General features: G+C 41.3%; 1 protein-coding gene across 2 annotated transcripts; it reads right to left on the reverse strand.

The window, feature by feature from the left end:
• Positions 1-207: 207 nt before the first annotated feature.
• On the reverse strand, positions 208-114,954 carry FBLN1 (fibulin 1). Of its 2 annotated transcripts, XM_030539612.1 has the most exons (17): positions 114,456-114,946; positions 102,587-102,686; positions 91,515-91,647; positions 82,833-83,001; positions 82,153-82,212; positions 77,557-77,658; positions 76,848-76,985; positions 75,463-75,600; positions 72,379-72,522; positions 67,694-67,822; positions 67,014-67,139; positions 66,209-66,328; positions 65,168-65,299; positions 63,318-63,441; positions 38,696-38,838; positions 33,917-34,048; positions 208-1,384 (listed from the first exon to the last, which is right to left on the reverse strand). In XM_030539612.1, the coding sequence occupies exons 1-17, from the start codon at positions 114,529-114,531 to the stop codon at positions 1,245-1,247; spliced, it is 2,106 nt and encodes a 701-aa protein (XP_030395472.1). In that variant the 5' UTR covers positions 114,532-114,946; the 3' UTR covers positions 208-1,244. The 2 variants fall into 2 exon arrangements, with proteins under 2 accessions (XP_030395472.1, XP_030395480.1); XM_030539620.1 differs by lacking the exons at positions 208-1,384; positions 33,917-34,048; positions 38,696-38,838 and adding an exon at positions 44,293-44,705 and having other exon boundaries at positions 114,456-114,954.
• Between the last annotated feature and the right edge of the window lie 427 nt (positions 114,955-115,381).

Consider the following 115,381-nt stretch of genomic DNA (forward strand, 5'->3'; position numbering starts at 1 on the left):
TCCCAGTTTGTGCCTGAGGTAGACTGGACTCGCATTGACTTCAGTGGAGTTTGGATAAAGAACCTACATGCAAGTTAAAAGGCAAGTGTTTCTGTCTAATAATGGGTGGGTGTAGTGGTAGGGTTGTTTGTGTGTTTCTCAGATAAGCAGGAAAAAGAAGATATGTGGGTATTTTCCCACTAAAACTTTTTTCTTCAGAATTCTCAGTTACAGACCAAAACAAACATGGAGCTGTTTATTTTCAGTTTTGTAATAAAGAGATACATTATTTTCATTACTTGGATGTCCAGAACATACATTAAACATTAATTTATTTAAGAAAGTTTCATTATTATTGCATATGCTTTGGTCTGGTGCTCAGAAAAGTCTATAGCTTAACATACTGGTTTCTTTACAAAGTTTAAAAATATATATATATTGTACTGTGCTTTACTTTCTGGAGGTGTTTATCTAGAATTCCAATGGATTGGTGAGTATATTTTGGTTTGGAGTGTAAGCAATATGCTGTAATTCTTGTAATAAATTAATTCCAATCAGAGGTTTTAGTTAAGTTGGATCCAACATGCTTCATTTTATAGTCAAATAAGAGGTACAAAACATGAGTGTTTTATCTGATATGTGCGAAGATTTGTTCCTCATGCTATCTTTACTTCCTTTTACAATTCCTCTTGTAATTGTGGCCAAACAGCTTTTTTTAAATCTTTAGGCAAAGCTTTTCAAAAGTGACAATTGATTTGGGTGCCCATCTTGAATTAATTTAAAGGGGCCTGCTTTTCAGAGGGTGGATATTTTGGCATTTTTGAAAATCAGGCCTTTTCAGATATTTCAAACTGGGCACCCAAAAATTTGAGGCAAAATGACTCACTGGATTTTCCTCCAATGGTACCATATATTCATCACAATGGTCTATGGCGAGTTCTTTCTCCCATGTCCTTTATAGCACTGGCAATCAGGTAAAGGAGCAATAGTTAAGATTTGCCTGAATATTTAAAAAAGAATTAAATTCACTAAGCAGATGAGCACTTTTATATCATACTTATTTATAAACACAATTAAATCAGGTTCATTTATTTTGCTCCATCCTACATCTAGTCAACATAGCTTGGTACTTGTCTTAATTAAACTATAATCCAAATGTTAAAAAACAAAACACTATTGGGTTTTACAAACCGGCATATAACATAATAGTTTGTGGTAAGGATTTAGTCTGCAGTGGCTTGCTTGTTTCAGATTTTAAAGCTCTACTAAAACCAATATTCAGACACAAATATGTGCACGTTGACAACATTACGATGAGAGACAATCCCGTTCACCACATAGTTCATCTCCAGTTTCAGAATGGCATGGAAAGGTCCAACAATGGGCTTCACCTGACGAACTACACCTGTGGCAGAAAAACAAAAATAAGCAATGAAGATTAATACAGTTAAATCAAATGTTTTCTGATTAGCTGTAGACTATATGGGGTTTGTGAATACTTTTGATTAACAATTACATTTACAGAATGTTGGTCTGGTTTGCAAACATACAAAAAAGGGCTATATCTGAAATGATTATTCCCTTTTCATATTTTGACCAGCTCCTATTTTCAGTACATTTACTACAACACTGATAATGGAAAAAACACTGAATACTCCTCAGTTACCAGTATTTTCTTCCACATTTTGCCCAATCTATGCAAACTATTTTTCTAAAAATAGACAATAAGACATTGATTTGTTTAAGTAAAGCAAGATGCAGATTATACTGGAGAATGTACACAGAGATGGATACATAGAACAGAACACCAAGAATGAACTTTCCACTCTATTTCAGACAGGAGAGATTACAAGGAACACCAATTAGTACCTGATAATAAGCACTTCTCACATACACATCAATCACCACATGTGGCAAAGTACCTGCCTCTCCTCTGCTAACTCAGTCCTTCTTAGCCTTGGAGACACAGGCTTGGGCAAAGCAAAAGCCCTTCACAGTCGCGCAGGGTCTGGCTGATCCCTTCTCAGTTAGGCCCTTGTTCTGTTTTCCGCTCCTTCTGGGGAGAGTGCAATCTGCCTTACAAGAAAAGTTTCAGAGTTCAGCTGCCCCTACTCGCTGGCAGCTACTCTACTTCTCTGCTCCCCCCTGCTTCCCTGCCAGGGAGGGTTTAAAAAAGTCTCCAGCCATTGGGGCCAGCTGAAACTAATTACCTCCCTGGTAACCCCTGTTCCAGCTGAACCTTATTCCTCCATGGTTAAGCCTTCTGGGACTAATTACTACCCCTTTCCTGGTAGCTAAGTGTCCTGAGTTTGCCACATCTCTCTCCCCCCCCCCCCCCCCCCCCCCCCCCGCTCAACACTATGGGGTTGGGCTACTTGGGTCAGAAAGCAGTGCACCCTCAGAAAGCAGGCCATCCGCATTGCCATGTTGGGTTCCCGACCTGTGTCGCACCATGAAGTGGAAGGGTTGAAGCGATAGGAACCATCTCGTTACTCTCACATTTTTGTCCTTGTTTTGGTGCATCTACTGCAACGGGGCATGGTCCATGACCAGGGTAAACCTCTGTCCCAGTAGATAGTAGTGGAGGCTTTCAACAGCCCATTTTACTGCCAATCATTCCTTTTCCACTATGGCGTACTTCCGTTCCCTAGGCAGGAGCTTTCTACTGAGGAAGAGGACAGGGTGTTTGTCATCTCCTACCATTTGTGAAAGCACCGCCCCCAGCCCTACTTCAGAGGCTTCTGTTTGTAGGATAAACTCCTCCCTCCAGTCTGAATCAGTACGGGGTCTGTGCAGAGGGCCGTTCGCAGATCTGCAAAAGTGGCTTCGGCCGCAGCAGACCATTTTACTATGTCTGGGCCCCGAGCCCTGGTCAGGTCCGTTAATGGGCATGCCCTGGTGGTGAAGTGGGGAATGAAACGTCTATAGTACCCCACGAGTCCCAGGAATGCTCAGACCTGTTTTTTCCAGAGTGGTCAGGGCCACTTCTGTATGGCATCTAGCTTGTTGAGTTGGGGCCTCACCCGCCCCTCCCCACTATATATCCAAGGTATTTGGCCTCAGCTAACCCGATCGAACATTTGGAGGGATGTGCAGTCAGTGCAGCCTTTCTCAAGGTATCCAGGACTGCCTCTACCTTTCTTAAGCGCATCTCCCAGTCGGGGCTATATATGATGATGTCATCAAGATAGGCAGCAGCGTACTCCCCATGGGACCGTAACAGTTTGTCCATCAGCCGCTGGAAGGTAGCGGGGGGCCCATGCAACCCAAAGGGAAGAACAGTGTACAGATATAGTCCTTCTGGGGTTGCAAAGGCCGTCTTCTCCTTGTCGGCTTTAGCCAGGGGGAATCTGCCAATAGCCCTTAGTAAGATCAAGGGTAGACATGAAATGGGCTTTTCCCAGTCTGTCAATCAGCTCATCTATCCTGGGTAAAGGGTAGGCGTCAAATCGGGACACCTCGTTTAGCTTGCGGAAGTCATTGCAGAACCTCAGACTGCCATCTGGCTTAGGCACTAAAACCATGGGACTGGACCATTGACTATGAGACTCTTCAATGACTCCTAAAGCCAGCATCTTCCTGACCTCTTTCGTAATCTCTTCTCTCTTGGCCTCCGGGATCCGGTGTGGCTTGACGTGCACCTTCACTCCAGGTTCTGTGAATATGTGATGGTGAACCTCAGTAGTCCTGCCTGGTTTTTCCGAGAACACATCTTGGTTGCATTTGATCAGGCTGACCACTTCGGATCGTTGTTCCGGGGTCAGCTCCGGGGACATTCCTACCAGGTTAGGCTGATCGCCTTTAGGGGATGGTGCCCCAGCGCAGCTACCAGAGCTTCTCTATCCTGCCAAGGTTTCAGCAGATTTATATGATAGATCTGCTCCTGCTTCCGGCAACCTGGCTGCCGGACCTTATAGTCAACTTCTCCTACAGCTTCGATTACCTCATAGGGCCCCTGCCATCTGGCCAGGAGCTTGCTCTCCGCCGTGGGTATGAGCACCATCACTTGGTCCCCCATCTGGAACTTCTGGGACCGTGCTTGACGATTGTAGTACATCCGTTGCGTCCCTTGGGCCTTCTCCTATTTTTCGGGCTGCTGGGATTTATCCCCTGAGCCTTTCTTCCCCAGTCCTCCAGTCTCTCCGGGACTGCCGGCGGCTCTTCCGCCTCCTGCCTCCCCTCCATTTTCCGGCCTGGAGCTAGGGCAAACCGGGGCCTCGGCGCAGAGACTGGTCTCCAAAACTGGCGCCTTCCTCCCCCGGTGGTCTGAGAAAGTTCTTGGGCTGCTAAGTGCCTCTCCACGAGAGCAACTAGATCGTCATAAGAGGAGGGATCATTTTGGCGGACCCACCCCCGTATGTCCGGCGGCAACCCTCTCATGTACCTGTCCAATACCAGGGTTTCTACTACCTTCTCTGGCCCACGGGCCTCGGGACGGAGCTACTTCTGCGCAAGGTGTATCAAATCAAATAGCTGGGACCTCGGTGGTTTGTCCTCCCGGTATTTCCACTCATGGAAGCGCTGGGCCCTTATGGCTAGCGTCACGCCTGCCCTCGCCAGGATTTCCGCCTTCAGCCGAGGGTAATCCATAGCTGTTTCTGCGGTCATGTCGAAGTAGGCTTTCTGGGCCTCCCCACACAGGAATGGAGCCAGCAGACCTGCCCACTGGTCTTGGGGCCAGGCCTCCTGCAGTGCCATCCTCTCGAACGCGAGGAGATACGCCTCTATATCGTCATCTGTTGTCATCTTCTGTAAGTAGTTGCTTGCCCATAGCGGCCGGGTCCCCTGGGCCTCGTGCGTCATCATGGTCAAGGCCTTCAACTGGTTCACTACCTCGGTCAGGGTGGCTCGATCTTGGGCTGCCTGGCTCATCAGCAGCTGGTTGCTCTCCTGTTGTACCCGTACGGACTCTTGCTGGGCCACCACCTGTACTCGAGTGGCCTCTTGTTGAGTCGCGGTGGCCTGCATCAACACCTTCAGTACATCCTCCATTTCCCCCCCCCAAAAAATTTTTCTCTCTCTCTTTTTTTTTTTTTTTTTTTTACCTTGCCCTGTGATGGCTTGCCACCGAGCCTCACTCACTAGTACATACCCCACTTGACACCACGTGTGGCAAAGTACCTGCCTCTCCTCTGCTAGCTCAGTCCTTCTTAGCCTTGGAGACATAGGCTTGGGCAAAGCAAAAGCCCTTCACAGTCGCGCAGGGTCTGGCTGATCCCTTCTCAGTCAGGCCCTTGTTCTGTTTTCTGCTCCTTCTGGGGAGAGTGCAATCTGCCTTGCAAGAAAAGTTTCAGAGTTCAGCTGCCCCTACTCACTGGCAGCTACTCTACTTCTCTCCTCCCCCCTGCTTCCCTGCCAGGGAGGGTTTAAAAAAATCTCCAGCCATTGGGGCCACCTGAAACTAATTAGCTCCCTGGTAACTCCTGTTCCAGCTGAACCTTATTCCTCCATGGTTAAGCCTTCTGGGACTAATTACTATCCCTCTCCTGGTAGCTAAGTGTCCTGAGTTTGCCACACCACCAATTTGCAAATTTTAGTGGGCCAAATTATTATAAACTATCCCACTGAAAGCAGTAGGATCATGACTGGAGGGAGGTAAGTATGCAAGGTGAGTAAGGACTGTGGCTATCAGAATCTGGCCCAGTGGTATTTGAAACATGTCGTTTAATTTTAAAAACTAATCTGTATTGTTACTGCTGATCACATTTTAAATACATCACTTTCACATTATCTCATCTGTACTGGGACATATGATGAACAAATAAAATCAGGGGTTCTCAAACTGGGGGTCAGGACCCCTCAGGGGTCACGAGGTTATTACTGGAGGTCGTGAGCTGTCAGCCTCCACACCAAAGCCCGTTTGCCTCCAGCATTTATCATGGTGTTAAATATATAAAAAAATGTTTTTAATTTATAAGGGGGGTTACACTCAAAGCCTTGCTGTGTGAAAGGGGTCACTAGTACAAAAGTGTGAGAACCCCTGAATAAAATGATAGTGGAGCAATTAGTTATACTTTTTAAGACCTAATCTTGCAATTTGTTCTGCATGGACAGATGCCTGCAGCCAAACAGAATAGCTGCAGGAAGGCCCTGATCCTGCACCATTAAAGTCATTGGAACCTTTGCCCTAAGTCATTATTACATAGGGTTTGCTTCCATGAACTATCTTATTCTACATATTAAACACATCATGCAGCTACTGTGTTATTAGTATGTGGAAGTTCAAAGTGGTCAAAGACATAAAAATCCAAAGCTAACTGATAGACATCAGGAATTTGGTATAGAATCCCCATTTCAAATACATGATTCTGACAGCTGATGTTCTACAATGCATTTGATTTGGCAGGAAATGTATAGTTTGAGTGGATTATTTTGATGTATTCCTTCTAGATCTTAAGAGTTATGTTTCAAAGCGTATAGTGCAATGTCTTTATGGAATTCCAAAATTCTTAGGGACCTAAGAACATATTGGCTTAAGATCTGATGGTGGAGATAAACGTTTGCTTATGTAGGCTGTCAGCACCTTTTTTCTAGTGCAGTGATGACATTACAGCTCTGTCCTGTTTAAATACTGACTAATATCTTCAGCATGTAGTAAAATAGCAAACTTTTCACCGCATTCATTTTGCTTGCCATATTTAATGAATACACTTCTTTTAAAGCATCCTTTCCCCCTACAATTTATTTTTTTTTTTTTTAGTTTTCTTGGCCAGCATCCTGCACCTTGTAAAATTGACTTGTGGTGGCAAGGGCTGGGGGGAGGAGCGGGCTGAATCTCTCTGGAATTCCCCTTCTTATATGGTAGGAAGTGTTTTAATAATACTACATGACATTATTGTGGAAATCTTCTTCCATCTCAATTATGGGAATTTGCACTATGGAATCCAATCAATAACATTTAATATTTAACGCACTTAATTTCTTTCTTGTTCTTTAGTAACGTTCAGATGGTAAGGGCAGATGTTCCTATTTAGTAATCCTTTAATATTTTTAGTCTCACCTTTATTATTAATCCATTCACTCTAAAAGTCAGATTGCACATCGCAACCTATGTAGTCATGCAATCATGTCTAAGATGGTTGATGCTACAGTACAGAACTTATGAGCATTATGGCTATTGTCTGGCTATGCCGAAAGAATGACAGGAGACATCAGATATGGGTTTAATCAGGCTGCAACTTTATTATTAGATGTCTGAGACTAACCTGGTGGATAAAATGTGCAGTGCAGGTGAAATCCCCCACAATTCACGGGGGATGGGAGGGTGAGTGCTTTTTTCAGCCCCTCCTGCCCCTTTCCGTTCATGTTCCTCCAGCAGATCAATTGCCACGCACCTCAAATTCCAGACAATTCTGGAGGTGGGGGGGCTTCCACCAGCTCCCCCCCTTTTCCTCCAGGTCCCTCCAGTAGTTCCTTTGCTGGGACCACGCCCCTTTGTAGGAGGGGTTAGGGTGGACTATAATGATGGGGGGTTGGCTCCCCAATGTACCAATCAGAGGAGTCTCCAGCTGCCCCCAGCTTGCTCAATTACCAAGCACCTCTCCTTAATTCCTTTTCCAAGCCTTTTATCCATTTGGGATTTTTTGTGGCTTAATTTATGGAGTACCTGCACTGAACATCTGCTACACACTTCAATAAAGAGTTGCAATATATGGCCTACCGCCCGTCATGCTGTGCATGAACAGAGGCCACCTGAACCTGCTGTGAGGAAGGTGAACCGGCACTTGGCCAATATGGTGGTAAAGGAAAAATTCCTTCCCAGCCCCCCTTAGTGGGGTGGCTAATGTAATGCCCACAGCAGATACAACTAATCACCCAGCATACTTGTGACCTAAATAGGGAGGGATGGTGGGTGCTGCCCAGCCTGTTCTGAGTGAATGAGGGGAGGGGCCAAACCCAGGCTGACCTTTTTAAACCCCTCATTCCTAGGTGGTGAGTCATCCACCACGCTGACTGCTTTTCCAGCAGTTTTACATCCCCCCAACTCCTCCAAGCAAGAAAGCATTACCCTCTTCTCCCAGCCAGCCAGACAACTCCCCTCACTCTTCCCCCCCATCCCCGCTTAAAGTGTAGGGCGGTATGATTGTAGCCAAATGCCATTAAGTTTCACCCTTGTCTCTTCTGATTCATTCAAATAAGTGCTTACTAAAAGACAGATGAAATTTAAGTTTGTGTTCAGAAGCAGCTGATAGAGGGAAAGAACAAAGGCACAGTGTACAATTTGACAGATGTTGTAGAGTTATTTTGCTGCTGCTTTAAAATCAAGACTAACCATGGGCCAAGGAGTAAATACTGTTCATGTGAAATAGTTATGTATAGAAAATTGAAGTGTAAAGTTTTCGTTAAGATGGGCTGTGTAAAAATGTGTGGAATGTGGCCTATCCTATATTCTTTCAATTTTTTTTGTTTTTATCTATTTAGCCTTGTATATAAAATAAAAAGGGAGTACTCCTGCAATAAATTGCAACACAGAAATAAAATTAAAAAGCCAGCAGAGCACAAATCTCCTCTCCTCCAGCACCTATGTAGGATGACCTGCCTGGACAGGCTTCCTTACAAGTGGTGAAACTGAACCCTCTCTAAGGGTATGGCTACACTCGAAACTTCAAAGCGCTCCTAGTGTGAGTGTAGTCGCAGCGCCAGCGCTGGGAGAGAGCTCTCCCAGCGCTGCATGTACTCCACATCCTCATGGGGTTTAGCTTGCAGCGCTGGGAGCCGCACTCCCAGCGCTGCGGCACTGTTTACACTGACGCTTTACAGCGCTGTATCTTGCAGCACTCGAGGGGGGGGGGTTCACACCTCTGAGCGAGAAAGTTGCAGTGCTGTAAAGCGCCAGTGTAGCCATGGCCTAAGTCTGATTTCTGGATAAGCTTCCCTGCTGTCCTACATGAGGGTTTTATGATGTGTGAAAGAAATGAACTGGAAAATGATCCATTGGACAAACACATGCAGTAGGAACATCTAGTGTACAATAATCAGTAACCTTTGCTCATCAAGCGTTTCCATTTCTCCCTTTTGATAACAAGCAATACAGAGAACAATTGATCCTTTTCCTCTGACAAGCACAGATGAAAATCATGCACCAGAGCTGCTGAAAAGCTTGTAATGTAGCCTTATAGGCCAAAGGCTATTCAGTTATCTAGATTCCGGTAAATCTGCTACTGTTGTACTGGAAGCTGTTTTGAGAAATTATTGCAGATTATGTGCCATAATTTGTCATCAGTTTTTAAGAAGGGTCTGATCCTCCAAGGCCTTGCACTTTCTGCAGTCATTTATGTGCACAAATCAGAATTCTCTCCTTGCCTTCACAATGATTGCAGTGCTTTATACCCACTTTACACAGGGGTAGGTGACTACACAAGGGGCAAAGTGCTTGAGAATCATGCCCAGTATATTTAATATACACATTTGGTTATTAGTATCAATCACAGTTTCAAAAGCTTTCGTCGGGAAGCCCATCCTAAAATGCCACATGTAGTACTTAAATCTGCTTCATTTAAAAGCAGTCATATCAGTCACTGCAGCATTTGCACAAACATGTTTCACTATGCATTTTGGCAGACCAAAGGTAGAGTTCAGCTTTGTGGTCTGGCTCCTTTCAGCATTTTTAGTTGAATATTAATAAGTACAAAAACATACTTTACAGTAAAAGGAAGGTTACAATTTTGAACATACACAAGAGTCAAAAATTGCAGCAATAAAGCACCCAGTCTCTGATCTCACTTACACCAGTAATAGAGTAGTTCTGGTGATTGCAATGGATGATCTACAGCCCCCACCCCCATCCCTGAAATACAGAAGTATGCTATATAAATCAGAGTTAAACAGCTAGCTCAATTTACTCAAGTGCAAGTCAATTTACATAGCTCTGAGTATTACCATTCTCACGCTTGTAAGGTTGCACCCCTTGGGTTGCCAATCCTCCAGGATTGTCCTGGAGTCCCCAGGAATTAAAGATTAATCTTTAATTAAAGATTGTCATGTGATGAAGCCTCCAAGAATATGTCCAAACAAAATTGGCCATCCTAGCACCCACATGCGGAATTGAGGCACACACATTCAAATATTACAGTCACTGCTGATTAGATTCAAATATTACAGTCAGTGCTGATTTTTCTTGATTGTATCCTGTGCATATCTCTGATATTTCTAAGGAAAAAGCTGCAACCTGATGATTCCCATTAGTATATGATCCCACATGACGATGAGAATGCTATGTCAGCTAGCTGCAAGTGATGCTCCATTTGCCTCTGATGTTAGGGTCACAAAGCACACATGAATGGTGACTCCACCTGCAGCTGATTGAGGACAAGTTGTTCCCTGTGTGATTTTTTTGTATACAATTGCTCTGTACTTGGGAGACAGACTTGTCCTAGCTTACAGACAGCCCCCCAACCTGAAGCAAATACTCTCCAGCAACCACAGACCACACAACAAAAACACTAACCCAGGAACCTATCCGTGCAACAAAGCCTGATGCCAACTCTGTCCACATATCTATTCAAGTGACACCATCATAGGACCTAATCACATCAGCAAAGCCATCAGGGGCTCGTTCACCTGCACATGTGATATATCACAATGTGATATGTGCCAGCAATGCCCCTCTGCCATGTACATTGGCCAAACCAGACAGTCTCTATGCAAAAGAATAAATGGACTCAAATCTGACATCAGGAATCGTAACATTCAAAAACCGGTAGGAGAACACTTCAACCTCTCTGGTCACTCAGTAACAGACTTAAAAGTGGCAATCTTGCAACAGAAAAGCTTCAAAAACAGACTCCAATGAGAAACTGCTGAACTTGAATTAATATGCTGTGATGGGTTGGATCACAGAAACCCCCTTGGGAGCTGCCAACCGATGTGCCAAGACTACTTCTATCCCTGCCTACCCTGCCAGCTCAGGGCCCCGGCACCCTGTCTTGCTGAGCCAGACACTTCCGTCTACTCCAACAAAGACCCAGGGTCTGAATTACTTGCTCCAAAGCTGCAGGTTTACCTGAAAGCAGCTGACAGAAGTGTGCTTGTCTTTAGCACCCAGATGTCCAACTCCCAATGGGGTCTAAACCCAAATAAATCCGTTTTACTCTGTATAAAGCGTATACAGAGTAAACTCATAAATTGTTCACCCTTATAGCGAGATATGCACAGCTGTTTGCTTTCCCAATTATTAATGCATACTCTGAGTTAATTAATAAGTGATTTTATTAAATACAAAAAGTAGGATTTAAGTGGTTCCAAGTAGTAATAGACAGAACAAAGTAAGTCACCAAGCAAAATAAAATAAAATGCGCAAATCTGTGTCTAATCAAACTGAATACAGATAAGATCCTCACCAGTTCCAGAATGCTCCCTTTTACAGGCTAGCCTGGGTCCTGCAATCACTCACACCCCTGTAGTTACTGTTTGTTTCAGTTTCCTTTAAGTATCCTGGGGTGGTGGAGAGGTTCCTTCTTTAGCCAGCTGAAGACAAAATGTAGGGGTCTCCCAGGGGTTTAAATAGACTTTCTTTTGTGGGTGGAGACCACCTCCTCACCCTGTGTAGAATCCAGTCACAAAATGGAGATTTGGAATCACATGGGCAAGTCACATGTCCATGCATGACTCAGGACCTGCAGGCAGCAATCATTACCCACGTGCTATCTTGAATGTCCTCAGGTAGACTTCTTATGTGGATTGGAGTCTTCCAAGCTCTTTTGTCTGTTAAATGCTTCTGGATTGAGCACTTAATTTGCACATTCCTTTCCCAGGAAGTGACCAAAAGGACAACTTGAGATCAAGCAATTATACAGCCAATATTCATAACTCTGAACACATAAATGGTGCCTGCATACAACTAGGATGAACATAACCAGGAGATAATAACCTTTACATGTAGCAAAACCCTATTCCAGTTATATCATACATACATTTATGAGCACCTCCACCCCATAAAGCCTTATGGGGTACACTGTCACATATGCAAACTAGATACCATCAATTTAGGCTTAAATAGAGACTGGGAATGGCTGAGCCATTAAACACATTGATTTTATTTCCCCATGTTAAGTATCCTCACACCTTTTTGTCAAACTGTCTGAAATGGGCCATCTTGATTATCACTACAAAAGTTTTTTTTTCTCCTGCTGATAATACCTCATCTTAATTAATTAGCCTCTTAGAGTTGGTAGGGCAACTCCCACCTTTTCATGTTCTCTGTATGTGTATATATATCTCCTTACTATATGTTCCATTCTATGCATCCGATGAAGTGGGCTGTAGTCCACGAAAGCTTATGCTCAAATAAATTTGTTAGTCTCTAAGGTGCCACGAGTACTCCTGTTCTTTTTGCAGATACAGACTAACACAGCTGCTACTCTGAAACTTGTCTTGAGCTGACATTCCATTTTACTTGAAGTAGTTGAAAGAGCCATGCCCAAATGTAATTTGACCATGACATTTCCTAGCATTAAACTTTTATATCCATGCTAGAGTGTTATCATTATTCTTTTGGTATCACCATTCCACAAACTTCTGTTGATTTTTTTTCAGTATCTTACATTTGTATATTACTGTAACTTTCATCTACAAATATTTCCAAACACTTTACAAACTACACATATACTAAAACAGGGGTCGGCAACCTTTCAGAAGTGGTGTCTTCATTTATTCACTCTTGTCATAAACAGATGGTTAAGGGTTAATGTCTCTTTTACCTGTAAAGGGTTAAGAAGCTCCGTGAACCTGGCTGACACCTGACCAAAGGACCAATGGGGGGACAAGATACTTTCAAATCTTGGTGGAGGGAAGTCTTTGTTTGTGTTGTTTGTTTTGTTCGTTGTTTGCTCTTGGAGCTAAGAGGGACCAGACATACACCCAGGTTTTCCCAATCTTTCTGAATCAGCCTTTCATGTTTCAAAATTGTAAGTATAGCCAGGCAAGGCAGATTAGTCTTATGTTTGTTTTCTTAACTTGTAAATGTGTCTTTTTGCTGGAAGGATTTTTACCTCTGTTTGCTGTAACTTTGAATCTCAGGCTGGCGGGGGGTAGTCCCTCTAGTCTATATGAATCTGAGTACCCTGTAAAGCATTTTCCATCCTGATTTTACAGAGATAAATGTTACCTTTTCTTTCTTTAATTAAAAGCTTTCTTTTTAAGAACCTGATTGATCTTTCCTTGTTTTAGAATCCAAGGAATTGAATCTAAACTCACCAGGGACTGGTGGGGGGAGAGGAGGGAGAGATGATTAATTCCTCCTTGTTTTAAGATCCAATGAGTTTGGATCGGTGTGAAGCTTCCCAAGGCAACCCAGGGAGGGGAAAGTCTGGGGGGAAAAGGAGGGGATGGTTAATTTCTCCTTGTTTTAAGACCCAAAGGGTTTGGGTCTTGGGTTCCCCAGGGAAGGATTTGGGGGAACAGAAGTGTGCCAGACACAGACTTCTGGCTGGTGGCAGCGTTACCAGATCTAAGCTAGGAATTAAGCTTAGAAGGGTCCATGCAGGTCCCCCACATTTTTACTCTAAAGTTCAAAGTGGGGGAAAAAACCTTGACAAGTCTAATTTAAGGTTTCGCATGCCAGTAATACGTTTTAATGTTTTTAGAAGGTCTCTTTCTATAAGTTTATAATATATAACTAAACTATTGTTGTTGTATGTAAAGTAAAAAAGGTTTTAAAAATGTTGAAGAATCTTCATTTTAAATTCAATTAAAATGCAGAGCCCCCCAGACCGGTGGCCAGGACCCGGGCAGTGCGAGTGCCACTGAAAATCAGCTCATGTGCCACCTTCAGTATATGTGCCATAAGTTGCCTACCCCTGTACTAGAATCAGATCCCATACTGCTGAAATGTAGCCAGAAAAGTTGGCTAGAAACTAGAATTCCTTCTCTGCAGGAAATCCCAAAGTATAACCTCCCTCTCCCCTTCCCACCCCCTCAATAAATAAATAAACAAACAAATAAACAAAAAATCACCAAAAACGCTGCTCTGAAATAGAACAAAAAATGAAATTACAAAATGTCCCCTGGGATGGGAATTCCAAAATTTTATTTAGAAAAAAAGAAATCAAGACATTTCCTTTTGACCTTTTCAAAATATTTTTGAGGCTCCCCGAGATGCCTAGAGCCCTTGCAGCCTGCCAGGTGGGAAACTGGACAGCTTGGGTTTCCTATTAGTTGGTGCTCCCAGAGCTTCTGGGATCTGAGGAGCCAGGAACCCTGGAACTGTGTATTTCAAAGCAGACTGCCTGGTGGGCTGCCCCAGTGCCAAGGACCCTAGGGGAATAAGTCTCAGAGCCCAGATCATCTGACACAGGCTTGCGCTGCAGGGCTATACAATTGCAGTGTGGATGTTTTGCCCCTTCCCTGCTCATGGGGTTTCGAAACCAAACTCCAGCCCAGGCCTGAAGGTCTACACTACAATTTTGTAGCCCCAGAGTCGAAGCCCCATGAACCTTGGTCAGCTGACCAAGGCCAGCCATTGCTGTGTGGCAGGTATTTTGTCACACTGTAGACATACTCTGCAGGACCTGAATTTGAGGTATCCCATCTGGCAGGCTGCCCCAGAGCATGGGAGGCTAGGGGTATATCTACACAGCAGCTGAGAGCCAGCCTTCCAACTCGGGTAGACAGGCTTGCACTAGCTGGGCTCAAGCCAGTGCACTAAAAATAGCAGTATGGAACTTGTGGCTTGGACTTTCAAGCCCACCTGGGCCCCTAGGCTTGAGATTCTGAGCTCCAGCCTGAGCCACAATGTCCAGCTGCCTAGCCCCCAGAGTACGTTTACACTGCAGTGGGGAGCTTGGCACCTACCTGACACCGTAATTATCACCTAGAAAAGCATCGAGCTTTAAGAGCAAGAATTGGATTTTTTAACAATTTCAAAACTATTTCTTTTCTCCTAAATGCAATATCAGAAACAGCTGACTGATTTGTGCTGAAACGTTACCAAAAAATAAAAATTCATCCTAAAACAGAAACAAGCATGGGGAATTTCAGCCTGAATGGTTTAAGTCTGGCAAAATCATAAGCAACTGAAAACATGGGTTTATAATGGTAAGTGTTGGGCAAGTTTAACTAGAGGCACCACTGTCAGCTCTGCCTTAATTCTATATTTTTGATAACTTTTATTTTTAAGTATATTTACTTAAGTACTCTCCCTTTCTCCGCCACATCTATTTCTGTATACTTTTATATACACAGTGGCCAAAATTTTCAAAACTAGAGGTAACATTTTCAGAAGGGCCTAACTGATTTAAGAGTCTAAGTTTCATAGATTTTCAATTAGATTTAGGCTTCTAAGTACTTAAGTCACTTTTTAAAATGGGACTTAGGCACTATTGAAAATTATATCCTACATGCCTTAAGTTGGCTCCTAAATCCTTATTTATGCTTTTAAATAAGTTTCCTGATTTGGGTGCTCCACACTTTTGAAAATTAGGGCACTTTTAAATGCACCAAAATAAGGATTTTAGAGTCTAACTTTAGGCACCCAGTTTTGAAAATCTTGGCCAGTACTTCAAAAGTGTACCTAACAATTGCAGATATTTATGGCCCAGTTATATTTCTGTGAACAAATTCCACATTAGCATACAGTCCATGTTAATATATTCACCTATGTACCTAATCCTCTAAACCGGTTACATCCAGTGAAATATTCAAAATATACCATCAAATAAGAATGAAGGCCTAATTCACAATGCTGTAAGGGTATTATACTATAAAGTAAATGGGAATCTATTTCAGTGTTTTGAATTTTGATTAGTGAGTTGTCGGAGTCATTTAACCACATTTATGTTCATCACATGTGGCAGCTCAAGGATTAATGCTATTAATGCAGAGGTGGGCAAACTACGGCCCGGAGGCCACATCCGGCCTGTGGGACCCTCCTGCACAGCCCCTGAGCTCCTGGCCTGGGAGACTAGCCCCCGACCCCTCCCCTGCTGTTCCCTCTTCCCCACAGCCTCAGTTCAATGTGCTGCCGGCACAATGCTCTGGGCTCTTTGAGCTTTTGCTGGGCAGCACAGCCGCAGAGACGTGGCCTGACCTGGTGCTCTGTGCTGCGCGGTGGTGTGGCTGGCTCCAGCCGGGCGGCATGGCTGCCTATCCTGGTGCTTTGGGCAGCACGGCTGTAGCACCACCAGCCACCGGTGCTCCGGGCAGGGAGGAGTGGGGGTTGGATAGAGGGCAGGGGAGTTCAGGTGGTGGTCAGGGGGTGGGGGTGTGGATAGGGGTCGAGCATTCAGAGGGTGGGGAACAGTGGGGTTGAATGGGGGCAGGGGTCCTGGGGGGGCAGTCAGGAAGGAGAGGGGGGTTAGATGGGGCAGCAGGGGACAGTTAGGGGCAGGGGTTCTGGGGGCAGTCAGGGAGACGGGTGGTTAGATGGGGCAAGGGTCCTGGGGGGGAAGTCAGGAAGGAGAGGAGAGGTTGGATGGGGCAGTGGGGGGCAGTCGGAGTGGAGGGTCTGGGGGTCATCAGAGGACAGGGATAGGTGGATGGGGCAGTGTAGCAGGGCATGACAGGAGCCTTTATCATTATTGTCACAAATATTTCAAGAGTAATGTAGCTAAATTCCATTAAAATGGTGAGGAAAAATGAAAAGGATCATTTAGCCTTCGAATGATGGAAAAACCTTAAGTAATAAGAACATAAGAACAGCTGTACTGGGTTAGACCAAAGGTCCATCCAGCCCAGTAGCCTGTCTACCGACAGTGACCAATGCCAGGTGCCCCAGAGGGAGTGAACCTAACAGGTAATGACCAAATGATCTCTCTCCTGCCATCCATCTCCACCCTCTGACAAACAGAGGCTAGGGACACCATTCCTTACTCATCTTGGCTAATAGCCATTAATGAATTTAACATCCATGAATTTATCTAGTTCTCTTTTAAACCCTGTTATAGTCCTAGCCTTCACAACCTTCTCAGGCAAGGAATTCCACAGGTTGACTGTGCACTGTGTTAAGAACTTCCTTTTATTTGTTTTAAACCTGCTGTCCATCAATTTCATTTGGTGGCCCCTAGTTCTTATATTATGGGAACAAGTAAAGAACTTTTCCTTATTCACTTTCTCCATACCACTTAGGATTTTACATACCTCTATCATATCCCCCCTTAGTCTCCTCCTTTCCAAGCTGACAAGTCCTAGCCTCTTTAATCTCTCCTTATATGGGACTCATTCCAAACCCCTAATCATTTTAGTTGCCCTTTTCTGAGCTTCTTCTAATGCCAGTAGATTTTTTTTTGAGATGAGGCGACCACATCTGCATGCAGTATTCAAGATGTGTGCATACCACGGATTTATATAAGGCCAATAAGATATTCACCATCTTATTCTCTATCCCTTTTTTAATGATTCCTAATATCCTGTTTGCTTTTTTTACTGCCACTGCTCACTACCCCTATCCACGATGACTCCAAGATCTTTTTCCTGATTACTTGTAGCTAAATTATCCCCCATCATATTGTATGTATAGTTGGGGTTATTTTTCCCAATGTGCATTACTTTACATTTATCCACATTAAATTTAATTTGCCATTTTGTTGCCCAATCACTTAGTTTTGTTAGATCTTTATGAAGTTCTTCACAGTCTGCTTTGGTCTTAACTATCTTGAGCAGTTTAGTATCATCTGCAAACTCTGCCACCTCACTGTTTATCCCTTTCTCCAGATCATTTATGAATAAGTCAAATAGGATTGGTCCAAGGACTGACCCTTGGGGAACACCACTAGTTACCCTCTCCATTCTGAAAATTTAGCATTTATTCCTACCTTTTGTTCCCTGTCTTTTAACCAGTTCTCAGTCTGTGAAAGGATCTTCCCTCTTATCCCATGACAACTTAATTTATGTAAGAGCCTTTCGTGAGGGACCTTGTCAAAGGCTTTCTGGAAATCTAAGTACACTGTGTCCACTGGATTCCCCTTGTCCACATGTTCATTGACCCCTTCAAAGAACTCTAATAGATTAAGCAATAAAAGCAATGTCCCTCTGCCAAGTACATTGGCTAAATGGACAGTCTCTAAGCAAAAGAATAAATGGACACAAATCTGACATCAGGAATCATAACATTCAAAAACCAGTGGGAGAACACTTCAACCTCTCTAACCATTCAGTGACAGACTTGAAGGTGGCAATTTTGCAACAAAAAAACTTCAAAAACAGACTCTAGCGAGAGACTGCTGAACTCGAATTAATATGCAAATTAGATACAATTAACTCAGGCCTATACAGAGACTAGGAAAGGTTGGGTCATTACACTAACTGAATTTATTTCCCTATGTTAAGTTCTCCTCACACCTTCTATGGGTCATCTTAATTATCACTTCAAAAGTTTTGTTGTTTTTCCTCCTACTGATGATAGCTCATCTCAATTGATTAGACTCTTCCTGTTGGTATGCATACTTCCACCTTTTCATGTTCTCTGTATGTACAAATATCTCCTGTCTGTGTGTTCCATTCTGTGCATCTGAAGAAGTGAGCTGTAGCTCACGAAAGCTTATGCTGAAATAAATTTGTTAGTCTCTAAGGTGCCACAAGTACTCCTGTTCTTTTTGCGGATATACACTAAGTCGGCTGCTACTCTGAAACCTCTAATAGATTAGTAAGACATGATTAGACTTACCGGTCTAGAGCTCTTTTAAAATATTGGCGTTACATTAGCTATCTTCCAGTCATTGGGTACAGAAGCCAATTTAAAAGACAGGTTACAAACCATAGTTAGTAGTTCCGCAATTTCACATTTGAGTTCTTTCAGAACTCTTGAGTGGCTGCCATCCTGTCCCGGTGACTTATTACTGTTAAGTTTATGAATTAATTCCAAAACCTCCTCTCGTGACACCTCAATCTGTGACAATTCCTCAGATTTGTCACCTAAAAAAGCTGGCTCAGGTGTGGGAATCTCCCTAACATCCTCAGCTGTGAAGACTGAAGCAAAGAATTTATTTAGTTTCTCCGCAATGATTTATCATCTTTAAGCGCTCCTTTTGTATCTCGATCAGCAGCTCTTTGGGGACAGCAGACATAAGTATCTGGGAATTGACTGTATTCTGACAGCTAGATTGTGCCTGTAGGCACAGTTGTGAGCAAGGAGTAGACTTGGAAACAGAGACTTCCTTCTGAGGCACAATTCCCTCTTGATTTCTCCTTACTCTGGGGCACTAGCTGCCTCAAGGAAGCCTTTCTGGGTGTGGTATGGATGGGGCCATAATACCAAACCCCCTACGTGACAGGTTTACTATGGATGTAGGGACTCTGCATCTTTCTGTTGACCAAATACACTGAGATGTGCCATCCCACAGCATCTCTGTAAGCATTATAATACTTCCAGAAATTGTTAAGAAGTTGATGCACCCTCATTCCCATCTCATCATGGTTTACACCCCTAAGCACCATTAATGAATCCTAAGTAATGATGGTGACAAACAGTTAAAGCATTCACAATCATTACAGTAACATAATGAAACTTTGCGCGCGCACACACACATACTAACTTACTTACTTAGTCACTTAGTTATTTTTGGGCAGAAATAATGTGGAAAATTTTAGCCAAGAATGTGCATGTGTGAACAAGGAACTTAACTATTTAGCAACTTTAACTGTAGAGTTTGTTGCTAGATGAATGTTGTATACTTCCTGAAATACTGAATCAGATAAGAGAGAACTTTTTCTTATATTACCTCAACATGGCCTCTTTCAGTCAAACTATACATATCTGAATGCATAGCTCACTCTTTGTTACAAGCCATTAGGCAGTAACTTGTTTCAGCCCATAACTAGAAATATGTATGTAGGTTTTGTGGTGTGAGAGAGCACAGCAATCAAGAATAAGATGCCGTCCATCATCCTTAGCTTGATCTGGAGAAGCATCTATTTGAGGCTGTTCTTTCTCCTCAAACTCCCACTTACTGGAGTGATCCCATGAATTCTCAGCTTTTCTGAGATAACCACCATTGCAGTTTATTTCCCCAGTCCTAAACATCTTGATCTGATATTTGTATAGTGTGATTAAAGTTCTATTTATAAAGAGTTTATAAATGATTAATTAATTGTAATAGATTGCTAAAGAGTCAAACTGGTCAATAGATTGCTTCTAACCATGGATAACAACTTCCACTGACATCTCTATAACTATGTATAACACATACTACCCCTGTCTGTAACATGATTATGACTTCTAGTAATCATTTATTGACCCTTTATAAATCATTTATAAATTAAACTTAGGGTGACCAGACAGCAAATGTGAAAAATCGGGACAGGATGGGGGTAATAGGAGCCTATATAAGAAAAAGACCCAAAAATCAGGACTGTCCCTATAAAATCGGGACATCTGGTCACCATAACGAAACTTTATGTAAAGTCTGACCAAATAAACAATTCTGTCTAAGCTCTTCAGATTTCAATAGAACAAGTCTATGAAGTTTTCTAAATTTAGGATTAATGAGTCTTAGTTGCAAGGAATTCACGTTCTTGATTTGTAAGAAACTACATTAGAAATGCCATGCTCAGGGATATTCTCAATTAAAAATGAATCTTACTTTATTAAATGACCATGTTTGATGCTTCAAAAATTTGGGATGCAATTTGTTATAAATGCAATACTTCACTTGTTCATCAAAAATTAAATTTATTAACACTTGTGAGCTTTAGAAAACTTTTGATTGAATAGAAGGACATGTAGTTTTTAACTATACGCAGGCTTCATGGAGTTTATAAGTTTTTGGCCAGAAACAAATGATAAATATTTTCAAAGTTATTAGCTGTCATATTAGAACATATAGATTAGGCATTGTGAAAGAGTTAAAAGCAACCTTGGCTTCTAGTGAGGTTTGGCTTGTTTACGAATACTGCAATCTTTATTAAAGGTACCCAATAAATTCATAAAGATGTGCTCTTATCTTGGTTTTGGCAAACTGAAAGTGCTTTTAGACTTTGGGGCCAAAACTTTGCAAAGGGTTTTCAAATTGACAACATAGTGAGATTACACGTGCATAAACTGCACTAACCGTACTTGCACTATCCTCAGAGAAACAAACTATTTTCCACCATTTTCATCTTTCATTTTTTCATTCCTAAGCTTTTGAGAATTTTATCTGTGTTAAGTAGTTTTAGTTTTTCAGCTGTCACAAAAAGATGGGGAAAATGTCAAGGCTGAATGTTAAAATAAGCAAGCCTAAATGATATATACCAGATATCCCCGTGGGAAGGCAAAACAATCCCTTGTTTAACTCACAAAGTCTATTTATTTATATCTATCGTTTTTTATTAGTCCAAGTCATGATAGTCCTTACTGTGTGTGCAATTACCAGTTTTGTGTATGTCATTTGGGTGCACATTTATTAACATTTGGACCCTCCCAGTCCCATTGCCACATAAACCAGCTTCAGTCAAGCTCCAATACAATAGCATATCCATGTCACCAAGGCAATTAATTATTGTAACCTTAAGCATTTCTTGGCTGCGAGCCACATTATGGCACACAGCAGGACATGACTGTGTGATTCAATTTACCAAGAAAGAGAAAGCACCTAATCCTGAGGATTTGGTGTGAAAGCCCTTACACAGCTAGTCAGTCATCACCTGGGGATGATGGCTGTGTTGTTATTGTTAGCAGAATTTCTGAAGAATGAAGTTTTCTGAGTTATAATGCATGCTAATCCCTGACCAAATTCACAGAATAAAACTAAAGGAAGGGGTCAGTACACCACATTTAACCCCTTTAAAAATAATGATTTCTTTTAAGTGAGCCATTGCATCCATGCATCATGCTGGGAAAGATTTATGATTTGGCTTGAGTCTGTTATTTTCTGTGTGCAGGTCTCATGAAGTGCAGAAACTGCTGCAGGAATCAGATCATAGGAGCAGATGTACAAACTCAGTAGTAGCAGCACAATCATTAATAATAAAAATTCTTTGTACTCTGAGATCCTGTGCTGAAAAGCACCTAAGTGCTTTTGCAAACAGGACCAAAGTGCCTCCGAATGCTGAATTCACACAATGAGTCAGTGGCAATACTAGATTCTGATATCACTGACGCAGGTGTAATTCTATTGATTTATACAGGTGTAAATAAGAGCAGAATCAACATTCTGTTGGTGTACATTTTTTTAATGTGTGAGGCTCCAGATATGGCCATGCTTCCTCATATACATAATCTGGAGCACCACACCTCAGTACATTGTTTAAAAGTTAAAAAAGCATATCATACTATTTGTCTACATACATAATTTGATCCCGTGACCAACAGCAGTGGTGAAAGCTCCTATGCTCAGTATCAGGTCCCTGAGACATTCAGGTTTCCCCAAGTAGGCAGGCTTTTGAATTCCCATTGCAATTCACAGATCTTCAACAGTAAGATTGATTTGTTTGTTGGTTTTATGAAAACTTTAACAGAAGATGACATGCGTTAATGTTTTTGAGGTGTGTTACATCTTCTATGTGAGGGATGGAGAGAGACATAATCAATGAAGAATGTTTCATTAACTAGCTACTGTACAATGCACTGGGTGAAAGTTGGCATCAGACAGATTATGTTGCTTGAGCAGGAAAATAATTCTTGCTAGAAAAGTGCATTCATCATTTTTCTTATATACAATGAAAATTCAGCTCCTACTAGATTTTCTTGCTCGTATCCAGAAGAACCCTCCAACTTCACATACTTTGGGGGTGCAGGAGAAATGCTTTGACTACTGAGTAGGGCAGTCATCAATCATCTGAAAGGGCAGATTCAGATAATGAACCTAGCATCCAGCCTACAAAATGGTTTCTAGGTAACTTCTTCTCAACAGTGCAGCTATTAATAAGACAGTCTGGCATACAAAAATGAGATTCTTTGCTGAGGGGTTGATCCTGTGAAGGAAGGAAGCCTGGATGGAAATAGGCAAAACTAGGAGAACAGAGAAATACCAGCTGAAAGGGTGAAAACTGGTCTGTATCTTCTTTCATATAGGGCTAAATAAGCCCTTCTAAAAATCTGTTGAATTACATCATTGCTTTATATGCTGATTATAGATGGCTGGACTGCTGAAGTTTTGTATTGCAAGACATCGTTCATTGTTGCATCACGCTAGTGACATTATAGTCATGATGGAAATTTATTATTATTCATGAATTGTTTGTACTTGTGTCCAGAGAGAGAATGCCAAATTAATCTCCTAGTATACCTGGCCCAACTCTCCTTGATTTCAATGAAAGATGAACCTGCTTACAGTTGGCCACAATTTGGCCAAAGAATAGGAGCTGAAGGAAGATGATTATTATTTGTATTATAATGGTGCCAAGATGCCTGAATCAAGACTGGAGTCTCATTGTGTTACACAACACATATCTTATGAGACAGTCCCTGCCCCAAAGAGCTTACAAACCAAAGAGTCGAGAGAGAGAGAGAGAGAGAGAGAGAGGAACAGTGGGAGGGAAATAGAAATGCAGACAGTGAAGTTATTTGCCCAAGGGCACAGAACAGGTCAGAGGCAGAGTTCAAAACAGATCCCAGGTCTCCTTTGAATTCTGTGCTACATTCACTAGTCCACTCCAGTGACAGAATTTAATTTAATTTTATACCACACAGATTTGTGGGGCAGATGTGAAAAGTTATAGCCACAAGTCTGGCAAGTGATAGAACTACAAGTGTATTAAGAAAGAACTTCTCAACAAGTCACACACAAAAAACAATATGTTTTATGCCACTTATTCTGTTTAGTTTTTGTCTTTTTTTTAAAGCCTCCATCCCAATAAAGTATATTTTGCAATGGTGATAATGTGGGAGTAATCATGACACTGATATGTGCAGAATTTAATTATATCCACAAGGGCTGTACAATGTCATGCTTTATATTATGGTTCAAAAGACACAGCATGAAATATAGTAGCTTGCGAAAGAGCCAGTCAAGCCAAGATATGGATAGTGCTGTAATTCAGGAGTAACTCCACTGAGGTCAGTGGAGTGACATTGGTGTAACAGTGGTGTGAGAAGAGAATCAGAACTTCTACTTGTGAAACACAGGAGCTTATGTTATAGGTATCATGATATTCTCTATTCCTGGACTAATCAAGCATTAACATACCACAAGGTATATAGTTACATTGGATGCCCATTCTCCTCTTAACCCTAGATCTATTGGTGACACCAGAGACCAATATTTTAACACATTTTTCAAATTGGATGTATTATATATTAATGAGGCCTCTTCTGGCCCTACATTTCTATGATTCTGTAATTGTACAACTTGAAAAAATTAATGCCTATATTTAGTGCCACAGGCAATAGTACACATTTGCACAATTACAACTGATTAGCTTCCTGCTGTCAGAATGCTAACTGAAATTGGTATATTCAAATACCAAGCCAACCTTCCCTAAAAATCTCTACTACTATACCTGAGCAAATAACCCAACTGAAATTCTGTAAGTAAATTGATTTCTGGAAAGCAGCGCTGTCAAGTGATTAAAAAAATGAATCTGTTAATAATAGAATACCATTTATTTAAATATTTCTGGAAGTTTTCTACATTTTCAGATATTTTAATTTCAATTACAACACAGACTACAAAGTGTACAGTGCTCACTTTATATTTATTTTTATTACAAATATTTGCAGTGTAAAAACCAAAAGAAATGGTATTTTTCAATTCACCTAATACAAGTACTGTAGTGCAATCTCTTTATCATGAAAATTGAACTTGTAAATGTAGAATTCTGTACAAAAAAAACTTCATTCAAAAATAAAACAATGTAAAATTTTGGCGCCTGCAAGTCCACTCAGTCCTACTTCTTGTTCAGTCAATTGCTCAGACAAATTTGTTTACATTTGCAGGAGATAATGCTGCCCACTTCTTGTTTATAGTGTCACCTGAAAGTGAGAACAGGCATTCTCATGGAAGTATTGTAGCTGGAGTTGCAAGATATTTACATGCCAGATGTGCTAAAGATTCATATGTTCCTTCATGCTTCAACCACCATTCCAGGGGACATGTGTCCATGTTGATGATGGGTTCTGCTTGATAACAATCCAAAGCAGTGCAGACCAACGCATGTTCATTTTCATTATCTGAATCAGATGTCACCAGCAGATAGCTGATTTTCTTTTTTGATGGTTCAAGTTCTGTGTTTCCAAATCAGAGTGTTGGTCTTTAAAATAGAGCAAGGAACATATAATTCTCACCCAAGAAGTTCAGTCACAAATTTAATTAATGCATTATTTTTTTTAACAAGTGTCATCAGCATGGAAGCGTGTCCTCTGGAATGGTGGCTGAAGAATGAGGGGCACATGAATGTTTACCATATTTGACATGTAAATACCTTGTAATGCCAGCTACAAAAGTGCCATGCAAATGCCTGTTCTCACTTGCAGATGACATTGTAAATAAGAAGCGGGCAGCATGATGTCACGTAAATGTAAACAAACTTGTCTGTCTTAGTGATTGGTTGAACAAGAAGTAGGACTGAGTGGACTTGTAGGCTCTGAAGTTTTACATTGTTTTATTTTTTAGTGCAGTTATGTAATAAAAAATAATCAATATTTGTAAGTTGCACTTTCATAACAGAGATTGCACTACAGTACCTGTATAAGGGAACTGAAAAATACTATTATCATTTTTACAGTGCAAATATTTGTAATAAAAATAATATACACTTTGATTTAAATTACAACACAGAATACAATATATATGAATGTAGAAAAACATCCAAAACATTTAATAAATTTCAATTGGTATTCTATTGTTTAACAGTGTGATTAAAACTGTGATTAATCATGATTAATTTTTTTAATCACGATTAACTTTTTGAGTTAATCATATGAGTTAACAGCAATTAATCCACAGCCCTACTGGAAAGCTTTTGCTAACAGCAGTAATATTTTTATTTTACATGCAAGAATATACTTGGTTTTGCATCTAACCTTACAGTAAAAATATCAAACAGCATTATTCTTAGCTACATTATACTTTAAAAAACCTTCCTGAAATTTACCAGCCTTTCTGACTACAGGTGGTATTATATATAGCTAAGAAAATGAATGCATAGCTGATGAAAGAGTTTTATAGTACCTGATAAGACCTCAGGCATTAATAGGACATTAATGCATTCTTCATTTTTCACTGACAGCTGGTTAAAGAGGTATGCAGCAAAAAATCTGTAAAAGGCTTAAAAAAAAACCCAAACAAGGTGCATCTATACTTTTCCCTCCCCACTCTCCCTTGTTAAGAAATGATTTAGAGTAGTTGGCCCTCTCTTCAGGATTCAGTGCAAAACTGAGGTTCCGACCATGTCTGGTGTTAGGAATCCCACAGCATATTTTGTAACTGGAAAAATACCATGCTTGGCATCCGTTTCAAATATGAATAGGGGTAATAATATCGGAAGCAACTATCTGCATGATGTCTTTCTGCTACTAACCTGGAAGTCTATGCATATCCAGGAACCTATCCCTCCAATCTGGCTTCCTTCCTTTCCACTCCATTGAACCATTCTCAGCAGTGTCTGGATAACTTCCTCCTGACCAATTTTCAGGGCTTGTGTTTCAAACTCACACCCTTTGGCCTCTCCACTGCTTTTGATACTAGGGATTGTTGATTCCTGCCTGACATCGTCTCCTTCTTTGCCTTTTTCATCATTGTCCTCTCATCACTCTTCCCCTACCTCTTTGGGTGTTCCTTCAGTGTCTCCATAGGTAGACCCACCTCCTCCCCTCTTTCATTTCTTGAGACATTCCTAGAGGTAGGTCCCTCAGGGCACTTTTCTCTCTCGTCTCCTTTTCTGCCTCTCTCTACACCCTGCCCTCAAGCACTGTCATTCATTCATACAGCTTAAGCTCTACACACTGACAACTCACAAACCTACCCCCTGACTGGTCTCCTTCCGCCCAGTCCTGCATCTTAGTAAATCTCACTGACATCTTCTCCTGGGTGTTTTACTGTCAACATAAATTCACAATGGCTAAAACTGAACACCTGATCATTCCTCTCAAACCCTCTTCGTTTTCCAATTCTCTGTCATCGTCATCCCCCCTACAACTCTGACTTTAACCTAGGGGTCAATATCAACTCCTCCTTGTCCCTGTACAAAAATCAGTGGGCAGCAACATCTTCCTAAATAACATTTTTGAGATCCATCCTTTTCACTCTATTTATACAAGCAGTACTCTCATGCAGGTAATCATCATCTCACATCTTGATTATTGTAACAGTCTCTTCATAAACTAATAAGCTATAAGGCCAGAGAGAACCATCATGATCATCTAGTCTGACATCCTGCACATTGCAGACCACAGAACCTGGCCTACCCACTTATACAATAGACCTATAAACTCTGACTGAATTACTGAAGTCCTCAAATCTTGAATTAAAGACTTCAAGTTACAGAGAATCCACCATTTAGGCTAATTTAAATGTGTAAGTTATCCATGCCCCATGCAGCAGAGGAAGGAGAAAACTCCTTATGGTCTCTGCCAATCTGACTTGGTAGAAAATGCCTTCCTGACCCCAAATATGGCAATCAGTTAGGTCATGAGCATGTGGGCAAGACCCACCAGCCAGATACCCGGGAAAGAATTCTCTGTAGTAATTCAGAGCTCTACCCATCTAATGTCCCACCACCGGCTGGTACGAATACTTGCTGCTGGCAGTTGCAGATCAGCTACATGCCAATGATGCCATTGTAGGCAGTCCCATCATACTATCCCCTCCATAAACTTATCAAGCTCAGTCTTGAAGCCAGTTAGGTTTTTTGCTCCCACTGCTCCCCTTCCAGAACTTCACTCCTGATAGCTAGAAACCTTTGTCTAATTTCAAGTCTAAACTTGCTGATGGCCAGTTTATATCCATTTGTTCTTGTGTCCAAATTGGTGCTTAATTTAAATAACTCCTCTCCTCCCTGATATTTATCCCTCTGATGAATTTACAGAGAGCAATGATATCTCCCCTCGGCCTTCTTTTGGTTAGGCTAAACAAGTCAAGCTCTTTCAGTCTTCTCTCATAAGGTAGGTTTTCTATTCCTCAGATCATCCTAGGAGTCCTTCTCTGCACCTATTCTAGTTTGAGTTCATTTTTTGTAAACTTGGGAGACCAGAATTATAGTACAGTAGTGCCTCACAGATGTTCCTGAAAAATGCGACTTTAAGCGAAACGATGTTAAGCGAATACAATTTCCCCCATAAGAATGAATGTAAATGGGGGGGTTAGGTTCCAGGGAAATTTTCTTTTTGCTGTACAGTACGTACTATAGTTGGGAGATACCCCTGCCTTACCCCACATAGGCACAGCCCACTGGCACTGGAGACAGTGAGGCAGGTAAGGAAGGTGAAGGTGCTGTAAGCTAGGACAAGCAGATTGTGCAGCTGCGGCAGCTTCCACTACTCTGCAAGCACCAGGGGTGGGGGGCTCAACCCTCAGCCACCCACTCCACCTCTTTCCCCAAGCCCGCTTAACCCCTCCTCCCCCTTTACTCCTCATGCCACATCCTCACTCCTCTCCCGCTCCCTCCCCTGCCTCCTGCCCTCAGCAATCAGCAGGCTTGCAGCATTTAGGAGGGAGGGGAGAGGAGTGAGAACATGGCACACAGACTCCCCCTCCCTCCCCTGCCTCCTGAATGCCACAAGCCAGCTGATTGCCGTGGGCAGGAGGCAGAGGAGGGAGAGGGGAATCTGCGCACTGGGTCATAGCTCTTCCCTCCTCCCTCCTAAATGCCACAAGCCAGTTGGTTGCCGCGGGCAGGAGGCAGGGAGAGGAGAGAGAAGGTGCTGATTCGCAGGGTCTGCCAGTGGGTGGGAGGCGCAGTGGTGAGGGCATAGAGGAACTGATAGGGGGACTGCCAGCTGTGGACAAAGCAGGCAGTCAGATAATGTTATAGCAAAGCATTGCACAACTTTAAATAGAGCATGTTCTGTAATTGAGCAGAAACGTAAGATTGAAACAAGGTTAAGCGAGAGGACATTAAGTGGGGAGTTACTGTATTCCAGATGAGGTCTCACCAGTCCCTTGCATAATGGTACTAAAACTTCCCTGTCTCTACTGGAAATATCTTCCTGATGCAGCCCAGGGCCGCATTTGCCTTTCTTACAGCCACATCCCATTGGTGGCTTATAGTCATCCTGTGATCAACCAATACACCCAGGTCTTTCTCCTCCTCTGTCACTTCCAACTGACAAGCCCCCAGATTATAGCAAAACTTCTTGTTGTTACTCCCTAAGTGCATGACCTTGCACTTTTCACTATTAAATTTCATCCTAGTACTATTACTCCAGTTTACAAGGTCATCTAGATCTTCTTGTATGATATTCTGGTCCTCCTCCGTATCGGCAATACCTCCCAGCTTTGTGTCATCTGCCAATTTTATTAGCGCACACCTACTTTTTGTGCCAAGGCTATTAATGAAAATGTTGTTTAAATAAGGTTAGGCCCAAGATGGATCCCTGGGGAATTCCACTGAAACTTACCTCCAGCCTGACAGCTCACCTTTCAGTATGACCCGCTGTTCTCTTCCCTTTAACCAGCTCCTTATCCACCTTTCAGTTATCATATTAATCCTCATTTTCTCCAATTTAAATAATTATTTCCCATGCAGATCTGTATCAAATGCCTTACTGAAATCCAGGTAGTTTAGATCTACTATATTTCCTTTATCTAAAAAATCAATTATTTTCTCAAAGAAGGAGATCAGGTTGGTCTGGCACAATCTACCTTTTGTAAAACCATGTTGTATTTTGTCTCAATTACCATTTACCTCTATGTCCTTCGCTACTTTCTCTTTCAAAATTTGTTCCAAGACCTTGCATACAACTGAGGTCAAACTAATGGTCATGTAGTTTCCTGGATCAAGTTTTTTCCTCTTTCTTAAAAATAGGTATTATATTAGCAATTCTCCAGGTAGAGGGTTTAATTTCTGAGTTTGCAGATTGATTAAAAATCCTTGCTATTGGGCTTGCAATTTCATATGCTAGTTCCTTTAATATTCTTAGATGGAGATTATCTGAGTCCACCCTCTTCCCGCCAATTTAGTCCCATTAAGCTGTTTGAGTTTGACTTCCACTTCAGATGTGGTAATTTCTGCTTCCATATCCTCATTACCATTGGCCACCCTGCCACTGACCTGTGCTTCTCATTAGCCTTATTAAAAACGGAGGCAAAGTATTTGTTTAGGTATTGGGTCATGCTTAAATTATCTTTAATCTCTACTCCATCCTCAAGGCTTAATGGTCCCACTTCTTTCCTTGTTTTCTTTTTATTTATATGGCTCAGAACTTTTACTATTGGTTTTAATTCCCTTTGCAAGGTCCAATTCTGCTTGGCTTTTGGCATTTCTCATTTCTCTCCAGACACTTTCTGATCTCCAAGAGATAGTTTCCTTGCCAATCCATCCCATCTTCCATTCCTTGTAGGCTTTCTGCTTTCTCTTAATCACCTGTTTAAGATGCTTCCTTATCCAGCTTGGTCTGCAACCCTTCCCTACAAATTGTTTCCCCTTGCTTGGGATGCAGGCTTCAAATAGTTTCTGCAGCTTTGACTTATAATAATTCCAAGCCTTCTCCACATTCAGATCCTTGAGCTCTTCAATCCAGTCCACTTTCCTAACTAATTCCCTTCATTTTTTAAAGTTTGACCTTTTAAAATCAAGGATCCTAGTTGCAGATCTATTTGTGTTTATCCTTCCATTTAGTTTAAATTAAACTGAATTTGCTCATGATCACACAAACCAAGGTTGTCCCCGACAATCAGTTCTTCTATCAGGTCCTCACTACTCACCAATATCAAATCTAAAATGGCCTCACCACTTGCTGGTTCAGCCATTGTTTGGTGAGAAATCTGTCAGCTATCACATCCAGGAAAATCTGGGCCTTACTATTATTAGTCACACTTGTCCTCCAATCTACATCTGGGAAGTTAAATAGTCTCTTATAATCATACAATTTCCAGTGGTATTTATTTAATTAAAAACATTAAAAAGGTCTCTATCCATATCCAAATCAGACCCTGGGGATCTGTAGCATATCCCAAGCACCATCCCAAGGAACATCTGGTAGCTTTCTTCTTCTGACCTATGTGACACCCACATCAACCTCCATCCTGTTCATGCAAAACATTGCCACCAGGATAGTCTTCCTGGCCTATCAGCCTGATCAAGTCCCCCCCATCTTCTCCATGGCACCAAGTTCAGGTTTTGTCTCATTGCACTACATAAATCTTCTCTTCCCTATTTATTTGACTTAGTTTCTTATTGTATCATCCTCCCCACCAATAACCATCTCCATGCTTTCTGCCACACCTTCCCTGAACTAGTCCATGAAGCTATTACCACCTCCTCTTTTAAATCCTTCCTGTAGACCCACTTCTTCTGCAAAGCCTACAACAAACTGAAACTTGCCAACTAAGCCTTCTGCTTATTCATGCAGCATATTTCTCTCAGATAAATTAAATTCTTTGCACCATCAAGATCACTAGCCTTTGCTGAATACATTTTACAGATGATGTCCCTATCCTTCTTCCCCTCATATATGCATGCAAACCATACTCTCCCCTTGTTGTGTCATATCTGAAATTGGTTTGTAAACTCCTTGGAGTTAGGGGTCATGTCTTTGTTTTGTGTTCCTAGCACCCTTTTGGGAACTATTAAAATAAACAAATATAATAATAAAATAGTTGTTAGAGCACCAGACTCTGTTCCTGATTTAACCCACACAAACTAGTAGCCTGAATCCCTACCCCTCCATGTAAGATCAGTTGGCTTTTTCCCTCTGAGCTATAGGCAGGTTGCTTTCTGTCATTTTTTTTCTAGAATTAGAGTTATGATCATCTCTAATTTCCACTTGAGACCTATGAAAAATGTTTGAAGGAAGCACAGATAGACCAGACACCACAAGAAGTATTTTAGTTCGCTGAAGTAGGATTTTGCAAAAGGAAGCCCTGTTCCTGTTCCTGCTCCTGCTGTTCAGGCCCTGATTTGCCATTCAGCAATGCAAACCTAATCTATCCAGAAAATTAAATAAATGATGACATTTTGCACTCCTGTAGCACTGTCTGCCTTAATCTCAAAGTGCTTTTACATACAGGAATTCATTTAGTCTCAGCACCTCTGCGAGGTACTGTAGATAGATATTATTATCCCTATATTGCATATGGGGACTTGAGATGCAGAGAAGTTAAATGTCAGTCAGGAAGTCTCCTGTACAGCTGAGTATATAAATTAGATCAACTGATTCTTAGATTTGTGTGTAAGGCCATCCTTCTTCTCCTATACATTACAAAACATATATCTGGCTTATTTAGTTTAAGTGCCATTTGTTTTATGTCCTATTGTTCAAAACTGGACAGTTTCCCTCGGGCAAGCACCATGGCCAGTCATAATTCTATACATGGCATTATTTTTTCAGACAAGAACAAACGTGGGGAAAGAAAACTATGGTAGCTACAGAGTATCAGAGGTGTAGCCGTGTGAGTCTGTATCTACAAAAACAATGAGGAGTCCGGTGGCATCTTAAAGACTAATAGATTTATTTGGGCATAAGTTTGCGTGGGTAAAAAACCACTTCTTCAGATGCATGGAGTGAAAAGTACAGATACCAGCATAAATATACTGGCACACGAAGAGAAGGGAGTTACCTTACAAGTGGCAAACTGGTGATGACAAGGCCAATTCAGTCAGGGTGGATGTGGTCCCCTCCCAGTAACTGATGAGGAGGTGTCAATACCAAGAGAGGGAAAATTGCTTTTGTAGTAAGCCAACGTCTCCCAGTCACTAGCTACAGAGTGATCTTGTTTGTATATTTTTTAAAGAATCAAACCAATGCCTGAAATCTGTAATCTTATAAGCCCTTCTTAGTATTCAGCTGCACATTTCTGTCTGATAAAGAATGAGACAGAAACCTAATGACTGTTTGTTTTATCTGCAGTAATATAAACTTAGACATTGCTGATACTGTATTGTCACATTTCTGAAATACAGCAGTGCCACCTACAGACCAGGCTAAATATAGTGCCCCATAAAAACATTTTACTCCACATCAACATTTCAATACGTAAAAAATACAGCAAGGATTTTACTCACAATTCAGAAGGAGAATCTTTTTCACAAGCATAAAAGCACGTACATAAATCTGGGCTCCAGCCAGACTATAAAATATACATGCTAAACACAAATAATTGTGGAAAAACATTCTTTTGTTTTCATATATACACGCTAAGGCAAAGCAAAGCAAATCTCATGCTTCAAATCCCACGCTTCAGGGCGTAACCTGATCCTGTGCATTTCTTTGTGTCCTATGTACAAGTCCTTTCTAAATGAAATGATTCTGTGGACCCCTCTAATCTCAAAGGCCAGAAAGTTGCAACACATGCAGGAATTTACTCACATATGCCTAACTGACAGAACCTCGAAAGACAGCAGCACAATCTGCCAGCAAGGAATCCCTGCCTACTTATATGTTTTACAATCATGAAGTTGGAAAAAACAATAAATTTGACCTGCCAATCAATATTGAAACAGTTACAGTTTCAGCAAAGTACTCGGTAGTTACAATGTAAATGCATTATTTTACACCAAAAATTGTTACCACGCTATTTAAACTGTAGAGTCGATAAGAAAAAAAAATAAAACAAAACAAAAACAGCAGCAGCAACTGGAGAAATTTTACCATTAAAATCTTCTATGGTATACTTCTAACTGCTTCAATTATAATGGGGGAAGGACAATTTTAAAGATGAAAATTTACATTTGTAATTACATCCATTTCTCAACTGATTTATATTTAAAATTTCCCCAAAATTTATCCTGAGACCAAATCAAAGTCTGTAAAATCAGATCAGATGAACCATATGTGACCAGACAGGGTGAATATTAAACTGATATAGACTTGAAAGTCAAGTTAGAAAGCTACCCTGAGTTATACTCCTTTGCGCCTTTCGACCTACATCTTCTGATAATACTGACAGGAAAAGGAACACATACTGTACATAGAAAATACTGTACTCACCCACTGTCATGCCATCCATGTAACGCTTGATGATATCAAAGGAATCCCTTAGATTTCCTTCTGTTATGTCAAATATGATATCTGCCTGGTTGGCTGGGAGCACAGGTGTTATGGCTCGAAGAAAAATAATCTCTGTGATCAAAAGCATCACAAAATTTGTTAAAGGATTTGAAGTCAATTTAATGTGGCTAAGCTCAATACTCAGTCTACAAAATTAATTGTGTTGAGCAATAGATATTTTATTTAAAAACTGGTAAAACTATTCTTTCTGAATTTGCACACTTGAAAATAGGCAAGCTACCTTTTTTTAAGTGGGAGCTGGAGGAGTGCTTAAGAAGATCCCTATTTCTCCCTAGCTTACTATCCCAAGCCACCACAGTCATAAGCCCTGCAGTCAGTCATGAGTCCTTTTCGCATCTGACAAGACCACTGCAAATATCAATCAGCACTTCAACATGGTGTCTCAAGACAACCATGAGCTGTTCCCTCCACTAGGGACTGAGTATAGTGCAATACCTCCAGGACTCACTAAACTGATGGCATGTGCTGAGAAGAAATGGAGATCATCCCCTGAACTCTGATCCCTTTTGGTGTCAACACAGCAGACTTAAGTATGGCCTAAGAAGTTATGGTGGCTGCAGCAGTCCCATGAGGACCACTGTGCTAGCCAAGAATGAGGTAGGTCATGTAGTCTGCCTCACCCCCTCTCACTCCTGACACATTCCCTCCTATCTCCTAAGTGGAAGAGTTGGGGAGTGGGTAGCACAGAATTTCTGTGAGGGTGAACCCTCAGCTTCCCCTTTTGGGCAGCTCTTGATACTTTCCACTGAGGCACCACTGCCAGGGCTGAGATTCTGGCTCTCTGATCTCAAATGAAGGCATGAAGGGGTTTTTTTTGGTTTGGTTTTGTGTTTTTAAATCTCATCTTTGAGAGATGTGACAATTTTGTTTTATGATTCTGCAGTTTTTCCAGAATCTTTTCCTGTGACTGAATCTGGTCTCAAGTCTCGCAGTGTAGACAGTGAGAAACCCCAGAAGGCTCTGTGCCTCCTAAGGACAACACCTGTGTATCCGAGGTTCTGAAAACAAGTGAGAAAACTGACATGGAGAAATAAGGATCTTCCATAGTGATTAAAACTGCTATAGAGATCTAAGAAAAACTCCAACAACTATGTACAGGTCTTCTACTGAGACCAGACATACTGGCACATTTGAAGAAAAATCACATCTGGTAGGAAGTGAGCGAGGAACCCTGAAGTTTCTTATATAGATTAGCGTAGTGAAAGCCCTGATCTCACGAATTGTTACTGAATGGGTATCTTGCACATGAATGGCACTGAAGACAAAATTCCACCACGGAGTTGTAGGTACTTCCCAGTGAAATCAACAGGAGCTGTACTCAAAGATCAAAATTTGGTCCATACTCTGTAATATTATTTTTAAAGGTTGAAAGTGAATGTTATGCTCATGAAAGGTGAAGGACTGATAACCCACAGGTACCACACAGCAACAGCAGCACAAGCTTCCTCATAGTGCCCCACCAAAGTGCAAAGACTGGCTTGAAGGGAACACCCTCTTTAGGGGGAAGGAGGATGCTCATTTTTGATGACTTGGCCTCTCTGACAGGAAAGCCAGCCTGTGATGATTTTCACAATGTAGAATATTTTATAATAGAAACCATACAGAGATCATCAATTCATTTCACATAATTCACCAAACAGCCATCAGATACTAACACAATTTGATCATTACTGACTTAGTTTCAAATCCAACCAATGGCCTAAAGATGCAAGGCAGGAATTTTTAAAAGGTTCCAAATGATTGGAGTGCACAAAGTCCCCTGGCTTTCAATGAGACTTTGATCCTAACCACAGGTGCTTTTGAAAAAACCACCCCCTCAGCAAGCTCTGAATCCCATGCCACTCTCTTGCTGACTTCCTTAGTTTATTTAATGTTAAAATCTCAAATGGAATTTAAAACATTTTTCCAATAGGTCAATAATCATCAATTTAGATTGAAAAAGTGCCTTGTAAAACTCAGGGTGAAATCCTAGCCCCATCGAAGTCAATATAGTTTTCCATTGACTTAAATGGGGTGAGGATTTTACCATTGGAAAGTGGGTAAGACCTCTGTCCTTTTTCATCTAATTCCCACGCCCCCAGTCTTATAATTTGAACAAAGAAAAAGAGGATTGGAGTCTCATTTATACTATGCCCACTTTGTACTGCTCTGGCAGAGTAATATAAATTACATTTACACCCACCTCCATGTACCTTTTCATAGCTAGAGCAGTGCACAGTGGGCACAGTGCACATGAACATTCAGGCTCAGATATTCTCCTAGACTAAGATTAATAGATTCATAGATTCATAGACTCTAGGACTGGAAGGGACCTCGAGAGGTCATCGTGTCCAGTCCCCTGCCCCTCATGGCAGGACCAAATATTGTCTAGACCATCCCTAATAGACATTTATCTAACTTACTCTTAAATATCTCCAGAGATGGAGATTCCACAACTTCCCTAGGCAATCTATTCCAGTGTTTAACTACCCTGACAGTTAGAAACTTTTTCCTAATGTCCAACCTAAATCTCCCTTGCTGCAGTTTAAGCCCATTGCTTCTTGTTCTATGATTGGAGGCTAAGGTGAACAAGTTTTCTCCCTCTTCCTGATGACACCCTTTTAGATACCTGAAAACTGCTATCATGTCCCCTCTCAGTCTTCTCTTTTCCAAACTAAACAAACCCAATTCCTTCAGCCTTCCTTCATAGGTCATGTTCTCAAGACCTTTAATCATTCTTGTTGCTCTTCTCTGGACTCTCTCCAATTTCTCCACATCTTTCTTGAAATGCGGTGCCCAGAACTGGACACAATACTCCAGCTGAGGCCTGACCAGCGCAGAGTAGAGCGGAAGAATGACTTCACATGTCTTGTTTACAACACACCTGTTAATGCATCCCAGAATCACCTTTGCTTTTTTTGCAACAGTATCACACTGTTGACTCATATTAAGCTTGTGGTCTACTATGACCCCTAGATCTCTTTCTGCCATACTCCTTGCTAGACAGTCTCTTCCCATTCTGTATGTGTGAAACTGATTGTTCCTTCCTAAGTGGAACACTTTGCATTTATCTTTATTGAACTTCATCCTGTTTACCTCAGACCATTTCTGCAATTTGTCCAGATCATTTTGAATTTTGACCCTGTCCTCCAAAGCAGTTGCAATCCCTCCCAGTTTGGTATCATCCGCAAACTTAATAAGTGTACTTTCTATGCCAACATCTAAATCGTTGATGAAGATATTGAATAGAACCGGTCCCAAAACAGACCCCTGCGGAACCCCACTTGTTATACCTTTCCAGCAGGATTGGGAGCCATTAACAACTACTCTCTGAGTACGGTTATCCAGCCAGTTATGCACCCACCTTATAGTAGCCCCATCTAAATTGTATTTGCCTAGTTTATCGATAAGAATATCATGCGAGACCGTATCAAATGCCTTACTAAAGTCTAGGTATATCACATCCACCGCTTCTCCCTTATCCACAAGGCTCGTTATCCTATCAAAGAACGCTATCAGATTAGTTTGACACGATTTGTTCTTTACAAATCCATGCTGGCTATTCCCTGTCACCTTACCACCTTCCAAGAGTTTGCAGATGATTTCTTTAATTACCTGCTCCATTAGCTTCCCTGGCACAGAAGTTAAACTAACTGGTCTGTAGTTTCCTGGGTTGTTTTTATTTCCCTTTTTATAGATGGGCACTTTATTTGCCCCCTTCCAGTCTTCTGGAATATCCCCCGTCTCCCATGATTTCCCAAAGATAATAGCTAGAGGCTCAGATACCTCCTCTATTAACTCCTTGAGTATTCTAGGATGCATTTCATCAGGCCCTGGTGACTTGCAGGCATCTAACTTTTCTAAGTGATTTTTTACTTGCTCTTTTTTTATTTTATCTTCTAAACCTACCCTCTTCCCGTAAGCATTCACTATACTAGACATTCCTTCAGACTTCTCAATGAAGACTGAAACAAAGAAGTCATTAAGCATCTCTGCCATTTCCAAGTCTCCCGTTACTGTTTCCCCCTCCTCACTGAGCAGTGGGCCTACTCTGTCCTTGGTCTTCCTCTTGCTTCTAATGTATTGATAAAAAGTCTTCTTGTTTCCCTTTATTCCCATAGCTAGTTTGAGTTCATTTTGTGCCTTTGCCTTTCTAATCTTGCCTCTGCATTCCTGTGTTATTTGCCTATATTCATCCTTTGTAATCTGACCTAGTTTCCATTTTTTATATGACGCCTTTTTATTTTGTAGGTCACGCAAGATCTCGTGGTTAAGCCAAGGTGGTCTTTTGCCACATTTTCTATCTTTCCTAACCATCGGAATAGCTTGCTTTTGGGCCCTTAATAGTGTCCCTTTGAAAAACTGCCAACTCTCCTCAGTTGTTTTTCCCCTCAGTCTTGATTCCCATGGGACCTTACCTATCAGCTCTCTGAGCTTACCAAAATCTGCCTTCCTGAAATCCACACACAAAAGAACCTGTGTGTGTTTGAGCTCAAAATGATTCTTTTGCCCCACAAAGGTATAAACTCCTGATCCATGACTAGAGCTCCCAGACTCTACGGTAATACAAATAGCAATAAATAATTATGAAGGAATGAATGATAGAATTTGGGACTGTGCAAACATTTTACTGCACTGATAGTTATTCTGGCTTTAAGCAAGGATTTCCAGGTGTTTTTTTAATCTTATAGGCTATTAACTGGAACAAGGAACACTTACCTTCAGGCTTAGTAAATTCTTTGAATGTGGGTAGTGAAATGACTGTGTGGGAAATTGTGTGGACTGGATCCAACACACAGTTAACATCATTTGGTCGGCAAGATTTAATGCAGCGAATAGTATCTGTCCTTTCAAGTCCGACTCTAAGAGGGAAAACAAAAAGATAAATATTAACCATGAAAATGAATTACTTTGTTTTGCAAGATTGGGAACCAAAAGTTACAATGGATACAAGTATTCATTATTCCCCTCAAACTCTTAGTCAAGTGAAAATCATCAAAACCACAGTACTCTGGAATAATTTGACTGAGAGTTGCAGTCATGAAATCCTCAAGACTGGATCTCTAACCCTCAGGACCTACTAATTGCAATGTGAGAAATCCAGTATAAGAGATTCCCATGAAAGATAGCCATCCAAACACAAAAGGACCATCAGTTCAGGGCTAGATTCTCACTTGGTGTAAACCAGCTTCATTGACTTTAGTAGAACTACAGTGAATTACATGAGCTTAACATCTGGTACACAGTGCTCACTTTGGTATCAGACATTCATTCAAAGCTTAGACAAACTTCTCTGGTCTAGAAATCTGGCAGGAAATATCAGGGCAGGTTTTCTCACATGATTTATAGCACAAGAGCCAAAGGAGCCTTTCTTTCAGTCTTTTCTGTACCTCCCCTTTCCATCCAAATTGAGAAAACAGAGAGGAATGGAAATTGGGTGAGGGAGGGGGGAAAGGTTAATCAAATTATTCCAAACCCCAAAGGTTTCATTTTGAGTTTGGGGAAATGCTAAGGGTCAGTTCATATTATATCACCACCAGCTGCTCATTCCTACATGCAGTCTAATACAAATTAAACTACTTCTTGCTTTTGTCCAACTAGATTGAATTTAAAGTCACTTGTAGTACATGAACGTCACACAATACCCCGTCTGTGTTCCCTGAAGATAAAAGGGTTGTGCTGAGACTGGCAGTGTGACTTTCCCTAAGCCCTACAAGTGATCTCAACTTTGACCTGCCCATTTCTTCGCATTTCCAAGCAAAAAAGAAAAGTTTGTAGTCTCAGGATTTCTAGTTGGAGGGAGGGAGATTAAAAGATGTAAAGAGAAAACTTCACACAGAAGAGAAAAAAAAATAGAATCTTTACTTTGTCAGATACCATCAAAAACAAAAGATTCCTGTTCTTTTCAAATTCTTCCCATGCTTACTCATTAAACCAAACAATGTTGCACATGTTGATTGCATGTAAAGCAAAACACTCATAAAAGAAAATAATATGCAATATCAAGAAAACTATATGCTCTGCAGATATAAATTGATACAGCCCAGCTGAAGTCAATGGAGCTACATTGATTTACACTATTATTCTTAATTAAGATTCATGCTTTAGGATTACCACTATATGGGTTAAGAAGGAATTTCAATTTCCCACCTCCTACTCACGTTCCACATTTGGACTTGATGAAAGAGTGGTCTGACCCATATGACAAATCCTATATCATTACTCTTGAACTTGTCACAAAGTGTTTAGTTTCTGCGTTGAGAAGAAGGAACTTCCAGTTATTCAACACTGTTGATTTCAGAATAAGGGTCTGCTAAATTATACAATTTGGTCCCCAGACTAAATCAGCCGATTTTAATAACCATCATAAACAGAACAAGGAATAGGGCAAAAATTACCCACATTCTAGTAACTTTTTCCCTCTCTTTTAAGCATTATGTATGGGGACATTTAAGAATATGAAAAATGAAAAATATATTATATTCAGAAATTAGTGCACATGGATCCACAACTCACTCTCTCTCTCTCACACACACACACACACGTAACATGATATCCACGTGATCAGATAAGAAAAATAGTCAACTACCAGAAAAATGCTTACTTCTTTTTCCCTTTTCAGAATTACACTGATCATACAGGATTAAACCAGTGCCAAGTTTTAAATAAAATCGTGCTCATCAAGGCTAGTTATCACACATGGACAGAACAGGAGAAGAATAATTCCCAGATTTCCAAGGACACAAAACACTTGTATCTAGGCCTGGAAAAGGAGATATTGGATCTTAAATCATGACAATATGTGAAAAGGCTATTCAGGTAATTTTTAGAAGTTTCTATCACATAATGTATATAGATGGTCTTTTCCTTCAAAGACCTGCATGGTTGGAATCATGGTGACTAAGTCAGTCTGGCTATACTTTCAATAACATAAGGAGTAAATTTTTCACAATAAAGGTCATTAACAAATGGAACAATTTACCAAAGGTTGCACTGGATTCTCAATCACTGGCCATTTTTAAATCAAACTTGACTATTTTCCCCAAAAGATACATTCTGGTTCAAACACAAATTAGTTTGGGGAAGTTTTATGGACTGTGTTATGCAGAAAGTAATATTAGATAACCACTGTGGTTCCTTCTGGCCTGAGAATCTTTGAATGTCTCCATTTCTCTCTGCACTTGTTGCAAAAAAGCAAATACAATTTTGGGATGCACTAAGGGAGGCACAGCATGCAAGTCATAGGAGGAGATAGTACTGCTCTGCTCGGTGCTGCTTAGGCCTCAGCTGGACTACTGTGTCCAGTTTTGGTCATGAATGTACCGAAAGAATGTAGAGAATCTGGAAAGGATCCAGAGCAAGTGACAAAGGTGATCAAAGAGATGGAATTCAAGCCCTCTGAGCAAAGGCTGAAGGAACTGTGTAAGTTTAGTTTGGAAAAGAGGAGATTAAGGGAGAATATGGTAGTGATCTTCAAATACTTGAAAAGCTCCGATAAAAAAAAGGCGAAAAGTTGTTCTCTCTTGCCACAGAGGGTAGGACAAGAGGCAATGGATTCAAACTACAGCATAGTAGCTTTAGATTAAATCTCAGGAAAAACGTCCTAACTGTAAGAACAGTAGGACAATGGAACACACTGCCTAGGAAGGTCATGGAATTTCATGTTCTGGAGGTTTTCAAAAGATGGCTGGATGGTTTAGACAACAAATCCTGCATCTTGGCAGAGGATTAGACTAGATTACCTTTGCGATCCCTTCTAACCCCATCATTCTTTGGCTCTAAGTGGCTGCTTCCCCTTTTTCTCTGTCCCCATTGCTAAAATTCAGGTTCATACTTCGGTTCTCTCACACCTTGGCTACCCTAACATTCCCTTCTCTGACCTCCTTTCTTCTGATGACTCTGCTAACTTCTATAATGTATCCCAACTACAGCTGCCAATGCTACCATGCTCTTCTATTGATCCAACCCCACCATTTCTGTCCTCAGGTCTCTTTAGGAACAACCTCTTTCTTTTGGGGCCTAGTTCAGATTCCTTATCTTCACCTTCAAAGCTGCACATTGCTCTGACTACCTTCTGTTTATTTCTGTTTCATACTCCTCCTGCACTCAATCTTGGACTTTGCTAAATTCTTTGTGTGTTCCTCTTCTATTTGTGCCTCTTTCCACAATGGCCACTAAGTCTGGAACAGACTCCATCCCATGTGCCAAGATCTTTGCTCCTTCAAATCCTTTCCTTCCTTTTGGCTTGCCTTTATCACAAATTTCAGCTCCAGCGCTATCTGCTACTTCCTTAACGCTTGTTCAAACATGAAATAAAAATAAAGAATAATCCAGTTGCTCTGATTATTTTGTAAATAATGCTCATTTGAATATTTTCCTTTTTTCTTGGGTTGTCATTTTTCTTTACATTGTTTAATTTTCTTATCTGGAAAGAGCCTCGCACATCAATGGTGCTTAAAGGTTCTAAATAAACTTAAGTATGAAAGCTTTTGTCTAACGCCACAAGATGTGGGCTCTGTGTTCTTAAATTACTTGCTCAATGCGCACACACAATAAAATGATAGTATACTGTAGCATTTTACAGTACTTTGGGCCAGATTCTTACACTATCCTGATTTCACCCCCAAATGAATATATATTAATGCTGTAGAACCAAACTTATTTTTGTGTCTCTAGCCAAGTTGACTATGGCCTCAAGGGGAGCAGCCCAGGTAATGAACTTGTAACCACGTACATGTAGATGCCATATATGATCAGTAGGATTAGAAACTCCTTTAGCTTAAGTAATACAGGCTAGTGCTTTCAAGTATGTAACGTTTTGATTCTATCCCCACTGGTAGTCCCTGGTACCTTTATAAGTAGGTGGTGACAGGCTCATTACAAATTGGCACGCCTGATGGAACTTGACTGTCTGTGAGACACTTGGGATAAACTTTACTTAAGGAAACATGCAATACACTGGCTAAATGTTATGATCATGTCCTTATCTAGTTGTTGGCTCACCTTGGGGATATAAGTCTATAACTTACATGTAATAGTTACTTCTTTAGCTCAGTTGGTCAGGGCTTATGACATTGGTACTGGAGGTTCCAAGTTCTCTCCCTACTGCTGATCTGTGGTGTCTGTATTTACATGACAGTGGATTATTTTCTGTTCACCCAGATTATTCCTAGCAGGTGCAATCTAGATAGGACAGGGATAATCCGAGGCCATGACTGAGCATTCATGTTAAAATATGTGGATAATGCCCCTAGGTCTGTATGTTTAATGTTTTAGTCTTGTTAGCTCTGTAGAGTCACTACAATGACAGGAGAATGAACTAGGGTCCATACTGGTTCATACACCAGTAGAATTGCTAAATAAGTCCCAGTTGCATCCTCTTTATTATTGATGATCATACAGAATTGAAAAGGAACTAGATTTGACCTTCAGAATCCAGGGTTGCTTTTCAGTGTTGCTAGCAAGAAAAAGAACAATAACAAAAAAACGTTCTTTACACTTGTAATTTCATGAGCTTCGATCTGGAAGCCAGAGAGAGAAAATTGACATGAAACCCAACAAAACATCATTTAATTTTTTTTTCCTCTAGAGACACTTCACAATATAACCACTTGAGTAGAGAGGTGCTCACTATTTGCTATTAAAGAAATGTGTTTATGAGATTGTTGCTATTTTCCCACCATTAGTTTTGACTTGAATGGACATTCCATGTGTGAAAGGATGAAACAGCCCTAAAAACTTTCATTTAGGGGGGATTCACTTTTATATTATACTTAAAAACTAAGGGTCAGATTCTCAGCTGGTGTAAATCAGACTCATTGGCTTCAACAGAGCTATGCTGATTTATAACAGCTGGGAATGAAGTCCTAAATTTTCAAAAGCAACTCCATTTTTGAGTGCATAACTTAAGACACCTTAAAGAGTTTTGAGTTTCAAAACGTTAGCCACCTAGTCTCCAAAAATCAGATGCCTTAAAGATGTTCCAGTTTGGACAACCTTAACACAGATGCACCCCAAATCACTGGTGAGCTCTGAAACCAGATGTGTCAGTCTGTGCATCTTCAGAAAAGTTCTAGTTGCACTGCTGTACAAAAGCTATGTCCTCAGCCCTTTGTGGGTAGAAGTTGCACTGAAAGTCCCCTAGGAACCTCTATTTTGCCCCTTATATAATGATGTATGCCATATATAAGAAACACAGCCCACACTGAGATGTTAAGTGATGGAGAAAAGTGGAGAATTGTAACAATGATAAATACATTGCACGTGCAGCATGCAATAGACGAATTGACATTAAAACTTTATTAAAACTGAAGAAAAAAATAAAAAGCCACAGCCAGAGGGGAAAAATAGCCACCGATGTCTGCATGTTAGGGATCAAAGCTGTGCAGAAACAAAGACAAAAAGTTTGGCAATAAATGCGCTGACAGTTCCATGGCGGAAAAGTTGCATTTGAATGGTCAGAAGAAGGTCTCTGGGCTCTCTGATTTGCTGCTTCATGACCACAATACCACTGTAGTTGTTCACTTTTTTTGTGGTGAAAAAACCCTCCTCGTTCCCGCTGATGATGGACAGCAGAATTTTATCCCCAGGGACAGCATTGGAAGGGCCCATGCGGAAAATGTCGGTAGGTACTTGAATGTTGGTAGGAAAAGAGAGGTGATAGGAGGTTATTCTCAAAGGCAGGCTCTGGCACTCCTTATTTTCATTACAAGGCAAGCGCTCACAGCGACTGCAAGAAAAGTGAGAACACAAGACAAGAGGAGGATTAACATACAGTTAGCAGGGTGGTAGCAAAGGAAGGGGCAGTGGGGTGAGAAATGATATGCTGACTTGCGCACTGTATCCATTCTCCAATATGACTCAATCATAATGCAAACAGACATTCATTAAATAAGTATGTACTTGTTTGTAGTTTGTGTTTTTAGGAGAGAGTTATATCACTTCTAGAAGAGTTGCCCTTTCCTCACACCCACTGATATGCTAAACTAGAAAGGAGTCCGAGACACCTTATCATGGGTGAAATATTATCCAAATTTAGCCTTCAATTGTCTAGGGTCCTCTTTAACAGAGCTTAGCTTCTTTCAAAAACAGTAGATTTTTGTTTTGTGGTCTCATGCCTAGCAAACAAAAGCCTATGTTTTCCCAAGTGACTAGTGAATTCAGAGTGCCCAAGTTCTTCAGATATCTTATAGATCCCTGGTTTTATAAAAGCGCAGTGTATCCACTCTCTGAAAATCAGACTCCTTTAAGGTTTCCATATATTGAAGGACAATCCAAAAGTCTCAAAAGTTGAAGGCACCCAAGATCACGTCTATTAACTTGTGGCAGTGCAGAGGAAGACTCCTGACCTAACCATGACAATTTGACCAATTTACTTTGAAGAGGAACTTCTTCCAGATCCTAGCAGGGTGATCAGTACTACCCTGTGTAACCAAGAGAACCAGCTCAGCTCCATGTATAACATTTCTAAACAGGTACTAAAAACCAGACCCAATAGCGTCGTTTCTCCAGCCCATGCCCTGGACCAAACCTCACACTTACAAACCTGATTCAAAAGGAAATATGAATGGGAAAAATCTCAGTACGTTGCTAGTAGTCTCCCAGCCCCTTGCTGACTGCTTTTTTTCTTCCCCCTCCAACTCTCAGCCTCCATACCACACCACATCCACCTGACTGTGAATCTGCCAATCAGGGCCAATCCTGCCCACAACAAAATGCTGGCCAGCCAGGGTGGCAATGGATTGGTGGCCCTAGTCTCACCAGGGGCACTGCAAGTCATGCTCCCCACAAAGGCAGCAATCTCTTTCCTTTCATAAGTGAAGTGAAGCTTCTCCTGTGAAATATTACAGCCGGGCATGCACATTAACATTCATAGCTAATGGGGAACATTATCGTATGCTAACATATTAATCAGAATCTGCATATCTCATCTGGTGGGTTTGGAACTGTATTTATAGCATTAGAGATTCACCTAAAATGAAGGTTGATTTGAAATTCAGATGAAAAATAGACTCAAACCACCAAGTTCAGTTCTGGATCTGAACTTCCCCATGTCCAGGATCTTAGGATCCAGGATTTTGTTCCAGACCGCGATAAGAGTTAGGGGAAAGACATGATATTCTGTTCTGGATATTTAACTTTCGCAGAGTTTGAGGTTGTTCAGATACAGCAATAAAGTTCAGGCTCATCTTAAGCATAGCCATTCATCAAGTAAAATTATATGTGACATTTGCTAAACTCAATGAGAAAATGAAATCCAGGTTTTGGGTTTTTTTTGTTTTTAAGTGAGTTAACCCGGTGTGTTGCCATCAAAACATGCAAGTCATGTCCTGTATACGCTTCCAAAGCTGATAAGTATTAAATTATTTATTTGCAAAAAGCATTGTTTGCAAGGGCTGCTCTCCACTGAAGATTTGCTCAGGCACAAAACCATTACTTGCTTACTGCCATGTCCCACTGAATGCTTGGTAAGAGACATGAGCACCTACTCCATTTCTTCCACCCTGATGCAACAAATAAGCTCCTTACAGGCTCAGATTATGTAAATCATAAGTCTCCGAGCAAACCACACTGTTTTTTTGCATATCACCAATGTGAAGTGGCCTTGTGCATTTTATGGCCCTTTGAGTGTACGCAGATTGAATACTGTTGGCAGACTAATTATTTTTAAAAAGCAAGATCAAGAGAACTCTGGGTTCCTACCGGAACACCCAGTATAGTCATGTTCACAACAGGCCATTAACCTGTTGAACAAAGCATGTTTAATTAAATCTAAAAGCTGAATCCTCAAAGACTTAATAATGATAAATAATAATAATACCTAGCTCTTATGTACAGCTTTTCATCTTTGGAACTCTAAAGGTGGTCAGTATCATTATCCCCATTTTGCGGGATTCCTCAGTTTATAGGGAAACTAAGGCAAAGGGAGGAAAGTGACTTGGCCAAGATCACCCAACAGACTAGTGGTAGAACCTGCACATGCTTATTTTATTCATGTATGTAAAGAACAAGCTTAAGTTGAGGCCTAATTGTGCCTGACTGCTCTTATGATATTTAAGCTATATATTGGTTTTTGCATTTTTTCCATAGCGCACAATTAATTTCTCTTAAGAAAATTCATGGCATTTAATCTGGTGGTTTTGGTTTTGGTTGTTTGGAAATGTTGTTAGAAAGGTAAGATGCTAAGTTTGAAATCATGGAAAATTTTCCTTCATACAGATGGCTTTTTGGAAGCATTTACACATGCATGTGCACAGAAGGATACAGATGATCCACTCTTCTGCTAAAGTCAAATGAATTTTAAAATAAAAGTTCATGCAAAAAAAAAAAAAGCTTATTAAAAGGACATTCTGCTGATTCTGAAATGTTATTTGTGGAGACATGTCTGTGGCTAGGAAGTTAGAATTATTTAAAATTCAAGACCTTTTATCTTATAGTTTGGTGATCCACCCTCCACACTTCACTGTGGGTTTAGTGAATGTGTAATGACTGTTCCATCAACTAGCCGCAAAGAATAGTTAGCAAATATTATTGCATTCAAAGTACCAGAGTTCAATCTGGAGTCATCCCCCACAATAACAGTAAACAATGAGTATCTAAATCCCAATGTACTTTCTAGGCCCAATGTTAAATTCTTCCCTTCTGCGGGTAGAAGAAAATCATACAGTAGGGAATTTTGAACAACCTAGTCCTAGCAAACGAGCAGACCAAGACCAGGGGTGTATGTCCAACTGTGGTATTGCACTATGGATTAGCTGGCCATAGCGTTATTGAATCCTGCTACCACTAAGTGTCGCTGTGAGTAAAAACACTAAGGAACCTATTTAAAGGAAGGATTGGAGAAGGGGAGGGATCTGGATACCAGAGAAAAAAAATTAAAACTGGTGAAACAGAACAAAAATAAAACTGCCTAGAGTGGAGCAATTCTGAATAACTCTTTAGAATTCCTGCAAACCTCTGCAATTACGTTACAAGCATGGCCCTAAAAAAGTAAACATACAAATATTAAAATATTGCAAAAAACTATGCCTGGATCCATTCATAATATTATAGATCACTGTTTCAGATTTGTTTTTCTTTTAAAATGATATTATTTGACAACATTGATCACAAATGATTACTGAGACCTTTGTTTTTAAGTGCAAAATATTGGTTCTTTAAAGAAGAAACCCTCTGTCAAACAATAAAGAAATTTTATTTTTAAGGATATAATAAAGTATTCTATATCAAGGAAATTGTTATGTTGTTCTTAGTTTTTGAGTCTTGCTTTTGCTTGATACAAAGGCTACTTATACAATTATGATGAAAAGAGTTAAGTACATAAACTCCTCATGCACTGATGAAAGGGTACCTAGATCCTTTTGATGTAAGGCTTTGTACTCAAAGAGAACCCATATCAATATGCTGGATGAAGGACCTAGTGAATCATAGAATATCAGGGTTGGAAGAGACCTCAGGAGGTCATCTAGTCCAATCTGCTCCTCAAAGCAGGACCAATCCCCAACTAAATCCCCCTCAAGGATTGAGCTCACAACCCTGAGGTTAGCAGGCCAATGCGCAAACCACTGAGCTATCCCTCCCCCCTAGCAGTACAACCAGTGCTGAAATTTGGTTCTGTTTTTGTGTGTTTATAGGGTACATATCAATCTCTGCACTCAGTAGAGGCATGTTAGAGTCCTCTACACAAGCATGTTGCTTTATCCTCATGTCCTCACTATTTGAGTTGGAAGAGTCGCCTGACATTGGGCATGGTTTGACCAAGGGGGTAGACTCAGCGCAAAACAATACTAAATAGTATAACATCAAAAAAATTTTTGCTTGTTTGTTTGGGTGGAGAGTTTGAAAGGTTGTTTATGTCAACCTTAGTTGAAATAACTTGGGTTCTTCAGTATCTGCCACTCTCTGTTCATGAGAGAGCTTACTTAAGAACAAAAGAACATAAGAATGGCCATACTGGGTCAGACCAATGGTCCATCTAGCTCAGTATCCTAATTTCCAACAGTGGCAGATGCCAGGGACTGAATGGATGGAATGAAGGGAACAGGGCAATTTATTGAATGGTCTATCCACTGTCATCCCATCCTAGCTTCTGACAGCCAGAGATTTAGGGACACTTGGAGAATGGGGCTGTGTCTCTGACCATCTTGGTTAATAGCCATTGACTGTCCTGGTGTAACTCACACCAAGGAATGGGAAAGATGCTGGAGCACCCCTGGGAACATTGGTGGGTTCGAACTTCCCCAGGTCACTGGCTGAAGTGACCTCGCTCAGTTCGGTCTCGAAGAGGGGAGAGATGTGACGAACTGGGAATATTCTTAATGTTTTCTCTGAATACTGTGTTGGTGCCTCAGTGTCCCCATGGCAGTTCTTAAGTATCTGGCAGAGCAAAGGGCCAGTGCACCTAAATGCCTGACGCTCTGTCTCCTAGCAACTGATGGCCTGGGCCCCTCCTCTGCAAAGGTGCCAACTGAAGGTGTTGGAGACAAAGAGATCAGGTGACCTCCTGGCCCGGGAAAGGGTCTGAGCAGAGAGGAGGGGCTAGAGGGGTTTGTTAGTCTGGAGCTGGCTGGGGTCGAGGAGTGAAGTGCAGACATGGGGGGTCTGGCTCACTGCCCCCCAGAATGGACCCAGCTGAGGGGTCTGGTTCGCTGTATCTACAAGCTCTATTTTAGACCCTGTTCCTGTCATTGAATAAACCTCTGTTTTACTGGCTGGCTGAGAGTCACGTCTGACTGCAAAGTGGGGATGCAGGACCCTGTAGCTTCCCCAGGACCCCACTGGGGCGGGCTCGCTGTGGGAAGCGCACGGAGGGGCAGAGGATGCTGAATGTTCCAAGGAGTTCAGTCACAAATCTAATTAACACTTTTTTTTTTAATTGAGCATCATCAGCATGGAAGCATGCCCTCTGGAAGGGTGGCTGAAGCCTGAAGGGACATATGAATCTTTAGCATATCTGCCACATAAATAAATTGCAATGCCGGCTGCAAAGGTGACATGCAAATGCCTGTTCTCACATTCAGGTGATATTGTAAATAAGCAGCAGTCAGCAGTATTTCCCGTAAATGTAAACAAACTTGTTTGTCTTAATGATTGGCTGAACGAGAAGTAGGACCAAGTGGACTTGTAGGCTCTAAAGTTCTACATTGTTTTATTTTTGAGAGCCGTTATGTAACATAAAAAAAAATCTACATTGTAAGTTAGTTTCACAATAAAGAGATTGCACTTCAGTACTTGTATGAGCTGAACTGACAAATACTATTTCCTTTATCATTTTTACAGTACAAATATTTGTAATAAAAATAAATATAAAGTGAGCACTGTACACTTTGTATTCTGTGTTGTAATCAAAATCATTATATTCAAAAATGTAGGAAAACTTCCAAAAATATTTAATACATTTCAATTGGTATTCTATTGTTTAACAGTGCAATTAATCGCATTTAGCTTTTTAATCACAGTCAATTTTTTTGAGTTAATCGTGTGAGTTAACTGCAATTAATTGACAGCCCTAATTTTTAGTAAAAGTCATGGACAGGTCCCAGGCAGTAAAAAAAATTCACGGCCCATGACCTGTCCATGACTTTTACTATATACCCCTGAATAAAACATGGGAGGTGAGGCCTGAGGGAGGGCAGCCCAGGTGCTGTGGGGGAGGCGGCAGGCAGTGCCGTGTGGCCCGGGACCCCTGCTGGAGTAGGGAGGAAAGGAGAGGTTGGTGGGGCTGGCAGGCTTCCCATCTGACTCAATGCCTCCCTCTCCAGCAGCAGCAACAACAGAGTTTGGGAGGGGGCAGCGGCATGGGATGGGGTGAGGCCAGCTCTGGGTCACGTTTACCTAGAGGTCTCCCTGGAAGCGGCGACATCCCCCTTGCTCAACTGCTAGGCAGAGGCGTGACCCCTCTGCCCTGTCCCTTCCAGCCTGTCCCAGTTCTGTCTCTTCTCCACCCATGGCTCCTTGTTCCAGTTCCATGGTTCCTTTCCTGCCCAGTCTCAGTCTCCAGTCTTGAAGGCTTCTTATCTCAGTCCCAATCTCCTCGCCCAGCCAGTACTGGTGTTCCCTTATGAACTTGCTGTCTGAGTTTCACTCTACCCCTCTACATACCTAGTCCCAGTCTCATTGTTCAGCCAGCCTCGTTCCCCCCCACCTAGTGGCTCCCAGTCCTAGTCTCTCTCTCTGGGTTCCTTATCCTATCTTAGTCTCTTAGCATCACAGGGGCCTGGTCTACATTACGTGTTTAAACCAATTTTAGTAGCGTTAAACCAATTTAACCCTGCACCCGTCCACACAACGAGGCCCTTTCTATCGATATAAAGGGCTCTTTAAACCGGTTTCTGTACTCCTCCACGATGAGAGGAGTAGCGCTGAAATCGGTATTGCCATGTTGGATTAGGGTTAGTGTGGCCGCAAATCGACGGCTTTGGCTTCCGGGTGGTATCCCACAGTGCACCACTGTGACCACTCTGGAAAGCAATCTGAATTCGGATGCACTGGCCAGGTAGACAGGAAAAGCCCCGCGAACTTTTGAATTTCATTTCCTGTTTGGCCAGCGTGGAGAGCTCACCAGCACAGGTGACCATGCAGAGCTCATCAGCACAGGTAACTATGCAGTCTCCTGAGAATCGAAAAAGAGCTCCAGCATGGACCGCACGGGAGGTACTGGATCTGATCGCTATATGGGGAGAGGATTCCATGCTAACAGAACTCCGTTCCAAAAGACAAAATGAAAACATTTGAAAAAATTTCCAAGGCCATGATGCAGAGAGGTCACACCAGGGACTCAGTGCAGTGCCATGTGAAAGTTAAAGAGCTCAGACAAGCCTACCAGAAAACCAAAGAAGCAAACGGACGGTCCGGGGCAGGGCCGAAAACATGCCGCTTCTACGCTGAGCTGCATGCAGTTCTAGGGGGGTCCACCACTACCCCACCCCTGTCCGTGGATTCCGAGGGGGGGGTGGTAATCTCAGCCATGGCTGAGGATTCTGCGGACGGGGAAGATGAGGAAGACGAGCTTGCAGAGAGCACACAACATTCCGTTCTCCCCAACAGCCAGGAGCTTTTTCTCACCCAGACGGAATTACCCTCCCAGCCCTCCCAAGCCACTAGCCCAGACAATGAAGCCATGGAAGCGATCTCTGGTGAGTGTACCTTTGCAAATATAAAACATGGTTTAAAAGCAAGCATTTTTTAATGATTAATTTGCCCTGAGGACTTGGGATGCATTCGCGGCTAGTACAGTTATTGGAAAAGTCTGTTAACATGTCCATGGAGGATTTCTGCTCCATCCCCAGACATCTCCAAGAAGCTCTCCTGGAGGTACTCCAAAAGCCTTTGCAGAAGGTTTCTGGGCAGGGCAGCCTTATTCCGTCCTCCATGGTAGAACACTTGACCACGCCATGCATGTAGCAAGTAATCTGGTATCATTGCATGACAAAGCCTAGCTGCATATGGCCCCAGTGATTGCTGGCATTCAAGCAACATCCGTTTTTATCTCGCTGTGTTATCCTCAGGACAGTAATATTGTTCATGGTAACCTGGTTGAAATTCAGGAATTTAATTAAGGGGACAGAGATGGCCATTCCTACTGGTCTGTTTGCCTGTTGTTTAAAAGAAATCCTTCCTTGCAGGTAGCCAAGCGGGGGGGGGAGGGAGGAAATGGCACTGAGCTTTTTCATGTTTGGCTAGCAGGGATCTTCCCTGCTACCAGCCACGCGGTGGGGGGGGAGGGGGAAGGTGGGTGTTTAGCAGTGATCTTCCATACCTGCCACATGGTGGGGGGAGGGGTAAAGCGATCATCCCAGAGAATTGGATGGGTGGGGGGTTTCTGCTGCTGCATGTTAACAGGAAAGAAGCAGCACTGAACGAGATTTGCTTGGTATTTGGGAAAGGAGGGCACTGTGTATATGAAGGCTGCAGAAGCCGAAAGACAGTGGCTTACCATGGATGCATGCAAGCTGAATTCTGCTGCCTGGACCTGCATCTGAGAGATCTCTAACATCAGAGCCGCAGGCACTCAATATTAAGATGCAAAATGCGACCTTGTAGTGAAATCACATGTGCTATGTAAGGTGAATAGTGTTGTTCACTGTGAAAGAGTATAACCATTGTTCTGTAAAATGTATCTTTTTAAATACTTCTCTCCCTTTTTTCCCCTCTCTCATGCAGCTGCAAATTTTTCAAGCCTTCCTACTCCATCCTGAAGGCTATCTCAGATAAGGTGGCGGGAAAAAAAGACGCGAGACGAAATGTTCTCGGAAATCATGGAAGTTAGTCGCAATGAAAGAGCTCATCTGAATGAGTGGAAGGACGTGGTATCAAATTACAGGAAAGATGCCAGTGAACGTGAGGACAGGAGGAAACAACGTGAGGATAGGAGGGACGAACGTGAGGAGAGGAGAGACGCTCGAGATGAGAGGTGGCGGCAGGAAGATCAGCGATGGCGGGATGCAACGCTGAGGCTGCTATGTGATCAAACTGACATACTCTGACGTCTGGTGGAGCTTCAGGAACAGCAGCAGGGTCACAGAGTGCCGCTGCACCCCTGTGTAACCACCCTCCCCCCTCACCATGTTCCATACCCTCCTCACCCAGACGTGTAAGAACGCATGGGGGAAGGTTCCATGCACCCGCCCATTCCACTCCCCGTGGACAGCCCAACCAAAAGGCTGTCATTACTTTGAAATTTTTTTAGTGGCCTTTTCCTTACCTCCTATCCTCCTCCCAAACCACACCCGGGCTACTTTGTCAGTTCTCTCCCTCTTTTTATAATGACTTAATAAAGAATACGTGATTTTTAAAGGATAGTGAATTTATTTGCTTAAGCAAGCTGTAATTGAAGGGGGAGGGTGGGTTGCTTACAGGCAATAAGTCAATCGGGGGGGGGGGGGGTTCATCAAGGGGAAACAAACAACAGTCACACCATAACCTGGCCTGTGATGAAACTCATTTTCAAAGCTTCTCTGATGCGCACCACATCCTGGTGTGCTCTTCTAATCGCCCTGGTGTCTGGCTGTGCGTAATCAGCGGCCAGGTGATTTGCCTCAGCCTCCCATCCCTCCATAAAGGTCTCCCCCTTACTCTCACAGAGATTGTGGAGCACACAGCAAGCATCAATAACAATGGGGACACTGGTTTGGTTGAGGTCTGAGCAAGTCAGTAATGTGCACCAGCGCGCCTTTAAATGGCAAATGCACATTCTACCACCATTCTGCACTTGCTCAGCCTGTAGTTGAACAACTCCTGACTACTGTCCAGGCTGCCTGTGTATGGCTTCATGAGTCATGGCATCAAGGGGTAGGCTGGGTCCCCCAGGATAACTACAGGCATTTCAACACCCCCAACTGTTATTTTCTGGTCTGGGAAGTAATTCCCTTGCTGCAGCTGTTTAAACAGAATAGTGTTCCTGAAGACACGAGCGTCATGAACCCTTCCTGGCCATCCCACATGGATGTTGGTGAAACGTCCCTTATGATCCACCAGTGCTTGCAGCACCATTGAAAAGTACCCCTTGCTGTTTACGTACTGGGTGCCCTGGTGCTCCGGTGCCAAGATAGGGATATGGGTTCCATCTATCGCCCCACCACAGTTAGGGAATTCCCTTGCAGCAAAGCTATCCACTATGACCTGCACATTTCCCAGAGTCACAACCTTTCGTAGCAGCAGCTTAATGATTGCTTTGGCTACTTGCACACAGCAGCCCCCACAGTAGATTTGCCCACTCCAAATTGATTCCCGAATGACCGGTAGCTGTCTGACGTTGCAAGCTTCCAGAGGGCTGTCGCCACTCACTTCTCAACTGTGAGGGCTGCTGTTATCTTGGTATTCTGGCGTTTCAGGACAGAGGAAAGCAAGTCACAAAGTTCCATGAAAGTGCCCTTACACATACAAAAGTTTTGCAGCCACTGCGAATCATCCCAAGCCTGCAAAACTATACAGTCCCACCAGTCTGTGCTTGTTTCCTGGGCCCAAAATCGGCGTTCAATGGCTAGAACCTGCCCCATTACCAGCAGGATCTCCAAAGTGCAGGGGCCCGCGGTTTGAAAGAATTCTGTGTCCATGTCCTCATCACTCTCGTCGCCGTGCTGCCCTAGCCGCCTCCTCCTCGCCTGGCTTTGCAGGTCCTGGTTCAGCATAGACTGCACGAGAATGCGCGAGGTGTTTACAACGTCCACGATTGCGGTCTTGATCTGAGCAGGGTCCATGCTTGCTATGCTATGGCGTTTGCACAATTCACCCAGGAAAAAAGGCGTGAAACGGTTGTCTGCTGCTTTCATGGAGGGAGGGGTGAGGCTGTACCCAGAACCACCCGCGACAAATGTTTTTTGCCCCATCAGGCACTGGGATCTCAATCCAGAATTCCAAGGGGCGCGGGAGACTGCGGGAACTATAGGATAGCTACGGGATAGCTACCCACTGTGCAACGCTCTGGAAATCGATGCTAGCCTCGGCACATGGACGCACACCGCCCAATTAATGTGCTTAGTGTGGCCGCGTGCACTTGACTTCATACAATCTGTTTTACAAAACCGGTTTATGTAAAATAGGAATAATCCCGTAGTGTAGACGTACCCTGGGAAAGAACTAGGACTGGTTGCCCAATCCTGTAAACTCCTCAGCTGATATCAGAGTGCCCCTGCCTACAGCCAACTAGCTCCCAGTCCCACTCCTCCCCCACCCCCTCTATTTCCCTCACCAGCTTCCACTCCCAGTCTACACTCAATCTCCCCCTCAGTTCCAATCTCCTCCCCTGAGCTCCCAGTCCTGAGTTCCCAGTCCCAGCCTCCCCTATTCCGCTCCCAGTCCCCCCCTCAGCCCATCAGGTACAGTTTCTCTCCCTACACCCCTTCAGACTCCTCATCCCAATCTGCTCTTTTGCCACCCCCTCAATGAAGCTTTTTCTCCCATCTGCATTAGAATCAGATGGTTTCTCCAAGCCACCTTGGCATGAGGGGGGAGTGGGGGAAAGGGCATTAAGAGCACAACAGATACAGGCTCCTTGCCCTCAGTTCAAGTCCCACATTACCCGGAGCAGCTGGGAATAGCCATTACAGGGTAAGACCTTCTAAGCTTCCAGCTGTAGCCTTGGGATAGAGCATGCTCAGGCCATCTGTAGGGATAGCGCAAGCAGAGTCTGCTCAGCACTAACAGCTGTGAGGGGACAGAGCATGCTCAGTGAGGAGGGAATCTTCAGAGATTTTAGCTGCTAAAAATCAAAGACATCACTGCTGAGCATGTGCGAACAGCAGGTTTTCAAAGGCTTATAACTTGGCCAAATTTGGATGGATTCTCATGGGGATAGTAAAAGGCACATCCCTGACACATTTCAAGTCCCTGCTCCAAAGCGTGGCAGTGCTAGAGCTGTTCAAAGAAATGGTCAGACTTTTTTTTAACCTAGTCAAAACAATGATTTCCTCCCCCTCTCCTTATTCTTGGAAACAGCTGAACCATTTTGACTGAAATTGTCTCACACTGAAGGTTTTGGAAAGATGTCTGGCATGGAAAATTTCAGCCCAAAGAGTTAAAGTTTGACAAAGTTATAAGCATCTGAAAAAAGGGTCTGATAATGGGAAATGATTGGTAACTTTTAATAATAATAAATAATAATAAATAAATATATAATATATATCTAGTCCTAGCCTGATTTAGCATACACTTCTGATAAACAGCCATAACAATTTCTTTCCCTTGGCTTTGCGATTACCAATATTTGAATTAATTGTCACAGAGACCCTATATGCTATGCAATTCAGAAACAAAAAGTTTGTTAAGGGAAATTCATTAAGTTTACTCTTAGTATGAAGTACCCAAGCAAAAGCAATATCAAGATCATGGGCTGTTCAGAAAGAGGAGTCAGTAAGAGTGAAATGTGCGCTGGAGCGAGAACACGTTCACATGCTTCTCATAATTGACAGCCCATAAATGAGTGTGCCAGGAAGTGTGCAAGGAACATCTCTTTCCTTGTACAACCCATTCCAGGGCCTGTTCCATTTGCAGACCCCAAAGCATCACTCCAAATGAGATTTAGAGATTTCAAATAAACTTCCTGCCATTCCACCCTATGTGCTGTTGTGTGGTGTCCTGTGTTTTTCTTGGTAGTAAGATATAAACACTTCAGGGCAGGAAACAGGTCTTAATCTGTGCTTGTGAAGCACTGAATAATTTTAGGGAATTACATAATTTAGGTTTAATAACAAACAACAATGAGCACTACCACCATTATATAGCCCCATTCCAGAACTCGGGCCCGAAAGCTATTAGCTAGGGACTTTTTGGACCACTAACTCTTTATGCTGGTTACTGGCTAACTGATATCCCAATTCCATGTCAGGATACACTGGAATCTCTCTCCATGAGTCCATCTGAGGTGAGCAAAACAACAGACTCGCTGCCTCAGAAAGGGATCAGCCATAGAGAGGCTATTCTGACCTACTACTGCCACTGAAAAAAGGGTGTGTTTTCCCCTACAGCTTGGATACTAAGAGGTTTGCTGGTTGCCACAGGTGAGCAAACATGGAGACTATTTAATAGGGACTGATTCTTTAAGTCACAAATTGCTGTGTGCTTTATTGCATGCATAGGCATAAAGAGAAGAAAGCAAATGAGTTAAATTGGAAAAGATGGGGATCAATATGAAAATTGAAAGGTGGATAAGGAACTGGTTAAAGGGGAGACTCCAACGGGTCGTACTGAAGGGTGAACTGTCAGGCTGGAAGGAGGTTACTAGTGGAGTTCCTCAAGGATCGGTTTTGGGACCAACCTTATTTAACCTTTTTATTACTGACCTTGGCACAAAAAGCGGGAATGTGCTAATAAAGTTTGCGGATGACACAAAGCTGGGAGTATTGCTAACACAGAGAAGGACCGGGATATCATACAGGAAGATCTGGATGACCTTGTAAACTGGAGTAATAGTAATAGGATGAAATTTAATAGTGAAAAGTGCAAGGTCATGCACTTAGGGATTAATAATGAGAATTTTAGATATACATTGGGGACACATCAGTTGGAAGCAACAGAGGAGGAGAAGGACCTTGGAGTATTGGTTGATCACAGGATGTCTATGAGCCGCCAATGTGATATGGCCGGTAAAAAAGCTAATGCGGTTTTAGGATGCATCAGGTGAGGTATTTCCAGCAAAGATAAGGAGGTGTTAGTACCGTTATATAAGGCACTGGTGAGACCTCATCTGGAATACTGTGTGCAGTTCTGGTCTTCCATGTTTAAGAAGGATGAATTCAAACTGGAACAGGTTCAGAGAAGGGCTACTAGGATGATCCAAGGAATGGAAAACTTGCCTTATGAAAGGAGACTCAAAGAGCTTGGCTTGTTTAGCCTAGGCAAAAGAAGGCCGAGGGGAGATATGCTTGCTCTTTATAAATATATCAGAGGGATTAATATTAGGGAGGGAGAGGAATTATTTAAGCTTAGTACCAATGTAGACACAAGAACAAATGGGTATAAACTGGACACTAGGAAGTTTAGACTTGAAATTAGATGAAGGTTTCTAACCATTAGAGGAGTGAAGTTCTGGAACAGCCTTCCAAGGGGAGTAGTGGGGGCAAAAGACATATCTGGCTTTAAGACTAAGCTTGATAAGTTTATGGAAGGGATGGTATGATGGGATAGCTTAATTTTGGCAACTGATCTTTGATTATCAGCAGATAAGTATGCCCAGTGATCTGTGATGGGATGTTGGATGGGATGGGATCTGAGTTACTGCAGAGAATTCTTTTCTGAGTGCTGGCTGGTGAGTCTTGCCCACATGCTCAGGGTTTAGCTGATCGCCATATTTGGAGTTGGGAAGGAATTTTCCTGCGGGGCAGATTGGCAGAGGCCCTGGAGGTTTTTCGCCTTCCTCTGCAGCGTGGGGCACGGGTCACTTGCTGGTGGATTCTCTGCAGCTTAAGGTCTTCAAACCACAATTTGAAGACTTCAATAACTAGGACATAGGTTAGGGGTTTGTTATAGAAGCAGATGTGTACGGCTCTGTGGCCTGCTTTGTGCAGAAGGTCAGACTAGATGATCATATTGGTCCCTTCTGACTCTAAAGTCTATGAGTCTATGAATCTATGAGTTAGCCAAAAGTCAACAAACTAATAGTGTTTTAGGGAAAGACAAATGGAGAAAGACTAAAAGAAGAATGCAATGTGCATTTGTGTGTCATGTTTATTTTTAAATTAAATCTTGACACCTCAAGAATTTTCATAACCATAGAACTTTGCTAAATCATATTAGTAACCTATTACAAACGAGTGCATTTTATAAATTACGATGTAATTAAACAAACAAAAAAAGAAATAAGGCATCTGTATCACAAAGCATTCTTTCTTCATTTATTTGGCAAGTATTGTTTAATATAATTATTGACATTTCACAAAATACTAGTCAAATTTCTGTTGTGTATATTTTATAAATAAATGTTGTGTAACCATTCCCACTCGCTTGGCCCGCTTCACCTCGTTGGCCAAGTCTTCCCCCAGTAGCATGGGGATAGGATAATTGTCATAGACTGCAAAAGTCCACATTCCTGACCAGCCTTTGTACTGGACAGGCAGTTCAGCTGTAGGCAAGTCTACAGCTTGTGACATGAAGGGGTAAATTGTCACTTGGGCCTTTGGGTTGATGAATTTGGGGTCTACGAAGGATTGGTGGATAGCTGACACTTGTGCCCCCGTGTCTCTCCACGCAGTAACCTTCTTTCCGCCCACTCTCAAATTTTCCCTTCGCTCCAAGGGTATTTGAGAGGCATCTGGGCCTGGGGATCTTTGGTGTGATGGTGGTGTAATGAATTGCACTCGGATGGCATTCTTTGGACAGTTGGCCTTGATATGTCCCAGTTCATTACACTTAAAGCATCTTCCATCTGATGGGTCACTGGGTCGAGTGAGTTATTGGAGACTGGTGAGTGGAAGAATAGGGCGTCTGTGGCTTTACTTGGGTTGTATGTGGGGTCTTTGGCTGTCCTCGGTTGTAGGGTTTATGGTCGGTGTGCCCTCTGGGGTATTCGTTCCCCTTGACAGTAGCTTTCTTGCTTTCTGCCACTTCCATCCATCTGGCTCCAATCTCCCCCGCCTCAGCGAGATTTTTGGGTTTTCCATCTTGTATGTACCGTGTGATGTCCTCAGGAACACCATCCAAGAACTGCTCCATTTGTATGAGGAGGTGCAGTTCTTCCAAGGTTTTAACATTGTGTCCTGATATCCAGGCCTCATAATTTTTCCCAACGTAGTAGGCGTGTTTGGGAAATGACACATCTGGTTTCCACTTTTGGGTTCTGAAACGCCGACGGGCATGATCTGGGGTTATCCCCATTGTGTATCTGGCCTTGGTTTGGAAAAGTTTATAGTCGTTCATTTGCTGCTTAGGCATTTCAGCTGCCACCTCTGCTAAAGGTCCACTGAGCTGTGGCCTCAATTCTACCATGTACTGGTCTTCAGGGATGCTGTACCCAAGACAGGCTCTTTCAAAATTTTCCAAGAAGGCCTCGGTGTCATCACCTGCCTTGTAGGTGGGAAATTTCCTGTGATGTGGAACCATAATTGATGAAGGGTTGTTAGGATTGGCTGGCGCATGCAGCCCAGCTTGCGCTAAGTCCAGTTCATGTTTTCTCTGTTTTTCCTTCTCTTCACTTTCTTTTTGTTGTTTTTCCATTTCTTTTTGTTGTTTTTCCATTTCTCGGCGGTAGGCTACCTCTTCTCCTGCTTGTTTCATTTTGTGGGCCACTTCTTCTTGTAGTTTTCTGTGGTGGGCTGCATTTTTGGCTTCTTCTTGTTTTTGTAGCCTTTCCATCTCTTGTTTGTGAGTTGCCTCATCTCTGGCCATCTGTGTTCTGAGCAGTTCTATCTGTTTTTCCATTGCTTCGAGCTGTACTGCGTCTGGTTTTCGTGACATCCTGTTTTCTTGTGTTGGGGTGCCCTCCAGTGTTTGTTGTCTGAACTGCAGGTTCTCTGTTGCCTTCTGGGGTCTGCCTAGCAACAGTGCCTTTTTCCCTTTCTTCCTCTAGCTAATTTTTTCAATGTAAAGTAAACCAGAAAAACCACTTTATTTGCATGTATATAGTGCTGGTATTTGACTCCTAATGGGAGTGCTATTGTGTGACAAAAGACCCGTAACAGCTCCTTAATGGTTTCTTGCTTAATATGCAAGCCACAACTGCCAAAGAGAGCAGAAAAAAAAATTCTCTCTGGTTCCCTTTTAAAACCAAACTGTTTCTCTCTGCTAAAAAGCCCCTAGCAGAGAAAAGAAAAAATATAATATTCCTACTGGCTTCTGGATTGTATCTTTCCCACAACGCTGCACACCATATCATAAACCTAGTCCCAGATTTGGACCGTAGCGTCCAAAATATGGGGGTTAGCATGAAAACCTCCAAGCTTAATTATCAGCTTGGACCTGGTAAAGCTGCCACCACCCAAAAAATTAGAGTGTTTTGGGGCACTTTGGTCCCCCCAAAAACCTTCCCTGGGGACCACAAGACCCAAATCCCTTGAGTCTCACAACAAAGGGAAATAAACCTTTTCCCTTCCCCCCTCCAGGTGTTCCTGGAGAGATACACAGAAGCAAACTCTGTGAATCTAAACAGAGGGAGTCCATCCTCTCTATTTCCAGTCCTGGAAACACAAGCACTTCCCTCTTCACCCAGAGGGAATGCAAAGTCAGGCTAGTAAATCTAACACACACAGATTTCCCCCTGACTTCTTCCTCCCACCAGTTCCCTGGTGAGCTGCAGACTCAATTCCCTGGAGTTCCCCACTAAAGAAAAACTCCAACAGATCTTAAAAGAAAGCTTTATATAGAAAAGAAAGAAAAATACATAAAAATGGTCTCTCTGTATTAAGGTGACAAATACAGGGTCAATTACTTAAAAGAATATTGAATAAACAGCCTTATTCAAAAAGAATACAATTCAAAGCACTCCAGCAACTATAGACATGTAAATACAAAACAACAAACCATCTTTGTACTCACAACTTGGAAACAGAAGATTAGAAAGCAGGAAATAGAAAAATTCACTCCTCATAGCCGAGAGAGTACAGGCAGAAGACCCCAGAACAAAGGACTCCCACACAAAGTTCCCTCCACCCAGATTTGAAAAAGTCTTGTTTCCTGATTGGTCCTCTGGTCAGGTTTCAGGTACTTTTTTTCCAGGTGTAAGAGACATTAACCCTTAGCTATCTGTTTTTGACAATATTATATAAATAAATGTTGTAATATGAAACTCCCTCAAGCGCATCCTGGTCATGATAACATTAATACCCACCATGTCATTTATATAGCACTTTGCATCTTTAGACTTTGATGCAAACACTAACAAACTAATCCTCAAATACTCCTATGAAGTAGATAAGCGTTAGCCTCGTTCCACAGATGGGACATAGAATATTAAATCTTAGTTGAGACAGTGTGTGATGGAATCATGTCTTCTCAGTGATTGGGAAGGGAATGACCAGATTTATGACCACTGTGGCATGTCAGCCTCTCTCTCTAGCTGATAGAATAGAAACTTACCTGGGTAGGTGCCCTTGGGAAGGTGTGGAACAACCACATGGCCTTCAGAAGGAACCTCTTGATTGCTGATCTGCCATAAAGCAGATGAGAAGGAGGAGGAGGAAGCCAGAATGAATCTGGCCCTGGAGCAGCCACAAGCTTTGTCTACACTAGAGAAATTTTGCAAAGATTTCTTATCATTAACACCATTACAGCTAGTGTAGATGGGTTGCTAGCTGCCTGTGGCATTTTATACACCATGCTATTTAGATCTTCTCTGAGCAGCACGAAATGAAACAAATACTGGTAGCAGCCAACAGGTCTTCTACACCTGGGCTCCCAATCTTGCCAACAGTGGTGGAGATGAAATGGTGTTAGCAGGGAGGGAAATTTTTGCAGAATTTCCATAGTATAGGTAAGGCTTTAGAGGGAGAACTGCAAGGAAAACTAACCTTTCACTGAAATATAAAAGCAGATAAAGAGTTTGACTTAGCCAATCTGAGGGAAGAAAGGAGCTCCTGAGTCCAGTTGTGGGAGTGTTGGAATCTTGAGGCTAAATGTGACCTCCACCATCAGGCTGTCCATCTGAAGCCTACGCTGATAATATCACCTTGTGCATTCAATCTGGTGTCTCTCTCTCCATTTGGTGTTATTTATGATTTAAAGACTTTTAATTCAAGAACCAGGAGCCCGTCTCACATGTGGAAGAAAGACCACAATTTTTTGTGTGCCACTGATGGAGTTGGCAGATTGGAGAATTACAAATTTGGGAGGATCCACAATATGCTTAATTGATGGTGGCTTTAGGCCTGGGGAGATCCCCATCAAGCCAGCCTACTAGAAAATTGAATGTACTTACGTATCTCCCGATTTGCGATAATTTTCCGGGCATTCCAGAGAGAGACAGCGAAAACTGCCTTGGATGTTAAAGCAGGTCTCATTGAATAAGCAGTTGTGTGTTTCTGCAACACACTCATTGATATCTGTCAAGTGGGAAAGATAAAAGGGATGAAAACACAAGCCCTTCCTCTGCTTGCAGGCCCCAGCTGATGAAGCTCATATGTTAGCAATACAGAGGAGCAACATGATTTTACTACTGGCTGGAAAAAAACCTCCACAAGTGGGTATTCCTCAGGCAGTGGATAAAAGACGGGTGGATTTATTGAAGGGATGTTGGAACATGTGGTTTTCAGACCGTAAAACATGGCAGGACTGTTGGGTTTTTTGTATTTTCTAAAAGCAAAGGGCAGGGTTAATAAATGACAAATTCTGGTCAACAACCAAAATGTAAGGTATTTGGAGCCCCAATGGCCCCTCCCACATGCAGACAGTCTTCTAGTGAGTGCAAGCATTGTGTCAGCAGGGGCAGGGACAGGGATAGGAACAACAGCACTAGGGCTAGCAACTGCTGCCGGAGGAACAACCCATCAGACTGATGCTGGCCTTAGAGGCCAGATGAGAGAGACTGAAAGAAAAAAACTCTTGCTCCCCAAAATAAAAACAGCTAGGCAATCAGGGGGTAACAGGGAGACTGCAGGCCTGCAAAGAAATATTCAGCAGCCTGGGTGGGAGGGGAGTGGGTTGGCAGGCCTGTTACCATGCAGAGGTGACAGGTGGTGCTCAGACACTATGATGATGGACACTACAAACATCTGGATAAGTGGAAAAGCTGCTTTGCTTTATTAGATTAAAGGTTGAAAAAAAATTGTCTGACATTTACCCCTCCTTTGACTCCAGCTCTATGTGTGTGTGCGCTGTAAGTGTACTGACCCACACATTTATCTTAGATTATCATTATTACTTAATATTGATTCATCACAGCATCTGTAACATGCCAAAAATTTTATACAAGGAAGGTACATCCCTTCCCAAAGAGCTCACGGTTGAAGGCCAGACAGACAAATAGAGGTTAGAGGAAAGGGAAGAACAAATATACAAGTCAGCTTGATTCACTGTAGGCAGCATGGCAAAAGTTGGTCTTTTAATTTAGAGGAAATTAAATATGGATAGGGTGAGGCCTTGCAGATGAAAGCACTAGGCTGCACCAGGAAGAGGGGAGTGTCAAGTGAACTAAATGCTTTGTTTTGTGCATGGGGACAGTATGTCAGCCAAATGTATTAGTCTTTGGCACTAGAGTAAGTGCAAGCACCAGTCTCTGAAGAAACCATTCACTTTTCCTCCATGGCTAGAATGAACAGATAAGGGGAAACAGGTGAAAGGATTCTGGGTTTATCAACATGAAAATCTGTGCTTTACCTTTGCTCTGGTGCCTACCCATAAAACTGAACAATATTTGTTGAAAAGATTTAGCTATTTCTCCCACATAGTCCCTAAATGGAAAAATCCTATACATTTTATGGAGCATGATTATATTTTTATTAAATATTTAAACCAACCCATTTAATTCTGTAGCATTAGCTGGGATGTAGTTCTCTACTGAATTTGATGGACTGTTTTAAAAATTCGGTAGAAAGAGTATTCTGTTACATTCTTTGCGGTCTTAGAGTAATTTCTATAGGATCCAATTTAATTATTATAGAACTATTAGTTTTGCCCCTACTGAATTCTAGTGGACATAAGATATCTACTAACTTGCCTGTAAGGCTATACAACAGACACATTTATGTTTCCCACCAATTAAAAATGTAATTAGATTTTTCCACAAGCTAACAAGCAGATTAGATATTCCTGCACAGTTATTGAACATACCTTGGCAGTTTCGTGCATTGGGTGCCAATCTATAACCAGGAGATGGACAGGTGCACTGAAAGCTCCCAGGAACATTACTACATCGGTAAGAACAGATGTGCCCTCCAGTAGGTAAAGCACATTCATCAATGTCTGAAAAAGAAATCCCCATCAATTTTTTTAAACTCCTGTGAAGCTTGACTAGTTTGCAGCAGTTGGACTGCTTTATGATAGCGTTGGGTTCAAGAAGACACTAGCTTGTGACTCAGATTAGTGGGCTGGGACAAAAACCACTGCATAAAGGTAACAAGGGAAGTCTGGGGAAAATCAAAGGCAATATAGAGAACAAGAAGTCAAAAACGTAGTTTTTCTATGTAAAAGATAATTCATAGTGCTTTTCATCCACAAATCTCAAAGCACTTTACAAAGGAGGTAAATATCATTACCCCCAATTTATAGTTGGGGAAACTGAGGCACAGGGATCTGAAGTGATTCGCCTGAGGTCACCCAGCAAGTCAGCATCAGAACTGGGAATAGAACCCAGTGAAGAGAGTTCCTGTCCAGTGCTCTATCCAGTAAGCAACACTTCCTCCCTATGATAAATATTTGGGCAAGACTTATTTATGTATGTTTATAACTTGCCACAAAAAGGGTTGTGAATAAAATACTAACTAGAATTGTTAGACTATTAAATGTTCTCCAGGATTCTCCAGTGATGAAAATGTGCAAACAACTTAGTTCCACAGCTGAAACCCATTTCAATGTGTACAAAAAGCCTCAAACTAAGCTTCAGCAAAAACCAAAAACTCTCTCTGACCTTCACATCATGAAAGCCAAGATCTTTCCAGAGGCTTGGTGGACTTGTATGAGAACTCAGGTAGCATTTAATTGCCTATGAAAAGTTATGAGAACCAAATGATGAAATATTGTTATGTAGCGGCATTAACTTAAGGTAACTTTTTGTTGTAATGTCTCTGTTGTCATGGCAAGAACAAAAAAGGAATGCCCATCTTCCATCTTAAGAGATGCCTTTTTTGCATCCTTTGATTAAGTATTTCTCACCTTCACATGTGATTCCATCTATATCACTAAGTTGATAGCCCCGACGACAATAACATTGATAGGAACCGTACACATTAGCACATTCTTGGCTACATGGGTTGCTCTCACATTCATTTAAGTCTGAAACACAAAAAATTATCTATATTTAGCACTGCAGGTATCTGCCTTTGTGGCTCCCAGCCCTGCAGGATTGGGGCCTACATTTCTAAAAACATTCATATTGCCTAATGAGATGTTTTTATTAAATAACAATCACAAAAATATGTATTAGAATTTGTGTCATTGAGTAAGCTGGCAATAAGGGGCAGGAGGAAGCTATGGACCCCAGTCCTCTCTGTACTGCCTGTGGTGGTGACATAGGAGACAACCTGCAATGTACTACTACCTCCTAGAAAGTTACTGCCCATCATCATGTAATGTGCCAACATTGGGTGTGTGATCAGCAGTGAGAATCAAACCTATAGCTTGTGGATCTAAAAGCCTGAGCATCTTCTGCCTGAGCTAAAAAGCCCAGGCCTAGTAGTTGAAAGGCGGTAGTAGGCTCAAACCTCTATGTGATCCAGTCACTAGAGGAGGACAGAGAGCCACACAGTGGAAGCGTGAGTTACAATTGTATTGTTTAATCACAACACTTGTATTCCACCTTTAAAATTACTACAGTGGACCCATTTCTTACACCAGTTCAATTTAGTCTATGACAAAACAAAGAAATCATCCAAACAAGAATAGTAGTCTTTCTTCATCATTTTCTGCTTGTCTCTCTCTCTCTCTCTATCTACTCAGCCTACATAAATTGCATCCTTACCTTCGCATGACCTGCCATCAGTGGAAAGTTTGAAACCCACAGTACAGCTGCAGTAATAGGATCCAGGAGTATTCTCACATTTGTGAGCACAGAGACGACCTGGGTAGCGTCTACATTCATTAACATCTACAATGATAAATATGAATAGAAACTAATGTACAGACTTGCTTTAGAGCAGCAGTCTAACAAATCATCATTTGATCACAGATGTTTGATGTTCATGCTCTGTATCTAAGCTTTACACTGGTGAGTGAATGAATTCTCAGAATGTTAGTCTGGAAACAGAACTGGTTTTATTTATCATTTCCTGGTGCATGTCTAAATGTGATAAGCAAAAGAAGGGAGTTCTGTGATCTTCTAGAAGAAAGTTTTCACTTTAGGTGCACATCATAAATATCATGAGAAGGTATGCGTAATTGGTTTTATGATCTTACCTTTTAACATGATTACATTTTAACACGCAAATGCACTTTTCTTCAAAATGTCAATAGCTCTTTAATACATTTTTGTACTTCTACAAATCATGGAATAATCTAATGCATTTTCAGATGAAAGAGTTTGTGAACAACTAATAAAATTATCCTTTTAATAAAATGAAATAATAAAATAAAACAAATAAAATGCCACAGTACAATGTTTCAGAAGAGCTTGTATCGTTTGAGTCACTAGGTGGAACTTACCAACACAAGTTCGACTGATAGCCTCAAAATAATAGCCAAGTCTGCAGTCACAGCGGTAACTACCAGGGGAATTTACACAAACATGTCCATCTCCACATAGCTGGTTAGGCGACAAACACTCATCCACATCTAGAAGGAGAGGGAAATGAATGAAAGGAGGGCTTAAGGTTAAAGATTAGGAGTGGAGGTAGAGTAATAAGTGCTCTGCTGCCAGCTCTGTCCCACACCCTTTAGTACTCTCTGCCTGTCTCAGTTTACTCATATGTAAAACATGAATAAAATACTTATCTCAGTATTTGAAAAGTGTTTGAGATGGAAGGCACTACTCCATACAGGCATGATCCAGCTCCCATTGAAGTCAACACCAAGGCTCTCCTTGCCGTCAATGAGAGCTGGAGCAGGACCTACATGTGCAAATTATTATTACAGAACAATTATCCCTTGGATCCCATGTTATATGTGGTGTAGGGAACAGGGGTTAGATTTGAGTTTGGGCCAGCATAACTGTATTTGATCAAATGCTAAGCTAAAGCATCTTTGATTTAGGTGACAAGGCACTGATGTATGTCATGCACTTACCCTGGGCTTGTCCCCCACCTCCTTACCCCTGAGTCACTTTTCCCTTGTCATGCTTACAAACTGTCACAAGGAATGAGTGGAGATGCACAAGTATGACTGATGATGATGATGAACCATTAATTATATTTAGCAAGTGAGAATGGGCCCTATTCTGTTAGACAGAAGTCTATTGCCAACTCCTTCCCAGATGCCCTGCTTACAAAGAGGATACCTGATTGTTGTCATGAATGGATTTTGCAAGAAAATGTCTGCCTCAAACTGGAATTTTCTACTATGACCTCAGTTCAAGATTCCAAATTATTGATCCACAATGAGCTATAGCCAACACGCTGGAATCTCTAATTGGACAAGGATGGTCCCTGAGGCAGAGTAAGGAGATACTGAACCAAACAAAAGTATAACAATGCAGAAGGAAAAGGGGGCCTCTCTTGCACCAACAACACTTGAAGTTGTAGCAAGCTCTCTTCTTTGGACCAGCCTCCAGAAAAGGAGAAGTAGAAGACTCCAAGCCTGTAGTCTACCACTCAGGGTTTGTCTTCACTACTGGGGTTAGTCAACCTAAATTACACTAATCCACCTACGGGAATAATGTAGCTGGAGTCAACAAAGCTTAGGTCAATTTACGCCAGTGTCTTTACTGTGCTTCGTCAATGGGAGACACTCCCCGGTTGAGTTACCTTACTCTCCTTGGGTAACTGGAGTACTATAATCGACCGGAGAGTGCTCTGCCATCGATTTAGCAGGTCTTCACTAGACTCACTAAAGCGACACCCACTGCATCAATTGAAGCAGCGTCCCCCATAGTGAAGACAAGCCCGAAGAGAAAAAAGAGACTGACCACCTCCTTGCAGATGAAAAAAAGCTCAAGTTATCTGCAACACCACTAATTCTCAGTTAAGAATAGTCATGTGAATTAGACACTAAAAAAAGGTGAGAGAGTGCTTTTTTATAGAATTCAGAGACATTTGAATTCTCCAACATTCCATTACAGAGAGAGAGAGAAAGTGTGACATCACTAACCTTTTCCCTAGGTAGACCTTAAAAAATTCTGCAAGCATGTTATCTAATTACGAATATTATTTTGGATTAAAAGCATGTTATTTCAAAACTCCTAAGTGCCTGATTTAAGAATCACTTCCGCATTTGTGTAGGAGGGTCAGAATGATGCAGAAATTGCTGTCATGTGGGAAGGGAAATAAGCTAAGTAAACAGAGTATAACCTAGGGTATATATGCAGAGAAACCTAAGGCAGAACACCAAAGTAGGAAACTAATAAGAAATCATTCTAAGAGTTATACTTCCGTAAAACAAAGGCAAAAGTCAACTTCTACTTTTTAGTAGATTCTTAGTGCAATTGATTATATTAAAAGAAAGGTGTTCTTCCTTAACTTTCCTGTGAAGCACTGAAGTAATTCTTGTATTAACCTTATAAATCTATGTAATTACCGTGATTCAGGGACTTCTTGGTGCCAACTGGCAGAGGGCACAGGGACCCCCTGAGTCAGATATAGGCATAATAGTTCACCAAAGGGTGGCATGTGAGGTATCTACCAAGAGCCAGTAGCCCACAGTCATCATAATTGTTGCACAATGTATGTACAGATAATATTTAAGGAGTTATGTAACTATACTAAAAAATATGTTCTTAAGGTCTTGGTGTTTAAGTGAATCCCCAGAAGGTGACACACTTTGCAAATGCTCCTTTCGGGTAGGAGGCAGCAGACTCTTATCTACCCATCTAGTCATTTGTGTATTGTATGAGGCCTATTTGCATACTGAGCCATGGGCAAAAGTAGCAACTGAAGTCTATAAAAGAGGAAATTCACAAGATGAAGCAAACAGCAGAGGGCATCCTATTTATGAATAAGAACAAAAGATGGGGCTGATATATCCTGCGAGGCAAAGAAACACATTGGATCCTTCACCTAGGAGGCACGCTGACAGCACGGCTGTCTCATGAAAGGAGATTCACAGTCAATCTCACTGTGATGAACTCCAAAGGTTTTGGATAAGCGACATTCTACAAGGCATGAGAGTGCCTCATTAATTAAGTCTAACTCCTAGAATGGGTGTTATGAACTTATTTTATATACAACCATTTGTTTCTAACATTTCTACTCACTATCACTTGAATCTCTGAGCTTTGTTAAATAAACTTAGACTTGATTTCACCGGGAACATATCTAAGTGCTGTGCATCAAGCAAGGTGGTGAGCTGAGGTGTAGCTGGTAAACTGGCATGCACTGTTCCTCTGGAGCACTGAATACTGCAAGTGTCCCGTGGACCAAGGGCTGGACAGGCCAGGGAGATGCTCAGAGGGCTCAAGGATTGGAGTGCATCTATCACTAGCCTGTAGGACCTGCAGCACTTAGAGAGAAGGACTTATGCTGCCCATGACCAATGGAGTTGGGGAGTTGACCCTCAGCCAGCACAGACAAGGGCAGGTGCCAGCGAGGTGTCTGACAAGCCTGAGAAGTCAGGTAATTTAAACCATTGATCAAATTTCAGTTGTAACTTTAATTTGATCATTGCACTGTATTTTATATGACAAGCTTTAGGGAAATCAGAAGTAAATTAATTAGTGACATATCTGCTAAGCTTCATATGAGTTTGCTTTTTATTTTAATAAATCCATTAAAAGTAGATTGGGTCCTCTCTCAAAAATTCAATGTAGGAAAACAACCTATTTAGCAGTAAATACATTGAGTAGTTCCTGGACTTCAATTCCTGAATTTCAATTATTTGATTACCACTATGGTGAGTCTCAAAAGAAAAAGTGAAGCTGACACTATTTAAGAACTGTGCAAAGTAATTTTTATATAGCACTGTAGATATACATTGAGGCAGATCCTCAACTGGTATAAAATGGTCACAGCTTCACTGAAGTCAATGGAGCTTTGACAATTTATAATCAGTGTTAGGATATAGATATTCAGGCCTGTCTGCAAAGGCCTATACTTTAAGACATTAGGTGTATTCTTATCACTTAGCTAGTTATAGAGGTATAAAAGAAAGAATATAAAATCACTGTCTGTGTAGTGGCCTTCTCTGTGACCGTCTGAGGCCTGGTTCTTTAGCAGCCACAAACTGGGAAATGTATGGTCACGTCCTCACATTCCAAACTAGTCATATTAAAATAAGGCAATCTGAGACTGTTAGGAAGGTGATTCGATCTATCACCTCCAGAGAAAGGGAAGAGCCTAGAAGATGTAAAAGGAAACTTAGTCTGATCGCATCCTGTCTGGCAAGAACTCACTTATAAATAGACACAGCTGGAGAACCCTTATGTCTCTATAGATGTAGTTGTGAAATCCTCACTTCTGTATTGTTTTGTATGTTTATTTGCATGGTCTCTGTCTGGTTCTGTGATTGTGCTGTATAATTAATTTTGCTAGGTGTAAACTAATAAAGGTGGTGGGATATAATTGGTTAGCTAATCATGTTACAATACGTTAGGATTGGTTAGGTAAATTTTAGCAGAATGATTGGTTAAGGCATAGCTGAAAATATTACTATATAAATTAGGGGCAAACAGGAAGTAAGTTGGGATTCAAAAAATAAGGAAAAGGAACTTGAATTTAAGCTTGCTGGAAGTTCACCCCAACAAACATCGAATTGTTTGCACCTTCGGACTTCGGGTATTGTTGCTCTCTGTTCATGCGAGAAGGACCAGAGAAGGGTGAGAGTGAAGGAATAAGCTCTCTAACAATCAGCTTAAGATTTTAAGACCTTTTATGATGATTTATGTTGGACATAAGTGGGTCACCGGCCTTTTGCTGGTCTTCTGCACCGGAGTGAATATCATCCTTGCTATACTATTTCAGTATATTAATACAAGTAGCAGACAATGCTATTCTGCATGGTCATTATCACACAAACCTCACAGAATATGGAGGTTCAGGAGTGATTTGAAGGAGGAGAGAGAGGGGTTGTTTGCAATCCATCACTTGTAAGAGGGAGCCAGAAAAGAGAGCCAAGAGTAGGCTTTGGAAGTAGTTATGAGAATGGCTTTGGTTGAGTGCAGGGAACAGACAGGTTAAGTGAAAAAATAGATGTACGTACATCATGTGTTCATTTAACAGTTTTACTCCATTTCTGCTACTCACCTACACATCTTGTTCCCTCTTCATTGAGATGGTAACCTCGTCCACAGTTTGGTACATTTCTTTGGCAGGTATAAGAGCCATCTGTGTTAATGCACATCTGTCCAACTGAGCATGGCATGTTAATGCTTAGGCACTCGTTGATATCTACAATGACATACAAACTCAATTAGAGAAAATCATCCTCAATTTACAGACATTTTAAGGTACAATACTGTCCTTACACCCTTAATAGCTTGGGAACCAGCCCTTGAGAGCAGACACATATTTGCACAAGTTAGTACATCAAAGGGGGAGATTTGCAAAGGCATAAAGGGCAAGTAATGCCCAAACAACACTGAAAGTCAATGGGAGTTGGGTGCATAACTCCTATTTGTGCTTTGGAAATCTCCCCAAAATGCAGAAGATAAAAACATGAGCAAAGATGTAACAGACCACTAATGCACAGAGACTGAAGAGTAGAAGTGCTTATTTGCAAACTAGTCATCTCTCCGTCATCCATGGAATGCCTTACTATTCTCCACAAATGGGGATTTGCTCACTTTGTGACCATATGATATAGGCTCCTTCCTGTTATAAAAATGTTATAAACTTAAAAGACCCTTAAAATGTAATGACAAGAGACCAAAGCACCTCAGACTGACATATCAGCTAAGCAGAGTAAGGACTTGCCAAGTATTTAAAGAGGAAATCTCCAAGGAAAGCCCAGCACACAGTGATGGTTCATTCAATGGCTGAAGTTATAATTTCAGTAGTAGTCTAGGAATCATTGCTCCAGCATGTTGGTACAGGGGGAAGTGTGCTGTGAGAACAGGGAAAAAGTATGAAGACCTGACAACATGTGGGCATAGCACTTTCTGTAAGTGTACAACATCCTAGCCAAATTCCAATTCAGTTTAGATAATTGCCTGCCTAAAATTCCCCCTGTAGTTTCAGGTGAACACTTTATTCACTCTGTATCCTACATTCTTATGCAGTGTTATGGTTTTATGGTTTACTGTCAAAGAGCTGAAGTCTTCAATCCCAGAGTTAGTGTGGAATAGAACAGAGTATCCACCTGGCTTAGGGCTGGATGACTCTGGATAGCCAAGGCAGGAGTGGTATTGGTGAATCTGTACCAGAGTACGCTTTACTGCCCCTCCCTGTAGCACATGCTACTGAGCCATGCCCTCACCTACCAAACCTCTTTCCCTTGGGCACATAAAGCACCAGCAGACACTTCAGCCAGCTCTGAAGACTGCGAGGAGAGTGTCCTACTGTGAAGCTGTGGGTTGGAAAGGTAAGAAAGTTCCTGTTCTTTCCTGCTCAACACAACACAGGGCAGCATCTGATGCACAGTTTGTGCAACCGGCATGTTAAGTGTCTGGGAAATTCTTCTGGATGGCACTATAAGGGCCAGATTCACTGCTGATGTAAACTGGTATAGTACCACTGAAGCCAACAGATACACACCAATTTACACCAGCTGATAATCTGTCCCCTATGTCAAAGATTAGTCTTGAAGGGATAAGTAATCCAACAATACAGAACTGGCTTCATTTTATCAAATGTAATTTTATACACAGATAATTTTGTTTTCAGCCTTGTATTTTTCAGCAACGGAAGGGAGGTTGAAAGGAAAATGGAAGCTTGATCGCATGCTACCTAATTGGAAAATCCTGTTGCTCAGCAGATTTCATGAGTCCAAAACTGGCTATGCTGCTGAGGGAATTTAAAGTTAAGTTGGGACTTGAAGTGCTACTATCATGAGAAGAGCTGATAGATTTGTAGGACACACCAGACAAATCTATTTAAAGCCTGTTGAAAGCCAATTATTCTGACATATATAGAATTCTAGTTCGTCAGGTTAGATCCTACAAATCCTAGAATGCAAAGTATTAATACCTTTAAACCCAACAGTTTCTATTCTGTCTTTCAAATTAAACCCCACTCCCATTATAATTGGCCCTAATTATCATTCCAACAGGTTGTTACATTCTTTACCTGAGGTGGTAAAAATTCTTTCCTCTGAACTATTAATATATGGGAGCTGACTTGGGAAAGCAAGATCTGCTTTATGTAGCTGAACTAACCAGCAAAAGCAAATTCCATTGCAGAGAATACTCGTACGTTGAAGTAATATCAAGCATTGGACTTTCAGTTCTAAGCAACGCTCTCCATGTCCACTGAAGGAAGGGCAAGAAGTAATGGTTTAATCTGCAGCAAGGGAGATTTAGGTTATATATTAGGAAAATCTGTCTAACTATAAGGATAATTAAGCTCTGGAATAGGCTTCCAAGGGAAGTTGTGGAATCCCCACCACTGGAGGTTTTTTATAACAGGTTGGACAAACACCTTTCCAAAATGGTCTAGTTTTACTTGGTCCCACCTCACTGCAGGGGGATGAACTTGATGACTTCTCAGGATCCCTTCCAGCCCTACATTTTTATGGTTATTTAAAATAATTTGAATAAAAGGGAGAGAAAGTATGTCAAAACGAATTAATATTTTTACGAATCCTGTGTTAGAAGCACATGATAAACAAAAAAGAAAGACTTATGTACTTTTGAATATTTTACACTACATGACTGGGTGTCTAAGTTTCATTGAAAGTCAACAGGTCTTAGATTTCTACTGCCTAAGGCCTGGTCTACATTGGGTGGGGGATCGATCTAAGTTACTCAACTTCAGCTCCGTGAATAGACATACTTAGATCTACTCACTGCGATGTCTTCACTGCAGTGAGTCGACTGCTGCCGCTCCCCCATAGACTCTGCCTGCGCCTCTCGGGGCAGTGGAGTACAGGAGCCGACAGGAGAGCACTCGGGGGTCACTTGATCACATCTAGACCCCCGCTTGATCAATCGCTGCCCGCCAATACGAAAAGTAGTATAGACATACCCTAAGTTTCTTTTGAAACATCAGACTTAGAATTCTAAATCACTTATGATCAAATCCTACTTTTAATGGGAGCAGGAAGATGATGTAATATATAAAGATGAACATCAGCATTAGGATTGACATGGGAGGCTCAGACCTGACCCTGTGCAGCAGTATCTTGGCCTACGCACAACCCTAAGAATTCCTTTAAGTGACAATATGTCTTACCAATACAGTTGCCTAGTGCATCTTGTATAAACCCATTCATGCACTGTAGCTTGGGTCGGCAACGGAAAGATCCCGGAGTATTCTGACAGATAAAATCGGGGAGGCAGTTATGAATACCACTCTCACATTCGTCAATATCTGGTACATCACAAAAAAAAAAAATAAATAGTTAGCAAGAGTTTTACACAAGTTTTTTTATTACACTTAAGACAGAGTTAGGAAACATAGGCCAAGTTCACCTGGTGTAACTTCATTCATCATTTCAGTGTAGTTACACTGGAGATTAATTTGGCCTGTTGTCTTTACCGGAATCTCACAGAATTAGGCAGCAGGCTAGTTCTCTTTATTATCTTACTAAACAACCAAATGACTTGCAATAGTTTCACAGGGTATGAAGCAGTATTTTCTAAGGCTTTGATTCAACAAGGCACTCTAAGCCTATGCTAAATCCCACTGAAGTCAATGAGAGTTAAGAATGTGCTTAAATGCTTTACTGAATAAAAGCCTAAATCCTGAAGTCCTTAATTTTATTAAATCCTCTCTCAGGTAAACTCATCAGGCTTCATTCTCATTTTACACTAAGGCCCCTCTACATCAGTATGGCTTAACATGAAATGAAGTGTAACTTATGCTCACTTTAAGGCCCCTTTCCACTGTCAGAGTGGTGCAGAAGAGTCTGAGTATAAATGCAAATTTAGATAATTGATTCTAAAAAGATCTTTGCCTATGTAAAAAGAGAGTAAAAACTTCAGGTTTGAGCCTTATATTTGTCATGGGATAAAAATTCTTTGGGGCGATAAAAAATGGCCTAAAACTGCTCTCTCATTTAAGTCAATGGGAGTTTTACCTTTCACTTCAAAGGGAACCAAGTGATATCAACTGAGCACTTTGGGGGAAAAAACACTAATTTTTTTTAAAAATTAAATTGTATCACCCTCTATCTATCAGGGTTGGAAGAGACCTCAGGAGTCATCTAGTCCAACCCCCTGCTCAAAGCTCAAAGCTCTGGTCCAACCCCCTGCTCTACAATATACTCTTACCCCAAATTTAGGCCCAAGTAGCTGGCCTACATCCTTCAGGGAAGTGAAAATACTGTGCAAAAGACCATCAGGACCATTCTCAGCAGCAGAGAGATGGATCATTTTCCAGTGGAAGCCAAGACAAATTGGGTTTGTGGCTCATTTATATTTCCCTGAAGAAAGCACCTCAGGCTGAAGTGTTAAATGCTCATATTAGACTATACAACACATCTGGTATGGAATTACAATTTACACATGTATTTCCAGAAAACAACAAGACACAATCTTTTATTTAGCATTTTGGGGCATCATAAATGTTGGTAAACATCAGTCTCCTATGTGCCCACTTTGCAGCCTAGGACATACCTTTGCAATGGTTGTCTTCAGTGAGTTCATAACCAGTCCCACAGCTCGTTTCACGCTGACAGCGGAAGGATCCTACTGTATTGACACAAGTTTGTCCAATCCCACAGTTGTGCATCCCAGTGATACACTCATTGGTATCTAGAAGTAACCAAAGTGGACAGAGAATTAAACAGTAAATACAAAAGACTTGAAATCCTTGGGAAGAGAAAGGGACAAGGGTCAGCCTTGGGGCAACAGAAACTTTGAACATCCACATTAGAGGTGCACTGTGGATTCCATATCCCACAAAAAAAGTAACTGCTCTTTTCTGTTATCAATTTTTAGCTGCTCACTGTGTTTTCAACTATAAAGATTCAGCATCTCAGGTCTAGGACATACTGTATTTTATATGAATATTCATTTACTATTACAACTGGAAAGTTATGCTTTTACTGCTATCTTCACTCCCAACACCAAACTTGAGGTTTCTCCTGCCTCCTATCCATCTGCAAACCCTCCACCTGCCCCACTGAACTGGTCTCTTCCCAGCTCCTTACTTCTATTGTCCCCATGTTCACACCCTGCCTAACTCAGCCTTTCATTGCCCAATATCTCCTTCCTCTCCCAATATAAGCATGTCCTAGTCACTATCCTGTAAAAAAAATCCACAAAAAAGAAAACACTTTTACCTTTAAGCAACAAACAGAGGCAATCATTTTGTTTCTTTTACCTTCACAGGTGACACCATCAGACAGAAGCTGGTACCCAACAAAGCACGAGCAGACAACACTGGAGCCTGTGTCCCTACACTGCTGTGTACAGGGACCACCTCCTAAAAACAGATGTGATATTTATGAATAAAGTATACAGTTTAGTTCATGACACAAAACTGGAAAGATGTCAACTACTTATACATGGGTGGCCAGCAAAATACAGGATGTTTGACTAGTATGCTTGAAGAATACACTAAGAAAAAAATGGAAAATATGGACAGATATTGAAAGAAATATTCACACTTATCAGATTATTTTATTTTACAAAATTAGCAGAAAGAAACCAGCGTTAAAAAAAAAAGAAGTCAACCTTAATCAATCAATATCACAAATATCTCCTATTCAGAGTTCAGGAGCAAAGCTCAGATACCACTGTGGGTAATTGTTGGCAAAGCATGATTTTTTTTAATATCAACTGCTATCCCATAAGAAAAGCTAGAAGGGTCATAATAGGCAAATCAGACATTTGCCTAATGTAGATACCCTCAAACTGTGAAATGGCCTCCCAGAGAATTGCTGGAAGTTTCATTGCCTGACATATTTGAACTCATCTTTGGAAAAAAGTGATAGAAATGATCCTTAAGAGGCTTTCAAATTTGTTTATAGTGTAGCCCTTACTAGAAAGAGTGTCTAATGGACAACAACTCCCATTTACGATTGGACAGACCAATTCCCCTCCCTTTGGCAAATGAATAACTTCTACTACAGCAATTGCTTACATGGAAAAGTAACATTAGGAAAGTATAACATTAACACCCTTTAATATGATTTATCATCTTGAGTCAAGGAGAAGAGCCAGCTTTTGCTTTGGCAGGATAATGGACCTGATGTCTCAACAGGTGCTTTCTGTTTCTAACACATGTGGAGTAGAATAGCCAAATAAGCAGTATGACCAATCATTGCTTAACTGGCACAGTATTTGTGGCTACCTCTTATGGGATACAGATGCCTCGGACACTGAAATGGGTACATTTTCAAAACATTGTGTCCTACAGAAACACCTGCATAAACAAACCATTTGTAGCAGTGTGTCTATTATGACATGCTTAAAGCTTTTACTGGAATATCAGTCTATTAACAAACTTTTTTTTAATCCAAAATGTATTACTTTATTCAAAAATGTTTGCAGAAAATAATAAATCTCTGATGTTTTAAGCTTTTAGATACATGAAACACATGACAGGCAGTAAATCAAAATAAGCAGATTATTATCCGAATCAAATATTCCATCCAAGAGGCACCACACACTTGCCACACAAAAAATCAATGCACAAGTCATTTATCTTTCTTTCATTCTCCTTCCAATTTTCATGTGGATTGTGCAGGTCAAACAGAAATTAGTTACGCCATTTCAGATCTAATCATCTCAACCAGAAACAAGGATAGGAACAGAATACACATGTTCTTCAAGCTCAAAAAGTGGAATGCCTGATGCCACTGGGCTCATTATAACTTGTCTGGACACTTTCAAATAAAAGGTCAAGTAGGTTTGGATCTTCTGGAATGAATTTTGGTTCTAGATACAACTGAATAGACTGAAATGCTGTTCAATATCCATGTCAAATGACAAACCATTAAGATTAGAGGCTGGGATTTTCAAAGTGGCCTAAGGAAGTTTGAAAATCCCAATCAGTATTTCTAATATATGATCACATCTTCAGAGGCTGTAAGTCAGCATAGCTCCACTGAAGTCAATAGACCTATGCTGATTTACAGCCCATCATTTAAAAAAAAATCTCCTTTGAAATTTTTGTTAATGAGTTAGAAAAATAAATGTTATGAACAAATAAAGACAGCCCAGGCAAAGAGTAACAGCAGCAGATGTAAAATTCTCTACTTCTTACAGACAAGAATGTCTATTTCCCTACATGCCCACCCAGCAAACAAAGGAGTGTAAGCTGTCCCATTATTCTCTTGTGTGGGCTACCCATATCGCCTGCCAGAGCACCGGAATAAGCACAAGTGACCTGGGTCTGCTACACACCCTCTCAGGCAGGTAAGTAGAGATGGACACTGGGCACAGGTGGTACAGAGGAGAACGTTATCTGCATCTCTTAAGGTGCGGGTACAGATTATTTCATCCCTGCTCTACCAGGAAAGGGAAACTGGTCTGCTCCTGCAGTACAATATTGTGTTCCTTAATACACAAATTAGAAGTAAGTAGCAGTTTTAGCTCAAAGTGGTTGGTCTAAGGTTTTGTCTGCTTTTAAAAGAGAGCTATTTTTTCTCAGCCCAGCAGACAAATAGCAAGAGGTAAAAAGCTCTTTTTGCCATGACTAAATTGTAGCCTATATTTGAAATAAAATGTTTCACAACTTAACTGACATTTCTGAGACTACTACTGAGGGTAGCTATCTTATTGGAGAAAGTGACAATAAGGGAGGGCTAAATTCTGCCTTTAGCCATGTGTGACTAACTCTCAATGAGCTCACTGGGAGCTCTACAAAAATACATATAAGATCTGCAAAATATGCACTTCCATAAAACTCAGAGGGCATGTACAAAATTTAATATGTAAGACATTAAACTCCACAACTTTTAGAGATGACCCAACATCCACACAGCCAACAAACTCTGCCTCACCTCTCCCTCCCAGTTCCTTGGCAAATATGAAAAGAAATTTGGTGAGATTATGAGCCTCAAAGAGGACTTCCAGAATAAGGGCCAATCAAGTACTTGCCTAAAGGTTCTTGGCAGTAGCACTTTACCCTTCTATAGGGAGGTGTCAACAATCTTCACCAAAACAGACCCACTATCTTCCCAGCTGTGTTCATTAGAGACCATAAGCCAACTCACATGTTGAGTGAAGCTCCCCAAGGCTTTCCAAATTTGCTCATGCAAGTAGTACTGAAGGACAGAATATGGCCCAGTGTAAAAATTTGGTCTTATAAGGGGCTGAAGCTTTTCCTGCAAAGCCCTGAGCACCCTCAACTGCCCCTGAAGTTAAAAGGAGTTGACGTGCCTGTGACAGTTGGTACCTCAACACAGCATCCTAGAATCCCTGCATTCACCACTTGTGGTGTTTAGATATTGCTTGTGATTATTAGAACTGGGAGCACTGGCTGTTGGGAGTCTGAAAGGACAGGAAACAGGAAGGAGTTGAGGAGGCAGAGTGAGAGTTACAGAGGGTGCAGCAGCAGCTTGGTAAAGAGGTACCTTGCCTGGTTGATACAACACCACTGTCATATGATTCTGATATGTTTTGTACAATGCATGCCTTGCGTGATATCACTGAAAAAGGCTTGATCTGCTGAACCTTAATATCCTCTTGGATTGTGTGTACTACCATTATATATGAAGTATTGCTATAAGTGTTACTGAAATACATTGTGAGGTTGGGAAACACCCACAGCCAGCCTCTCAGTTGCAACAAAGGAAGACTCAGACAGCATTAATGACCCATCAAGTAGAATCAACGATCCCTTCTCAGAGAAGGGCACGTACACCATGGAGGCAGACTAACCCATGTCACAGCAAGGATCTTTCTAGCAGCGGGAAGAAAGTATAAAAGAGTGGCAGTGACATTATCACTTGGCCTCTCTTCCCTGCCATCTCAACACCTGGAAGAACATCTGGAAGACAGAGACTTTGAACTGGAGAAGATTGGTCCCAGGCTGGAAAGGGAATCCAGCCTTTGTATTGAGAAATGGTAAGCTGCTTGTACCATCTATTAAAGTGAGAGACTGTTTGATACAAATCCTGCTTAATCTGTTTAAGTTCGAATTTAGACTGAGAATTTATTTTTATTTTTTAGGTAACACTGATTTCCATGCCTGCTACTTATAATCACTTAAAATCTTTCTGGTGTTAATAAATCTGTTTCATATTTTATCTAAAACAGTGTGTCTTTGGTTGAAGTGCGCAGGGAATCTCAACTCAAATTACAAAGGCTGGCATATGTCTATTCCACACTGAGGGAGGGGCGAACTAACTACTGAACTTATACTTGTCAGACTTCTGATGAGTGCAAGATGGCACAGCATGCAAGACTGGGGAGCTGGGGTGGGGGGATTGGCTGAAGCCTCTCAATTGATGGTTCATGAATGGCTGGGAGATCTTTCATGTAACTGAACTGGGCGTGTCCCTGCTTGTGGATGGCTCTGTAAGTGCAGTGCCTGTCAGAAGCTTGGAGCTTGACATTAGCATCACAGTGTGAGAGACAGCCCAGGCTGGTGGCTTTGGATGGTTCAGCAGTCCTACAGTCCAGGTTGTGCCCAAGGGACCCCGTCACAATGCCTTAAAAAAAGTCTTACATTTATTGGTCCCTAAGAGACTACAAATGAGTTCTCATCTTACTCGGACATCAGCTTAATAAATCCAAAAGAATCTCGTATTTTGCAAGATTTTCTTTCCAATAATCAAACTAGCAGGAAGGGAGGGTAGAAACAGCCATTTCAAAAAGGATCCCCATGCCATTTGTATTTGCGAATTGCTGGGCTAAGCAAAATGGTTTGAGTAAACATTGCATTTAAGTCTTGCCTAGTTTTTCATGCTTACTGAAATGATCACACGCACAAAAAAAGTCACTACCTAGGAACAGTCAGTTAACTCACCTCTGCAGCGGTCATGAAGGTAAGGATCCTCTTGGTCTACTTCCTCGTCGGAAATTTTAACTAATAAGAAGGTTAAATAAACATTAGAAGGGAAAGCAGTTTTCTGCTCACAGTAAAATGCTATCTACCTGGGAAAAGATTAGAAGTAAGTATTTGTGAATACTTATACCACAGGATAATACTGAAGAATTATTTATTCATTTTATAAACACAGAATAGCTTTTATTTGACATTTGATTCAAACACATGTGCACACAGAGTACACTTGCCAAATGAATGATAGATCATAAAATATAATTGCTGATTACATATGAACCAAGATTTTCAAATATGAGTTCCTAACATTAGGCTTCTACGTAAAAGTTGACCTGATTTTCATCAAATGTGCTGAGCACCCTCAACTTCCATTGACTTTGTTTGCAGCTGAGAATGCTTAGCAGTTATGATGGAAGTTGGCTAATCTTATTTATTCACTTAGATTTTATTCTAAAAAGCAACTTCACATTGAAAGGTGCCCAGCCAACCCTCTGGCTGCTCTCAGCATGCATTTTAAAACAGCACAAGAAGAGTTGCAACATAAATCATCCAAAAATACAAGCACATCTCCTACCCTGCATCCTACTATGACTTGAAGTTGTGCTCTGCTGTCTCAGCTTAATTTTAATGCTGGTATAATATACCTTGGTCTTTTTTAGGAACATCGCTAATTGACCCTTCGGTGCCTTCCTGACCCTTGACACAGCAAGCTCTGAACACTTGCCCACACTGGTATCCTATCAGTTGGCTCTGCTCACAGCTCTGTCCTTGAACTTGGGCTGTCTTTCCCAGCAAGCAACAGTAACAGCATTTCTGTCAAAACAAACACACACAAAAAACAGATAGTAAGAGAAATCCTAGCCCTAAAGAAATCAATGAGTTTTGCCACTGACTTAAATGGGGCCAGAATTTCACACAGTGTGTTTATAGAAAATGGTCAGCCAAAGTTTTCAGGTGTCAGTGTTCAAAAGCCCCGCTGTACTTACTTAGTTAGATCTCAGAACATTTGTATGGGTCTGGATCAGGCCCTCAAAGAGAAGATGTAACCCAAACCCAGGCCCTGGAATCAATCCCCACTGTCCTTGATGGCGTGGAATTGGAAGGCAAGAATGGTTCATGTACAATGGTTGTGGTGGGTTCTCCTCCCTCAAATGAGCAGCTCCAGATCTCCAGTTCTGAACACCAACAAACTGTGGGACTCCTCAAAACCCTGAATGACTTGAGCTCCACTTCTAATTTAAAACAGATTTTATTTGTCACAGTGAGGATGAGCGGCATTGCTCAGTTTATAAATAAACTGCACACCAGCCTGCCCTCCCAACCTCCCCCCAAATCCTCACTTAAAAAAGAAGCACCTGGTCTTAAAATTAACAGACCATAAAGACATGAAAGAAGACACAATTCTGTATAGACCAATCATGATTTAAAAGGTTCTAAAAAGAAAAAAAATCCCTGTATTGGAGCCTAACATTTTTAACTTTAATATTAATTATTTGTATTATGGTATCACCAAGATGCCTCAGCTGAGATTGGGGCCCCATTAGGATAGGCACTATACAAGTACATGCTTCCTATCCCAAAGCGTTTACAGTTTAAACAAACAAGAGACAAAGAGTGAGGGGGAAACAGAGGCACAGAGAGGTAAAGCGATGCAGCGGGTCAGTGGCAGAACCTAGAACAGGGGTAGGCAACCTATGGCACGTGTGCCGAAGGCGGCACACAAGCTGATTTTCAGTGACACTCACACTGCCTGGGTCCTGGCCACCGGTCCGGGGGACTCTGCATTTTAATTTAATTTTAAATAAAGCTTCTTAAACATTTTTAAAACCTTATTTCCTTTACATACAACAATAGTTTAGTTATATATTATAGACTTATAGAAAGAGGCCTTCTAAAAACGTTAAAATGTATTACTGGCACGCAAAACCTTAAATTAGAGTAAATACATGAAGACTCGGCACAACACTTCTGAAAGGTTGCCGATCCCTGACTTAGAACAAAGTCTCCTAAGTCTCATCCAGTGTCCTAAATGCTGGTCCACACGTCTCTATAGTAATTATTTAAGAATGTCACCTCTTAAGAACCCAATACTGAAATGAGATCTGTTAGTGCCCAGTCCTTCTAGGCATGAGGATCTGCATTGGAAGAACAGGGGCTTCAGAATCCACTGCAGGACAGAACAAAGGCTGGTTTTGAATAAACGGCTGTGTTGATTCTGAGTTGAAAAAAACATTGCCAAATTGCTCCCTTTTCTCCCCTGCTGCTAGAAAGCTAGGGTGAAATTTGGTTCACTGCAACCTGCATCTGCCAACTACTGCTGTCAAGTAAAAGGCAGATTAACATTTTTTTTTTTAGAAATTACTTTTATAATTGTTTTTCAGCTCAAAAGGAAACAGCTTGCAGCATTAAAAAAATTAAAAACACAGCTGGAACATAAAATAACTACTAAATCCCTTGTGTAGTTTCAAGAATCCATTTCCAACAAAACAACTAAGAACAGAACATTTCTCCCATCACCTGTGAGATATGTGCCTGCTTGCCTTCTCTACTTACCCATATAAATAATTGTACATATGTTTTCGCTTCTGTTCTGTAATGAAGAATTCCTTTAAAGCCTGGAGCAGCACAAGGATAAAATAAAGAGATCAACTTTTCCTTTTCTCCCTCACACTCTTTACCTTTAGAAAAGCAAGCTACTCATAAGCATCCTAACTTGTGTCTCATCTTTTTATGGCAAGTGCCCTGGCCTCATTCTCAACACATCTCACATATTTCCATCTTTTTTTCTGGATAACTTTAGACATAAGGAGTTATTAAAGTTTCTGATGAGTCTCAGCATTTGTTACAGATTCAATCCATTTAATACCTTGTATCATAGATGCCAACTCCATGGATGCTCCAATACCAGAGCACGCACGGAAAAAAAAAATAGTGGATGCCCAGCACCCACCGGCAGGCTCCTCCCCCTACCATTTCCTGCCCACGGAAGATCAGCTGTTCAGTGGCAGGCAGGAGGCATTGGGGAGGAGGGGAGGAAGGAGTGGGAGCAGGAAGAGGTGGAGCAAGGGTGGGGCTGGGTGATGCATCAGTGGGACATGGTGGCAAGTTCCCCAGATGCTGGGGACTGGAAGGGGCAGGATAGGGGCAGGAATGGAAGGGGTGGGACCAGCCCCTTCCAGCTGCTGAAAGGCTGCTCTGCAGCGTGGTGGGCTGGCAGCAGGGGGCAGGTTGGCAGGGGGGAAACATGTGACCTTCCCTTTAGATTATCATCCCCCTAGTATGGGGAGGCTCCAGTTGTCTATGGTGGGGTGCCCTCAGGGGAGGGGACAGAACAGAGTAGGAAGAGGTGGAGGAAGGGCCTTGGGGGAAGGAGTGGAGTGGGAGTGGGGCCAGGGACAAAGAAGGGGTGGAGAACCCCCCAGGAAATCAGAAAGTCGGCACCTGTGCCTTGTATTTCCCTGAAGTATTTACTTTTGAAGGCATTTAGACCTCTGTCTATATATTTGGTGGATTTCCAGCCTTCACATCCACATGTTACAGTGCAAATTATATTTAAGTTGAAGATTCCTAGTTTAGTCTTTAAAATGTAGATTTTTTTGACCAAATTTCTTGTTTAAGTTGGTGATTGCAGCTGCCACCATGCCAAGTCACTACATTATTTCCTTATGGATATTCTTATTGACTTTCACATCACTGCCACGTTATGTGAATTGGCTCACTGCTTGCATTCCTTTGCATTCAGAAGTAATTTTTGTGTTGGGAATTGCTGGAGTTCTCATTAGATTTGTTTCATAATTGATTAATCCCACCTTTCTTGCAATGCTGGACAATCTTTCAGATTTTGTTTGCGCTGTCCCTTAGAAGAGCAATATTATTAGCAAAATCTAAATCGTCTAGTATACTGTTGCTGAACTACATGATGCCTGTGTTATATCCATCTACACTTTTTCTCATAATGAAGTCAATGGCAATCCAAACAGGAGAGGGAAGAGAATGCATCCTTGTTTGACGCCAGTGTTTATGTTAAACACAGACATGAGCAAATGGTTTAACTGTGCATTCTTCAAATCTATGAATTGCTTTTGTCCCATTTGATGCACACTTCAAAGAGTATCCTTAGGATGAAAATCTGGTTGACTCCTGATCTTTCAAATCAAAATCTAGATTGCCTTCCATTAGTTTTGCCTGATCTGCTTCCTTTATTCTGCTTAAGATGATACTGCAGAAGACTATCACTGAAAGACGGGTAACATTACCAGTTATTGCAGTTGCTTCAAATCAATCATAGAAATCTCAGACTGAAAGGCCTCAATTTAGTCCATCCCTGCATGATGAAGCACGATTAGGTTCAGCTTGACCATCTAGGTCACCTTTCTTTGGAATTTTGACTTTAATGCCATTTTCCCAGTGTTCCAGAGGCTATTCCTGGTCCCATGCTTTGCTGAAAAGTTTGGTGATTTTATTAATAGTCTCATCGCAAGCGTTCAAAATTTACCCCATGACTTTGTCTTCACTTGCAAGGTTTCCTATGTTTCAACTTTTTAATGCATCTTTCACTTTGGTTTTAATGTTAGATGTTACAATGTTTATTTCTGGGTGTTTAAAGTCTTTGTCAAAAAGTCAATAGTTTCTTGCGGCACTGTTCTGTTTAGCACTCCTTAAAAGTATTCTGCCTATCACTTTCTTTCTGTTACTGAGGTCTTTCCTTGTTTACCTTAACAGGCCCCCAATTGGTCTAAACTTGCTAGTTAGAACCTTGCTGAATTGATAGAAGTGTTTTACTATTATCTCTTATCAACCACTTCAATTTCTTTGGTGATGTTATCCATGTATTTCCTCTTGCCCCTTCTTGCGCTGCATTTTACAGCATTATCCTTTGTTTTATACAGAGTTTTTGCTGCTTCTTTTTCAGGAAGAATTGGTGATAGCTTTGGCTTGTTTCATTCTCTTAGAAGAGCAATTTACACATAAGTATTTTATGTATATAATTTGATCATATTACAGTAGAATCCCTATTTTACTAACTAATTTTGGATTAAGGAGTTCATAAAATTGAACATCTCAATATTCCATTATGAGGTGCTGTTCATAAGTTAAAGTACGGTGCACTGCTTCACTTTCTTCTTGTCCTTCAAACCATTGCAAACCAATTTCAAATGCACTCAAGGCATCAGAATGTGAAGTTATGACAATTTGTTCTTCATCAATATCATTTTTGTAGTGTGATTCCCTTCCACCCCTCCATATCATATATTTCATGTATATAACCGCTAGTCGTTCCTAAAATTAGTATTCATAAAAAACAAGGTTCTCATGTATTTTGTTTGACCCGCAGGAGACGACTGTACTATGGAGAACTGAAAAAGTCATTAAAAATTGAAAGGAAGACATTTCCAGCAGCTGCTACAACAGGATCTCTAGCTGAGACTGGAAGATAGCTTGCCATTCAGGTTTTAAGTTACTTCAGGATCACTGTTCATTCTACGGGAAAAATGCTTTAAGATTTAAATGTTGAGACCTTAATTTCAGATATGAACATATTTCCAAACAAAGATGGTTGGCTGGGAATAACTTCATTATTATTCATTATTCATTATCATTATTCATTATTATTCAGAATGACTCTTTAGCCATATTGCCACTACCATCATGACACCAGCGCACTAACAGAATTATCCAACATAAAGAACAGAAGTATCCAAGATTAACAATAAATGCAGTACTTCTAGGTCAAATATCATTGTGTCAATTCTTGCTTATTGTGTTTGGTTGGTTTACAATTTTTTTAAATTAACTTAGTGCTGATGGAAGATGCTGGATTGAGGCTGAGATCTTCCACTCAATTAAAGAAGAAGTATAGGTGAAAATAAAAGATGGTCTTGTAGTTACAGCACAAGACTGGGAGCCTGGAGACCTGGTTCTGCTCCTGGCTCTGCCACATACCTCACTTATGACTTTGAGCTAGTCATTTATCCTCTCCATGTCTCAGTCCATCCATCTATCCATAAAATGGAGATAACTCAGACAGGCTAGTGAGGCTAATTTAATTAGTGTTCATAAATCACGCCAGGGTCCTCAAATTCATGGCACTAAATAAGTATCATCATCATCATCATCAATAAGTGCCAGTGCAAACTTTCCCATACTCTTTTGTCCAAGCGCTTCCAACCTACTTTGAAGTAAACTTGAATATCTATTAGTTTGAAAGTGTAGTTCAGACTCCCTGTCAGTTCAGTTCTTGACCTCTTTGAAGGCACTGCCTACAAGGGTCCCAACTGTGCCAGAGATTTGTTGTAATGTGGACAATTCCTAGGAACTGGGTTGAGACTACCTCTTCATTTAATGTAGAGTGCCAAAAAACTATCCAATTGTAATACTCCCCGTCATTGCCTCCAGGTCACTGTTAAGCTTGTGATCCAGCTACCAACCTGGATCATATATGTGCACCTATGACCTAGAGGTTAAAGGATCTATTATTTCACCTGTAGTCTCATGAACAATCAAGTTGTCACACACCTTAATTTCTCATGGAAAGGAGTAAATATAGGAAGACACACATGAATACCATATACTTGCTTCAAAAATAGAGACGTATGCAGTAACAGCCTGGTAGTCAGAGGTAATGAGCATCCGAAGCCTCCCACTGACTTCAGTGGGAAGTCACATATGCTCGGCACCTTTGAAAATCAGGTCATACACATACCTATGTTTTCAATTCAGCCCATAGCTACAAGTTTGTAGCTTTAAAATATTTCTTAGTATGACTAGGAATCACCTGATAGTGCTTAGTCATTAAAACTCCGGAATGAACATTATAATTCCTCCATGTTATTTATATCATTAGTTAAATATAAAGAGTTGAACAGCAAACGCTGCATTAACTATGCTTTTGTAGGTTCCTCCACAAGAGGTCTCATCTGCTGGAGTACACACTTCTGTCAGCAGTCGAAAAATAGATTGGACAAAATAAGAATCCAGTGGAAATTTTCACAACTTCTGAAGATGTGAACAGTGATACAAATTATGTCCAGCAGTTCAGAATAAAAACATATATTCAATAATATAGACAAATAAAAGCTTCTTTAGAATATGGAAGAATAAGGGCTAAATATTGCTCTTTGGGAAGAGAGAAAGTGCTATGATTTGGGCAGATCTCTGAGCATTTTAAGGACTCTCAAAATTTCTACCAGGTTCTGCCCTTTAATTTGTGGATCTAACTTGCTGATCTGTACTTCTGAGTCTCCTATGCCAGCCAATGATCAATCAACACGTTTGGAGTTAGAATTATCTTTGGAGACTGATTTTTCTGCTTGGCTTTAAATAGACTTTTATTTTTGTACCCATCATTTTCTGAGTAACAAAGTGTGCTTAACTGTGCTCACAATTATCAACAACTGCAATCCATGGAGGCAAAAACACAGACCAGTGTTTTCAAAATATGCCTCTTCATCTTCTTTCTAGTTGCATGTTCTGGACTCAAATTAAAGAATAGTCACCTTGGTGATTCTCTTACTGGAAAGATCATAAATTTAGCCAACTAATTAGATTCCTAATTAAGCCTGACTATTTTCTTGGAGAAAAAATAAAAAGACATTCAGTACAAAAGGTTTCACATGCTAAAGTCAAGTTTAAACAGGACCAAGCTCAGGAGCACTGAGATAGAAGCTCAGTAAGATGCATAATACTAACATTCCTTTGTCATAATACCATAGTACACATCAGGCATATTGTCTGGCTCAACATTCTCTGACTCAAAATGTTTTCAATATAAGAAAGTTAAGAACAGTTTAGGTACATAAGATTGTGAACCTCTCACATGCAGCCGTAATGTATTATGCATTGATCTCAATGGGACAGTTTGCAGAGTGAGGTACTACTAAACACACATGGGGTGGCAGAATCAGGCCTGTAATAATTAGTATCATTCTCTCATGCTGATAAACTCACACATGTGAAATATTGATTTGGTGGTGAGGAACTGTTACTTTAATTGTGTCTTTTTTCACTTGCTTGCAGTGTTGTAGCTGCATTGGTCCCAAGATATTAGAAAGAAAAGCTGGGTTAGATAATATAGAAGTATTACACCTCTACCTCAATGTAACACTGTCCTTGGGAGATAAAAAATCAGGAGGTAGGAGGGCTCAGCAGAGGGTAGTAGGCACTTATGCTGCTGTCATCAGGGGTGAGGGTGGAGGGTGTCACTGCACCCGCATGCCATACATGCGCTCACGTCCAGGCCCAGTCCCAGTCCCAGGCCCAGTCCAGGAGGTTTATTCTTTTAGAACAAGATTTAAACAGACAAACAAACAAACAGAACACAGTCTTAAATCAATACTTGGGCCCCAGGTTTAAGGGCCACCCCTCCCAGGGTCTCTGATTCTTCAGCTCCTGGCAACTTCCAAGCCTCTGCTAGCTCTGCTCCCACCTTGAAGCAGCAGCCACAGGCTTCCCTGAGTCTCTGGGCCCCCTTGCTCCGGGGACTCAGTTAGGTCCACTTCATGTGGCCTTTGCTGCCCAGGGCTCAGGCCTTCCTCCTCCCTAGCTGCCTACTAGCTGCCCTTTATAGGCCCAGGACTAACCCAGCCCTCTTAAATTAGCTGGATTGGGCTCACTAGCTTTTAGTCCAGGGGAGATGGGTTCAGTCTATCCACAGGGACCAGCTACCCTGTGACAGCTGCCTAATGAATTTTTAAACTATACTTAAATGTATGTACATATGCTTTGCTACCACAGACTTGGAAGACAAAACAATCTGTAGATCCGCCCTTATTTGCAGAAGCCATCAGCAGCGCCATAAACACTTCAGTGTAACAAAATACTGACAACCCATGAGGTGCTGTTACCGCCTGCAGTAAGACTTGCATCCCTCTGGCCCGATTCCACCTCCCTCAGCCCCTAGATCTCACTTGTTCCCACAGCCAAAGAGAAAACAACAGGGGGGCGGGCAGCTCAGAGGGGCAGCAGAGGCCATAGGGTTGAGGGCATGAGAAAAAGTGGTGACTGGACCCAGGGCAAGTCCATGCTGTGAAGCAAGCCAGAGCAGGCAGATAGGGTCACCTCCCATTGCTGAAAACCCTCTGTAGAAAACACTTGTAGTAATTATAGGAGAGGGTTCATTTTGAAGAAAGAAGTGAACTAGATTGTAAACAGGGTAGTGGCAACTGGTCAATCCAAGGTGTCCAAGATGAGCATTTTCATCCTGGGAACAGAATGATGACGACACTTACTTGTCCTCAAAATCCTGGAAATGCTTCAGTTTAAGAATAAATCAAACTCATGTTAGCTATAATAAACAACAACAGTTTATAGTAGTTCTAAAGTCTCACCTTAGTGAATTTGGCTTCATAAGTGGAAATATCATCATGTGAATTACATTCTTCATGTTCATTGGCAATGTTAATGCCAATGGAACAGTAGTGTTCCTCCAGCTTATTACTACAGCACTGCTCCTGGACTATGCTGTCAATTGAAATGAAGTGTGACCAAAAGGAAAAAGAAAAAAAAACATGCTTAGAACAAAAGTATATAAATCAGTAACTGCTGCTAATAATGTACCAATTAGTATTTGTACTGAGTTTCAGTGGGAAAATGTTTACTTGGAACAAACATCTTAGTTTTTTTTAAAAGACTCTTTAGGTACAATCAGAACCAGAACAAATGTCTATCAGATACTGACTAAGTGTGTCCCTCAGTGGACTATCACATAATGGTGGCCTGCAAAGCTTTTTAAGTTTGTTCACTTTTTCAGCTCTCAGATTCATGGTCCATAAATGCTTTATTTACATGTGTCACAACCCTGTTTATATAATTTTGTAAATCAAAATAGTTCCTTCAACTCCGTCCCATGGATAAAACTGAATAAGGACAAACTTCTTCCTCTCCTGACATCACCGATATTTGCATGCCAAGCACAACCCAAACAACTCCCTCCCCTTTACACATTGCTACATCATTTTAGAGAATGCTGTTCCCTTGTTTAAGTTAAAGGAGTTACATTGCTGCATCCTAGTATAGAGTGGGGAAGAGGGGAAATTTCACAGACTAGGAACAGATCAGCTGACATCAATTAATTAATATATTCATGAGGAGATTGTGATGTTACTATCTCACAGAAGACAAAGTTACATAAGATGCTGAAGACAAAAGAGAGCATCCAAAGGGCAAAGGGCAAATTTAGACTGTAAAACTTTTCTTTATTTATATGTAATAGGGGAACTTAAAAACTCATTCTCTTACATAGGTGCCAACAACGGAAACAAATTAATGGGTGGCAGCCAGCTTCCCCCTCCCACCCTCCACAAGCACCTCCTGTCCACTGGCGGCCCTGCTGATCAACTCCTTCCCTTCCCTCCTAGCACCTCCCGCCCATGGCAATCAGCTATTCTACACCATGCAGGAGGTGCTGGGGTGGGGGGTGAGAGAGGAGCAGGGACAGGACACGCTCAGGGGAGGGGGCAGAACTGGACGGGAAGAGAGGGTGGAGGGGTAGCGGGGGCAGGAAGAGGCAGGGCCTAGGGTGGAGCGAGAGATTGAGCACCCCCACAGGCCAGAGAAAGCCAGCACCTGTGTACTGTTACATACATATAAGGGAGTATAAGAAAAAAAAAGTCAGAAAAGCACTGCAGGTCACCTTTAAAAGATATTTATTTATAAATATATATTTTGCATCCATCAACAAGTCACCTGAGTCCCTTACATCTACTAATCTTAGACTATAAACAGATTTACCCTCATTGTTAACAGTAAAAAGCACTATTTTTTAAAAATAACTTATTACTAGAATAGGCAGTAAAATGTTTGCAGGCATAATCTAGAAGCATCTACAATTCTGAAAAGGAATTCAGCAACAACATCCCTCAAAGAAACTTTAAAAAAATAAAAAATAAAAACAAAACAAAAAACACCTGTGTCTACACTGTTTGAAATTGTGATGACGGGGCTAGTTCATCCATCATATTTTCTGAAGAAGGGTGTTAGCTCCTTGGACAAATAGCATATGTGTGATCATCTCAATTTAGTACAGCTCTGGGCATACTGATGATACTCAAAGCTGCTGGGCTAAATTCATAAAGAATACATTTTATTTGTTTATTTTGCTATATAAAAGATCTCATCTTGCAATGCTCACTTAGACAAAACACCCACCAGATTTCAAAGTATTAGTATACTAATTGGCCAATGTAAATTAATCAGTATTAGTTATTCCCCTGTTTAAAATATTTCTCTCATCCATTCATCAAGATGTAACAGTCAGCCAATCAGTGACCAGAAACAATACCATGCCACTTAGGTGACTATTGGGCTCACTCACCAGTCCAGGAAAGCGTAAGTACCATACCCAAATTAGTTTCAGGCCCTTGTCTCAGGGCCCAGTTTATTGGCTACAGTCTCCAGATGCTTTTTCTCTTGCTCTTTTTTTTTAATCTCCTGCTGAGCTGTGTGACAGGCCCTTATCTCTTTTCTGGCCATTTCATCCTGCCACAGCGACCAACCACAAAAAAAGGCCTCATTCAAAGCCCACTGTAGCCAATGGAGTCTTTTCATTGATTTCAATGGGCTTTTGATCAAGCCCAGTAGGAATAGTGAACAGTGAAATTCAATCATTCAGAGTCTGAAAATTGTTTGTCCAAACTATTTGGTGAGTATTTAAGAATGACAGCTGCAGAGAAGGATAATCAGGATCAGTTCAAAAACAAATCATTATAAAGAAGTGGCTAAATTCATAACTGGAGCTAGGAGGAGACTGGTAATTCCTTTTCATGGAGCATTTGACTTTGTTCCAACATGAGACAAACTCTCAAATTTCAAAATTATCTGGGAAAGGAGACTATCATTTTCTGCCAAACTCTACTGGGAGGCCCAGCTCTGAGGCAGTCTACTTGGCAGCCTGTCCCACAGCCCGTGACCCTGAAAGCTCAGGGAGCCTGGGTTCTGGGAAGCCAAGTACTTGGAAGTTAGAAGCCAGGGCCTCCAGGGCTTCCAAACTCCTGGCTGTCTATCAACCTGCCAGGTGGGTGAATTTCTAGTGGAATTTTGTCTAAATTGAATAATCTTCACAAAGTATTTCACAAACTGGCAAATTCTGACAAAAAAATGTCAATTTTTTCCCCCAAACAGTACTATTCATAACAAGCAGTTCAACTAACTTTAAATGTAACTAGTAGTTAAAATTCAACAGAATGGAAATAGTTGAATAAAAATACTATTTGTTAATTATGAGGCAAATTCTAATCCCAAAGCCCAACCAAAGCAGCTGGGCTCAGTGCTATACAGAAGACAAGCACCTCCCCCAGGCTGTAAAATAGCTATACATCTCCTCTACAAAGGCAAGGTCAGAATGAGCCCTTATGCAACGGTGGATGAAGACAACTGGAAAGTATCCATGGTGCTGATCCTCTGACTTCAATTTAGTCTGCCTATGCATCATCTTCTCCCACTTTCTGTGCACTACTACTGAGAGAGAGAGAGAGAAAGAGAGAGAGAGAGATCACCTATAGGAGATCTTCACACTATATAGGAAAGTCAACATATCTTTAGACTTTTGGGACTGAGACTGTCTCTTCCTATATCTATACAATACTCAGCCCCTATGAGCAAAACCTGCAAATACTCCATATTCAGCACTCTTATCGATGCAGTAGCATATGGATGGTTTACAAGAGCAAGCCTGAAAAATTAAGATAAATAGTTTTCTGTTATTCTTCAGATTAATTGAGCACACTACTTCAATCAGCTACCAAAATAGTCACCTCTTCAACTTAATCAGAAATGTTCTATTTTTCAGTAACCACACTGTAATGTAGTAAGAGGAGGCCTTAAGATATAAACCTTGGTATCAAGGCCCGGTATGAGGCCTAAGGCCCGAACTAAAGTAATGGTCAAGACTTTGTTAACATAAAGCAAAGTGAAGCTGTGAGCCAGAGGCAGGCCCTGCTCACAGAAGCTGGCAAGGAAAGGGCTGATACTGCAAGAAGATATGTACCTAAAAGGTACTGAACACTAGATATCAGAACATTCACATACTTGTACATTCCACACAGATAACAAGGAACAGACTGACCCATCCCAATGACAGGGGCAAAAGGATAATATGATGGATAGAGTTGGTTTGTTCAAACAACATGTACAAGATGAGAGGCGGCACCTTACTACGTAGAGGGGTTGTACCTTGCTACGTAGATGGGTTGCACCTCAACACGTCAGGAGTGATGTGTAACTTGTTTGTACCTGTGTATAAGAACGCATCCTTGGGGCGGTGTCTTTGTCCGGCCGAGGGGGCAGTGGAAAGTCCCGCCACTGACTGAGCCGAGTCCATTGCCAAGAGGCGCTTTCTCGTAGTATGCCTTTTACTAGTGTAACAATCTAGGGGAACTGCAATTGTGTCCATACGGCAATAAATCTGGCCGATGTGCCTTTGCATCTTATTAGACTCTGTGGCCATTGGGGGTTCTCTTTGGGTCTGCTGTGTCAGCTACCAGTGCAGAGCTGGGGCAGCACGCAGAGGGAACACACACACGCAGCCGAGTGATACCAACATTGGAGAGAGCAGAGCACCACACCGGTAGCATCTGACAAGATGTACAAGAACCTTGTTAAGTTCAATTTATAGCTTTGTTGTATAGGCTGAAATTTTACTAGGATCCCAAACTTTAAATGTGGAAATTCTAAGAGTACATAACTACAGAATAGACTTTCACTGAGGGTATATCAGAGTCACATAGTTGTTCTGATCTCTGATTTATGGTGGATTTTATCACATTTCATCAGTGTAGCACCAACTAAACAAATTTATGTTTTAGACTTTTTTAAAAAACTCTATTTTTGAGACAGATATTTCTGAAAAATGAAATAAACTTTTTAATAACTCATTAATCAGAATATAATCAATTAAAGGGTAACATGTTTAAACCTGAAATCTCTCTTTATCCTTATGCTCACAGACAAATTTTTCTGAAAATGTGAAGTAATTTGGGGAGTAGATTTAGATTAATTTCAGCAATATTTGGAACAGCATATAACACCCAACTCATGAAAGCCCAAACAACCAGAAAATCTTAAATTAGAGAAGATCAAAGCACCTTAATTTTATTTTATCCTTTACCGGACATTAGCTTAATAGATCTGTGAAGAACCAGAGTCATATGGTTTTACTTTATGTTAAAATTTAACCTGCTTACTGATTTTCATAGATCAACATTATAGTAAAAAACTTGCAGGTTCGTTTACTAAACAGCTATACCCCCAGAATCCTTTCATCTTCTTTATTATCCTCCCCAGAGAGTGCACTCTTAAATCAGCATGGATTTTCTAATTACCGCTGGTGAGCTCTTATTTTCTTTCATTTCTTTCCATAAAATCATTAACATTTAACTCTGGTCATAAGACAATTTCTTCATTTGGTGCCAGTCCAGTTTAACCCAGGAAAAAAAAAGCCCTCATTAGCTTACTCCCCTCTCCCTTGACTTATTAATGTGCCTTGAAACCACTTTTGTGCTATTCATGTGAAGAATTGGAGGTTTTATCTTTGAGTCAATCATTAAGACTAGAAAGATACTGATTCCACTCAAAGTAGTGCTTTGCAAAGACATGGTATGTTCTCAAATTAAACAGACTTTTGAAACAAAAACATTGGTCTGGCTTTAGTCCTTCTGTCATCCCTCTTATCAGTTCAAAGATTATTATGTAACATCCATGATTATAGAAAGACTGGCATATATGTTGAATAAAAATTATTACAGGTCTTGCTCTGTACATTCATCATGTGAAATGTCTCAGCAATGTAAGGAGATGGAATGGCCTCACTCTGGCACAAAGGGGGTTAACTCATCATGTTGGGGCTCAGCTAACCCTGCCCCTTCCCCCTTGTAGGAAGTGTGGTGGCCGGGCAGGAAGTGTAAGAGGAGAGCCCTGCAGCTCAGTTGGAGACAGACCAAGAAAGGATCCAGATGTCCTTCCCAGGGAGCCAAACTGCCAAGAGAGCCCATGACTGGCTCCCTTAAGCTAGCCTGGAGAGAAGGCCAGCCACTGCCCCAGGAGATGTAGAGACCCAAAGAGGAAATGGAGAGTGAGCCGACAACAATGACAGGAAGTAGCCAAGGGAACTGAGATATTGACTCAGCTGTGTGGCTAAGAGGCAAAGCAAAGACCCCACACTTCCCCACCAACCTTGTTACGGGATCACCCGTCACTTTTAGGGCCCTGAGCTGGGACATGATTGCGCAGGGTGGGCTTGGGCCCCCCTACCCTGCACTCATGGCTGGATGAGCCACGGACTGTTGCGTGTTCAACCCTAACCGTGAAGGTCTGACCCATTAAGCACTTATTTGCTTAGCCCTCAGGCAGGAGGCCTAAGCCACAGATGGCTGTCAGCTTTTAGTCTAAAGCCAAAAGGCCTAATCCACTGACTGTCTGCTCGGCACCCCACCCCACCCCTAATGAAGGAGATCTGAGCTACCACTTGCTTAGTGATTCGGCTGCAAGCCAGGACACCTGATAGTCCAACTCACTGTGAGCACCGATTCCACGCTGCCACCAAAAGGGTGCCCCAGAGAGATACATGCTTGTTGAACACCTGTCAAAAAAAATATTACAGATGGACCCAAACCTAAATTCTAGATCCAAACAGCATCAAACTTCATGAATTTTGATCCAGACCTGAACTTTGTGGCTTGGGATCATCTGCTTATTAAGACAGATATTTTATGAGTGTAAAAAGGGAAACTATGATTATACCATTTATTATAGAGAGAAAATCTTGATGGCCTGATGGAATATAAATGTTTTATCAGCCTAAGTTTGGGATGGGCACATTACTCACAAGATAGGAAGCCATGAGTGAATTACACCTGTCACCCCAAATGAGTACTGATAAAACTTTTACAGCATGGCACACTATCATGCATTCTGAATATACCACATGTTAATGAAAAACTAGCCAAGGAATTTTTTAAGAGTTCTAAATATTTCTTTGAGACTTCTTTTTTTAAAATTCTTTAGACTCCAAAGCCACAAGCCTGAGTGGCCCCGAGTTCCATGAGCAGAGCACAGAGGAAAAGTTAAAACATGAAACATCTCCAAAAATGACCCCAAACTTTCTAAACATAAAAGTGTCATGACTTTAAAGTATGACGTGTCAGACCCTTCCAATACTAGAATGATATAAAATTATAAAGTTATACATAAAATAGTTAGGAAGCTGGTGTGCTGTGACCACTACCAAGCACGCTGACTTCTTTGTGTTTCATTGTTCCGTTGTGTTCTTCAGTTTGTATCTACCTGTTGTCTCTTGTCTTATATTATAAGCTCTTTGGGGCAGGGACTGTCTTTTTGTTCTGTGTTTGTGCAGCACCTAGCACAATAGGGTCTTGGTCTGTGAATGGCATTCCTGGGAGCTGTCATAATACAAATAAATAATAATATTAGTTCCCAATTCTAGCTCCAAGGGGGCATTATATTCTGTTATCTAAAGTAAGGAGAGGGGTTTTTTAAATACACAAACTATTATTGGTCCAGAACTGAATCTCACCTCTAATGCCCTTTGGGCAGGAAGGAGGAGACATTTTTTAAGCAGGCCAATTTTCAAAAATAAATGGCACCTGTGTGAAGCTCATGCGGGTTTGGAATGTTAGAAAATGTCCTGGGGAAAAGGATCAGTGGGCAGAGGGAAGGTGGTCAAAAAGCCAGCTCACTCAAATTCTAAGTCAATTATCTGTTTGTACTGTCGGCACATACAGAAATTTTGTCCAAAACGTTTTCCCCCCCTCCACCAAACAAATGCAGATTTGGAGTGACCAAATCAAGTTGCAAATTCATGTCAAATTTGCCAAATTGTTTCAGTAAATTAAAAACAAAACTTTATAAAAATTCCAAAAATATTAAAATATTAGATCATTTTGATATTGTCTACCGGAAACATTTTGAGTTTTTAATTCAACACACATTTTTTGTTCTGAAAATTCATTTAAATTTAAATTTTAAAATATTAGACATTTGTTAGAAAGCTCAAAAACTAAACAAAATGTATTGTTTCAGGTAAAACAAAATGTTTTGGTCTAAGCTAAACAATTTTTTGTTTTGTTTTTGGAATGACCTGATAACCAAAAAAAAGTTATTTGCACAGCTCTAGTCACAGGGGACATATGCAAAAATCTTGTTGCTTTGGGAAGTATTATGACACAGTGAAATGTAGTAGTTTATGGGGGAAATGGTGGCCTTTCTGGTGGCATCAGGCTATGCACGGGACCGGTGCAAGCATTTAGGTGACCTAGGCGGTCACCTAGGGCATTAGGATTTGGGGGGCACCATTTTCTTCAGCAGCGACCATGGCGGCTGGATCTTGGCCAGATTTTGGCCCCAATTACATCTGTGTAACACCACTGTTTAGAATTGGGTTGCACAGATGTAATGAAGAACAGACTTTGGCCCTTGACATTTTGCTTATAAAGCGACATCAGAAAACAATCCAGCTGAGGGTCTTGCTGCTGTATTAATGATGGAGTGGTAACTGGAATAAAAGGTTTTAATAAATAAATAATTGCCAAAACAATATACAGGTAAGGATGCCGTTTTTACATGGTGACTTTTCATACGACTGCACTTCTAAAGTTAGTGTGTTATTTATTGAGATTGCAATATATGGTGTCTGTTTATCATAATACAGTATTTTAGACTCAGACTCTTTCTTTATATACACAAGACAGATATATTTATAAAGTACACTTTTAAACTTTCCTATGAAGTTTTAAGGGTCTCTATCTAAAATTACAATATTCAAAAGGATAAATTACTATTCAAGAGAATCTCAGCTCACATTAATCAAATGATCCTTAAATCAGAAATACCCTCGCTTCCAAGTTGTTCAGTAAACTTGGTTTCCTGTTTTTCCTGTCTTTGTTTTGTCTATAATTCTTTTCACTCTTCAAGTATTTCCTAAATTGGAATTTAAGTCCTATCTGTCAATTCTTGTGCGCAAGAGACTGCTTTCTATGCCAATATAAATGCAAAAAGTCAGAAACAACAGACAGACATGACTGCAAAAGACATTCTTTCCATAACAAAGATCAATCCAACACTTCTACAATTACATAAGGTTAAAGCACTAAGCAATTCATTTGAAACGAGAGAAGAGGACAGGGTGATGTGCTTTAAATGGAGAAATATAAAATCTTCTTAGAAGCTGCCTTTCAAACTACCAACCCTATTATTGTCAGATTCACAATTTAAGTATTACAAATTGGTTTAATGGCAAAACTAACATAAAATATTGGTGCTAAAGAAAATATAACGACTCTAATATCTACAAGGTTCAGTATAAACACCACATATGTTAAATGTTGATAGTATTTTTAAAGTTCAGTGCTTCATTCTTTGGATCACATAATAGGAAATAGTGCTCTCTTAATATCAATAGAATTGGCAGATCTGTTCATCCTTACGCTCAACGGCTATTTTTATACATACAAAACCATAGCCAAAACAAGTCAGACCTTCTTAATCCCAGAAATTTTAGCTTTTCTTATACTATTATTAGTACCCTCTTACTTATGCATATAACCAAATATAGAACTAAATAGGAAATATAGAAGTTTCCTTGCTCTGACTACACTGGAGAAATTGGGTAAAAGATACTAATTTTTTATATTGGCTACTGTCCCTGGCTGACTGGTATCCAAGAATTTCTATTGGCATTGGGCCAGATCCTCAGCTGGCATAAATCAATATAGCTACATTGAAGCCAATGAAGCAACACCAGTTTACATCAGCTGTGGCTCTGACACATATATGTTTCATTATTTAAAAGATATTAACAAAAATCTTACTCAAAAAATTGCCATGAAACTAAAAGCTTGATGCTCAGCTCAAGATGGACTGCTGCATACTAGGAGCTTTAAGTTTTCTTCTTCAATAATGCCTTTATACGGAAAATAAGACTAACTGTGGGCTGCATAGAAGAACTCCGTGGGCCAAAACCGGCCACTTTGCCCTTACCTGCGGTAAGGCTTTGCTTCACAAATAACTCCTACCTGAAGAGAACTATGCTACTTAACATGAATAATGGCAACAGGAACTGGCTCAAAGAGTTTAATGAGGTTGTGCTTGACACATCAAGAACAGACCGTGCAGGTGCTGAATGCCCATCTCTTACTTTCTCTGTGGTCGGGAGTGCAGGTGCTGAATGCTCATCTCTTACTTTCTCTGTGGTCGGGACATGGTGCACGCTGTCTACTTACATTTGCTATCCTTTTTGTAAAAGTGAACACATTCATATAGGATCCTCCAGCTAATTGTATTAGGACTGCAATGGCCATATTTGCTGTGAGAAAGTGAGCAGTGAGTTTAAATAGTATCAGCAAACCAGAGTGCAGGAATTTGCATATTGTAGTTACAGAAGACTACCATAATGTGATTAACTGCACATATCCATGTTCTCTGATTAGCTGAGTCCATTCCATTTTAGCAAAGTGTTAAAATATACTTCTTGTATAACAATACAGCCACAAAATTTTCTCCATAATAAAAGATACAATTCCAGAACAAGCTGTACATCAGGAATTCTACAAACTTCAAAGTCTCCTGTTGACATACAGATTTCAGTCTACCTAGATATTTGCCCCTCTCTCTCCATCACCAGTCTTTGTGCACCTCACAAACTCTAATAGATGATGTACCTCTAGGCGCAGAGATAAATAACTAGCAAAAATCTGGTACAGCCAGGAACTGAATCCAAGTTCTTCCGAGTCCTAATTCAGTGTTTTAACAACAAGAGCTCTTTCCTAGTTTGCCTTTAATCTCACTATGACACCAGCTAGAACTGGTTGATTTTTACCCAAAAATGTTTTCCACAGGAAAATGAAGTTTCAATGAAATCAACATTTTCCCTATTTTTGGCTTTCTGACAGGAAAATTCAAAACAATTTTTTTGAATTTCAATTTTAAATGTGATTTTCCCCTCAGTTTTTGGAAGCCAAAGCATTTAAATTTTCCATTTAAAGTTTCTGGGTCATCAGAGGTTTGTTTCTCTTTTTCCTCCCTTTAAAAAAACAAAACCAAAAAAACCTCGGTTCCCTCCTCCTCTCCCCACTTCATTTTTTTTATTTTTGTTATGCACTGGAAAAGGGCGGGGGGCTTAAAATGTGAGAAAGTCTGTGTATGGACTTCCATTTTTTTTCATATTTTCCAATTGGAAAAAGTTGGAAGACTATAAGGAAATGTTTAAAAGTAGGTTTTTGAATTATTATTTTAAATCTAAACAAAATTTTCAATTTTCTTTGGATTGAAAATTCCCCTTGGAAACCAAAACATTATGGTCAAAAACTTTCAAAAGCAATTTTTCATTTTCCTACTAGCTTTAATGATAGTCATCATCATTTTTGACAATCAACATTTAGTAATAACATACCTGCATTCTTTGGATTCAGACATAAATGGCAGAGAACTGCAATGTCTTTTTTGACTGGCCCATTCATTACCACTCTTGCAGCATTTTTCCACTGAATTTTCTATAGAAATTAAAAAAAAAATCAGAATATTTCATAGGACCGTAACAAACAGTGTCGAGTCCACTAATAATTACTACAGTTGACAGCCAATTACTTTTTCCCTGTGCACCCTGGCTAAGGTTGAAATGACACATTTATGCAGTAGATAGGGATGCCCAAGTGAGGGGTTGTATTTTAATTATATTTAACGTGTTTATTATGGTAGTGCCAACCAAGAGTGGGGCCTCATTGTGCTAGGTGCTGAACAGACAGAGCTGTAGATGGTTTCTGCCACAAAGAGCTGACCATCTAACTAAAAAAGACAGGCACAGGGTCGGGGAAGGAGGGGAACACACAAGCTGACCGGACAATGTGATGGTAGCAAATGTCACGTTAGTTCCATGATTGTTTGGAGATGGGGGGAGTGAAGGGGACAGGATAGATGGGAAGAGGCTAAGAGGGGCAACTGTGAAATGAAGCTGAGGTGAAGAGAATATGAGGAAGGGTAAGGATTTGAGCCAAATAACACAGGGCAGAAAAAGCCAAGTCAAAACTGAAAAAAAGTTCTCTGAATGTTCAGAGATCCATTGCTTCCGCTTTGGTTGCCTTTGTCCCCTACCACCTGGAGTCTCTTGCTGGCTCCTCTCTGAAGCCCATATGGTAGGATATATTAGCAGTTTGTCTTGAGCCCAACCGCTGCACCTAATTATCCTTAAACAGAGCAGACTGTAGATACCCTTATCCTTTAATATGAAGATGTAGGACAGGGACTACAGTGCCCAGCATGGAATAGTCCATTTCCCGCTAAGATCAAGATGGAGCACTGAATACTGGAAGGAACCGTCATCTCCCTGAATTGCACTCTTTAATGTTGAAGGTGAGGGCAGCCATGAGAGCCACACTGTATAAACACAGAGGAAGCATTTGACATCCCTCCTTAGAAAATATAATGACAATGTTAATTATAAGTGAATTTACATAACTTCCTTACTTCCTGAACATCTAAAATGTTGATTCTTTAAGAGTGTCTACAATCAACTATATATGCAGAACTATCTTCAGAGAAAGCTAGAGGCTAATTTATATAACATTCTGACTACTCAATAAATAAATTAATAAATATATAGTTGATATAAATAGTGGAAGTCAGAGGGAAACTGATGAAAAATAAAAACAAATCAAGCTAATGGAGATGGTTATTTAATTTTAACAGTATTTGTGCAGAATTCTCTGATTCAGCAAACCTAAATACTGTTAATGAGTCGACAAAGGTTACAGGTCTGTTTCATGTGCAAAGGTTCACCACACAGCAGATATGTTAGAACTTGGACTAAAGCAAGAGTCACATTTTCTTATTAGAGTCCAGTCGCTGAGTAGTTCACTGCACATGCTCCAGGAAGAAATACACACTCTGAAAGAAGAGGCTTGTGATTAGAGCTATTTCTAATGTAAAGTTCCCGTTAATTTAGCTTTTTTTATACAGGTTCTGGTTGTTGATTTTTTTAAATTATATAATAAGGTATTTTCATTCCTGGATCATGCAGTGATTTACAAAGGAAGGCAAATATCACCCCCATTTTATAGATGGAGAAACTGTGGTGGAGAAGGATGAAGTGATTGCTCAAAGTCACACATTGCATCAGTGGCAGAATAGGAAATAGAACCCAAGTCACCTGATTCCTAGCCCAGTGTTCTGGCCACTGGACCACATTGACTCCCCATATAATTGTCTCCTGGAAGTGACCATTTTCTTCTCCTCCTGTAATGCACCAAGTACATCTGGTGCTATACACAACTCAAAAACAATGGGTGAAATTCTGGCTCCATTGATGTCAATGGTAAAATTCCCACTGATTTCAGTAGGTCCAGGATTTCATACAACTATCTGAAAAACAGATATGGCTTACAGTACTACAAAAGAAAATCAAAGTCTGGTAAAGATCTGCCTGTGATGGGAGACATGGAAGTGATATATGGAGTCTGGTCTCCTGCCTGGGTGTGAGTGGCCCATGAAGTCTGGTGCTCTTCTCTTGCAAGTGTACTGTTAGCAAACACTGAGTGCTTTGGGCTTAATGAAATTTGTTATGACTGATCACATTTTACTGCTGATGCTTGCAATTAATTTTACCCAGATTGAAAAATGATTCACATGAAGTGCAGAGCTGGCCCTAGGTTTTGCAGGGATCTGTACAAAGTAACATCAGGGTCCTCAGCCACATTCCTCCTGAAAAGGACAACCTTTGCCCGTGGCCACTGCTTCTCCCTGTGGCAATACACTCTGACTCCAACCAAGTAACTAGAGAATTTAAAACAGGCCCAGCAATGCCATTTAAAATCCAGACATATGTCCACACTGGGGAGATCTGGACTGTCTAGGGAAAACTGCAGTTCACACTAAGGTTCATACCATCCAAAGAACCTGCCACAGCCCTCTTGAAAAGAAAGAGAAGTTAAAAAACAAGCAATACAAAAAAGCCTACCTTGAGGCTGTTCTTCTACAACATAATGGAATAATAAAATGTGGAGAAACATTTTTGGTTTTTTTGCTTTGCTGTTTGCCTTTACAATTGGCATTTATAGACAAGCCTACTTCTGCAAGATTCCAGAATCTGTTTGCATCTGATTTACTCTCCTGAGGTGAAATCCTGGCCCCACTGAAGTCAATGAGAGCTTGTCAGTGATTTCAATGAGGGTTCAACCAGGGGCCAAGGTTTCAATCCTGTACTTTGGCACCAAGAGGTTCTAATAACTACTTAGAAAAAAGTGGGGGTTAGGGAGATGGGAAAGAAAAGAAAAAAAAATGCATGTAGAACATGTGTTGGTTTTTCCAAACATACTACATTTCTTCTTCCCTCTCTCCTCCATGGATGTTATGGTATTCTAGACAAAGAACGATTTACCCAAGCAGTGGAAGAAATGGCTTCAAAAGATGCTGACATCTAAGTCACTTTCTACCTTTCAATTAAAAACAAAAGATTGATTTCTCCTTTCTAAACTTGAGCCGTATTATGATTAACAGGCTTTGTGAGATGCTATGACGCAATTATCTGTTATCAGTCCTGCTGATGTGGATTAAGGCCATGATCCAAAGCCCAGTGAAGTCAATGGTGATCTTAAAATTGACTTCAATGGGCTTTGGATCAGGCACAAACAGATGTTTTTAGTTAGAGGCAGTAACTATGTTTTGTGTTATGTATAGATTAAGTAACATTGTAAAAATTGTTTAGGCAAGAATCTTGTTGAAGTGAGAGATAAGGAATGAGTGATTTAAAGTTTTGTTATTCTATGGCTGCCATGTTAAAAAAATTGGATGGAAACATTCTGTGGATCGGTTAAAGTTCACAGGATACCAGATCAGGATTCAAGTAATTAATAAGCATGTGGGCTACGAAGTGCCAGTGAGGTTTATAAAGCAGGAGCATAACATGAAGTATATTTTATTTATGTTCCAATGATATAGGAATGGTTCTTTCTGTGGAGAAAAAATTTACTTTGGCTGCTTCTTAACTGCAACTTTTACATCCCTCTTCATTTCAAGTTATGTCTGCCCCACAGGAAATTTGACGATCAATTCTCATAACTATCCTGCCACGGAATGGCATGTGAAAATACACCATGAATCTGAATTTGGAATCTTGTCTGTGATAAGAGTCTGGACTTCGGAAAGTCCATGATGTTTGTATTTTATACTGCTGTATTACTTGCAACAGTTCTACAGCATGTCACTGTAGTATTGAATGACTCCAAGTAAGCTTCATAAAAAGATAAAAGAGAAATATTTTAAAAGTATATCATTTTAAATATATTTTAACATGGTAGCCCTAAAATATGCGTGAGTGTGTGTGTGTGTGTGTGTGTGTGTGTGTGTGTGTATACACATACATATATACATTAGTTATTCAGGTGCTGATATAAAATCACCCTTGCTGCATCAGGTCCTTTTCTCTATTACTAAGCTCAAGTAAGAATCAGCTATAAACTTATGGTATGTCTACACTACGGGATTATTCCGATTTTACAGAAACCGGTTTTGTAAAACAGATTGTATAAAGTCAAGTGCACGTGGCCACACTAAGCACATTAATTCGGTGGTGTGTGTCCATGTACCAAGGCTAGCGTCGATTTCTGGAGCGTTGTACTGTGGGTAGCTATCCCGTAGCTATCCCATAGTTCCCGCAGTCTCCCTTGCCCATTGGAATTCTGGGTTGAGATCCCAACGCATGATGGTGCAAAAACAGTGTCGCGGGTGATTCTGTGTAAATATTGTCACTCAATCCTTCCTCCGTGAAAGCAACGGCAGACAATCATTTCGCGCCCTTTTTCCCTGAATTGCCCTGGAAGACACCATAGCATGGCAACCATGGAGCCTGTTTTGCCTTTTGTCACTGTCACTGTATGTGTACTGGATGCCGCTGACAGAGGCGGTACTGCAGTGCTACACAGCAGTATTCATTTGCCTTTGCAAGGTAGCAGAGATGGTTACCATCCCTATTGCACCGTCTGCCATTGTAAATTCATGATGAGATGACAGTTATCAATCATTTTGTACAGTTTGCAATTGGAAAGTGGCGATGACGGTTATCAATCATTTTGTACCATCTGCTGCTGTCATGGGTGTTCCTGGCTGGCCTCGCTGAGGTCAGCCAGGGGCGCATGGACAAAAATAGGAATGACTCCCTGGGTCACTCCCTTCTTTATGTTTTGTCTAAAAATAGAGTCAGTCCTGCCTAGAATATGGGGCAAGTCTACTAGAGAGCCAGAGAGTACAGCCGCTCTAGGTCAGAGCCCCAGAGATCCCGCAGAAATGATGAGCTGCATGCCATTCTAGGGGGTGCCCCTGCAACAACCCCACCCATTGCTTCCCGCCTCCCACACCCCTCCTGGGCTACCGTGGCAGTGTCCCCCCATTTGTGTGATGAAGTAATAAAGAATCCAGGAATAAGAAACACTGACTTTTTAGCGAGATAAAATGAGGGGGAGGCAGCCTCCAGCTGCTATGATAGTCTGGAGCCTAGGCTCTCGGACTCTCCCACGTTGAAGGGTCCTAAAGCCCAGGCTCCAGCCCAAGCCCGGAAGTCTACATCACAATGAAACAGCCCACAACCCGAGCCTGAGTTGGTGGCACAGACCAGTCAAGGGTATCTAGTAGCTGTAAAAACAATGAGGAGCCCTGTGGCACCTCAGAGACTAACAAATTTATTTGGGCATATGCTTTCATGGGCTAAAACCCACTTCATCAGATGCATGGAGTGGAAAATATATTAGGCAGGTATAAATACACAACACATGAAAAGATGGGAGTTGCTGTACCAAGTAGGGGTGGGGTCAGTGCTAATGAGCCAATTCAATGAAGTGGAAGCAGGCTATTCTCAACAGTTGACAAGAAGAGATGAATACCAAGGGAGGAAAAAAATCACTTTTGTAGTACTAATGAGGCCAATGTAATCAAGGTGGCCCATTTCAAATAGTTGACAAAAAGGTGTGAGTATCAGCAGAGGGAAATTAGTTTTTGTAGTGACCCATTCACTCCCAGTCTTTATTCTGGCCTAAGTAGCTAATTTAGTATTCAGTCTAGTAGCTGTGTAGACATATCCTGAGATCCTGTGAGGGGGGAAGAGTCCCCGAGCCTGAACGTCTACACTGCAATTTTATAGCCTTGCAGCACAAGCCAGCGGACACAGGTCAACCATGGGTATTTTATTGCAGTATAGACATTCCCCTCAAAAGAAAGGCTCAGAGCCCAGGTCAACTGGCTCAGATTCAAGGGGATCAGACTACCTGGCTAAAAATAGCTGTTTAGATGGTCTCACTCAGGCTGGAGCCTGGGCTCAGAGGGCTGACAATCAGGGTGGGTCTCAGAGCCCCAGCTCCAGTCTGAACAGGAATGTCTACACTGCTGCTTTTAGCCCTGTAACACAAGCCCCAAAGTTCAAGTCAGTTGCTATTGCGGGGGGAGGGGGAAAAGGTTCAGTGTAAATGTACCTATAGGCTCCTTGGTAACACAAATAAATAAAAAATAATAGATTCTCCTATAGACCCAATATTTGCAAGGTAAGTGTGCTTGTTTGATGATTTATTGTTGAGATCCAACAACAGCTCTTCGGAATCCATAGAAGAATTTCACTGGAAATATAAAGAATATATAGAAAACTTTTAAAGATTCTAAAGTAACTTCTGTAAAGTACAAAGAACAGACATCTCTCTCATGTGAGAGCAAGGCAAGGGGGTTACATTTTGTAAATGTCTGAATCCATGCAAGTCCTGCTACTTTCTGAGCTACATCAATAGGGGAAATAAATTTGCTCATTCAGAAAAGGTTTATCAGACACTGGAGTTGAATTCAAAATGCTTCCCATATTACTACATTGCATTGACTAAAGATAACTCTTAACATAGCTGTCTTTGAAGCATGTTGGTGTATTTCTCAAGTGGATTCATTGTCCTGTGTGGCAGACGAGTATGCCACTGGTACACATTTTCCCTTAGATTTAGGGTCCTTTCAAATTCACGTCCATGAATAATGCATCACAGACCGTGAAATCTGGTCTCCCCCTGTGAAATCTGGTCTTCTGTGTGCTTTTACCCTATACGATACAGATTTCATGGAGGAGACCAGTGTTTCTCAAACTGGGGGTTCTGACCCAAAATAATGTTGCAGGAGGGGTCACAAGGTTATTTTAGGGGGTCACGATATTGCCACCCTTACTTCTGGGCTACCTTCAGAGCTGGGCAGTCAGAGAGTGGCTGCTGTTGGCCGGCCGTCCTCCTCTGAAGGCAGCGCCCCGCCAGTAGCAGCATAGAAATAAGAGTGGCAACATCATACTATGCCATCCGTACTTCTGTGCTGCTGCTGGTGGTAGCACTGCCTTCAGAGCTGGGCTCCCGGCCAGTAGCCACCACTCTCTGGATGCCCAGCTCCGAAGGCAGTGCCGCCACCAGCAGCAGTGCAGAAATAAAAGTAGCAGTATCACAAGCCCCCTCCCCCTCCACACACAATAACCTTGTGACACCCACACCCACAACTCCTTTTTGGGTTAGGAACCCTACAATTACAACATCTGAAATCATGAAAATTTACTGTTTTTAAAATCTTGCCACCATGAAATTGACCAAAATGGACCATGAATTTGGTAGGATCCTACTTATATTGCTTCCTCCCTTCTCCCCTAAAGTCACAGAACATGACATTTAGAGACACTGCCTTGACCTCCTCTCTTCTTCACTGAAATTGCTCTGACAAAAGTTTCTAAGCCACTTTTCTTTCTAGCAAAAACTTACTGCCTATAATCCTCTCTCATCCTTCTTGATCTCTTTGCTGCTTTCAGCACTGTTGGTCACTCCCTTCCCTTCCTTCAGTTTTCATGGCACCAACCTCCACTGTTTTTCCTACTGCCTCTGATCACTCTTTCAGAGTTTCCTTTTGCGGATCCTTCTCCCCACTTTTTTTGTTCTTTGGGTGGTTTCCAAAAGGTTCTGACCCCCCCCTTTTCTCCATATATTTTATCTCTGAGCTACCCTATTCACTCACATGATCGCAAATATTTCCATGGTGATTACTTTACATCTTCTTCCACCTATCAATATTGCAGTCTGGGTGTCTGAAATTTCCTCCTGGATGCCTCTATAACAGCTTACGCTTAGCTCAGCAAAAATAAAGCCACTTATTTTTCCTCCTAAACCTTCTCTGCTTGTCCCACTTTCCATTACTGTCAGCAACACAACCTTAAACCAGGGTTCATCTTTCTTTTCGCATATCCAGACCATGTGCACGTCCTGCAGTTCATTCCTCCATATCTTGAAGGCATGAACTTTCCATTTTATTCCCACAGCTAAAACTCTTGCTAATGTCCTGACTATTTTTTAATTTTGATTACAGCTTCCTCCTCTGACCTCCTCTATACCTACTTTATTCCCCTTTGGTCCATACATAGCATGGATGTTAAAATTGTCTTCTTCATCTATGATCTGACCATGTCACCATCTCTTCGAATTGCTTCATTGACACAATATATCCACTGTATCCAGTTTAAATTTCTTTTTGACCCTTCATACTGCCCACAGCCTAATTTACTATGTAAAGCAAAGCCCCATATTTTATTTTAGAAACTATTAATATAGATGTTGTAGAACAGGTTGGTTTTTAACAGTATTTATTAAAAACATGTGAACCTAATATGAAACTTGCAGTTACTGGCTAAAGCAAATAAATAAATATCCACCAACCTGTTATCAAATTACGCCTAAAATCTGACAAAGTACAAATACATTGCAATAACTTGATATGGATTTTCATCTTGGATTTCACAACCATGTTAGATTTCAATTATACAAATGAAAAACAAGAGTTTAACATGTTGCTATTCCCCGATTACAATAAGATGTCAGGTTTGATTTTTAAAAAAAAGGCTAATAAACATTGGAAATTCAATTGAAAACTGTACTTTGGAGACTGTAATCATTTTAGGAACTATAGTGTTTATAAAATAACCTTTAGGGATTTGTAAGAGCACTACTTCACCCCCAAATTAAGATAAGGAAGCACAGATCTAGGGCGATGTCTGCGCTGCCCTGCTCTTCAGATGACAGGGTCATGAATAGCACTGTGCACCAAAGCGCCGCACTGTAACGCCTCCGTGTGGATGCTTAGAGCATGAGCTGAAAGATTCCTAGTTTGCATTAACATGGTCCTCTTCAAACAGGACTCTGTTAATATGCTCTAGGTACCTTTTAGTTCACCCCCACAGAAACCACATGGGGGAGTTACTGCACAACACTTTGCTGCACACTGCTATTCATGCCCCCATAGTCTGAACTTCAGGGGAGTGTAGACATAGCCTCATCAGTCCTTCGTAAGTTCTACTTTCCTCAAACAACTCTTATAAGATTTACTACCGAAAAAAGCAAAACTCATTCCACAAAGTCAGTGGAATTTTTTTTATTATAAACTATAAGCTCACACTGACTAGACATTTCCAGATGTTGAGTTATGCTACATTATCTGTGTGTAGTACCAAGACATACGAAAGACCCAGCCTGATAAATTGCTCATTCATTGACTTGACACATAATCCATTTTATTCAGTGAGCAGTGGTTTCAAGCAGAGTAAGCTGTAAGTTACAAATAATATATGGTCCTCGCTGTAAAGTCTTAGTTACTATTATAGTTTCTAAACTTTATATGGTCTCCAATTTTGCAAAGATTTATGCACATGCTTAACTTTACATACTAAGAACAAGTCCTGTTGAAGTGGGTGCCTTCTTGTCTTTGCAGAAAGGGAGACTTAGTTATGAGAAGTTGCATTACATTTGATAGCACACACACTAACACTAAGAACAATTAAGAGAAGTGACAGTAACAGGTCCTTGTTCTTGATGTTGACTGTATGTATATGCAGAAGATGCAGTTGTATTAGTAATGTGATTATTAGTGTACATTAAAGCTATTTATGTAAAAAAAACCCTAATTGGTCCATTGGCCTGCACAAATAGATGTTGCTGCAAAGTAACTCATAAAAATGACCGTACGTTTATACGTATGAAGTTTTAGAACAATCTCTTAGTTGAATTAAGACCAAGAATTCCAAAATGGGTGTTCAATGGACGGACCTTCAGTCTCTGTTTAGGCACCTAAATCCCATGTTCTGATTTTCTGACATGTTTAGCATCCAGGAGCTATCAATGAAGTCAAAGCATTTTTTTAAAATCAGATGATGTATTTAGCTCCCTAAATATGAAGTTAGAAGCCAAATATGAGGGATCTATTTCTGATAATCTTGAGCATACACAGTGTTGTGTCTGATGAAGTAGGTATTCACCCACGAAAGCTTATGTTCCAATACTTTTGTTAGTCTAGAAGGTGCCACAGGACTCTGTTGCTTTGTACTCACAGAAACACTTAGAAAAATATACCAGAAATCTAAATTCAGATATTTTAAAAAAGTTACTAGTAGTTGAGGTAAAATGTGCAATGAAGTCATAATGTGAAATTAGTAAACATTGTACAACAGTTGTGCATAATAATTTTAATTATTCACAATAGCTGGTAGAATACATCAAAAGCATGTTTTTAAAAAATTGTGTTCTGTTGTCTAAACAAACTGAAAAAGTACTGTAACTGCTATCTTCGGATTATCGCGGTAGATATTGCTTTCCTGGGCTTTTTTTCCCCCTCTTCCTTCCCTACTTCTTGTGGGGTTGGAGAAGTGTGGAACTGGCTAATGCCTCTTCTTCAAAAGTAAAATCTGTATGAATTGCTGACTGTTACAAGTGCTGTGCTACAAGAGAATTTGCAAACCCAATATATTGTGATAGTAATTGATAATTTGCTTCATTGGTTTTTATCTGTCATTATTTGATTATACAATTTATTGGCCAGGGACCATGTCCTGGCATGTGTTTGTACAGCACCTGTCATAATGAAACCCAGATTCTGAATGGGACTTTTGGTGCTGCTGTAATATAAATACTCATATCACTTCTTTGAATTGTTGCGAAGAGCTGGCTATCATTACATATAAAGTAACCACTTTACCACCTTCACACACCTTCGGAATTCTCCATTGACCTGAACCAAAATTAGAGCCTCTCTTCTGTAAGGAATTGATCTGAAGTAATTCATCTTTTGTAATTTAGTTTTCAGTTAATTCAACTGGTCATCTTTCGTGAGAATTAATTTTAAAATACAGTTTTGTATTAAATCAACCATTCATTTACTGAATGTCAATTAATATTTGTTCCATTTTCAGAGGATGCTGATTTCAATGTAAGTAAAACGTACGATATTTCAGGCTTTGAATATTCAAGAAGCTGCTGTGTCTTACCTTTATCAGAGAAAAATGGAGCTTAAAACATATCAAGCAAGAAAGCCTTGATTCTAACCAAGATACTATTTCACAATTCATTGTAATGCTGATTTTAAATGTAGGTGGGCCCAGATATCACTGACCACCCAACATATGTAAATAGTACTGCCAAGTAAATCATTCATTTAGGGCAGTGGTTCTCAACCTGGGAGTCGTGAGCCCCAGGGAGGTCGCAGGACAGGTTTAGGAGGGTCACAAGTCCAGGGCTAGCGTTAGGAGGTGGCAAGCTGGGCAATTGTCTGGGGCCCCAGGCCACAGATAAGTTACATGCTTCAGCCCCCCAGAGCGGGCAGGCAGGGGCTTTGGTCTCAGACTCCTGAAAGGGGTACAGGATTCTGGACAGGTTGAGAACCATTGATTCAGGGCACAGTACTGCAAGGTACTGAATGCCCTTGAAACTTACTTTCCCCAGGAATTGAAATTAGAGGGGGGAGGGTGTAAAATAACTACATTGGCAACACTGGATGGCAACATCGGACGGAACAGGTGGCCACTGGTGGGGAAAGGGGGAGCTGAGGCGGTGTGTTTGTAGGGAAATCCCGCAGTCTCCAGGAGCCGGGTACTCAGCACTTCTCAATAGAGTTTCCCATAGGCGGGTCAGGAGGAACTCCGGAGCTGCTTAAAGGGCTCAGTGAAATACCCAGAAGAAATGTAACCACGTTCTTAACAAACCCAAACCCCTCGAGTCCGTTTCACTCTTTGGGGCGATGGGCTCAGAACACGAGCCAGGATTACGTGGCTTTAAATAGAACCGCGACTCCTTTAAACCTCCCGTAGTTCAATTACCTTTCCCCCTGGCCGCCAGGACGTGCCCCGGGGCCAAGCTTTCCCGCCTCCCGGGGCAATCAGCGTCCAGGCCGGGCACTGCAGGGACCCGACCAGCTTCCCTGTGCCCCACTGGGCCCAGGCTCCTCATGCCCCGACCTACCTTGCCCGGCCAGCAAAGGGACCAAGCTGAGCGGCAGGAGCAGCTGCAGCAGCCGGGTCCCGCGCAGACTCTCCATCAGCAGCTCCGGGAAGGTAGAGAACGCGGAGCAAAGCGGGGTTCGCCTCTCCTGCAGCGCCCAGTCGGCTCCCCGCTTTTCGCTGCTGCTGCCGCCTCACGTGTTCGCCCAGCAGCCGCCTGAGACCGGTTGGGAAGGACCCCCACTCAGCTGGCTTGCCGGCGAGGGAATTCACCGCCTGCCCTTTTAACTAGACCGCCTGCAAGCTTGAAGCTGAACGGAGCCGCCACGGGAGCCTGGAGGCAGAGCCCCTGCTGTTGCTGGGACCCCCTTCTCTTCTGCCCCAGCTTTGCAAGCTCGGGGAGGTTTGCAGACACCGAGGAGGAACCTACTGGCCAATTGTTTGGTTGGAAGGCATGCAGCGAATTCTCTGGATGCCAAGTGCAGGCGAAACCCACTAACAACGAAATGCAGAAAAAGCCAAGAAAACCACCTGGTCCAGCGGAGGGGGAAGGAGGAGGGTTAAACCTCCGGAGACTTTCACGCCCCCCCCCCCGTCTTTCTACAGATTTTCCTCCAATCACAATGTTGTGAACAAGGAGGGTTTAAAAAGCAAAGCACCAGTGACGTTTTCCAAAGTCTCAGTAAAACTCATTGGGGGAGAAAAAAATCAAGGTGACAGTCTTCTTTGCAATAAAACTGGTCAGCGCTGTGACATACCGATGCTATCTGTAAAAGGTCTCCTTATCTTGTTTAAACAGGACACACAAACACTGTGATCTTTGGTCAAAGGAAGATCTGGGGTTGACTGAATGCATCAGTGTGGCTACGCAGCAGGGTTGCTGCCAGGATTTTACGATATTCTGGGGGTAAATGTTACCAGAGAGCCAATGGCACATGGAAACATGTG

This window comes from Gopherus evgoodei, chromosome 1 (assembly GCF_007399415.2).
Source record: "Gopherus evgoodei ecotype Sinaloan lineage chromosome 1, rGopEvg1_v1.p, whole genome shotgun sequence".
NCBI classification, from domain to species: domain Eukaryota; kingdom Metazoa; phylum Chordata; order Testudines; family Testudinidae; genus Gopherus; species Gopherus evgoodei.

Excerpts from the sequence above, each read along its gene's own strand:
- FBLN1 (XM_030539612.1), bottom strand. The coding sequence starts at position 114,531 with ATGGAGAGTCTGCGCGGGACCCGGCTGCTGCAGCTGCTCCTGCCGCTC. Across the intron at positions 76,986-77,556 it reads TGATGGTGTCACCTGTGAAG|ATACCAATGAGTGTATCACT; the intron begins GTAAAAGAAACA and ends GGTTACTTCTAG. Across the intron at positions 65,300-66,208 it reads AGATGGAATCACATGTGAAG|ACATTGATGAATGTGCTTTA; the intron begins GTGAGAAATACT and ends TTTCTTTTTCAG.